Here is a 144,179-nt window from a genome sequence, read left to right as displayed (position 1 = left end):
AACCGCCAATCAACATTCCAACAGAGTTATATTTGCTCCCTGTCGTCCAGAGGCATTCTGGGAAATGTGGGAAAGAGCCATCGAGGGGAGAGATAAAGCAGATAAACCAGAAAGTGCAAACACTTGGTCCCAAGGACAAATTCCCCGGAATGCATCACAGATAAGCTCGTCAGAGGATGGATGCGCCGTGTAATCAGTTACACCTTATATTGAGCCGAGTCTGCGTTTCTGTTCTTGACAAAACTACTGCAGTTATTTGGGAAACTGAATATAAAAACGCACGACTCTAAACCAGCAGACCGGTGTTCGTGTCCCAAAGTGTTGCTGAGTTATTCTGAAGTTGGGTTAGTGACGTCTGTGACGTGTTTTCTGTATTTATATTAGGTTGTTTACACATGACTTAGTTTACATTCTTGTTTTAAACCCCCTCATGATGTGTTTTTGTCTGAATTCTCAACATTAAACTTGAGTTTACTGCGACCGTAGACGAGCCAAGGGGGTCCAACCAAGTGTCCGGATGTGACGAGTTGGAAATGAGAACGTTTCAAAATGATGGAAGAGTTTAAAACTTTTAATATTTGTTTTACTAATAGGATTTTAATACTATCATTTTGAAATATTACACACAAAGCCTAAGTTGCATCCTAATATATTCTTTCAGGTGGAAAGCTGTGATGTAGAATAGTCATTGTTCTGCTCCGTTCTAATCTTAAAGGGCCAGTGCGTAGCATTTCAGGGGATTTATAGAATATTCATAACTATGTTTCCATTAGAGTACAATCACCTGAAACTAAGAGTCGCTGTGTCTTCGTTAGCTTGTGATGAGCTCTTCACATCTACGTATGGAGCAGGTCCTCTTCACAGAGTCCGCCATGTTGCACCGCCATGATTCTACAGTGAAACTGGTCAGACGTTATGTGGCAAGAAAACACAAAACACACTCCCGGGCACGTTCAATTCAAAACTGAAATATGTACGAGACGCCCTCTTCACCCATTGTGTGTGTCATTGCACGCCATCCCGGCTGCCTTCAGGGCGGTTAGTTTGTCTGAGGCTCACTCACAGATCAGACTGTGTAACAGTGGTGGTTTTGAGGGACGAGAGGGTGGAGTGTCCCTCTCAAAAGACTAGCAGCTTGTGGAGTGGGAGGTCAGCAGACGAGAGAGGGAGAGCGTCTGACATCAGAGTTTGTGTTTGTTGAGTAGTGCAGGTATACTTCATCAGCGTGAGGGCATCTGCAGCTCCGTACCATTCTGTGAAGTGAGGTGATGCGATGTGAGGTGAGGTGAGGGGGATTTCCTGAACACAGGTCTCTTCCGGTACGCTTGTGGTTCTCTGTAACAGCGGCGTGGCTTTGAGGCTCCTGACAGGAAAAAGGTCCTTTTAGTTTGCACCCCGCCCCCCCCCCCCCCATAAAAAAAGGAGAAGTATTTCAAAATTTCACAAACAGATCAATCAAAAGAAGACGGAATAATGAGAACGTTGTGCGTATGTAGGTGGCAAAACACATTTCTGTCGAAGGCTGAAATCATTTCACTTTTTTGTCAGAATTTTTAATTTATGATAAATGGAATTCTTGCTACAGCAAAGAGAATCTTTTTTTTTTTCTTTCGGGGGGGGGGGGGGGCGGGGGATATATTTCTCTTCAAAGCTGAAAAACACCCAAGACGTCATTTTTGATGGCGCCATCTCACGCACCACACCGTTTATGAATCGGTCAAATAAAACCAACTTACAAAAAGTTTCACAGACCGTTGAAAAAGAAAGAAATACAGAGTATGAAAGATATGTCTAAGCGGCAAAAACTGCAGAATATTAAGTTATAAGATGTAGAAAAAGCCAAAGAAAACACGTAAGTATGAAGAATCTTTTTGTAGATATGTATTGATTTGGTTCATGATCTCGAGCAGCTCTTAATTGTGTAGATGTATTATGAATAAGAGCATCTTGAATTTCGTTTTTTGTTTGTTGGATGTCCTACTAACAGTCGAGGTCGCTGAGAAAGAAACGAAAGTGATTCAGAGTGAAGATCAGCAGCGCTTCAGACGCCGGATGGTTTCTGTCCCACGCAAAGTAGAGCGAGGCAGAGCTCTGTGCGGCGGAGGCCAAGCTTGTGATGACTGTTTACTCAGCCCCACTCCGACCGAAACACTGCCACCATTCATCCGCCGCCAACAGGCCGAGGAGCCCAGTGGAAAACTGGACACACACGCACACACACACACACACACACACACACACACACACACACACACACACACACACACACACACACATATATATACAATGTCCCCACGATGTCAGGAATCAGTGCAGTCCACAGTAATACAGATATATTTATGACGTTCTTATGGAAAGCTGCAGGTAGAATTTAAGAGAATTTAACAGACTTTTGAACCATTAAACGTGTTTTTTTTTTTTACCACAGAAATGCACATTTTTGTACCGCTGTACAGAGATTACAGAGTGACCGACTACATTCCTAAACCCGGCCACAGGTGCATGCTGGGATATGTGACCCTGAACAGGTGGAACGCACAAAGAGCAGTCTGTACCTGGGAGGATGTGGAGGAAGTCGAGATAGAAACACTGTAATTCAGAAACTACGACGTGGGAGGCCGGAGTCCGGGACCCCCCCCCCCCACACACACACACACACACACACACACACTGTGAAACCACTGAACCACAACTATTAACTATCTCAACTAAAAGGAGATTAAATTGAATATTTCTTGATGATAATTTCTCAGAATGAATCAGAATTACATTAAAAGCTAAATGGCAAAAATCAAGAAACAAAAGAAAAATACAATATGAAATATGAAAAAATACTGTCAAATATGTAATTTTTTTAATTATAGAATAGTAGAAAAAATACAATAATAAAACTATATATGTACAAGAAACATACATATTGAAGAGAATACATATATTCTGTTCAAACTGGAAGCTTCACAGGAATGTAATCAGAGAAGTGCAGCAGCTCCACCGTGTGGACACATGTCGTCGGTGGTCTTTCTAGAATAATTGAGTGCATTTGAACATATTCATTTTTTTTTACTTTGTGTCACTCAGATTGCAGAAATATTTGTGGGGGGGGGTCAAGATCAAAGATCTGTGCAAGAAAGAGTTTTTTAACTAAGCTTCTTTCTCTTGAACAACGAGTTACTTTCACAAACAAATCCTTCAAATGACACAATCGGACATGGAAAGAGGACTTCTTTGGTCACAAGTGGATGTTTCTTGAGTTTTAAAGGGTCATAAGCAAAAACAAAGCTGCCCTGTCAACATTTTCTCCGTGGCCGGTTCTGTCTCAGGCTCTTAGGGAGACAGACGGGAGGTGAAATAGAGGCAGACAGCAGACAGATGGGGAGAGGCGGAGCAGCACGAGGGGGAGACTTGAAGACTAGTAATGATGAGAAAATCAAAGTAAACCAATTAACACAGTTGGTTGTGGTTTGTGTCTTCCTCCTCCTCCTCCTCCTCCTCCTCCTCCTCCTCCAGCATCCATCAAATCAGCCCAAAAACTCTCAGCTTTCCGTTTAACCCACTGGTACAGTTCTTACAGGACAGAGGTGGACAGTATTATTATTACAAGTATTGGCTCTCTGTCCACCTCCGGTAAGAGAGACATGCTTAAGTTTAACTGAACGTCTCTTTAAAGGACGTTTTCCTCGAAATGTTCTCAGACTCTGATCCAGAAATCTCCTCTTCAGCAGCTCTGACATCCACCAAACTTCACACCTTCATTCCTCTCTGAGTCCTGAAGCTTTCTACAGCATCCAGAGACTCATTTATACTACATCTTATTACTAAAAATGACTGATTTATGGAGGGATGTATCCCAAAACTCCCTCTTTCAAAACCTTTGAGAATTTTGAAAACCTGGCTTTATCCAGTGTTGTGGAAATGTTGGTAAACCAGCACATATTTAATGAGATGTAGGGCAAACATCCACCGGTAAGTACTCAGATTATGTCATACTTTAACCCTTCTGTTGTCTTTTCCCTTCTTCACGTTCACTCCTGCAGACCTTTTTTTCTTTTTCTTTTCCATTTTTAAAGCGCAACAGGTGCAGGTTTGCCGCATATCAGCCCTCGTGCTGTATTTCAGGAAGTTAATCTGTAAATCAGATTGGGAGCATCTCCACAGACGGTCTATCTGTCTTCCAGTCAGGTCTTCAAGTTAAAAGCCACGGGACCATCTGGACCATATGGGCCATATGGACCGTCCCTGTAAAACCACGACTCCCGATGATAAGAGGATAAAGCTCTCAGTCTGTGAGCGTCCCCGAGGGTTTGGGGCTAATCTTCGACCGCGTCCTCTGACTTACATACATGTGGCAGGTCAGCGTGTTCAGACCGAGGAGGCAGAGGACTCACGGGTTCTGATATTTGGGTGGAGAATAAGGAGGAGGTTGGCAGCGATGCACCGATCGACCTCCCTGCAAAACAAGGACTTGATGGCTCTGTACGGAGGACAAGGAAACCACTACTTTGTCACAGAGGAGGACTGCGCCAGTGAGGTGAGGCTTTAAAAGATTGATAACGATCAAAACCGCCTGCAAACATACTCCTCCAAGGAAAGAGTTGAACATATTCCGACGTAATGCAACTAAATATAAATCCAAACAAGGGAGACTTCTTCAAAATTCTTCAATGAGTCTTGTGTGATATTTAGGGATTATAAGTTTCATATAAATTGGGAGGATTTAATGTATAAGTAAGCTACAATATTGTATATTTGCAGAAATACAAGACTTAAATGCACTTAAATAAGTTGCAGTATCTATTTTTTTCACATTTTAAATTGTTGAAAGAGATGGATTCTATTCATATTTATTGTTTGGACACCCCACACCCCTGTGATGAATATGCGTTTTACATAATATGTACATACGCATTGAAATAAAGATGGAAAGTATTTAAGTATTTAAGTATTTAATTACATGTTGAAATTAAAAAGGTAGACATTTGAGTGAGCCATTCACCATAATTAAACACATCTCCCATACTTAGTGAATCATTTTACAACTCTTCATTTGAGATAAAATACAGTACAAATGTGATTTCATTATCACATTGAAATGATTACAGAATCAAGTATGTTTTCACGCACAAGACATTTGCTTTGGTGCATTGGTGCATACCAAGAAAATATATATAAAAGTATTACAAAAATAAAGAACATAAATATGAAATAGAAGAAAAAAACATAATAAAAGTATGCATCTGATTAAAAGATGAAAGAGCTGTGCAGTTTTTAAAAGTGGTAGTTTTGTGCAGAAATGTCCAAAATGAAACATTGTGAGTCATTTCGGGACGATTAAACGGCTAATAATCAAACATCAAAGAGTCCCATTAATGTTCATGCACATTGATGACACTGGGATGCGTCCACCAAACAGCGTTTCCAACCTTTCAGGGGTTTGATCCGGACCCAGAGTGCGGCGAGGAAGAAGGAAAAGGAGGCCGAAGCATCCGCAGGTCTCTGTCGCTGGAGATCTACGGTCTGCAGAGGGAGCCGAACGTCCACTTCTCCAACCAGGAGTACTACAGGAGGCTGGAGGAGCTGAAGAGCGCTCACCTCAGGAACATGGCGGAGCTGGAGAGGATGTACATCGGTCGGGGCAGAGAGAGGCAGGAGGAAGAGGAGGGAGGTCTGGGAGGAAGACAGGACAGAGAGGACAGCCTGTCGGTCAGGTGGGATACTTTACGCTTCCATATCGAGGTGCTTTTACCTGTCTGTGTTGCTTTGAGTGTCTGTGAATAAAGAATGAAGGCAGAAATCAATCGTTACATTCATATAAAGCAACCGAGCTTTAAGCCTAATCTTTGAATCAATCACAATCAAGGTAAGCAAGTCTCAAGATGACACTTTATTATAGTAAATATTAACAGATACATTTATCAGAAGGTCTGCTTCACTCTTGGAAACAGCCATGGACACTTTTCACTTTTCACATAAATATAGCTCTTTTCAACTCAGGTGTCTTTTCACCTGCAAATTACCCAAAATAGTTCATGCTCATAGTTTTCTTTCATGGCGTAGAATATGATTTAATATTGTAGGTTGTTTCCTGAATCACAGTTTGGTCTGGTTCAGATCTTTGTAGCTTTGAACTAACTAACTGGTAATCCATTACTCTTAGTTACTATTTGAACTGTTAATCATTACTTTTAGTTACTATTTGAACTGGTAATCCATTACTTTTAGTTACTATTTGAAATGGTAATCCATTACTCTTAGTTACTATTTGAACTGTTAATCATTACTTTTGGTTACTATTTGAACTGCTGTTAATCCATTACTTTAGTTACAATTTGAACTGTTAATCCATTACTTTAGTTACAATTTGAACTGTTAATCCATTACTTTAGTTACTATTTGAACTGTTAATCCATTACTTTAGTTACTATTTGAACTGGTAATCCATTACTTTAGTTACTATTTGAACTGGTAATCCATTACTTTTAGTTACTATTTGAACTGTTAATCCATTACTTTAGTTACTATTTGAACTGTTAATCCATTACTTTAGTTACTATTTGAACTGTTAATCCATTACTGTTAGCTATTCTTTCAACTTTTTACCTTTTACTGTTAGCTAACTATTTTAACTGGTAATCAATTACTTTTAGTTAACTATATCACTTGTTTATCCAATACTTTTAGCTACTATTTCAACTGTTTACACATTACTTTTAGTTACTATTTGAACTGTTTACACATTACTTTAGTTACTATTTGAACTGTTAATCCATTACTTTAGTTACAATTTGAACTGTTAATCCATTACTTTAGTTACTATTTGAACTGGTAATCCATTACTTTTAGTTACTATTTGAACTGTTAATCCATTACTTCAGTTACTATTTGAACTGTTAATCCATTACTTTAGTTACTATTTGAACTGTTAATCCATTACTGTTAGCTATTCTTTCAACTTTTTACCTTTTACTGTTAGCTAACTATTTTAACTGGTAATCAATTACTTTTAGTTAACTATATCACTTGTTTATCCAATACTTTTAGCTACTATTTCAACTGTTTACACATTACTTTTAGTTACTATTTGAACTGTTTACACATTACTTTAGTTACTATTTGAACTGTTAATCCATTACTTTAGTTACTATCTGAACTGTTAATCCATTACTTTTAGTTACTATTTCAACTGTTTACACATTACTTTTAGTTACTATTTGAACTGGTAATCCATTACTTTTAGTTACTATTTGAACTGCTAATCAATTACTTTTAGTTACTATTTCAACTGTTAATCATTACTTTTAGTTACTATTTCAACACAATGCATCGTGTCACAGTAGACCCTCATAGGAACGCTTAATGCATCAGGTAAGTTTATGTTTCTATAACAAGTCTGACTTAAAGTTAGATTTATTAAGACGAGTCTATTTTTAGGTCAGATCTGTATATCTTCATCCGTAAGGTGGCGCTGTTGAGTTAAGAATCATCCATTCATCCATGGCAGCCGTTTGATTGTTTGGAGAGCTAGTCTTCCATTTAAGGCAGAGTGACGGAGTTTCAAAGTTCAAGATCGGTGATCACACTTAGCATCAACAAAGAATATACTTTGTGCAGATCAGATATTGTAGTAGCAGTACTTTCAAAGCTGGTGTTCAAATAAATGTCAGTCAGATGCTTGTGACTGTGTGGTGTTTCATTTATTTAGAGATAGATGTGGAAAGTGAATGTCAGCCACATTCCCTGATATGTGATCTCTGCACCCAGCAGCAGCGGCCCTGCCAGGAAGCTCCAGAGGATCAACTCTCAGGAGGAGCTGGACTTCCATGACACATCCAGCGGTTCGGACCAGTCAGAGCTGTGTGGAGCGGACAGCATGGGGGACCTGGACCTGGACAATCCAAGAGGGACTCCTGTCCAGGACCGAACCTTTGAGAGGTCGGTGAAGTACAGCTGCTCACATCTGGATGCCCTTGGAGAGGAATGACGAGGAGGCAGAGAGAACGCTGTTTCTTTTAGTCTTCCTCGTTGATGCTTTGTTTGTCAGTTCAGATGATTCGTCACATTTCGCTCTCCTCTATTTCCTCCCCAGGGACTTCCTGCTGAGCCCCGAAGAAATGCCGACCCGGGAGCAGTTTCTGTTCCAGACCAAGGCCTCCTGTCCGAAACCGCAGGGAAGACCGTCCCGTCAAACTGGGGTCAGGGTCCGGTCGAAATTCAAGGCCACCGTGCCCAAACCCTTCCAGATGATGCTGAGAGAGGAGGAGAGGAAGAGGCACAAGGTGAGGACTCGCTCCGAGATGGAGCTGGAGAACACGCTGCTGAGACGGGAGCTGGAGGAGCTCCAAGAATGCCAGAAAAAGTTCCGCGCGTCGCCAGCGCCGGCGCACATACACCTGCCCCTCTACGAGATGATCAGCCGTCGCCCCGCTCGCAGCTCCGACCGAAGCAGAAGCAGTGACGGCGACCGCGACCTCGACCCCAGAAGCAACCGCTCGTCCGCCGCCACCGCCGCCGCTTCGCCGAGGCCTTTCCACTTCCTGGAGAGAGAGAGGAGGAAGAGGGAGGCGAAGATCGTGGCCGAGCTGGGGAAGCTGGGGCCGAAAGAGGAGCGCAGGGCCTTCAGGGCCAGGCCCATGCCCAGCTCGGTGTACGGAACCAAACCTGGAACCCTCTGCTCCCTGGAGAGGGAGGCCACGGGCGGCCAAAGCGGTCCAAACTCCGACCCGGAGCCGGACACCTCTCCCGACGGCCGCAGGCCTCGGAGCTGTTCGTCCTCCAAGCCAGTGAAGAAGCAGATGGAGCTGTCCATTGAGATGGTGAAGGAGAGGGAGTGGTTCTGCACTGACCTCTGAAGGTCCTGCACTGACCCCCCCCCCCACCAAGCCTCTGCTCTCTAATAATAGTGACTGCCCCAGTGTGAGAGAGACAGTGTTCACGAATCGAAGGGGAGGAAACCAGGAGCTGCATCTGAACTGCTTTTGTTGATCACTTTAATATGCAACTGAATAGTAATTCCTTGCCATTCATAATACATAACATTCTTATACATAAGAGGAAAGTTTAACACAGATAGTTTATGTATTGTATGTCCTGTAGAAAGGTGTGTGTTGGTCACATAATACATTTGTTGTGCTTTATTTCTAAGCTCTTAAAAATAGGTGAATGGATGCCCTACACATGTAGCACCCTGACTGATTCCAACATTAACTCTCTCTCACACACACACACACACACACACACACACACACACACACACACACACACACACACACACACACACACACACACACACACACACACACACTGGATGACATTGCATTTTTAATGCCTGGCCAGCTGGTTCAGTGTCTTTCCAGGACATTTTGGAAATGTGGAAATGAGGATTAAACCACCACACCACAGGACATACTGGTGTGTGTGTGTGTGTGTGTGTGTGTGTGTGTGTGTGTGTGCGTGTGTGTGTCTATAAAGTGTTTAAATGCCTTTCATGTTAAGACATTTGCAACGTGTGGTTCTTGGTAGAGAGTGATGACCTACTTTAGTCGGGGTTACTGTTCATGGCACACAGCAACAAGTGCATTCTTGTCAGCTACCAGCTGTCCAGGGCTGTACGTAATGTTAAAAAGGAAACCACTGGGTAGTGTAACGGTCACTTGCCCTCATCACTAGCTGGTGAACAAAGTGGCACAAAGCATTCAGCAGCTTTTTGGTTTTTGTATGTACTCCTTTTTTTTTTTTTTTTTTTCTTTTCTTCTGTAAATAAACTGGTGACATTATTGTGCTTTTCTTTTGTGGAGATGACGCACACGTGCATCCACACTCCTTTTGGGCACTCATCCTGTCCTCACTCGCAAGAGCTCGCTCAACCAATCACAGCTCATTCAGCCAGTGCAGGGAAAACCTCGATACTGAGGCAGCGAAGACTGAGTCGAGGAGTCACACGAGACAAGGCAGCGAGCCCATGCCTCTTTTGTTGTCCTTTTTCTTTTTAAAGGGTACATGTTATACCGCTCGAGCGTGTAAATCGAGAGGCACGAGGCGACAGTTCACAGATATGTGCGGGGCACGCGCCGCTGCTGACAGAACGATGCTGCAACATGTGCTGGTTTACCTGACGGTTTCGTCATGTGAGTAAAGTTTTGAATTACTGAAGCAATGTCACGTGTAGCCCGCATCGCGTTAAGAGTAAAATAATGTCAGATTCATGAGTGAGGATTTAACTGCGTCACGTGTGTGAATCAAGGTAACCCGCTCGTCATAGAGAAACGTTATGTTTCATCACACCTGTGCGTGTGTGTGTGTGCGTGTGCGTATGAGTGGAGGCGGGGACAGTGTGGAATTCCTCTTATTACTATTATCGCATTATTGCGGCGGAATAAGCCGCAATAATAAGATGATGGAATGATAATATAGTATCCAGGCACACAGTAGGCTGTTGATAATATACTTGACATGTACATATCTCAGAACGCCTGTAGGTGGAGAAGGGAGCGTAAAAGTAAAAAAAAAAAAAAAAAAATGCATCAGATGCACCGTCCCCCCCACCCCCACCTCTGCTAAGTATGAGGTGATATGGACTCAGTCAATCAGACTTCTTTGTGACGCTCCATGAACTCTGCCCACTGCCACTTATGGCATGAGAGAGGGGGGGGGGGGGGGGACGACCTATACATATAGAAGGCAGCCGCGTGGTTATACAGAGAGCGACCGGCAACGTCGAAGCATTCACCTTCATGTCAGGACACGAGGCAGCGAATACACGACTCCTTCTTTTTCATTATTTTTAAATTTTTCTGAAGGTAAAGTTTTCAGCCGGGAGTCACGAGACAAGAGTCAGTTTGGGTAGCAGATAGGTGCGATGCAGGAGGGCGGGATGCTTCTGCACGTGCTTGTTCACCTGTGGATTTGTTCATGTGAGTAAAGTAACTCTTTTTGATTTTAATAACTGAAGCCATGTAACGTCTCCATAGCATTGAGAGTGTCAGAATCGCTGACTCGTGAGGGGAGATTAATTGCGTCACTGTGTGAATCAAAGCTGGTCTAACAGGAAGTTATCTTTTCTCATAATGCGTCTTTGAGGTTAACAGTCGGTGCATGCGATAAGGGGAACTCTGCTGGACTGAACCGGTAAAAAGCACAGAACGAGCCGCTCGTTTCAATCATTATTTAAATACATTAGGGAGGAACGACTGCGTGTGTTTGTATTGCTCTGTCTTTAAAGCGTTCTGCAGCGTTCTTCTGTAATGTGTCATCATCCGTTCACGCACGCGCGCGCGCGTGTGTGTGTGGAGGAACACACACACACACACACACACACACACACACACACACACACACACACACACACACAGTGAGGGCAGCCGTTAGAGCGCTGCATCTCACTTTCTCAACTGGTAGGAACTTTATCATGTTTTATCCTAGAGGTCATTATGCAACACAACAAACGCATGATAAACAAAACAAGAACAAGAACAGTAGTACATTCCTGTAGTGCATTTTTTAAATGTTGATCATCAAAAGGAATGTAAACATCCGCTAAAAAAAACAATTCTCTGGCCAACATTATCACCTTAAAAATTCAATATGAGGAGAATCATTGTCCATCAACTCTGACTGTGTTTGAGCGCCAAGCATCATGATGTAAACACAGAGTCCAGCTCCTCTGGTCCCACCAGAGTCCTCATGATGTAAACACAGAGTCCACCTCCTCTGGTCCCACCAGAGTCCTCATGATGTAAACACAGAGTCCACCTCCTCTGGTCCCACCAGAGTCCTCATGATGTAAACACAGAGTCCACCTCCTCTGGTCCCACCAGAGTCCTCATGATGTAAACACAGAGTCCACCTCCCACCGGAGTCCTGCTCTTTGTCCTGCTTGATCCTGGACGATGGATCCAGGTCTCTGTGAAGATGTGGGCTCAACATTCACCGTTCTCCCGCTGCTTTCATCCATTTTATTTTTCTGCGACTCAACATCACGCAGCCAGGAGCATGCTGGGTAGTGGAGTAGCCTCAGGTCCTAGCTGGGTTAGCTTGTAGCGTTTTTTTTCCTGCAGATCCGGCCGGTTATTCGGCCGTGAGCGGTGATCGTCTCAAAGTCCGCTGTTCCGCTGTTCTTAATCCCCATGTTCTTTTATGTCTCTCTTCCCCCAGTCGTCTTCCTGAAGCTCTGCGGTGCTGCTGACATTCCCTGCACCGTCATCCAGGATGGAAAAAGGACACTTTACAGTGTCCCGGAGTTCAACGAGCTCGACTGCGAATACCAATGGCTCAATGAGACCGTAAGTGAGACGAGCCTGGACTACTCATTTAAGTTCAGTGTTATCTTCTGACATGACGCATGTGTTAAGAAAACCCCAGGGCCACAGTGTCCTACATTAACCTCTCTCATGGCAGACATGTTGACTCGTCACAACTCGGGTGTAACTGATGTCGTCGATGATGGAACCGTTCCACGGTTACACCGGTTTAAATATATCTGACCATATGTCCACACATATGAAGCGCCACCATCCCAGTCTGTCAGCGACAGGTGGACACTCCGTTGCGGCAAACAAAAGGATTTCAAAATGTGGTTAAAGTGCTTGAGCCACGCTACGAAATCCCCTCACGCTCCCACGTCAGTACGAAGATCGCTCCTCTACGAACAGGAAAAGACTGAGACGGCTCAGATTCACAGACCGGTTCTGCAGACACGCCCCCTCTGTGAGAGTCACACACACAGACAGACACACCTGGATCTACCTGAGATAAGAGTACTGATACCTTTTTATCCACACAATGTAGATATTCTCATCTTTTTGAAAAGAAATATCATAAATATTGTGGTTTTCATGTAAGACTATATAGCCCAAAGTTCTTTGCTTTAAGTGTTCTTGAAGTTCTTTAATTAATAAATGGAAAGCAAAGTTATATTTGTCCACCCCCCCCCCCCCTTTTCTTTGCTGATCCAAAAAAAAGTAGTTTGTGGCCTGTGGACCCAGTCTGATCCCACTATTCCCCCATATACACTCATCTTAATTATTGCATATTTCAATGAGGCGAGACCCACTCGGTCTGTAAATATCTATTCACATTTAAAACCAATTCCTATTCCCGACTGAGCGTAACTTTTTGTAGTCAAGAATCATTTGACCGTATTATTATTATTATTTATTCACCGACACCTTCACCGTCAGGCTTTTGAAGACAATGATGGTTAATGTTGTCGAGGTTGGAGAGAAGGCAGCAGGAGATGAACCCAAACGAAGACAAAAAGGAGGCGGCGGCAGAAAAAAAAAAATGCAAATATTTAATAATAAAAAAAAAAAAAAAGCTTATGAGAAGGGAGTCCAACATAACAGGGAGGAAACGGCAGAATGGTGCACAACTCCCACCATAACTAAAGACATACAACAAAGGAACCTGGCTGGTTCAACTGAGGTGACTACAGGGCAGACGAAATGAGGGCGGGGCCGACCGTCCCATAGGCAGCAAAACCACAAATACAAGAAGTCACAAGAGGCAGAGAGCTTTTGTTCATTCATGAAGTCCATGAAAGTATGCGTGGGTTTTGTGGAGCGCATTCTGTTTTTTTTTTTGTTTTTTTTTACAAAGAATCCCGTCTAGTGAGGATGTCCTGTCTGTGCAATCAATGCAATTCTTAATGTGTTTCGTCAATTATTCATCTATGGTGTCCCATCCAGCCCTGTCTTTATTGTTAAGCCGATCAACCGTAAACGTATTCTATAATATCACACGCTTCTTCAGCTGTAGTTACAGTTGTGGTCAAAAGTTTACATACACTTGTAAAGAACATAATGTCATGGCTCTCTTGAGTTTCCCCGTTATTTCTACAACTCTGATTTTTCTCTGATAGAGTGATTGGAACAGATACTTCTTTGTCACAAAAAACATTCATGAAGTTTGGTTCTTTCATGACTTTATTATGGGTTAACAGAAAAAGTGATCAAATCTGCTGGGTCAAAAATATAGATACAGCAGTGCTAATATTTGGTTACATGTCCCCTGGCCATTTTCACTTCAATTAGGCGCTTTTGGTAGCCATCCACAAGCTTCTGGCAAGCTTCTCGTTGAATCTTTGACCACTCCTCTTGACAGAATTGGTGCAGTTCAGTTAAATTTGATGGCTTTCTGACATGGACTTGTTTCTTCAGCATTGTCCACATGTTCTCAATGGGATTTAAGTCAGGACTTTGGGAAGGCCATTCTAAAACCCTAATTCTAGCCTGATTTAGCCATTCCATTACCACTTTTGATGTGCGTTTGGGGTCATTGTCCTGTTGGAACACCCAACTGCGCCCAAGACCCAACCTTCGGGCTGATGATTTTAGGTTATCTTGAAGAATTTGAAGGTAATCCTCCTTCTTCATTATCCCATTTCCTCTCTGTAAAGCACCAGTTCCATTGGCAGCAAAACAGCCCCACAGCATAATACTACCACCACCGTGCTTGACGGTAGGCATGGTGTTCTTGGGGTTAAAGGCCTCACCTTTTCTCCTCCAAACATATTGCTGGGCATTGTGGCCAAACAGCTCGATTTTTGTTTCGTCTGACCACAGAACTTTCCTCCAGAAGGTCTTATCTTTGTCCACGTGATCAGCAGCAAACTTCAGTCGAGCCTTAAGGTGCCGCTTTTGGAGCGAGGGCTTCCTTCTTGCACGGCAGCCTCTCAGTCCATGGAGATGCAAAACACGCTTGACTGTGGACACTGACACCTGTGTTCCAGCAGCTTCTAATTCTTGGCAGATCTGCTTTTTGGTGGTTCTCGGTTGACTCTTCACCCTCCTGACCAATTTTCTCTCAGCAGCAGGTGATACCTTGCGTTTTCTTCCTGATCGTGGCAGTGACAAAACAGTGCCATGCACTTTATACTTACAAACAATTGTTTGCACTGTTGCTCTTGGGACCTGCAGCTGCTTTGAAATGGCTCCAAGTGACTTTCCTGACTTGTTCAAGTCAATGATTCGCTTTTTCAGATCCATGCTGAGCTCCTTTGACTTTCCCATTGTAGCGTTTGTCGGCGTTTGTATCCAATGAGCCCTATTTAAATGGCCTCAGAGAAGTCACCAGCTGTAGTCACTCATAATCACTCACAAGAAGTTAAGAGGCCATGCTATGAAGCTCATTTCATTGACACAACTTTCTAAGTCACCAAAATTGCTAATTCATGTTGCTGTATGTATATTTTTGACCCAGCAGATTTTGTCACTTTTTCTGTTAACCCATAATAAAGTCATGATAGAACCAAACTTCATGAATGTTTTTTGTGACAAAGAAGTATCTGTTCCAATCACTCTATCAGAGAAAAATCAGAGTTGTAGAAATAACTGGAAACTCAAGAGAGCCATGACATTATGTTCTTTACAAGTGTATGTAAACTTTTGACCACAACTGTATGTGTTTTTTAGAAGTATGGTTTGTGACACATGACACGATGGTAGAGATACTGTACGCGCCCACAAGTCACTACTCGCATGAACTCTCAATCTGAGCTACTTTGTAAAGCTGCTATGATTTTAATCGTCTTCCACACGTCCACTTTAGGGGCACGTAGTCGCGAACGTGATGGAGCACGCCGCTGTGGTGGAGTGGAACACAAACCGGACTCTTGCTACCTACGAGTGCTCAAAGCAGATCATTTATTCCCGCAACTGCTACCCTGAGGTATTATTACAGTTCAAAACAAAACTGCACACATACAGAGTAGAGCTCTATGCTCATAATTATGTGAGATAACCTGCTCCAGTCATATTCATATTGGTTATTTGTGATGAGACTTTCCCTTTGGGAACCACACATTAGTGCATTGTATTGATGACTGCTTCATTAGAGGCGCTGAAACTTATTGATACCAAAACATCTATTCTTTCTGCTTAGGTTGATAAACAGGTGGCGACCTGCACCTGTGAGTATTATTAACAGTCACACTTTGCTTTATTTTTTTGTTACATTTGTTACATTTTTATTCACACAATGTTCTGTTTTTACAGACAATTGCAGCAGAAACTCCGCGGCTCCAAATGAAGGTATAGGAGCTAAACTGAATGATATTGTACTGTGTTGTATATTGTTTATATTTGTATCAGATATTGGTTAGATCCTAGAAGAGGTTCGAGATAACAGTTATCTAAAAAAAAAACCCCTGATAAGATTCAGATCCTAACAAAAACATTTGAGCACAAGTGTGCCTGTTTTGGCAGTCGAAACCATTATGTGTCACTACTTCCTGTTGACTGAGTAATAATATATTCATATAATCTGTAATATCACAGATGTTTTGCTTCAAAGCACTTTACATTCTAGCAAAGGTGGAAGTAACAATTTACATTTACTGCCGTTACTGTAACAAAAATCTGTAATTTTACTTACTACCAAAGTATATTATTTAAAAATCTCAAATATTGCATCATTCAAGTCACATCCCATAGCAGTTTGTGAAAAATTGCACAACAATCCCATAAATGAAGGATGTCGTCACTGTGGGTTATGGTTCAGATTAGCGTTATTGTTTCTCGGGTCTGACCACTGATTTAATGCTTGATCACGCCAAGTGACGCAAATCCCTCGATGTAGGGCAAAACCGTTTTGAAAACGTATCTAATTGCGATTATTTTGACTACATTTCTGCATTTGCAGTTCCTCTTTGACATCCGTTGTTTGGTGGATTGGAAGTACCTAAATGTTTGTGCGAATGTCACAGGGCAAAGATTTGCTTTGGTAAAATTTTAAACCCTGATAAAAGAGGACAATAGATCGAAACATTAAAACCAATCAATACTATAAGAACAAACTAATAAATGAAATAAAAAAATAATAATAAATTAAAGCAGTAAAAAGACGAGTCCACATAAAAGCCAGTCTGAAAAAAATGAGTTTTAAGAAGTGATTTAAAGGAGATTACTGATTCTGATCAGAATGTGATGAATTGATGAATAAACTGTCTGTTTCTCTTGACAGCGATTGCCCACCGGATCATTCCAGTTGCCATCTCTGTAGGCCTGCTCCTGCTGCTGCTGCTGCTGGTGCTGCTGGTGCTCCTGTGCTACACGTTCAGAGATCGTATTACCAGGTACACTAAGGCGCTACGTTACTACAAAAAAAACCCCTAATCTGAGTACTCTTAACACAGGCGTTCTCAAAGACCGAGAGTCTTTATTAAGGTCGTCTTTTATTTAACATGTATATCTGAGTAACGCCTTTTTATGTTCGTTATTGTGTGTGTTTAACTGATGAGAGAAAATGAAAATAATGAGACAACCTATTAACTTTGCCTAAATGCATCCATAAAGCATTTAACATGTGTTTGTGATTCTCAGGTGCCTGAATTACACTCCCGTGAATAAGCAGGACCCCATGATTGTCTGATGTGGAGGAGCAGCGTTGGTAGAAGGCTTTACATCTGTTACCGTCATTCGACTTCTAGAGTAGTCGCAGCATTATTATTATTATTAGTAGTAGTAGTAGTAGTAGTAGTAGCAGCAAATATTCGGTCGCACACGTATTATTGAGCGTTCCTGCAGATATTTATAAGCTCGTTACAGTGTTCCTTTACATTTTCTCAGTAGCAATGTGGTTTTGCAACTACATTATTATCCTATCAGATTTCATGCACTGTATTCATGTTACTGTAAGAAAGGATTGGCAGAACAACTATTATAGCTAAATAGTTTTTGACTAGGTTTCTGCAACACACACCACGCCATGAACCATGAACCATGAACCATGAACTATGGCACTATAAGCTTCATTCTTCTCTTTCCTTATTCCACCAACTTTTAAGCTCAAATCAAAAATCTGCTTTCTGTCATATTTACCAAAGCAGCTTCTCAGTCAAGTAGAAGGTTTAAAAAAAACCAAACTCAAATAAGCACAAAAATACTAATTGCACAGCCACGAGTTGCCTTTCATTAATTGGTGCACAGATGAATCGTTAGCTGTGGAAGCTGACAGGCTCTCTGCGGCACCAGTGAGTGCACATTGAGAACCAACAGCTACTAATATACCCAGGGGCCTGTGTCACAAAGCCAGAACAACGTAGTCAGACACCTAACATGGGTGATTCCACATAACTGGTGACACGAAGCTGGTTATCAGCAGGTTCTGGTCACTATGGGCTCATCAGTTCAGCTTTGCGGGGATTTATTTAAGAGAAACATAAAGACAACCATGGAGTCCTTGAGACTGTATGAGATTTGTTAGGGGTGACCAAGGCTAAGTGGAGAGCAGGGCTGTCTTTCAATCAGAGGGTCAGAGGTTCGATCCCCTCCTGCTCCACTAGTCTCATGTCAATGTGTCCTTGAGCAAGACACTTAAACCCCCCCTGGAGAATTGCTCCCGTAGCTGTGCCTACGGTATATAGATAGATACTGAATTGGACCTATACTGAGTCGCTTTGGATAAAAGCGTCTGCTAAATGACTGTAATGTATGTAATGTTAATAATGGCAAAAAAAAGGTGATAATAAAATATATACATATATAATTACACAACATGCACACATTATGTAGCTGTAGAAGCATTACAATCTAGAAAGGTGCACTCAGTAGAGTGCCGATCTCCGCCAGGTGTGTCTGCAATACCACTGCTGTAAAGTCATTTTAAACGCAGGCAATTGGCCTGTCAATATAAAATATAATTTTTTTCCAAAAACTCAATTGAAACACACCAAGCTGTTTGCAGCGATGTACTCAGCCGTGTGTGTAGTGGTAGTTCCGTTAGCTGTTAGCCAAACACTGTAAACTCTGGTTGTCAGCTGGGGAATCGCATAAGCGAGTGAGTTGTCAGCGGGCAATGAATAGCACTCTAAAAGCGTGAGTCACTGCAACCCACGAGAGGTCCTTGAGCATGCAGCCACAGCTGGACATGTAAAAATATTAAGTCGTTTTTCTGCAGCAGAATGAGAGAATAGCTGTGGACAGACACAGAGATGCACACACACACACACACACACACTAATTCACGGACAGAAAGAAAAAGTTAGAGATCGACCTGACCGCATCTATAATTTACTGCGTTATTTAACCGTGTCTAGATTCAGTTACTCGCCACTGTGTTAAGCCTGAAGATGGGTGGCTAACCCACTAATCCCGCTTCGTAACGCAGACTCCTGGTCCCCCCAGGAGACCCGTATATTGACGTTAAAGTGAAACAAGCTGTGGAAGCTATTTGACTTGCAATGGAGCACCAGGGAGTGCGCTTTCAGTGTCCTCTAGCATCACAACAAACCACTTTAACCTCGACCTGAAGCTCCACTGTGTAGAGAAATATATATCTATTTAAATAAATAAAATCTATTATTGTATTATATTATTGTTATTATTATTAATATCTAACTTATATAATACATTTCATTTTATATAAATAAATAAATACATATTTATATTATCTATATCTATCTATAGGGGATTATGTTCAGCCACTGTATGTCTTTTATTCTTAACTTATATATCCATCTGTTAACCCATGTGTGCCTTATGAAATGATGTATTAATATAATTACAATCATGTAGCATTCACTTTAACCGCTTTGCTTTTGTTGTCATATAATAATTAAAGTGTTACTATTTTGAAAACGAGAGTTGTGTTCATTCATTGTTGTTGCTACAGCAGAGGTGTGTCCCCGTGATCTGATGATTGTTCACGGCCAGTGAAAAGGGGGAGGTGGTGGGGTGAGAGTCTTGTGATAGGAAGTGAATCACCCTGAAGTGTTTGTGCTGCCGGCTCTCTGTTTTAGACACACGACACTGGCGGCACGTACACACGTTTCATCTGTGAAGATGTAACCTGACACCAGTGTTTTCTCTCCGTTCAGTACTGATAAAGAGAGCTTCTCTGGGGAAATTCTAAATACCTTTAAAAGTTCATAGAGTTTTGCTTTAACTTTATTAGTCCACCAAAGGCCAAGTACAAACTGACAGGAAACAAACATGCACAGACAGACTTGTACAAGCAAAAGGAGCCTTTTCAGACTGACTGAATGAAAAAAAAGAAGAAAAAAATAAATTCCAGCACACAACAGACATGGTGTGACTTTCTGTAAATGCCTCCATTTCTGACATTTGGTAATTAGACGCAGGTCACATGACGGCATCTGTGCAACACAAACAGTGTAGTAGATTATCGACTGGCGATGACTGTGCATTTTGTTTTGACAAAGAAATGAGTTTTACGCCTGCCGTGACTTTTGATATAAATCAACTGATTAACAAGAATAAGCAAGTGTTCCCACTGAGCGCCGGGTTAGAAACACGCTAGGCGCTGCTTTGATGTTACTTCAGGTGCTGGTGAGACTTTGAACCACAAACAGGAAGCCCAGATTGACTGACAGATTGAAGGCCTGTCAGACGCCAGAACGACACACTGTGACTTTTTATTTTGTTAAATATACTTCAAGCCGGGATTCTACAAGTCGGGGAGATTATCACGGTGACGTTTGCAAGGTGAACAGTAAAATGGCGTACTTAGGCGAAGGAGAACGGTCGTTGGTTTGCGCAGGTTTGTGGTCACAAACCAGAGAACGGGACAAATTTAAGGATTTGACCAGATTATAAGAGGACAAGTCAGGGGATAGGAATGTCGGTATCAAATTTCATGGCAACACATTCGTTCACTGTTCACTCAAAACCCAAAACTTCATGGTGTGGATAGCGGACGACGTCAGGGGACCATGGATATCTGTACCACACTGCAGGTGTGGCCAAGAAAATGTCTCAAAATGTCTTTCGAGTCCAGACAGACAGACAGACAGACAGACAGAATACTTTATCAGTCCAGGCGGGAAATGGTAAAGTTACAGGAGCTGAGAGCTAAAAAAAAGACAAAGAGCAACAACAACAATCCAAATGAAACCTGCTGCATATAGGAGGCTGGTTACCAAGACAACACCGATAATTACAAACAAAACAAAACCTGCAGCAGTCACTGGGTTCAATGTTTAACTTGTGTACACGCCCACACACACACACACACACACACACACACACACACACACACACACACACACACACACACACACACACACACACACACACACACACACACACACGTGTGTGATAAAGACATGACTAAGTGTGATAGTTCTCCCGTGGAAGTCATTTTTCCAGTGAATGAATGCCCTGTGCAGCATGTAAACCATACTTTGGAGTTTCATTTCTACCTCTTTAGTTAAGATTTCATTAAACTTCTACACAATGTACCAAAACACTGGCAATGAGAAAGATCTTGGGTGGATAATGATCAGGATAAATACGACACACAGTTGAAATCACACCCTCTAAACTACAAATATATGGGCAGCGAGGTCAGTGGGAACTTCTCCCTTGTGAGAGCAGGTAAACTGAGGTTACTTCAGGTCATTGAGAGGCTTGCGAGTGACGTCGTCTTCTGCGGGGAAGTCCTCGCATAAACAGCTCCCGTCTCTACTGGAGTCCAGCTGATCGGAACGTGTCTCCTCCTTTTTGGATCACATCTTTTCAACACATTTCTAAACTTCCTTTTTTTTTTTTTTTTTTCGCTTTTCAAGCGTAGTTCCTCAACTGACATCTTCTCAGACTCATAACAACATTTTGCAAAAACAATTCCAGTAAGGCGTTAGAGCACTGCTCTGCAGGGAAGCAGCCAATGACACCAATGATTCGGACAAAATGCTCATCTTTCTCGACCCGACTTCAAACCTTTGCCTCCATAGAGCATTCTGTTTCAATCGAGCGCCTTGAACAGTGGGTCGGTATCTCAGGTTAATCACAGAGTTGGCTTTAATCTTATTTATTCTAAAGAGACTTTTTCTGTCACAACAGGTTCGTGCCGACATGGAGGCGTCCATAACCTCGATGTATGTAAACTCACCGGCGTCTTTGTTACACTCGCAGAAAAACGGATGCAGTATAAAAGGACGAAAGCAGGACTTTCACCCAGGAGGCCACTGTTCGTGTCCCGTACACACACACACACACACACACACACACACACACACACACACACACACACACACACACACACACACACACACACACACACGAGTCAAGTTAACGCAAACCACGCTCTCACTACGGGGCTTTGTCGCCTACATCCGATGTCCCGCGAAGACAGAAGTTTATTTTGAAAAGGACAAGTGGAAACTGATGTTCACAACTGAAACGTCCAAAGCCTAGAGCATCGTCGTTTGAAGTTTTTATTGACTAGCTGTGAGAGAGAATGTGCCGGTAAAGGGAGTCGTGCAGTCGTGCTTTCTTCAGTTTAGAAATGTATCAAAAATCAAGTATTTTTTTTGATCTCATGCTGATTTACAGAAGGTGGTCAATGCTTGCGTTCCATCTCATTTAGACTATTGTTCAAAAATGCTGCGGCTAGAATTTAAACTGGCACTAAACGTAGAGAACATATTACCTCAGTCTTAGAGTATTTTAATGCATCGAAGGGCCTCGCCACGAGCTTTATTGCTGACCTTTTAACTCCTAAGCCATAATGCAGAATAAGATCCTCAGGCCCTTTTTGGTTCCACGAGCCAGGAAGCCTGAAGAAACTTTTTCATTGCTTATGTCACAACTTCAGCCAGGCTTTAGTTTTTCATTTGTCTGTCTCCTGTTTTGCCACACTAACTCTCATGTCATTTCAGAATCGGCCACTCCCCCCCGCTCTGCATTACTTGCTGATTTCATTTCACCTGGCCTGCCCCACCTCCATACTCACCTGCTCCTCATCAGCTATCAGCCCCTCAGTGTATATGTACCGGTCCATTTCCCTCAGTTCTCTGCCAGATTGTCTAGTGTGTTTCCCTTGCTATCCAGCAACCTATCATTCTGATCCTGATCTTGATCCTTCATGTATTGACCTGCCTTTTTGGACTTTGGACCTTCTCTTTTGCCTGCTCCCACTGGATGTGTTTGCTACGCGGGTTACTACCTGGTTTGACCTCTGCTGATTATTAAACCCTGTTTCTACACCTGACCTGTTTTCTGTGTCGTGCTATTGGGTTCTTGCCTGCCGTTTTGTGATACCTGACAGTTTAAATCCTTCTTAAACCCCCCCCCCCCCCCCCCCCCCCATTCATTGTTGTTGCTACAGCAGAGGTGTGTCCCCGTGATCTGATGATCGTTCACGGCCAGAGAAAAGGGGGAGGTGGTGGGGTGAAAGTCGTGTGGTAGGAAGTGAATCACCCTGAAGTCCCTCCAGCGCAATGACAACAAAAAAGGCAGCAGAGGCTGCAGGTGGAACTGACTCATACTTATACCGAATCAGTTGCATGAATTTATTAACAGTCAGCGGCCTCTTCATGAAACCCACTGGGTGTTGGAGAGCTGTTTGCAGGAAGACACCGATTTACCATAAAAGGGTCCCAAGTTCACGATGAATCAGAGTTGTGGTTTGTTGGTCAATGCGTGTTTGTGGACACATCTGTGTGTGTGTTGTTGTTACAGAGATGAGGAAGAAGCATTTCTTCTTTTGTGGTCTTTGTTTGGTTGAAAAAGAGGCTTTGTCTTCCAAGCAGCAGAAACACACACACAATGTGTGTGTGTGTGTGTGTGTGTGTAAAATTGTCACAAACTCATGACTCCGCTGGAATAAAGATTTTCTTTCATGTTCCATGTCATATTCTGTATGTTATGGCTTCTATGATAACTAGAATTGTACATTTCCACATGTCCATGCTTACTGTGTCAGAAAGCTGTTTGTACATTAAGTCACTAGTCACTAGTATCTGAGCTGCTCTAACTGCACATCATTCATTTCATTTGATCTATTTGTCTACTGACGTACATGGGCGTTGTCTCACGCTAATAACCCTTATGGTCTGTTTGAATTCTCTCCTTTTATGGTCAATAACACGATAATCATTCTAGTGCTGTCTTTCACACTGTGATTTTGATCATTTATGAACTTCACAAGGTGCCATAATAAACATTAGTAGCGTGCTGTAAATGGTACTTTTAGAAATCACGATCTGTTCTTTGCAGGTCAGCGTTTCTCCTCTTTAAGGAGCTTCCTCTCATTGTCCAAACAGTCATTTCCGGTTAGAACTCTCCGTTAATGCAATACTGAGGAAAAACTATTTTTGGACCTTTTTTGAGCCACAACCTCTGACTGGTAACACCGCCTGTTACAACAAGGCAGAGCAACAGCAGGACAATGTAAGATGATGACAGGAAACATGACTTTGTCTGCATCACATGGTAGTGAAACATACTAGTTAACTACCGTGAGGCAGAGTTAAGAAAGACTGAAGGGGACTAATCTGGTGGGACATTTTTATATACAACATGCCACTAGATGTCAGCAAAACTTCATGTTTCTTTCCACTATGAGCGTTTTATCAACAAATGAGGCCTTCTGCTTCTATACGTTTGAACTTATGACTTATAGAATAAACAGAGGTTTATACATGTCTCTCTGTCTGTCTGTCCATCCTTCTATCATTGTTGTGAGTAAGTATGACAATCTCCTTTTCAGCTGGTGATCATGTGATCGTAGGGGATTTCCTCAGCAGATAAGGTTTGCATACCTTTGCTTTTGAAAACTAATTTTACATCGTGGCCAAACAGACAACTTCCGGGCCTGTCATGTGATATGCCATGGGGCCCAAAGAGAGAGAAAGAAAAGTCTGTAACTTCTTTTTCTTAGGTAAATCAACTTCCCCATTAGTTGCCAGTATTCAAATCAGTAGGTTCTTAAAAAGTAAGGCATCGATGTCTGAAACCAGAGTTGTCTTACTTCCTCTGTTCGAGTGAACGGGCTGCATCGAGGCCTGGGAGGAGGGGTTAAAAAGGAAATAGCTGCGGCGCTTTACCGTACACGTGAAGCCCAGTGAGGTGGAAGACGGCCGGAAGAGCCAGGTCGTTTGATATTCAGGAAGTCACGCGTGAGAATGTCTCTCATGCACGAGAAGGAACGAGCAGCAAAGCAAAAGAGGAGCTCCGATGACACAGAGAGTGAGAGTGACTTCATTCTCTGCTCAGTTAGACACGATTCCACTAAATCTTTATATTAATGCTTTGAATATTTTATAAAAGAACCTTTAAGATTCAATACTGAAGAGAGAAAAAGCCAAACACTGGCAGCGTGACACTTCTTCCTATAACTGGATGTGATGTAAATGAGAGAAGATCAGAGTTATTTTGTGTTTTATTTTTCCAATGAAGATGTTTTAAGCTGCCAACAGACAGAACAACCTGGAGACAGAGGCAGAGAGAGAGAGAGAACGATTTCAGAAGCAACAGCTGAATCCCCATGAATGAATGAAATATGACCTCCTGTTCTTCACTTTATCTCCAGCTAGCTGTAATCTCTGACGGCATGTTTTTACGGACTATGAGGCTCATAATTTAACGTCCTACATTAAAGACTGTTTTTTAAAAATCAGGTACATTTTTATGGAGGAGACGAGGGAAATATTCTTCCACCGCCACTTATCTTATTACTCCATTTGTAACGGGCCAAATGTCCTCACCTTCCCGTAAACGTCTTCACTCTTGAGGTCTTGAAACCCGAAAGCAGATCCTGACACACAAACAAAGACAAACCTTACTGAGGGCAAAGTGCTCAGGGCATTCCAGGTTTTGACATTAAGAGTTTCCCCAAGAGCAGAACTCCGCCACACAGGAGGAGATTAGTTTAATAAACTCCCGTTAAGTGGCTGCTTGCAGTGCTCAGCTTTCATCTGGACACGAACCCGTCCTGCTCTCTCTCTCTCTCTCCCTCCCCCTCCCTCCCTCCCCGCCTCTCTCTTTCTCTCTCTCTCTCTCTCTCTCTCTCTCTCTCTCTCTCTCTCTCTCTCTCTCTCTCTCTCTCTCTCTCTCTCTCTCTCTCTCTCTCTCTCTCTCTCTCTCTCCCCGCTACCTGTCAATCACCTCCAGCTGTCTGCTCCTCCACCGGCTCAGCTTACACCCACCGCCTCGCCTCAGGCTGCAAAACCAATTAGTGTCTGCGAGTAAAGCAGAAAGCTGCTCCCTAAACGACTGAGCTCTCTTTATTTCCTCCCCGCGTGCGACCGCAAAACAATCCCCGCTGTTGACCCCACGGCATCTCGGGTCAAGTGGAGAGATTTTCCTGAGATACAATAATGGTTTTTCTCCATTGGCCGTGTTCATCTTGTTAAAATACAGGTTGCATTCTGAGGTGTTTTGATCTTTACTAACTGAGCTTCCCAGTCGTGGACATATTAACATACATGCTTTATGCCAGCCCTCTAAATAGAGATGAAAGCAAATAGTTAACAGATCATTTCAATCCGTTTGTTGGCTTTATCTGCATTTATTTGCTTTTTAAAAAAATGTGTTTCCTGACGAGTCACTTATAATATCTGGTCACATGCTCAGAATGCTGAATCATTAAACTTCACGCTGCAGCTCTACTAGTCTGCTTCAACTAAAAAGCCTCCCGACGAGTCTTTTTCTCGTGTCTACCACTAAGGAAAGAGGAACCACAGGGAACGACTGGACTCGGGATAAGGTGTAGAGAAAAAAGAAGCAGTTTTTACTTTTCATATAAGGTTCAGTACACAGGAGATCCGTCAGAAGATCAGGCAAACAAATCGGGCAGAAAAAAATGAAGTCAGGTGGAAAAACAGGCCGAGATAGAAAAGAAAGCTGACCATGAACAACATGGCTGGACCGATGGACAAAGAGGACAAAGACGAACGAACACAGGGGTTAAATACAGGTGAGGGTGATTGGACACAGGTGGATCCAATCAGGGGCGGGGCAAACAATCACAAAAGGTGGGGAAACACGCAAAGCCAGGAAGTGAAGTGAAATGAGAGGAGCGATAAGTAACAAAAAATAAAACAAGAAGTACTGAAATGTCCAAAAAATTAAATAAAGGAACATAACTTGAGGAACAGGAGCAGCTTCAGACGGGCATTGCTCTGACATCAGGAGGCCTGGAGGTAATTCAGAGTGTCTAAATGACATATATCAGCTTGGACACGATGTCTATGATATCCGTAGCAACAGAGACAGGACAACAGAGACAGGACAACACAAAACACCGTCCGCTGGAGTCACTCGGACGCATGAGGATTCCTCCGAGACGTTCCGGCGGGTCAGCTAACTTGTTCCAGAGCTGTCAGCAACAAACGGTCCGACAAAACGGCAGAACAAATTATGCATGTGGCAGAAAGACGACACTCTTTCAGACTGTGAGAACTAGACCCAAACAGAACCTCACATCTGTGACAGTGTGACGGGTTCGTGTCCCCGCAGAGGACAGCACAGCGACCTGAAAGCCTCGTCACGGTCCGCGGGGTTTCCCCTCTGAATAGGAGACGACTGGCAGCCAGTAGAGCGTGACAAGAATATGTCGACAACAATTCATGAAAAAGGAAATTCATGCCTCTTTGTGAATCTGACTGTTTGTGTCGCTGACAAATCCTGAACGGCACAATAGGAAGTTTAGATCTCTAACGCGGTCTCATTGCTCTGTCAGTAACGAGGATTAGGATCACTATGATCACATTCTTAGTCCTGATGATCAGTTCTCAGTGCACTCTGTTGTTTCTCCAGAACAGGCCTGACACTTTAACATTCGGGGCATTTTTGAAATAAATGATGAAATGGTGCCCCCTTGTGTCTGGGCCTCCGGTATGCGGGGCAGGGGTCCAACTAACGGTGACCTTTTTAGCCAGGAGGCCGCTGTTCGATTCCCCCGTGTGAAGAAGTCATCGTTGATCTATTCGTCATGGGACTTTGCGTACTTCAGTAACAACACATCTGTGGTTATTTGAACCCAAAAAAAGATGTTTTTCTAGTAGTTTTGTTGATTCGATTTAATACGTCAAAGTTGTTTAATCTCATGTTGCATCTTACAAATACATTTTTAGTACTTGTGGTACAAAGAAAATTCACATAAGCTCTACTCGTGTCAAAGTCAGAACTGTCTATTTTATTGTTTGAGGTTTTATTTGTTTTTAACTTGCTCTAATATATGTGTGTAATATGTGTTGCTCCACTGGTCAGCTTTAGGCAACAGAACTACTTGGAACGGGTTAGAAAAAAAAGATCATGGTTTGTAACATAAATAAACAACCCTTAACGAACTCGACATTGACTTTTGGGTTCACGCGGGACACGAACGGCGGGCGCCTGGGTGAAAGTTCTGCGTCGGTTCGACCCATCAGTCCAACCCTCACTGGTCTCCATCGCTCTTTATTCTTCAGGCCGGGTTCATACAGGCAGAAAAAACCCTAGAAAGAGAGAGAAGGAATAAAGCTTGAAGCCGTTCTGAGATTACAGACTGAAGTGTGTTAGTAGGATGAGAAGGAAACAGCATGACGAACAACACACACACACACACACACACACACACACACACACACACACGGTGAAGGAGGTGTTTGCAGCGTGTCTTTTTGTGTCTTTTCGTGTCTTTTTTAAAGAGAATCAGGGGGCTGAATCACCGGCGGGGAATCTCTCTGTGATGAAATGAAAGCAAAGCGAACGTGACGATAAAGAGTCAGACAGACGGCGACAGAGAGAGAGAGAGAGAGAGAGAGAGAGAGAGAGAGAGAGAGAGAGAGAGAGAGAGAGAGAGAGAGAGAGAGAGAGAGAGAGAGAGAGAGAGAGAGAGAGAGAGAGAGAGAGAGAGAGAGTTGTCAAAGGTAGACAAAGGAAAGGAAGAACAAACAAACTTTTCTTCTTTCACCTTCCCTGTCTGTCTCTGCCCTTCTCATCACAGCTGCCTCTCTTCTGAAATCATGAAAAAGGAGAACGCCGTCTTTCAGAAAGGTGCCAGAAATATAGTCTGCAACGTTTCAACCCGAGCTCCTCATTAGGCATCGGATGTTGAAAGGACTTGGGGTCAAAATATGGAACATAGGATCCTATTTCTTTTCCTGGTTGTGATTCATTCACTTGTGTCAGTGGGATGGCGTTCATCTTCTCTACTTAAAGCTCCGTCTGTCCTCAGGTTCCTCAGCCTGCAGGACGTCAGCCGTCTTGACTTGTGATGGGACAAGTACACTTATCAATGCTGCTTAACGGTTCGGTTCCTTATCGACACTCTTATCGGCTCTTTTTGATTATTTGTGAGAAAAAAAAGACTCAACGTTTCTTTATTATTCTTGTGTGTAAACAAATATTCTTTCTTGAGCAGCAACACAAGAAGTTCTGAAATCTCTAAAATACATTCTCAGCTAAACAATGATCTCAGTGATTATGTTTCCATTGATGATCCTGTTCTGATCAAACTCCGTATGACATCACTACCGTATGGCATCACTACCGTATGACGTCACTACCGTATGACATCACTACCGTATGACGTCACTACCGTATGACATCACTACCGTATGGCGTCACTACCGTATGGCATCACTACCGTATGACGTCACTACCGTATGACATCACTACCGTATGACGTCACTACCGTATGACATCACTACCGTATGGCGTCACTACCGTATGACATCACTACCGTATGGCATCACTACCGTATGACATCACTACCGTATGACATCACTACCGTATGACATCACTACCGTATGACGTCACTACCGTATGACATCACTACCGTATGACATCACTACCGGTTTTATTGTGTTTGAGACGACCAGAGTTCTCAGATGTTCTCTTCTCTCTGATCATGACGTGAGTCTCACGCTGTACTGAGAGACAGAGAGACAAAGAGACAGAGAGAGGAAGTTTGAGACGAAGACGTCTCACTATGTAACTTCTAAAGTACCAATACTCCGGGTTTTTACTCATTTAGAACCGGTTCCCTTTAGAACCGAGTTTTTTTTGGGGGGGGGCTTCCATTGTCTTGACCCTTGAGCATCGATTTCAGATTCATCTAAATCAGAATTACTCCTTCAGCAACAACTTGTAGAACTGTATCATATACTCTAATAAACAGCTTTCAATCCCCTATTTCTACATGTATGAAGAGTGAATAGCGTTCCCTCTTTGTTTGACTTATACAGCAGGATCGACTCCGGCATCCAGGAAAATCCATCACCGCCTTCTCAGCTTCTACACGTTCCCAAACTAACCGGCGGTGAACCGAGTAGAATCATCACATCGTTAAACAGTGTTGTTGGTGGTGACATGTTTTCCCTCCGGGGTTATCCAACACAATCCTCTGCTTCGCTGCCCTCGACTCTTCCCGTTCCGGCTGAACTGCTGCCCACGTGCTGAAGGACGCAGAAGACGTTGTTCGTGTACCAGACAATAGTTTGTCCGCCTGTTGATGGCGTTCCTGGCCGTCTGAGGACTTTCTGCCGCAGTCTGATAACTTTATGTTCATGTTAATAGTTAACTAATAGTTGTTTAGCATATTGATTCGACGCTTTCACTGTCTCCAGGTCATTTCTCATCTCTGCTGCAGTCATTCAGTCAAGGTTTTTATTCACAGTTAGAATAATCAACATGTAGCATCAACACACTGATCGTAGTTAAGTTGAGAAAAAGCCTTTTCTTACTCACTGTTTCCATATGTTTTCCACAGCTTAAAGCTTGTAGTCCTTCACTGTACAAATACTCCAAAAGTTTGATGTATTTGAAAAGGTCAAAAGCTTTAAAACAGAGCGCTCTACGTCGCCCCCTCCTGGCCGTTCTGCAGGAAGACTTAGTTAGTGTATGGACTGAGCTGAGAGACAGTATTGCTCTGGACATTAGTATTTTGTTTAACCAAAAATGCAAGCTGTGCATTTCTGCTTGTTACATGCATCCAGTCTTTCCAAAATAAAGTTACGTCTTCCACAGGAAACAAGGTATTTAGTTTTAGTCAACACAATGACTTGGTTAGTTTAGGAAAAGATTGTGGTTTGGCTTTAAATTCTGGTTTCACACGGGACATGAACAGCGGTCTCCTGGGTGAAAGGCCGGATTTGGTCGGTTAATGTGTCTCTAGGCATTTATGGAACATTTTAAACAGAGAAAAAGAAATATAGTAGAGGGTTATTTTCCATGTCCAAATGCCCAAAGACCCCCTTAGAAATGGGATGAAATGAAATATAATGTGTTATTTGTTGTGTGTGTATAAGTTGGACATGAACTGCAGAAACTATGAACTCTGTACAGTAGACAAGAGCCTCCTCGACACCACATTACTCCAAACTAATCAGCCGTTCACACACACACTAATGCCTCCAACAGCTCTCGGCTGATTAATGGGATTAATGGGACGCCGCTGTTTCGGCTCGGTGATGTCTTTGCAGAAAGGACGAGACGGAGACGGATCGAAATCATTGGAAGAGAGAGACGACCAGCGATCCCTTCATCGCCACCAATTGCACTCATTTATTCCCAATTGGCCTCTCGTAGCTGTGTGTGTTTAGTTCATTACCGCTGCTGCAAATAATCGGAGCGAAATGCCAAAAAAGAAACCAAACATATGCGCAGCCAACTGTTTCTCCATATCTCATGGTTCAATGCCGGTGCATGCAGAGCGGGTTTGAGATGTTTTTTTGGGGGCTGAACAACCTCGTGACGCATCGTAGCTGCCCGACCAGAACGAGGAGCTGATCCATAATCTAAAAAGGCGGAATAGGAAAGAAGGGCCAACTGGAAACAAACGCTGAGACGGAAAAATGAAACCAGGCAACAATGAAGACACAATGACGTGTGACAGACAAAGTGAGGATGACGGAGGAGGAGGAGGAGGAGGAGGAGGAGGAAGGCTGCCGGCTTGTCTGTACCTGTGACACGGCCAGCTTTCTTTCTTTCTTTCTTTCTTTCTTCTTCTTCTGGCGGTGAAACAAGTCTCTCCTCCTCTACAAATAGAAGCAGCACATCGACACGACGGCGCTGTATTCAGAGCGTAGAATTCATAACAGACGGAAGCTTAAGACGGATTTAGAACGGAGAGCAGCTCTGCTTCAGCTGAGGAGGAATCTGAACTGTTACACATGTGAAAATATCACATCTCTAATATCACAAAGTTTGAGTGAAGTTCTGCGTGCACAAATCTACATTTACGTATCCATTAATGTCTCTTACCTGAAGCAGGTAAATGACAAAATGATACTTGTATTTCTAATCGCTATTTTTCCAGCAAACTGCCCCAAAAAAGTAGACAGATTCAGCCCAATAAATCAACCCGGGGTTAAACAAAACGCAAGAAACCTGTGGACCAAAACTAAACTTAGTTGATACTTGTTCGACTCAACAAGACAATGTTGGTGGTAACTGTATAAATGATGTGACACACAAAGCTGGCTGAAGAAACTAAAGAGTTAGAAATAGAAGTGTAAATGAGATAAATAGAGTTCCGTCACTCACTTTGTCACATTCTTTATGCTTCTTTATTTTCTCAATAACAACTTTTAATTGATAAACAGACAGAGGTGTTGATACATGACGGGTATTCGGTCTGAGTATATTTATTCAGCTTTGTGTATATATATATATATATATTATATATGCATATACTGCAAATAGAAGTCCTTCAAACAGGACTTCTATTTGCAGATGCGTCTGTTTTAATTCCTGAAGGTGTTTCTCAGATGTGCTCGTCTTTCTCATTGCTTTCTTCCTCACGTTGTCACAAACACTACTGACCTGTGTTCATCTGCTTTTTTTTTTTTAAACTGATTTCTGACAGAGCATTGTGTCATTGTGTGATGAAGTGTATGCTCCTTTTCCAGAGACGTGGAGGAGACCCACAAGCGGTCCATTGTTGACTCCATGGGCCTTTAGTGAGTCTGTGAGGCCGATCCGCCAGACCGAGATCAGCCTTCTGGGCTAGAACCTTATAGATTTGTGGATGTTCACTGACTTTATTAAAAGACCTCCTTTCATGAGTTAAAACAGCGTTCATCGTCTCAGCTCATTCGTTAACAGGTTAGACAGACGTCACCGTTTAGTGCAGTTTACCGTGCTAATTGTAAGTTAATTAAAAAGGGGATCAGAGCAATCAGCCGTGGAGCACATCTACGGGGAATCAGGCATTTATATTAGTTTCTCCTCGTTGCCGAGCATGAATGCAAATTAATATACCTTCCTATATTTATTTTACATTTTTTTTTAAGGGGAGACACTTCAGGCAAAACCAATGCTTTTCATGCAAAAGTCATTTTTGAGATTTTGGGCAGTTTAAAGAGCACACGGCTGGAAGGAGCTCAGGGAGCCGACATGGACTGGAGGACTGCATGAAATGAAAATAGAGACCCAGACCCTGTAGCCTGTGAAACAAAGGACATTCGAAGTGGAGCTTTTTCTATAATACTGTTCAGTTTAAAGAACCGTTATCTCCGCTTGGACGCTTTTTGTTTGCTGTGGACTTTTGATTTCGATAAAGAGAGTTACCTGAGTTGCCTGGTTTAAGAAGAATACAACTTGACCTTGTTTTTGGGAGCCACCCTAGCCTGCCCTCGTGACATCACACTCACCAGAAATGATTTTTGAATTCAAACACCATCTCCAGCTGTGCGGGTGCTCAATGGGCCGTACGTGTTCCCCATCATATGCAGATATCTACCTGGCGCCACATTCCCAAAAACACAACACAAACCACTCCTATACTTCCGGGACTTGGACGACATCTTCAGCCTTTAGAATGAACGGGTGGCCGTGGCTAAGTGGAGAGCAGGGTCGCCTTTCAATCAGAGGGTCAGTGGTTCGATCCCCAGCTCGTGCTCTGCTAGTCTCATGTCAATGTGTCCTTAAGCAAGACACTTAACCCCAGAATTGCTCCCGTAGCTGCGTCTACGGTGTGTAGATAGATACTGAATTGTAAGTCGCTTTGGATAAAAGCGTCTGCTAAATGACTGTAATGTAATGTAACAACACACAACAGCATTTTCACACATTTTTTTGAACATCTTCAATTCACCATCACCCCAGAATCAAACTCCAACGACATCCAAAAACAAGTAGTCTAGTTCCTCGATACACAGGTCTTCTTCTGGGACACGACTTCCACTATTTCATCTACTATTGAATGTTTTGACCCTATTCACCTGTAGAGTCTTCTAAATGTCTGTAATTTAACTAAACGTCTCTTTAAAGGACGTTTTCTCTAAATTACTTTTTTCTCAGACTCTGATAAATCAGGACATTGATTTCTTTATGGCTGTGGGCAGTATTTTCTGATTTATAGTGTGATTCAAAGACATCCTCAATTCCACCCTCAATTCAAAAACCTGGCTTTAACCCACATCCACATTTCTGTTCTGGAAATGCAAACTAACACATTTAATAAGATAATAAGCCTCATTTGCGTATTTAAACACATTTTCTGATAAACGTATATAATACAAAACATAATTATCTTAATGTAAATAATCAGCTGGGGAAGTGTCATGCTGACATCGATTAGTGAAAGTGATTTTAACTCTGTTCACCTGCAGCGTTTCCTCATGAGAGGAGAATAACAGAGGAAAGATGTTCAGCTGCTGTTGAGGACGGATGAAACAAGATATCCTTCTGTAATCTTTAAGGGGGAAAACGGTAGCATCTCACTATATCACACACACGCACACACACACACACACACACACACACACACACACACACACACACACACACACACGCACCCACACACACACACACACACACACCAGTGCAGAACTGTAAAAACCATCAAAACAAAGTAACAGCAGCTGTGGAGAATTAAGAGCTTGTCCAGAGTCTGCGTGTACACGTACGAGCCATCTGGTTGTGTGTCTGTTTGTGTGTGTCTGTTTGTGTTTGTGTGTGTGTGTGTGTGTGTGTGTGTGGCTGTGCCTGTGTTTCCGTCAGGCATTCACGATGTGTTTGATTCCCGCTCTCTCAGAGGGAAGCAGAGGCGTGTGAAAGTGATAACGGATGTGAGGAGGCACGGCGGGCCGGCCTCAAACACGACGCCCCGCTTTTTTTTTGACGGACGGCCTCGGCTGCCAAATCTACTGATCAAATCGATGCATCAGTTCAGAGAGTCGGATCTGAGCCACACAGGCTTTACAGCATCTCCAACTGAGAGAGGGTGCTTCTGAGAACGACTCCTCTCTATGGATCTTTGCAGAAATCAAACATCTTGTTTCCTCTGGGTTTTTTAAAAAAGTGCCAATTTAGTTTAGGAAAGCTAATTGCTCCTATTTGCTCTATCGGATTCTGTATGAACGGCGCTCTTGCTCCAAAGTACTTGGCTGGTTCACTTCAGGCTGCTCTGATTCATTTGCAGTCGAGGCAATGGAGTGTGAGGTGCTCGGGGAAAATGGAAAACGTTGATTTGATCCGCTCTCTAATTACGAACGCGGGTTTTGATATTTGAGAGACCAGAGATTTGTTACGCCAAAACAGAATGGTGGCCCTTTACAGCACCATACGCTTTGTGGTTATGCTGTCCCGGCCTCTGAGGTCTTCTGACAGACACCATTGTGCTTCCTCACTGTAGTGGGTCATGTCGCTGCTTCTGTTGGTTTCATTTGGGACAAAAAAAAAAAAAAAGAGCTTTATCATGGCACCTACCATCTGTACCGGCTGTTCTTGTCCAGCATTCGTAGCTATACCGACGACAAATAATGCGTGGTGATTCGTAGATATCCCACAAAATCATTTTGTATGTTATTTATGTAATCATGAACAAGGGAGTATAAAGATGGGGGGGCACACACACGGGGGATGGGTCCAACATACATTTGTGAAATCTAGAAGATTTAATGAAATCAAACCCCTGGTTTTGATGCTTTTCATGGTCGCCATTACTTCAGCAACACCCGTTAAATGTCCCTTCATATCTTATTTATTATTGTTTTTGTTATTAAGATTCCCTTCCTGTATGTATGCACGAGGGATTCACAGGAAACAGATTGTACTCCAGCGTATATTTTTTTTTTAAATTTTACATCAGCCTCACTGCTGTATTTGTCAGTCAAGATAGAGAATTCCTTTAAATTCGGACATAAATTAACGTTGCACATAATTAGTTGCTCTTTTTTACAGTTCGTGAGCATGAGGTAACTTATTTCGCCCCTACGATGCTTCATGCCTGGCATGTGGTTCCTGATATAATCACAATATTAGTAATAATCATACGCTTTGATCGGATGTATTTTGATTAATGTTGGGGAGAGCGTAGGTAATGCTCCCAAATCAAAAGTCAGTTCGTGACACTTTGTGTTTTACGTGGAGTCAATTGATAGGAGATTACCCATGTGACTTTGTGACTTTGTGACCGGACCGCTGCAGTCAGTGTCGGCGGGTTTGACAAAGGAAGCTCGGCGCCGGCCGCCCCTTAGGGAGCAGAACGCCACGACGCTCTGAATGCTGAGTGGGTTTCAGAGACTCAAACACACCTCAACACTTCAAACACTGACGACTGAACAGCTGCACGAGTGACAACTGCGCGTAGTGATTCAGTACACTGCTTCGCCTGCACACCGGGGACAACAAAACCACCGGACTGAGCGTTTACCCTTTTACATTGTGTGGTAGATTATCAGGTTCATTTCCTGTGTTTCTTTACATTTGTGCCAATCGTGTGATTTGCTTCTCTACTCATTATTCCTCCAGCTGGCGTCTGCACACTTTCGGCATGCATAAGAGATGTTACGGCGGCTTGTTTTCCTCCCGTCAGGAGGAGCCATTTGCTTCGTGCCGTTCATTTAATTTAGTGTGGAAAAAAACATTCACAGAGCAAGAAGATCCATCACAGCAAACATGAAGCCGTAAATTGTTTTCTTACAACTGTCACCTGCCAGAATATTAACGTCATATTATCTTAGACACATTCATGTTTTCTTTGTTTGTGAGCCGCAACAGTTTTAAGAACTGAATAAGCATGTTTGGGAAACTCAGACATACAGCAGGAATTACAAATGTAAACTGGATAGAGAGACTCAAACATATGCAGACGACACTGGTATTTGCATTTGATACTATAGCGGTGTTATGCGCCATCTCCCCTCTTGCCTTTCTTTCTTTCTTTCTTCCTCATTTCAGTTGATTGGGTTCCACCTGTGAAGGCCAGTGATGCTGCTTCATGGGTTCCACTGATTTCAAGCTGGCCAATCAGCAGAGGGCCCAGTTTAAAAGAAGGGAGCCTCAGGAGTTCAGCCTATTAATCTATGCTGATACTGAGACCGGTAGTATCTATGCTGTTTGTGGTGGGAGGTTGCGGACAGTAGGTGAGTCTGGGGTACCCTGGTTCAAACATAGTAGTTGTTTCTTTGTATAGATACATAGGTTTATTGGTCAAATATTGTAAATGGTTACTTCCACGTTGGACTATTACCATTCTTTGGGTTGTTGTGTATTTGTCTATACTCATCCCCTAGAGAAGAAGAAAAGGGGATGGAACAAGCAGTATCACAAAGAGCGTGAGCAGGCACTATGATTTGCTCTGACGGGCTCCTTCGAGTAAGAGTTTACCATATGCGTTGGAAGGCCATGAAGGACAAGCAGCAGTACGAAATGGTGGATTGCAACATGAAGGAGGCTCAGGAGAAGCAGGAGGTTGAGATGGAGGCGGCTAGACACAAGCGTCAAAGAGGAGCCGAGGAGGATGGAGGAGCTCCACAGTCAGGAGGTGCAGATGGGGAAACGGAATGAGCTCCGGTGTGAGAGAGTATATCTCTGCAACCACAAGGTCTATTTGAATAATTCTGGTGTTATAATAAAGGGAACACTTGTGTGATTTGTTCAGATGTGTAAATATCAGTATGTATGTTACTGGTTAAGAGTAAATGAAGATGGCACAAATTGAAAATTTTCAGGTTTGCCTAAAAAGAAAAAAAAGCACTTTCAAGATGATTATCTCTTTGGAATGATGTAGGTGAAGGTTTAAACCTCTCCCAAATCATAGCACAGTATGTGAACAGTCTCTCTGCAAAGTCTGACTTTCATAAAATGACGCGGAACAAAATTAGAGGTTTTAGTTCAGACGAGGTCTCCAAAAATGGTCGTTTTGGCACCATGTGTTCCATTTGAATATTCTCATGTACCAAACTATATATTTCACTTGTATATCACTAATGGTGTTCAATACATCAGTTTTGGCTTCATTTAAATGCCAGAATCCTCTGACCCTGTCTGTGTCTCTGTGCCTACCGGATTCTTTTTCGATTTCAGACCCCTGTCAATACGCGGGCCTGAATCTCAGCAACCCATTGGTCGATGTCAATGATTGACACCTCATTTGAACCGTTGGAGGCAATAGAATAGAGTTAGACCCGCGAGGACAAGATTGACAGCACTGTTGGTCAATCGGAATCAACAACGCGCCATCTACCGTGAAGCGTAAAATCCCATTCGCTGAAAGTCAAATCCTTCCCCCTGCTTAGAATAGCAGAATTATTTTATTTACTCATGTATTTTAAACATAGCTGTTGCGCAACCACTTTATTTTAAGCTTATTTTGATAGTTTCACCTGTTCTACCTTGCATGCTTTGGGATGATTCATCTGCAAATTTATTTTGTTAATTTTGCCTTTTTTCTTTTCGTATTGGTAATACACTGCTGTCTACTGAAAGCACGTTGTGCTCCCAGCTTGAAAAATGCAACCGAAATTAATTTGTTATCTAGATGAGACGTGACTGTTAACTCTAGTCTGGTGTTAAAGAGGCATTCATTAGAGAATACGTGCAGCAGGTGTAGACAACCGAAGTGATTAGGGCATGGTACATCTGGTGGTGTAACATGTCACACCTTTGTGTGTTTGTGAGGAGTTAATCGGGACAAGAGACGGCATATAGTTGCAGTGTAGGTGAGATTTGTGGAATGGATCTTACAATTATTAAACAAGTGCTGGATTTTTAAAGTCCACAACCGGTTTCCTGAGGGGTCAAGCAACAAGGAGAAATGTGCTTAAGAGGAGAACCAACACCTTCAGGTTAAAGGGTGAGGATCCATGCCACATGGACTTTAGAACACAACGATCATCCGGTATGGTCTAACTCCCAATGACTCGATTACTATGACATTTAAACACCAGATGGAAACAAATCGAAGCACCTTGCAAAAAATGGTATCGACTGTGCCATTATATCGCACTATTATTGGCCTGGCATGGAGGATGACATTCACAAGTGGGGGAGTTGGTCTCTTCAAAACAATTAAGTGGAAAACGCATTCAGTTTGAAAAGTAGAGCGCAGCAGAGTGGAATGTGTATTTGGAAAAAATTCTCCCAGGTAACTGAGCCTCTTGAGCTGGTTGGTATGGACCTAGTGGGGAAACCCCACAGTAACAGATGGTGGCAATCGGTACATCATGGTTGATTATTTCATCAAATGGGCAGAGGCCTATACCCACTAAAGAACACAACAGCAGGATCAGGTGACCGGTTGCATTCTTGATTTCTTTTGCAAATGTGGTGCACCTAAAAGACTAACAGACCAGGGCTCAGAGTTCTGCAACAAGGTATACCGATGACGCATTATGAATCCCCAATATGTAGGCTTACTGCTGTGCATGCTTATTTCATATTTAACCAAATGATCACTTTAAGGTCAACAAGGCATCGAGAGAAGCCTGTGCTCCCCCTACCATCCACAGATCAGTGGCCTTGTGGAGAAGCTGAATGGCACAATACAGAGGTACATTTTGATTTGAATGAATTTCAGCTCTTCATAGAATAACAAACTGATTGCCTGATTCTTTTCTGAACAGGTAATCAGTAGTGATATACTTTATGAAAATAGGTTGCTTTATCATACCAAATGCCTGTATTTGATTTCTGCATCTTTATGTCCCTGAACAAACTGGTGGCAGAGAACCCGACGCGATGGGACAGAGTCATCCAGTCAACTCTGTTCGTCCTCCGCACGAAAAAAACAGTTGACCGCTACAGCCCTTACTTTCTGATGTTTGGGGGGGGGGGGGGGGGAGGCGCGGTATCCTTCAGAGGTGTATGAAGTAAGATTCTGTAATGTTCTCATCCTTTTTTTAAAAGCTTGAATTTGGATCATCCATTTCCTCAACATTCTAACTGTGATTTGTGGCAGGTAACAGAAGATAAAGTCTGCAGCCTGGTGGCAAGAGAGGACCTCAGTGAAGGACTAAGAAATCAAGATGACGTTTTTAGTGAGGTCGAGGAAAATATTAAAAAAGGGCCAGGAGGACAATTTAAAAGTGGGGGATCTAGTTTTGTTGAAGAGAAAAGGGGGAGAAATGGAGGCTGACATGTTGGGACCCTATAAAGTAGTTCAGCTGGAAGGGAAGAATGCGGTCCTTGCAACAGAAAGGCGTAAAAGAGCCATAAAAACAAACATTGACCGCATGACTCATTATTTCCAGCCAGAGGAGAGGATCCCATCCTTCTCCTTCGGCCACATGTGTCCCATCCTCTCACTCTGTTTGAGAATCGTTTTGTTTTAAAATATGTGAGTCAAATAAATATTGTAAATGATTCCTTTCACATTGGACCATTTCTTTTCATTCTTTTGGGTTGTTGTGCGTTTGTCCCTACTTATCCCCGAGAGAAGCAGAAAAGGGGACGGAACACGATTGGGGATTCGTCCGGGACATTCCCTGGAGACAGTCGAAGGTGATGCGTCATTGTAGTTGTGGATTAGAGTAACCTTGAGTTTTGATTTGCAGGACTTTATTGTAAATCCGAGTTTTAAAAAGTTTGATTCGTTTGTTGCGTATTTGCAGCCCACTTTGACATTTCAGCACAAAAATACAATGTTAAACAAGAAGTCAAAAATGAAATGTTGGAAAAGCTAACTGAGTTTAAAAGCTCCTTGTAGTTCCGTCAAATTCAGCCCAAACTAAGGTTGAAGTTTCTTTTAACTATGTTCCTTTTTCTGGACCAAGTGATTTCTCTGTTCTAGATAAAAAGTTTCATCCGCTACACCTCTGCAACTTTGCCTCATTTTTTGAGCCTTTTTCCCCAGAGTTCCGTGGGTCCAGTGAGAATGCCAGGGTGAAGGTTCGCCTTCAGCGGAAACGCTTCCTTTCAGTTTCACACATGACACGAACAGCGGTCTATTGGGTGACAGTCCAGTGCTTTTGTGGCTTGTTATTCTACCACATAACTTTCAATAAAACCCATTCATATACTACGTGACAAAGTTTTCAGAAAACGTACAATGCCAAAAAAAATTCTTGGACAATAGGCTACTATAATCAGGCCGTTCTCTCTTCCAGGGCGTCGTATACAGACTAATAAATGCGGAAGTTCATCATAAAATGCTCAAATATTTCCCACAGAAATCCTGAATCTGCACCAAAAGGAAATCGCCTGTTTCTTGACCCGCAGCTGAACTTTCCAACAAATCTAATTAAAATCTGTTCACACTTTTGAGACATCCTGCTAACCAACAAACAAACAATTGGGGCTGAGCTTGGGCCTGAAAACATAACCTCCTCAGAGGAAGTAATAACTGTTCAGTGTGGAACTGAAAACAAACGTCTTAATGGGATTTTGTTTTTCATTTGTCTTCTCAGCCAAAAGCAGCAGCAATCTGAGCATGTGTTGATTTGCTGACTGAGCCAACAGTCGTAACGCACTCAAACGTGGCAAAACTCATCTCTGAATAAAAATCACACTGCTTGGTCTCTTTTCTTTCCAATGAAGGAAAAGTCTTGAAATAACTTTTCAGCATAATGAAAAGCCCCACTAGTCTCTGGATGAGGCGGATGATGACGATCACGTGATTGGATTCAGATCTCGTCGTAGCTGCAGGTGCCATCTTTCAGCCGAGAGTGAATTTAATTTCACTAATTAGGATTCGGCTGTGTGCTTAGTGAATGCATGATATATTTAATTAGGGCTCCTTGTTTGGTAAGAATTTGTGTTCTCTCTGAATATGAAATGTGACCATATGGTAGATATATAAAAAGACAGAGTGAAGGTAATTCATATGTTGGCTTGTTTGCGCGCACACACACACACACACACACACACACACACACACACACACACACACACACACACACACTCACTATAGTCCTCTCTAAAGAAGCCAATAATAATAAAGGAAGAATTCCTCTGATGCAGCAGACTTTGCTGAGTGCAACTTTTCTGCATCGTATCTCTGACTCTTGTTTTAAAACTAACCTGTTCACCGATAATAAAAACTAGCCCTCTGCCTCTGATCTGCAGCGCTTTTATGTTCGTATCAAGCTGTCTTGATGTTATGGAGACCCGGAGGAGTTCTGAGTTGTGCTCTGTAAAAACCCTGGAGATGGGAGGAGAGAAAAAAAAGTGAATCAAGCTGCAACACGGCTGGGAAATTGAGTGGGATGGCGGTTGTTGAAGTAAGACCTTCAGGGCGTTCAAGTTTTCAGGCTCAACTGTAAATGAACAAAAAGTAAAGCACCACCAACAAGCAAAACAAAGTGTGTTGCTGTCTTCTCAGTGTCCATCCAAAAGGGATTTCCTCTGCTTTACAGTTAAAAAATATGTAGGAGGAACGGTCTGTTATTCATGTGGGGAAAGTCAAAGACAAACAAGAATCACAGATGAGATTAAACTATACGATGACGTGCTTCTAAGATTAAAGTCTGACTTTAAAAAAGGTAAAAAAAAAAGTAATTAAGACCATATCTGTTGCCTATTGGTTCTAAACAAGGCGACGGCTGTGCCGGCGGCTCGCAATGCTAACAATGCTAACAGCGCAAACAACGGCAACAGTGCTGAGAGAGCTAGCAGCGCTAACCCGGGAGGAATCGCAGCGTGGGTGCTATACGCTTCCATGATGATGTCTCCATACTACAGAGTCAGCCAAGGTACCCTTTAGTCAGGTAGTGGTCAACGTAACGTCTCATACACTATCTGCGTGTCGCCTCTTCTGTTGACGCATGGACTTTAGTTTGTACTCTGTTGATTTTCACTGCATGTGAGAAATTGACACGCAGTGGACGTTTAACTTTGCTGCATTCTTGACCAGATAAGAGATTTTGTAAATGGATTTACTAAAATTAAATAATGTCAATGTCAATTGCGGTTCGGGGGAAACTTATTTTTGCACATTTTACATTTGTTTTTTACATCCGTATATAAAAATACGTTTTATACGTCTCCATAAATCCATGTTCGGAGGAGGAGGATCACCCAGGAGACCGCTGTTCGTGTATCAATTATACTTATTTCAAACCCAACCATGACATTTTTACCAAACATAACCAAGTACTTTTGCTGCATTTTTGTTTGCGTTTAAAAGTGCAGCAGTAATCCAGGAGAAAATTCGAGTTTTCCTCGAAGCATAATTGAGAGTGCGGTTTAGTTGCATGGGAAGACAACTTTGCAGGAGACCGGGTTGCACATACAGGCATATTATATGTAACCCTGTCAACAATTAAGGTAATGGCATGACAGCCGACGCTCTACAGCAGCTCCTCTGTGAGTATCCACGGTAAGGACGAGAGCCGGAATTTGCTGACAACGTCAAATACAAAAACACCTGACTGTATAAAAAAAAACAATGTAGTGATTATATATGTTAATATAGAGAAGCACTGGGGAATTACATTAGTGCTGAGCACAGGCAGATGTGTTCACCACAAAGCAACAGCCCATTAGAGGAAGTGGAGGAGGTTGACTGTGGCAGGGAGGGCGAAGTTTTCCCCCGTTAACGAGGAAAAGAGGGTTTCCTCCGAGGGAGACGCTCCATCTGTCCTCCAGGATGACGACGGTCCACATCAGAGCGTCACGCGCAGGAAAACTCTCATGGCAATTTCTCTGAGGCGTCAATAAAGACTCTTTTTTTTTTTCTTCTTCTTTTCTTGATTTGCCGAAACGTGTCACTGTCCTGCAGAGATCAAGGATCTGGAAAACGGTAATCCATCACTGCCTCGGCTCTCTGGACTCTCGGCTCTGACCTTGAGCCATAAACAGCTTTACTGATGTATTACAGCGACAGAGACTGAATAATCACGCAGAGCAGGAGGGGACCTTTTATCACGCAGCCTGGCTATAAATATGGATAGAGAGGGGTGATTTGAACCGCCGCAAAACTGATTAAATGCAGAGGGGGGAGAAGAAAAAAAAAGGCACCGTGTGGGTGGGGAATGTGATTGACTTGGAACACCGGGCTCGGGTGGCTTCCATGTAGAGCTGTCACTCTGAACACCCCCAATCGGTGTTTAATGAATATGTACATGGCTGCAAATGTGACATGTAAAGCACTCGGGGAGCGATGACAGCCTTGTTGCAATTCAACAATGTGCAAGATGACTTTGAGAAGTGGAAAAATTATGCTTCACCTGTGGTTCAGTCTTACGGACTGAACATGAAGTTTATCAGTTTTAAATTTAAAAAAAAAAAAAGGAGAGGAAGTAATGCCGGGAAGCAGCGTGACAGGTTTCGGGAAAGAAACCCCCGGGAGTGCATTAAACAGAAGCACTCTATTAGAAATGACTTGATTTGCCAAGAAAGTACTGTAAGAAAAACACTTCTTCAAGACTTCAAGACTTCTTAAAGCGGATCTTTGCAGCGATGTGAAAATGAGAACTTGACACATACGTAGGATTAACTTTGAATTAATGCAGCAAAGCCAGTGTCAGGTGTTTAAATACAAAAAGGAGTGAGTGGCAAACGAGATCCGAGGTGACAGAGAGGTGTTTTTACAGGATTGAGATAATTAGGTGATGGAAGTCAGGCGTGTCAGCTGAGGCAGGTGAGACGAGTGTTTCTCTGATGAAAACTAATTTGTAAAACTAACTTTCCTACCGAGGGTTAGGGTTCATAATCAAAGCTACCGCTTAACTTTTTTTTAATCTAACATTACGGCAGTAAAATCAGCGATACACTGAATATATCAGACGTTTCTGAACCAAAAAAAGTTTCATATCAGCCTCGTGTCTCACTTGGGTCACACGGTGAACAAACTACCCGTAGCTGACTTTCTTAACGTTGTCAAAACAAGCGTTAAGGCAACTTTTAGTGTTGGTTTCACACTGGACACGAACAGCGGTCACCTGGGTGAAAGTCTTTGTGTTTGTTTGACCAACTTTCCAACCCAAATTTAGTCGACTTTATCACTCTTTATAACTTTCAATAACTGTCGCGTCATAAACTACGTCACTTGCTCCGTTTCGCTCACTGTTAAGTTGCTTTGATAGAATGCAAAAGCATCATCCACGTTCATCTGAGGTTTGTCGTGCAACGGCGACAATTTTTTTTCTAGTGATTACTACAACGTGTCCAAATCAGCCTGGTGGGAAAACTTAAAATGGCAACCATCAAACTTCTTGGCTCAGCTGCAGCTCGCTGTCTGACAAAATTCATGTTGAAAAGTCATCTGGGCTGAAATAAATCCATTTGCAAATGAATTATTCATATTCCCCAGGTAACCACAAACATTTTTTTGATTTTTTTTAAACCTCTATCTTTAATTCATTATTCGAAAATATTTCTCTACTCTTGCTGGGTGCACACAGTGTTCTTTTGCATCTTTAAATATATTTTCAGAGTCGAACAATGTTGGAGAAAATACGTCTGGTTTGAACGTCAGTCTGAGGCCGTTTTGTAAATGAAGAAAAAAAAAGAAAAAAAACAGGCACATTATGCTATATATCTTCGTGGTTTGAGATTCTTCATGTCGGCGTTCCAAGATTTAAAATGGATATATTATATAACAGGGTCTTATTTTGGCCAAAACACCCACTGTTGTGGAAAATGACTCGGCTGTAATCATTCGGTCAGAACATTTGATCAGCAGCCTCATCGGATGAATAATGAACACGTCGTGTTCTGGAGTATAAAACGGATAAAGTATTGGGCGAACGTGTTGCGGTTATAGTTCGGTGCCGCTTTTGAAACAGCAGAGCGACAATATGTCATCCTTCCCTCATGTTCTGGGATAACGTATAGGAGGACCATTGGGAGAATATAAATGTAGCCAGTCAAACGGAATAGAAGGGACGGCGTTGATACGTGTCAAGAGTTTCATCAGTGGCATCTGATCCGAGCGGCAGCGAGACGAAGAGCTGACTCAATAGAGCTGCCGGTGACCTCTACTCCCGTTCGCTCAGCGCCGCCTTTTATTTTAATGCTTCTCGAAGGGCAGGCTAGTTAAACCGGGACATGTTGCTCAGATAGGTACAGGACCGTTTCAATTGGAAGAGAAAAAACACCGGAGACTCAGAGTCTCTGTTGCTTGGATCCACATGAAATATTCAAGGTGCACCGCCTCAGCTAAAAAAAAAAAAAAAAAAAAAAAAAGCTGCTTTTGTTTGTTGCTTAAAACAAAACCGCTCTTTTTCTATTACTTCTCATCACAGCGACGCCGTGACAGCAGTTAAATGCAAAGCAGTGGGTGTCAAAGGAGAGCGCCGCTGACAGACAGGTGTATTTATAGGACTGAGATAATTAAGTGATGGAAGTCAGGTGTGTCAGCAGAGGCAGGTGAGACGAGTAGCTCCCTGATTGAAGGACAATCTCATTTCGGCTAGTTTGTAAAGTTACCTCTGTCAGCTGAAGTTAGAGCTCATAATTAAAGCCACCTCTTGACTTTTAGTGTTTTTATTCTCACATGACAGAACTAAAATCTAATGAATCTTAACCCAAACACTGAGTTCATCTGTTTCCAGAGCAGCTACAATGAACAATATCTATCAGATAGGACACTTAAAAGTACGTTTTTTTTTTTTTTTTAGGAAATACTCTCTACAGCAGAGAGATAAGAGAAATGATGTGAAACCGGATGGATGTAAGAAACATTTGTATGTGTTCACCGATGAAAGACTCTTTGGATGAAAACAGACCGTTTGAACACAAAGAGATGAACTCCATCTCATCTTCAGATAGCCTGTGATGTGAAGCTGTCCTCTAGAATTATAATTACTGCATCGCAAGATTAGCCCCACATCCTCTGGGTGTGTTTATTCATCATCATTATTCCCAGTAGTATCTCTATATTTAGGAGTTATATGCAGCTAAGCACCTAATGTGAGTGAAACCGCATTAATCTCATAAATATTTCCCAACAGACCAGCAGCAGTTCGGGATTAATCCACAGAAAACCGTTGCTTATTCAGAGCTGAATTAACCCCGAATAAGAGCTCTCGTTTTAAAATAAAGTGAGTGAAGACACACAGAGTTATAGATGCAGGAGCTGCGGTTACATTTCAAACCATCAACAGATGACGAAAGTAAAAGCATCTGTACATTTGACACTTGTGCCACCTGCAGGCAATGAGTTGTACAGCTGCACTTTTTTTTTTATAGCCGCTTGTGGGTGTTTTTAGAAACATTTTCTAATTGAAATTCTAAACTTGCGAGATGTAAACGGGTACGAATTTTGTTAAAAGAAACGATATCAAACACTGACAGCTAACATTTATGAATACTACAGGCCAAATAAAAATAATTGGAGAGAGAGATGTATTCCCTCCTCCCTCCACCCGAGATTCAAAGCTCTCGCAGGTTGCCAGGTTGAGAACCGACGGTGAATTTGAACACATTGATTCAGTCCAAAAATGTAATAAACTCTGGTAGATAAAAAGCGTTATATTGTTTTTATTAGATAAGATAGATAGTGCACATGAAGAACGATGCTCCAGAACTCAACGTCGGCATCAGTATTCATTCAATTTAACATTACGGAGTAATCTCTTTTGTAAATTGAGTCAATTTAGAGTCCAACTTGCAGTTTCGGTTGCATGTGGCCCACCTGCTGACCCTCAGTGATAGCAGTTAGCGTGTGTTAGCATGACTGTGTTAGGCAACACTTCACCGGCTGGGTATCTCAAATACCACACACTCAAGAGCACGGGCCATTCCAATAGTATTCACATCAGAGGGAACAATATTAACCATATCACGAAAACGACACGATAGACAAATGAACACAGTAATCACGCTACTGCAGATGTAAAAAAAACAAAAGCAGTTCACTTACCAAAGCTGCTGTTCACTATTTAAGGACAAAGTCCATCCTGCTTTCTTTGTTAACAAAGAGTCTAATGACGCGGTTGTGTAGAACATCGGTGCGGTTCAGTTCTAGTAAGAGGTCCTTCTCGATTCATGGACGCCAGTGATGGCAGTCGAGCCTCCCCAGTTGTATTTCATGAATACGTTTTAATGCGTTTGAGGGCTGAACATGTCCGCTCGACAGAGGCACTGACCAATCACGTACTTGTAGGCCAGCTAGAAGGATCTGGCAGGTCAAAGAACACGCCCAACATGTCAAACTAAGAATCTGATTGGTTGAAGACAATGCCAATCAACACTATCGTCCCCATTTACTTGAACTTACTTGTAAGTCTGAAGGCCTCGATTCTTTTTACCGAGAGACAGCATAGAGGTGAAATCTGATTGGATAAAAGCTCTACTTAAAACAAGCTGCACTGAGGGAGACAGTAGCTATGCAATGAGATAATAAGCTAATGGGGAAAAAGTGTATTTATGAGAAATGATTCAATTATAAAATAGCTATAACTTTTGTGATTCTGCCCAGGCCAGCAGAGAAGGCTTTGCTGGCCCTGACGGCCCACCACTGGCCAAATGTGATTCCTCCCACTGCTGCTGTGCTGAGGGACACGGGGGATGAGAGAGCTGACAGCCACGCTGTGATCTCCGGCGTGGGGTAGAGTCACCGCTTTGAATAAAGTGGTATGAAAAACAAACTAGAACCGCCCGCCGTGGTTCTGCTGTCGTGTGGCGAGTCGCGTCTTTGCCCAATTGACATCTGCAGCCAAGAGAGAGAGAGAGGAAAAAAAGCTTTGTCATGAGCTAAACTTCACACAGCAGGGAGTTTCGCTTCAGCGGTCCAACCCGTGGCCCGCACGCCGCTGACCCCTGACGACTGCGCACCGAGGCGGTCCGCGTGCCGTCAGCAGGTCTTTTTAACAGCACCAAGCCCCCGCTGAGACGAGGGACAGCGGGAATCGGGACGGGGACGCCGCGGCCAGCAGCACCAGCACACGAGTCTTTCATCATCAATACATGTCACATTCATATTCTGGACGCATTTCTTTTTTTTTCTCCCCGCGTGATTATGATGGATGCAGAGGCGATACAGAGCCAGAGAGGCCGTTCATAATCAGCAGGTTTCTGTTGGAGCTGCTGCAGTCCTACGGGATCTCTAACCTGATAGCAGGCGGCTGTTAATTATCCGGACCACACGGTGTTTTGAAGGAGCACACAACATCACAGAGGCTCTCTTCCTCTGTTCATAGCGTCTTTATTTAAATTCACAGTGTTTTGTTTCATTTAGAAGTCTGGTTCCTGCATTGACAGAACAGACTCAAGTATGAGCATTTAGTTTCTCAAGTGTCCACTTTTAAATCTTCTTTTGAGCAGGATGTCTGGGCCCTAATGAGATACCTTCTACCTTTATTAACTGGTTTGCTCAGGTGCCTCTCTCTCAAAATGAACCGTAAACCTAATGTAACTAAGTTATGAGGAGGAACTTTCATTTTGTGTAGATTTTGTTGGTCCCTGTGGAAAAAAAGTGATACTTTTACCGAGCGCCAGACTCCCTTTTAGAAAACCACAAATTTTACTGCATCAGGGTCTGACAGTCTGCCCCTCTCAGTCCTGGTTCTGGTTCTCCCGTTGCCTCCCTTCCCTCCAGCGGGTCCAGCAACACGTCCTGGGTCTCCAGCAGCGTGGTGTCAGTGTTGGCTCCCAGAGAGGAGAAGCTCTGCTCCTGGAGGAGGAGGAGGAGGAGGAGACGCTGCTGCTGCTGCCGGGAGCTGAGCTCTCCTCCTCTCTCCGGATCTCCGACTGCAGGTCGAAGGCTGCAGAGAAGCCGGATCTGGGTCTGTCCATGGTGGACCGGGTCTCTGCTGGAGGATCTGGGTCTGTCCACGGTGGACCGGTCTCTGCTGGAGTCTGAGCTGAAGGAGTTTCTGGTGAACCTGCATGACTTAATCTGATTTTGCTGGAATTGGTCCACTGACAAGCACTAAGAATAACTGTATAGAAATAGACAATCTTCTCGCGGATGGTCTCTTTTATTTATGTAGGTCATATTGAGGCATCCGTGTTGAATTGAGACTTAGAATTGTTTCATAACCAGATAAAGTTCCTCTCAGTAAACTTTAACCAACCATCCCTCCCTCCCACACAAACAAAAGCCTCTGATAAAGTAAACCTTAAAGCAGCTCTGCTTCATGAAACAACACTGACTGACATCAGGACAAAGTGGCCAGACAAGGTTAAATCAAGAAGAAACACTTTATATTATCCTGTAGAAATAACCATTAAACACATCTGTTTGTATGTAGGGGATGCAGAATGGTGCACGTGGGATAAAGCGAGACACAATGGGTTGTATGCATGGGTTGTATAAAAGTAAAATAGTAGCAAACCACATTTCAGCCCCAAACCCAACTCAGTCTGGACGTATGCCAACGAAAATGGACACCCTAAGCCCTGTGTGTGTGTGTGTGTGTGTGTGTGTGTGTGTGTGTGTGTGTGTGTGTGTGTGTGTGTGTGTGTAGAGGGCGGACAGCAGGCCGTGGGAGGACCCATCACATGTCAAAGCTCCGCGTCCGAGTGTTATCGCTGCAGCCCGGAGAGAGAGGCTATAGGTGGGCCAGTGACAAGAATTAGCTTGACATCTCCAGCACCTGGACGCCTCACAAAAGCGGCCGCTCACAGCTGTCTCTTCTCTGCAGACAGATGCATATTAATATCCATCAGAAATGTCACATTGTGAAGGAAACACCCCATCTAAAAGCTGCCTTAAAAGGGGCCAAACATGCAGGCATGGAAATGCGTGGTAACAAGAGGAATAATTGATTCAGACGTTCGGGTGTCTGAACCTCAAACGATGCTGCTCTATTCAGGTGTTTAAAAAGGTTTTCCATTGATCGACCTCAGAATCTCATGTTCATTGATTGGGTTCTACAAAACCTCTGCTTTTAGAATAGATCTTTTCGGTAACGCTGGTGCAGGTCTGCGATTAAGCTGAAGGGAAAGAAGAGATCAAACATTAGTGTTTCTCACTAAAATATCCGCGACGAACCAAAAAAACCCACAAACCGATTCCTCAAACCGACACTTCAGCTGCTCCGATGTCTCACGTCTGTGTGTTTATAGTTTTACACAACACACTGTACCAACCAGCTCACCGTATCACCGGGTTTTATGTTCAGCGCCTGTTTCGGTAGAAAGCTGAGCCTCATTTTTCCCAGCATGCCCTGTCTCCTTTTCCGAGCATGCCGTGGTATTACGAGTAAAATATTTATCGTGTTTAGACGTCAAGGCTGGCTGTCGGAGGGATTACATTTTGTGAGAGAAGTAGCTTACTCTGATATTAAAGGGGTCAGTTCACCCCAAAATCTAAAATACACATTATTCCTCTTTAGTGCCGTTTATCGATCGAGATGTTTTTGGTCTGGACTGATAAGTAAGGATGAGAGACATCGACCGTATTGACGTCTGCCTTCTCTGAAATTGAACGGAACTAGACCGGCGCTCGAAGTAAAGATCCATGAAATGTTTGAGTTGGAATGAACAGAAAGTCCACAGGAACCCGGGTCCGTCTCAACACTTTTACTGTTCAGAACTACATTGAGAGCCGGAGGCAGGAGAGTGACCGAAAGAAGACCAAAAAATTAAAAATCAAGCAAAGGAAAATAAATATGAGTCCAGTTTTGCTTCGTGCTGCGACGTAAAGAACGAAAATCACAAAACTTTTGAGAAGATTGGAAATGTTCAATGAGAACACAGCAGGTGCAAAAAAACTAAATAATGAATACAAAACAAAACAACAACAACTGGAAATTCAAATAACTAGAGTCACTCACTCAAAACATTAAACATTCATTATCCATGTCGGAAAAATGTATTTAAATCCCCTCAGACCCGACAAAACTGTTTCTTACTTTCATACCAACAACTCCATGAAAAATACAGTTCCTCCTTTAATCGCTTCAACAAGACACAGAAAAGGACCGATTGATATAAAGTCACACGTCTTTAAATATCTACAATTGCTCGACTCTCCGGCAGTACTGACATATTACAAATTCAACACTTTGTTCTGGTGCATCTTTACGCAGTCTTTACAAACCACAGAAGCAACAAAAAAAAAAAAAAAAACAAGAGAAGAGAAGACAGAACACGAGGGTATAGTTCTGCTGGAGTCTCCGCTCGGCTTCAGTTTGTACAGAGTTTGTATCGTAAAGCACTGAGGCTTGAGAAGTCGTCTCTGTCTCTGTCCGGTCAGCAGCAGGTCCAAACCCTCCACCTAGATGAAGTATTCCCTCTGGTTCTCACTCGGGCCGCGGTGTGAGCCGGGCTGGCCGCTGAACGCCAGCTCCGGGTTGTCGTCGGGCTTCGCCGTTTTCGCTTCCCGGCTCTGACACGCCCCTTTCCTCCTGTAGAGGACTCGGGCCATCACGGCTAACGCTGACACGGTCACGAAGATCACCACCGCTATCACGCCTGCAGAGCAAACGGCACAAGTCAGTGACAGCGGCTCAGTGGGAGGGTGGCCTTCATTTACTCACACAGTGTTGTTTTCCATCATAGGATCAACTGGAAAAAAACCCCACATTTTTCTTCACATTGAAAATCTAATAAATCAGCCTGAATGAGATGCAAAACACAAAACTGTTAGCGTCATAATTTAATAGAGGCACCCTGGACCATCGACTGTATATAAGAAGTGGACGTAGTCATGGTGATGTCACCCATTGGTTTGTGGACTGATGTTTTGAAGCCTCGAGTTCAGCAATTTCCCTGTCGCCATCTTGGATTACAGCCGTTGCCATGTTGTTTTTTTTCTGCAACTGATGAACAGGAAGTGACCATATTTGGACTGAGGAGGAGTGACGTAGAGACGCCGTATACGTCTCTGGTAAGAGACCTGTCAATCACCGTGTGGCCCCGCCCCTAAAGCATCCCCTGCTTTATGGTGTGTTTGACTCTAAATGGAGCATAATGTACTAAATGAACATCATGCTGTATTGAAGAAGACTGTAAACTAGAGATTGAGACCATAAACTCATGTTTACAATGTTTACTGAGGGAATAAATCAAGAGAGAAGTAGAGTCATTTTAGACTAGACTTCTATACAACCAGAGGAGTCGCCCCCTGGTGGACACTAGAGAGAATGCTTTAATGTTTTTTGTGCCGATTCTTCGTTGCAAACCTGCTCAAGGTCTGGTAAGTTCCCTGGCTTTTCTCAAGTCCTGTTAACAATTCTGGATCCTCTCCGGGACATTAAACATTGTTGTGTTGCAGACATTCCCGCGTATTCTCCTGCAGCTTAGGCTTCAATTTGGGTTTGTTGTCTTGTCACACACATCGCAGCAGGTTAAGAAACAGAAAACATTTCAACTAGAAATTCACATGTTTTCAAAGAGCAGAACCATCTCGAGATAAAGCCCTGGACTCTGACTTCACTTCATTATCGTACAGAAATATAAGCAAAAATAACGAACGAGAGGGGAAGGAGATCTGCGTAACAGCTGCAGTTAATGATGATTGTGAGGTGAAATTTAAAGTGCAACGTCTAAAACTATTTCAAGCTAGAATAAAAAGTAGAGCTTTTAAATGGAGATGCACAGATCAACAGCAGCTGTAAAGAACCCGGCTAATTTCAGACACATTCTGTAGCTGTGTTTAACTCAGTAGCATTCACATAATGACCGTTATGTTTACACGGAAGCTTCATCAATATTATAGTTACATTTGGTATTTTAGTTTGTTTGTGTTTGTTGTTTTCAAATGGGACAGATTAGAACTGCACAACCAAATTGGAGATGAAACATTACATGAAGAAATAACTCCTACTTAAAAGCAACATGGTCAGTTGCCCAACGGGCAGTGAAAAAAAACCCATTAGATTGCTTTCTCTCCATTAGAGGTGCAGCCAGCTCATTCTCTGCAGGCTCGCGGGGCAATTCCAGCTAATAGAAGGTCTCTGCACCGTTGTTAAAAAAGACGTACAGTCGTTGCACTCGGGGAATGAAGTCATTTGTATTCTAATTAGTTGTGGTTTCCTTTGTGTGTCCAGACACAGTCGCCGTGTTTTGAGCGATAACTCGGGGCTTTCGTCCAAACTGCTACGCAGCATGCAAATTTTATGGAAACGTTCCTGCTGGACAACCAATGAATATTTAAAAGACAACGAACTCCACATCACTCAAACATACAACGCGCATTGAGCTTTAATAAAACTCTTGTATCCATTATTTCACTGTCAGGTCTTCAGTGATCAGGTGTGAGTTTTTGAACTGTAACCTAACCGAGCCCTTCTATATCACAAAGGTCCATGGTGGACCGGTCTCTGCTGGAGGATCTGGGTCTGTCCACGGTGAACCGGGTCTCTGCTGGATGATCTGGGTCTGTCCACGGTGAACCGGGTCTCTGCTGGATGATCTGGGTCTGTCCACGGTGGACCGGTCTCTTGCTGGAGGATCTGGGTCTGTCCATGGTGGAACGGGTCTCTGCTGGAGGATCTGGTCTGTCCACGGTGCACCGGTCTCTTGCTGGAGGATCTGGGTCTGTCCACGGTGGACCGGTCTCTGCTGGAGGATCTGGGTCTGTCCACCGTGGACCGGTCTCTGCTGGAGGATCTAGGTCTGTCCACGGTGGACCGGTCTCTTGCTGGAAGATTTGGGTCTGTCCATGGTGGAACGGGTCTCTGCTGGAGGATCTGGTCTGTCCACGGTGCACCGGTCTCTTGCTGGAGGATCTGGGTCTGTCCACAGTGGACCGGTCTCTTGCTGGAGGATCTGGGTCTGTCCACCGTGGACCGGTCTCTGCTGGAGGATCTAGGTCTGTCCACGGTGGACCGGTCTCTTGCTGGAAGATTTGGGTCTGTCCACGGTGGACCGGGTCTCTGCTGGAGGATCTGGGTCTGTCCACGGTGGACCGGTCTCTACTGGAGGATCTGGGTCTGTCCACGGTGGACCGGGTTTCTGCTGGAGGATCTGGGTCTGTCCACGGTGGACCAGGTCTCTGCTGGAGTCTGAGCTGAAGGAGTTTCTGGTGAACCTGCATGTTGTCACCTGATTTCACCAGAATCAGACCCGGTGGCTCCGATTAACCATTAATAATTAATTAATTAATAATAGAAAAAGACCATCTTCTCTCTGATGGTCTCGATTACTGATGTAGGTCATATAGAGGATCAGGATTAAACAGAGACACGGTCACCAGTTAAAAGTTCCTCATAATAACACCCTTGAAAAGGACACTTCCTCTCCTTTATGAGGCCAAACAGCAGGTGCTCAAGACACCTTTGAGATCTATCTGAGACCGTGGCAGCATCACATCATCTCTGCTTGTTTCGCAGACAGTCCCCGTCTCATGATTGAGGATGAGGCCGGCGTTACAGTGAGAAACGCCGCTGCTACAGTACCTCCAATTAGAGCCGAGTCACTCCTGATGGCATTCACCACGGGCTGACCTGTTCCCACTGATCCAGACTGGCCTGCAGCACAGAGACACGAAAGAAAAGAGGCCGGAGGGACGGCGGAGAGGAAAGAACAGAGAGGACAAATGCAGGGGGAATAGCAAGAGTGATGAGGAGGAAAAAGACGAAACGAAGGTGAGCGGATGAGAAGAAAGGAGCAAGGAGGTCATTAGCGACATGAAGAATAAAAAATGAAAAGTACAGCAGAGAGAACGGACACCACAGCACACCTCCACTAAGTTCTCTGTATTGTGACCACGGAGGACCGATATGGCAAAGGAAAGTGAATTAATTGCCTTGTGTTGTGATCATTAACTCGGTGTCATTACGTTATTAGACACCCGAAGGTCCCATTGTGAAGTTTGAGTGGTAGCACCCACACAGATAACCTACGATAACCTCAATAATATTGTTTTTAACGTGAGTCCCGTGAGAAAGTGGGCGCTCCATACTTGTAGGAGTACGCCGGCGATTAGAGAGCCGGGAATTGTTGAGAGAAGAAACATCAACTTGATCAACCTCACACGGCGGCCTCGTATGATATCTCATGAAATGATACTCCTCATTTTGTTGTGCGTTTTTTTTTTCCCTATAAAAGCCTCACATGCATTACAGTCTTTTCAAAAATGAACGTGCCCTCTGACCTGATAGGTGGTGCGTGGTTTCCGCGGCGTAGGGATTGGCTGAAGTGGAGCCACAATTGGACTGGACCAGTGGGCCGGACACGACGACGGGGCTGGTGTCCGGGCGGAGCAGAGCGGCTTTCAGAGGGCTGACGGAGTTAAAGAGGACGCCGGACAGACAGCCTGTGAAACCCAGGGAGGCGAGCGGAGACAGCACCGGGTCCAACTCGCCAGAGTCTGAAGAAGAAAGAAAGACAACGCGGGTACGTCACGAATCCCCCAACGCACACTGGGTATCAATGGCTGAATCAAAGCGTGCCGATAAAAGACAAGCATTACTTTTTGCAGTGGGTTTGCGGTGGCAGTGCTACACCTGGGTGAGGGTATAGTCCCACAGCCTCTCATCTTATTAACAACCTATTTCTTAGTCTCTGTTCAAAAAGAACATAACTAGGTCATGACAAAGTGCATCACAGTGAAGCTGTGTCTCTGTTGCATGTCGGATCTGTCTGAGGCGAACCAGGCAGAAAGAATAGTCTTACCGACTCCCTGGTTTAGGAGGATTTTATTTAATCCAGAGCATCGCTATTTGCTTTTTCCTCCTGCAGACATTTTATCAGAGCACCCTGTGGGCGTTTCTGTCTGTCTTTCTGAGTGAATCAGAGGCAAAGTCTTCATTGTTCAACACTGCGATGAACCTACTGAATATGAAAAAGAGCGAAAGCACTCTATATTGTAGCGCTAATACAGCAATGTTACTCATCCAAAGCGGATGCAATATGTATGAAGTGAAAGAGTCATTAGCAGCATTGAAAGACCCATAACCTCCCAAGAGAACCTCCTCAAAGGCTTTTAAACGCCTGTCCTGTCTGGGAAGTTGAAATCGCTTTGTGTATACTCTGTATGCAAGCACATGAGTTGGCATCAGTACATTTAATTTTTCGTAGGTAATGCTGCGAATGCTGGATGAGACCAAGCCTGCGTGAATAGATTTTCACTGCATCGTTGACCAACAGCTTGCATAAAAACCACAGCGCAAGCTGTGCAAAGTGAGCACTGGCCTTGAAACGGTTGTGTGTTCAGGACAAGTGGCATAATTGTGTCGTAAACAGAGCAATGTTGTGGCAATGCATTGTGGCAACAAAGAAAGCGCTCTCTACATTTATTATGCATGAAATCCTGCATAAGCTGCTACGTGGTAGATTTGTTTTTCTTTGTTTGTGACAAAGAGTCACACGGCCTCGACAGGATTTCTATCCTGTTTATGGCGGTCTCTCGGTTGGTCCCACCACTTAAATATCTCAACAACTAATAAATAGATTTCCATAAAATGTTCTACAGATATCTGTGGTGCCCTTATTTTTCCTCTAGCGCCACCGTGAGTTTGACGTTTGTGGTTTTGAGTGAAATGTCTCAACTGCTTTTGGATGGATTGCTATGACATTTGGCACCAACAATCATGATCCCCAGAGGGTGAATTTTAATAACTTTAAACCCCCATATATTTTTAATCTATCCATCTATCTTGTCATCATCATATCTAAGTTTCAGATTGTCCAATACTTTGTGTTATAACCAAATATCAAGTGGAAACCTCTGGGTCTGAAAAGTGAAGCCAAAATTAAAACCTGCATTCTCTCTAGTGTCCATCAGGGGGCGACTCCTCTGGTTGTATAAAAGTCTAGTCTAAAATGACTCTACTTCTCTCTTGATTTATTCCCTCAGTAAACAGTTTATGGTCTCAATCTCTAGCTTCAAATCTTCTTTAGATTCATTTCGATGTTTTTTCTTTACCTATTATATGGTCTAGACAGCCGTCTTACAGCTGTCCTGGGGATCAAACCATCATGATGAAAGTTTCCATTACCTTATTGCCTGATGAGGCAAAGCCTTTCTGAAATTAGTCTGTCTGAGTGCTCTTCAGTCTGAAAGATCTTGCCTGGGCTTTTGTAGCCGTCTCACTTACCGTGCACCCTGCCAAGCACCAGCGACCGGATGGCATTGAATTCTACATCAGATGTCAGGTTGAAGTCCTCTTTGGTGTTCTGGTCAATCTGAAAGAAAGTAAGATTTCAAACTCAACATTGCTGGATTGCACAACTTAGAGCCAGTTTATCCGAGCCTGTTAAACAAACAAAGCAAAATGATGTAATATATTAAGATGGATAGAAGTTTTGGCTATTGTACCACTAGGACCTAAGATGAGAATTAGAGAGACAGTAAAGGAGACGTCTATCTGTGGTTCATGTTCTCACTCCCAACGCGTCAAATACCGACGCTTAGTAAGTGTCCCTAAGCTTCAAACTGTCATGCTCTAGATTCCTCTCTGGCGTCCGTTTTGGACTTAACAGTACCGCTCAGTTTCCACTCGTTACGTGTCTTTTTAAAATAAACTTTGTCTGCTTACGTTTTCGTAAAAAAAACAGTTTTGGTTAGGTAAAGAGCGTAGTTTACTTTAGCTTGAGAAACGACTTGCCAGTGACAAACAAGTCACGTGATTATCAACTCACGCAACGACTGGAGTGACAAAATATCAATGTTTACATTTAGTTTTAAACAGGACACAGTGGTCTGGACGAAAATCTATGAAAGCCAACGTGTGTCAATTTCCGCTCGTTACATACAGTCTTTTCAAAATAAAGTTCCGTCTTCACAGGAAACAACTTAGTTAGGTTTAGGCAACAACCGGTTTGGAAAAGATCGTCATGTGGGTTAAAACAACTGCGGAAGTGACGTTACTGAAGTACGCGACAAATAAATCAACGTTGACTTCTCGTTTCACACGGGGAACGAGCAGCTGTCTTCTGGGTGAAGGATCGTACGTTGGTACTAGATGTCGAGGGGCACTGACCAACAGTTGGTGTCTAAAGAGTTAGGAGTGAGAGCGAGTGGGTGGTGTTTGTTCGTGGGAACACATTTGAAGGTACAGCGGTGTATCATCAGCATATGAAGTGTAACATTATCACTCAGCAAAGATTATGTCTTTGAATCAGGTGCCCCATTGTTAGTATAATGTGAAAAACAGGGGGATCTAGTGCCCAAAGCTAGAAGAGCAAGTCTTGTTTTAAAGGAAAGAGAAAATAGCACTTTGCAGTTGTTTCCAAGCTGCTAATGTTTGGGTCCACTGTTTTACTGCAGCTCAGGTTTTATTATCTGCTGTTGTTTCCCTGCTGTCTTCTTGTCGCTGAAGTCGACTGACAGAGAAGCTGCTGGGAACACCGGGGTGACTCAGGGTTCAGAGCAGACTGAGAGCGGTGTTATTGTGAGCGTTACCTGCACAGAGACGGCGTCTGCCACTCTGCCGATGACGACGGCGTGAAGCTGTCCGTTGGCGAGGTTTGTCGCCGTGCTCCTCAGGATCTCAGCGTCTTTGCTGCTGTCCAGTCTGTACCTCACCTCCAGCATGTCTGCGCACACAAGTCAACAAGTCAAACACAGGAGGCTGAAAGAGACACAACATGTCTCCCAATGAACAACATGTCTCAAAGAAAATGAGTCCCCAATACTGCCAAAAATGGGATACAGATTCAAGTTAATTTAGATAAATGGGTAATTTCATTGCAAACTATGAATACCATGTAATGTCTGCAGGCTGTGTGGAAGATAAGACATATATAGGAAAGCTTATTTTCCATTTTACAGAGCAAATGCATAGTGCATATTAAAGCATTGCAGAAGTTCATATGAGCATTTCTTGGGAATAATTGTGAATGCATGAAATCCTTCGGCCACGGCAACCAGGAAAGAAGAGTTTCTATGTAAGCTGCAGAGGCTTTTCAATCATGCATTATTTATATTTTTCAGAACCTGCGAATTACGTTTAAAAATAAAAAGACGACAGTGGGCACAGTAGAACTTCAATGCAATTCATGGATTACAAGTTTGTATTAATTTGCTTCATAATTGTTGCACACAAGATAAACCTGCCAATTAAAACGAATGGTACCGTAACACAACAGTTCATATTAAATGCAGATTGTTCACAATTTAATGCCATTACCAGATTCTGTTCCTCTCTCATACTGAGCCACATGTGCTCAGTGGTGCAGTAACAACAGAAACAAGATGAAATAGAGGCATTAATGGCCTAATTTCCTGTGAAAGAATTGGTTACAAGACCTTATAATCTATCTGTATTACATGGCTGACAGTCGAGTTTGTGTATCTGTAATTTAGGAACGGGTTTGTCTGTGATTATACCTGTCTGCCCCTTGGAGTTTGCTGGCATGCCTGGTACTCACATTTCCCAGCACAAGAAGAAATTGATCATTTGGATTCTATGCATAGAAATCAGCGTTAACGCACAAAAGTGAATGAGAACCCTGATATTTGAATAAGCTGCCAAAAAAACAACATCTAACCCTCCATTTTAATACAAGAAAACAATCCATTTACCATAATGTGTTTCATGATATACATTCATGTCGATGTTTGTTTGTCTTCTAGGTTCCATTTTCACTAACGTAGCTTGTGAATTGTTTTGCTTTCAGCTCTGTAATCACTGATGTCAGACGAAGACGCTAACAAGTGGAATCTCACAAAAAGCTCACATGCTCCTGTCACGACGCAACAATAATGTAACTCTAACAAAAGAATAAGAGGGACAGTAATCGTAACTTTTATGTCTCCCTCAGATCCAGATGGATGAAAACTACCAGCATGATCTTTAGAAGATAAGGCTGGCAATGCTTTTCATTGTAAACAAAGACCAAAGCCGATGATTTTCACTGTGGCACTGAAGATCTTTAAAAATGAAGATGCAGATCTTTAAAAATGCCACAAAGTGTTTCATCATCAAAAGGATCCTTTATCAACCCCCCCCCCCCCCCCCCCCCCCCCGCCTCTCGCCGCCTGATTTAACGCTGACGTGAACGGCAGCAGAGGAGACCTGGTTGAAAGAAGCGAGAGAACAGAAAGGAGAATGGAGAAGCCTGACAGGAAGTGTGCTAGAGGAGAAGAGGAGGGAGCTATGGATGATCCATATAGCCACAATGTCTCGACTCTGAGCTCATTATCCGGCGGTAAAGAGGCTTTACAGCATCCCTTTCATGCATCACAACTTAGCAACACAAACATCAAAAGTCAAACGGTTTTTATGTGTCGAAATAGGTTTCTTGCATTTTAATTCAAAGGATCTATAAGCCACCAACACGCTCAAATTAAGGGTGTGAGAAAATACAGCCACACTTCAGTATCGTGATACCGTAGCGATTCCCAAAAACACATTTTTAAGTCATAGATTACATGCAAATATTCATGTTTGCAGTAAAAGTGGAGATGTTCCGATGTCATTATTTCCCTTCCAAATATCGAATCTGATACCTGAACTTGTGTATCGACAAATACGGAGTACCGATCCAATAACAGTGCGTTAAAAACTATATTTGTATGTAACTTTGTTCCGTGTGGAAGTGATATGATTGCTATCATTGTTGTGTGACCTGGCTCAGGCTAAACAAATACAAGGAGAGAATGAATGATGTGAACTTTCTTTTGTTTTTCTAGTCTGAAAAAGAACATAAATAAATAATCATCATCGATTTCGGACGCAGCGATATACAACAAATGTAGTGTTGTTAAGTTGGATGTTACGGGTTAAGGGTGATGAAAGCAAATACAGTTTCACTGTCCTGATTGCATTGAAAAAAGTAAACTTTTTAATATGATACGCATATGATGGTGCATTCTTCATACTATGATAGATATCCTAAAATAAGATTTTTTTTTAAAAAATGGCAAAATTTTGCCTCGCTTGTATCATGATAACTATCCTACAGTCAGATACTTGCCAAAACACAGCCTTAAATAAATTGTGAAAATTAAAAACCATAATTGTGACAGCTCCATGAATACTGAAGTACATACGAGAGAAAGTAAAACAGAAGAAGAAACAAAAGCTCTCAGACTGGAGAGACAGAGATTAACCTCATGGCGACGATGATAAAATAAACAAACGGTCAGCATCGAGAGAGAATGAAAACACAAGGTAGGAGGGTCCCACCGTGCTTGTTGAGCAGCAGAGCCAGGTACTCTCTGCGGTAGGAGCCCACGTAGAGGAGCAGAGCGGGACCCTGGCTGGTCCTGAAGCTCAGGGAGACGTTCTCCGCTCTCAGGTTCACGTCGGGCCGGATGGAGGAGGAGGACAGGGAGCCGCCGGTGCTGCTCCCGTTCGGCTCGCTCGACGGCGGCTCACTGAAGGTGAAGCTGACGGATGTTCCCGACTTGAAGCTGGCTGAAACCTCTGCGGCGGGGGAGGAGTGAGGAGGATAATGTCAATTATAATTTTTTGTAATTACGGCTGTTAAAAGTTTGGTTTACGGCTTCTTTTTGCCTTGCAGAGACAGCATGGTTCACATTTAAACATAAGTACGTCTTCGTTAAGAACTAATCCTGCAGGGGGACAGTAGCGGTGATTCGTACACTGTCTGCGGCGCTGACAACCCCTAATTAATTGAGCTCGCGGTGCCACCAGGAAACCACCTGGCAGGTGAAAAGAACAATGCAAAACGTGGCTGCTAATTATACCGCCGCCGTGTATCAGGGCTGTGATTTCCGTCGCAGATAGCGCTCCGACAGAAAACACAGCTGGGTCGTTAATTATTGCATAAATATGAGGCTGTGTTGCCGCGCCGGCGCGATGACTCAATGCTCCCGTGATAACTTAAGTACAAGGAGTGCGGGTGTGTGTGGTCTCATGAGAACTCCACGGGAACAATGTGACAATGTTGAGACAAATTTGCACACGGCTCTTATACTTTAGCGTAATACAATTAAAAGAAAAAAGGCAAATTATTAGTGGCTTTCTGCACTAAATAGACAGTGATGTTAAACAAAGTGAGAGCATTTTATCGCAGTATATTAATCTTAGTGTTCGCCATCAGCATAGGAAAACATTTTAAGTACAGACTTATGTTGAGCTACAATATGAATGAGAAAGAAGAAGAAGAAAAAGGTCAAAACAAGAGGAATTATCAGCCAACCACAGACTTCACTAATGGCCTCAAGATAAGTTCAGCTGCTGGTGTGATGCTTCTGTGCCGCACCTCTGTCGCAGAAGGCTCCGGTGTAAGCGGACGAGCCGCAGTCGCAGGCGAAGCTGTTGGGCCTCTCCGAGCAGCGCCCCCGGTTCCGGCAGAGCGAGCCGTAGCTGCTGCAGTGGCCCGGACATCCCGCCTGAACCCCGGGGGTGATCCTCGCTCTCTCCTCCAGGTCCAGGGTGACGCCGTTCAGCTGCAGAGAGCGGATGCAACCCCGAAAGCCCTTCTGCCTGGAGGCCGTGCCGCCTGGAGAGACACACGCGCACACACACACACACACACACACACACACACACACACACACACACACACACACACACACACACACACACACACACACACACACACACACACAGCGTCTACTTCAGCGGTTTTCTATTTTACCCCTTCTTCATGAAGCTCGTTTTTTGTCCAACCAACAGCCCAAAATCTCAAAACACAACGATACAAAAGAAAGAATTTATATGACAAGTAGATGAAAAAGCATTTTTTGGATGACATCATTGTGAAATGTTCTGTGAGGTGTGGGTTAGCGGCTCATTATAGGACCAAACCTGTGCGTTTGCACGTTTAAGCTTCAAGTCATGACTACTATTATGTTACCGTCGATCATTTTTCAAAGCTTAGTGCATTTGTCTTGCTTTTTTTTTTTTACGTATTTCCATACTTCCCAGGCAGCCATTGACTTCCATTCATTTCTGAATGATGCAAGAAACAACCATGAAACTTTCTTCTGTCATTATTATTTTCTTTGCTTTTCAAAGTTCCTTTATATTGTTGCATGGAAACGCAGCTCGAGCGCAGATTGATTCGGGAGGTCGACGCAGACTTGATATCTTAACAGCTGAACACTTCTGCACCTCGGGAAACAAAGATTTGTCAACACCCTCCTACTGAATTTTTTAAAATGACGAGCTGATGAAACATAGTGAAACACAAGCTGGCAGGTGAAAAATTCAAGGTGTTGACTTTTAACTGGCGGTGAGCAACGTGCTGATTGTTCATATCTGGGAAGCTGGCGAGCTGTCAATCTGTTCTGCCAACGCTTCTTCTTTCGAGGGGCGGAATTTAAACTCCGAAAGTTATCGTTTTCCAACATTTCGCATTACAACCTCCAACCGTCCTCCGAGTTCAGCCTCCGCAAAGTTATAATTGTGTTCAGAAGTGCCAAACTGGCAACCTGAAGACCGTTATGATGAGATAAACAGCTTTCCAGGACCGCAGAGTTGATGAGGTTCACATCAGGAGCCGGAGGTTTCATCACGGAGCTGTCAGGGCAGGGACCACCTCAACTAATGGACTGGGTTCAAACACTGTACCAAGGTTACTGCAAGGAAACTGACCACAACAAACACAAGCTTCCACTGCAGCGTCCTTGGGATTACTTCTATCAAGTTGTATGGATTTCCTCTCAGTCTATTAAGCGTAAATGAAGGTATTACTGCCATAAACTCAACCTGTACGCCTTGCCAAAACATTCTCACCCCACCTTCCAAAGTCAGTGGACTTAAGCTTCAAACCAGGACGCTCTGGGTGGCACTCAGTCTTGGACGTGTCCGGGACGGCGTGTCAGTTTCCACACGTTACAATGAAGCGCCTTGCTAAAAATAAAAAAAATGTACAACTCTATGTTGTACTTTGTAGATATCCCAGGAAATCATTTCGTATGTGATCCACGTAATCATGAACCAGGAAGTATAAAGGCTGTAAAAAAAAAACCCCACATAGGGCGGGTGGAAGTAAAGGTGGATGGGTCCAAGAAAACAACGATCTTTTCCTAAACTTAACCAAGTACTTCTGTCGCTTAATCCTAACTAACTTGTTTCCTGTGAAGACGGGAGTTTATTTTGAAAAGACGTCACGCATGTAACGTCCCTGACCCCCGAATAATAACCAGAGACAGCGTCGCAATTCATTCCCTTGTACGGGTGTGAACCCGGGATGGAAAGTTTTTCCAGAAAGTTTTAGTTTCCGTCCCTAACCGGATTACTTCAGGAGGCCGCCAGCCTCTCTGGGGTCAATCAGATATTTTTGTGTGGGTGAAAGAGAAGGAACGGAGTAAACAGAGACAGAGAATAGTCTCTGCGATACTGACAGATATCACTTCTCATGGAAGTCTGAAATGGAGGAAAGGTTTGTGAAAAAAAAACGTCTGATGTACGGATAAAAAGATGCGGTGTGTCTCCTTTGCATTCAAAGTGTGCGTGTGTGCGTGTGTGTGTGCGTGTGTGTGTGTGCGTGTGTGTGTGTGTGTGTGTGTGTGTGTGTGTGTGTGTGTGTGCGTGTGTGTGCGTGTGTGTGTGTGCGTGTAGCTGCTGCACACACCGACCTATAAATAACTGGCTGTTGAGCTGCAGGTGGCTGTGCCCGTCAGCAGGAGCCTCCCGCGTGGCGGCGGGGAGCTCGTCGAGGCGGAGCGACGCCTCCTTAACGTTGCGCTCGGCTCGAACGCGGTGCCACCTGTCGTCGTTGAGCGGCGAGCCGGACGCCACGCGGACCTCCAACGGACCGTTGCCCACGTCGAAGGAGAACAGGACCTCGGTGGAAGCTGAGTCGGGAGAGGGAGACAATCGAGACGTCGTTCATCAAAGCCCCTGATGAGCAAACGCTCTTCCTGTTCCTCACTTGTTCCAACAGCTGTTTCTTTAGGGGTTCAAATCAATTGCTGTGGCTGTTGTTTTTATCATTAACTACATTTGGGAAGCAAAACCTTCAAACTGAGAAAGATTGAGAGAAATGAAATCTCATTGACTGCAGGACTTTTCATCTTCTCAAACCCTCTCTCGTGTTGCTTGTTCTCTCGCTGAAGCCTTTATTCCCTGCAACAGTTACACCATCTGCGCAGCTCAGAAGGCGAAATGTCATTGAAAAGAAACGCATGGCTGAAGTGATGCGAACAAACACAGACACACCGGCTCGCAGAGATGCCGACGCCAGAGAGCTATCGTCATAGCAACCGGTTACAATAATAACTCCTGGGCATCTGAACCGCTGCTGCAAAGACAAGTGTGGGTTTACAGCAACCGTCTGTTTGATGTCCAGATGCATTCAGTGTGCTTTCATGCTTGAAGTAGCCAAATAACTGCAGCAACTAAGTATATATATATATATATATATATATATATATATATATATATATATATATATATATATATATATACGTATATATATATACGTATATATATATGTGTATGTTTTGTGATACACAAACACGATTAACAAGTCGCAATTTGTGAGTAATTTATGTTTAAAAAAAACAAACTTTTACAATCCAGAAGCAACTACTAATTAATTTGTTAGACAAAAATAAAACAATTCTACAAATAAACACGATTCAACTTAAATACATATCAGTACTTCAGCACTTCAACGCATGTATTTGTGGATCGGAGGCTAATAACATACTCAGACTCCACACACAAATGTATTTAGTGTGTCAGATGAATATTTATCCCAAATGTTTTTTGTGTATTTCGACATGAAATTCGTTCAAATTGGTGTTTGTTTGTTTGTGGATTGGAAAATGCATTTGTGAACATCATAACGTGGATTATGATGAAACACACATTTGTCTCATGCGTCTTCACTAAAACGTCCTTACTTCCTCTTGAAAACATGAGAGAAAGTTTAGTATAGTAAAGGTATAGCAACTGACATAAAAACTATAATTCCGGGTGTGAAGAATCCCTTTAAACCTGATTTCTCGCACAGCTTCTTGAGTGGATTTATATGGATATTAAAGCGATCATAATTAGTTACCTGTCGACATCAGTGGATTAGTATTCTGGAGCTGTTGTCTTAAAGAACAGCTACACCGGCACACACTCTGTGAACTACCATAAAGTGTTACAGTACCATGAATCCGCTACAATGCAATGACACACAGAACTATAAACTCCGGTGGTTATAAAGGAAATGTATCGCAGCGGAGTAGAACGATGTCACCGCAGTAATTTCCCAGAGGAGGAAAAACAAATGGCGGCGTCGCTGGAAAGTCATTTTTTTTCTTTTCTTTTTAAGGGAAGAGAGACGTTCTGAGGGTGGAGGCAGGACTGTCACCTCCAGCTGAGGTCAATCCAGGTGAAACGTTAACTCCCGGGGATGATCCTTCCCGCTCACATCTAAGCGAAAGCGCGGATTAGACTTCTAACCGGGAAAGGGTTTGTTTTTTTAACTTACAGCCCAGTTCGATCCGAATGAAGTCTTTGATGCCCAAGTTTTCCAGGAAGACGCCGGAGGATGAAGTGGTTTTAAACAGGAAGGAGATGTCGGCGCTCAGCTCTCCGTGGAATGTGGGAAAGTGGAGGTACGACGTCTCCTTGTCGAAAAATGCAGCGTTCCAGACGTTTTCTGCAAATAAGCGAAAAACCTATCAATCGTGGTTTTGCAAATTCAATCCCTCACCAATCAAAGGCCACTACACACACACACACACACACACACACACACACACACACACACACACACACACATATGCTTCATTTAAAAAAAAGCATGTACAAGGTGAGCATTGAGGGCTCTGGACTTGACTTACTGTCTCCATGACAAAGGAGAGGCCCGACCCTGTAGGCGCTTTCTGAGCCGGGCCTCTGGACGTCACCCAGCACCAGAGATCTGACAGGAAGGGTCTCCTTATGGGTCAGCAGGCCCGAGTCATTAGCCCTGGACAGTAGGGAAAAGACACCAAGAGGAAGAAGAAGATAGAAGAAGAAGAAGCTGCATTTAAAACCAAAGACTAGAGGGGGAAAAAGATGAACTTTCAACGCGAGCAAGGGAGGAGAGATAAGAGGAAAGGAGATGATCGGGGAGCAAAAAGGAAAATTCATGATCACTCTTATCACTCTTACGTTATCCGTCTACCTATCCGTCCATTTGATATAGTAGTCTCATGAATAATATCAGCATGATCCTGTCTCTATTCGTGTTGATATAAGTAAATCACACGGTACCATTCGGTGCGGTCAGCGTCACAGTTGCAGTAGTGTTTGGGGTCCACACAGTTCTCCTGCAGGCCACAGGAACACTGCTGGCTGCCTGGTGGAGCTCCGCCCCAATACGTCTGCACCTGTCCTGCACCTGGACCTCCCACCCACCAGCTGAGCAGAGGGCCGTCTGCAACACAGCAATAAGAGGAGACGGTCCTTTATTATTGTTCCTCATGTGAAAGATCTTTTCCTAAACCTAACTAGGTAGTTTTGTTGCCTAAACCTGAGTAAGTATTTCAGGATCTCTTCCTAAATTGAACCAAGCTAACTTGTGTTAGGTTAGGTTGCGGCTGAAGTGAAGAGAAGAGACGCAGTTCTTGGATTAGCAACCAGCGGGACGTGTTTTAGGATAACAGAACATCTTGGCAGGACAATCGGCTCTTCAGGTGTTTATCGTACTCGGCCAAGTTTCCTGACGCCATCGTCCTTCCTTCTAGGAATGCTGGCTCCGATATTTCTCGGAAATATCTGTTATGAAACCTGGTTTAAGTATAGTTATATGATGTTTTTCTTCAACACTTGCGTAAAGTCATGGCACTTCTGAAGTTATTTTAACCCAAACAACGATCTTTTCCCGAAACCTAACCAAGTAGTTGTGTTGCCTAAACCTAACAACTAAGTTGTTTCCTGTGAAGACAGAAGTTTATTTTGAAAAGGCTGTAACCATGAAACGAGCGGAAATTGACACGTGTCAATTTCTTTACCCGGTGTGTTGAGGAGGCGGGACTTCCTGCAGAGGTAGGTCAGTTCCTGCTCGCAGTGCTCCGATTGGCTAACGACGGCCGCCAGCTGCTCCTCCTCGGACGCGTATTCAAAGTGAGCCGAGTGCTGGTCCTTCCCCGGCGCCGGCCGGACTCTGGTCAGACCCGTGTTGTTGTGCTGGATCACCATCCAGGTTTTGTCCTCTGGCGGAGAGAGAGAGAGAGAGACAGCAGGAAGGAAATATAAAAGCATGTTTTTTATTTTTATTTTTCTCTTCTAGTTCTAGAGGCAGGATGAAAGAGGACAGCAGGCTGTGTTCTTGATGTGCGTGTCGGCTACCTGTCATGTTGCAGTACATCAGCTGTGGTCTGATGGGTCCGCTGCCATCCACGTCAATGTAATAATAGCCCGACGTGTTGCCTTTGTGTTTGTACGCCTCACAGGACTGCTCGTATATCGCTGAGGAGAGAGAGAGAGAGACACGGCATCATCATAAACATCACAGGCATTCCTTGTTTTTGTCTGCTATTGGTTGAGAAACAGCCCAGTGGCCAGGGGGAAAAAAAAAAGTTGGCTTTTTACATTTTTTTTGCAAACCAAAGATACGTTAAGTATGGAATTATTTTAATTCGGGTTGGCAAAATGATTAAGCGAGACACGCAGTAGTACATGGAGCGCTCGTTAATTAAAGTTACGTGGGATAATAACGAATAATAAAGAGCAAAAGAGTCCACTAATTGGTCGATGCGTCAAACAAACGTAGGACTTTCACCCAGCAGGCCACTGTTTGTGTCCCCTGTGAGATCAAGAGTAAACATTGACTTTACGCAATACGTTACATAATGTTACTTAAGAGGGTCCCCTGGCAGTTATTTATGGGAGCTTGTTATGTTGTCAAGGTTGTTACGTTTTGTTGTTATTATTTTAACACAAATCATTTGATGCCTAAACCAATAAACGTCAGCCATGTGCGTTTCTGCGAGCGTGATATGGGGCTGATATGAAAGTTATTCGTGAAACCTACATTTCTGAACAAACATGCTTCATCAAAGGGATAACATGGCAAACCTTTCTCTATAGAATCAGATTAATGAAGAGTCTCTTTTCCTGTTTAACCTTTCTCGCTGTCTTTATCTTCCTCCCTCGCTCCCACGCCTCTAAATCTGGCCTTGCGTCGACTGAGGCGTCTCGATGCTCACACAGCGGTGATTGCGGGGGGGGGGTGGAAAAAAAGCCTGACCTTCTGCCACAACTGCAGGGACTTCAACTTTAAAAGCAGCAGATTGTCTCATTAAAAGAAACGTGTGAACAAGTGCAAACGTACACATGTACACACACACACACACACGGAGTGCGTGCTGTTAGTGTGTGTGTGTGTGTGTGTGTGTGTGTGTGTGTGTGTGTGTGACCTTTAACAAAGCTTCGCGGCCTTACAGCTGTGACAGGTGGCTCCGTTGTAGCCGGTGCCGGAGCAGTTGCAGTGGAAGGTGCTCCATGATTGAGTGCAGCTGCCTCCATGTTCACAGTGACTCTGAGAACACCTGAGAGACACACACACAGAGAGAGAGAGAGAGAGAGAGAGAGAGAGAGAGAGAGAGAGAGAGAGAGAGAGAGAGAGAGAGACACACTTTAAGACATTCAGACCAAAGTTTAACGCCAGCGTTCAGATGAGCCTCGTGTTATTGTAAGGAGCTCGGTGTAAGGTTTTCCCTGGTGATAAAAAAAACATCCACTTAAAGTTTTCCTCTTTATGTCGAAACTGAACCGAGATCACGGAAGATAAAAGTAAATGCATTTGTTCATTCACCGGCCTAATCTTAATACCTTTGCTCTGCACCGAATTCAATATCTACACACTTCTTTGAGGCTGCGCCGCCTCATTTATCACCGGAATAAAAGGCAACGTTACAACTTTGATCTAATGTGTTTTTAATAGTTTTTGGACAACAACAGAGTCACGCATAGCACAAAGGCAAAAGCAACACCGAGCTATACGTAGACAGACTTCTCCAGGAATTTGTTAATAATAATAATACAACCTGCTTCTAAACGTTTGGTACATTCAGCCTGCATGAATATATGGATTGACAAGGAAACTGTAGACAGGAGGACTTCATCAGAAATGCTCTTCTTTTCATCCTTCCTTCCTTCCTTCCTTTACTCTTCCGGTGCAGGATGAGCTATGGGTGAGTAGATGTTCTTCTTTGTTGTTCTGGAGTAGGATCAGGGATTTACATCTGTGGCAATGTAATTGTTTTCTCTCATATGTTGGAAAATTGCGCACCGACTGTAACGCGCCCGTGAGATCGATCGCTGTCCGTGGTTCCGATCCCAGGCTGGTTTGCAAGATGGTCCACGAATCCTCGTTTTTATACGATATGATATGATATATCTCGCAAAAAGTTATTCCTCATTTTTTGTGTTTTTTTTTGTTTTTTTTTGCTAAAGTCCAGCGACAGGTGTCAATTTCCGCTCGTCAGAATGCAAGTAATGTGAATTTAAGTGTGTGTGTGTGTGTGTGTGTGTGTGTGTGTGTGTGAGAGCTCAAGATGTGCTCCAGGGCCAAACACAATTATGTCACGCTGCTCTTCTCACAGCAGCAGTCAGTCCCCTGGAGTGCATGTGTGTAAGTCAGTGTGTGTGTGTGTGAAGCAGTGTGAAGTGTATGTGCTCAGAAACGTAGCGCTACAATAATAACAAGGCGCTCCGACGACGTTCCTGTCATCGCTCTAACAAAACTTAATGGAGCGGAGCTTTGTAAACAGCGCACGCACGTTCAGGTGAAGATGTCATATTTTGCTTCTCTTCTGTGGACGCGTCTTGATAGCAGCTTTTGTGTTTGTGAGAATGACTTCATCTGATTGGAAAAAATAGTCCTGGCGTTATTATTTTGTCCTCCAACTTCTCACAACTTTCGAGCGTGAACTGTGGCATCCAAACACACAAGTTTGAGCGAGCTCTGCTGTTTTTAATTTGGACTTTCGGTGTCAGGACCGAGCCGCGAGCAAAACAAGGAAGTGAAAACAAAAGAAAGAACGGAGGAATTAGGACAGGAAGATGCTGCAGAGAGAGAGAGAGAGAGAGAGAGAGAGAGAGTGAGAGAGAGAAATCCAGGAAGAGGAATTAAGGTTGAGAGATGGATCGACGGAGAGGAAGGAGCGAGGGAGCGACAAAGGGGATGAAAGTTGGGATGAATGGAGCTCAGCGGCGACTGGGTAAACATGTTTGGAAGGAGAAATGAGGTCAGCGAATTGTGACTGCAGAGAGACAGAAAGAGAAAGAGAGCGGGCGAGCAGCATGTATTTTTAATCTGTTAGTCTGGGAAACTCACTGTTGGGGAAAAAAAAAAAAAAAAGCCTGACTCAGCAGGGTTGTCAGATGGTTAAGTTTGGTTTTTAGCACCGATTTCTTTGCTTTTCCTTTTTACCTTTGTGCTTTTAAATGCATGCATTTTAAATTCAGGCAGTTCCATTGTTCATTGTCCATTGCTTGGCTTATCTGCACATATGCATACGCACATCTTGCAGAAAGTCTTTTTCTCCCGCCCCGAGTTCTCCGATAAGTTCGGCGAGCGTGTGATCAGTCGAGCTGCGCTTATTTTCAGGGAAGCACACCGTGGGCTGGAGGTGAGGGGTTGGAAGAAGTGTAAATCAATTCTTCAAGTTGGCATTTAATTGAAACTTGCTCTAAACGGCTCTAAAATTCTTCAACAGTTAAATATTTAAAGCAACGCACCAGGCTGCAAATGCCTTTTATCGCTATTTACGTCTAAAACGTTCACGTTAAGGCCTTTTTTCCCCCCCGTTCTAACCTTTCACAATAAAAGCCCTAGACGTTTAATATTCACAGGTGAGTATTTAGCATTTTCGTGTCGTTCATTCGTCACGCTCCAGGTGTGTAAAGGCCTCTAATCGCAAATAGAAGCATAAACAGTCAAAAATAGAAATAAGGTGGCAGCGGCTTCATTTGTTGAAGTGTTTTTAATCTAAATTAATCTAAAATACCTGAGGGCGTTTGGTGTTTCTAATCTCAGTTCCTGGAGATCCCCCTCACAACATAGTGCTAGCTGTTATATCATAGCACTTTAAAACTGGTTTTCCCCCCAAGGGTATAGTCGGCCTCCAAGAGCACTGGAGTCCAGAACATAAAAACAACAATCAACATAAGCAGGATGGCGATAATGATGATGATCATCTGGCAACAACAATCAGAACAGCAGAAACGCAGAAAGGGAACGGGGCAAAGAAGAAGAACTTAAATCTGACAATGCTCTTCCTCCACCGACAGAACAATACATCCCAGAATTCTTCCCAAACTTAATCCCACACTGAGCCAACCGACTCTGGAGCCGCTTCTCACAAATAAATCACATTTCGAAGAAAGCAAAAACCACATTTCAGCGGAGAGAGAGAGGAAGCTACTGTATACCGCACGCCTCATACCGGTGCTGGATGGACGAAACAATAACGGGATCGGAGACTGTTGTCACAATTCCCTCTGTTTCCAATCTACTGCTGTCTAATAATCCGTGTGTAACCCTATTTCACAGGAAACCAGTCGCAGAGCTTTAAGAAGGATTAACTGGGGTTCGTGAGAGCGATGCTCTTTTTTCCGAGGACGCTTTCTGACACACACAATTCGTTGGTACATACAAAAACCAAACTTTCCCTGGATAAATAAAGTTAAGAGCCAATTTAGCACGTAGCATATCCTTTGCCAAACAAATGGTGCTTTTTTTTTTGGGGGGGTCTGACCTGTCGATGATGCCGCACATGTCGATCTGGAGGTGACTGTAGTTTCCCATCAGCCTCTGCTGCACCGGGATCAAGTCCACCGGCTGGTTGTGCACAGTCAGCAGGCGCATGCAGCCCTGGAAAGCCTTGAAGGGGTTCATGCAGTCCTGGCTGCTCCCTTCAGCGGGGCAACCTGCACACGAGGGGAGGAGGCGAACAGAGGGGGAACCGTGAATTTTAAAAGTCTGCAATAACGGAAATCAGAGGATTGATCGCTTGGATTCATTTATTTATCCCCCCTTTGCTTACCGCCGAAGAAAAGTTGACCTCCCGTGGTAATGAGGAACGGAGGACTGGCGTGAGCCGTGGCTCCTTCGCCTCCGTCCACGGAGACCGTCAGATGTCCTCGTCTGGAGATCAGCTCCACGGAGTGCCACTGACCGTCATTCAGAGCTGAGCCTGAGGACGCACACACACACACACACACACACACACACCGTACAGTATAGAGAGACGCACGTGTTGACCGTCTTGATTTTAATTTCATGAAGGTTAAGAACAGAATTGAAGTCATTCGCTTATTGATCAGGGTGAGAGGTCAAGCTCAGCTACCGATCGATGCTGTTCAAAGACTCAAAGACTTTACAGCGAGACGGTGGGATGGATCTTTCAGCTTTCAGGTTTTAAGATTGACGTTTTATTTCATACTTTCTGTGTGCAAACGTGTGTTTATTTTTCCTGTCAGCGTCGTCGTGTCTTATGATGACTATATAAAGTAACCAGTATCGTGCCAAGAGTTCAGCTTCCTGCAGAAAAAAAAGCCACTGACAGAAACAAAAACAAATTGCATCCTTTCAAAATAAAGTCAGTTTCTGCTCCGGTGCATCTGTGCTGTGAATATTGGAATGTTATCTGGACCGTGAGGAGATAAGCCTCTCACAATCAATTATCTTTTCAAAAATTACTTCTTAAAACAAATTTTTACAGACTGGTTTTATGTGATGTCGTCATTTTATTTAAGTTTTTTATTTTCTATTATTTATTCCATTGATTTATATTGTCATCTACTTAAGTTTGCTTTGCTCTTGTTGGGCTTTCTGCTGTTATACTGCCTTGTTTTATTTATTTATTTCTATTTTTATTTATTTATTCATGTATTTTTTAAATGGAGACCCTCGAGGCGAGGACACAAAGGTTCAAAGTTGGAGCTTTGGGGTCACACTGACCCGCGTTGAGCTCCAGCGGCGCCCTGCCGGACTTGTGGATCTGCAGGTGGACCCTGGCTTTGCTCAGGTACAGCCACACCGCACCCTCTCGCTTCGGGAGGTCGAAGGTCAGCAGCAGCCCCGCCTTGTTCCACGTCCGAAACTGAAGCCCCACCGACGTGCCCGTCGGCGACGACGCCTCTGTCGCCCGTGGCAACCGGAGGAAGCTCTGGGGGCTGGTGAACGTCATGGCAACGAAAACGGGTTCGGCGCACGAAAAGGTCACAGTGCCCTGAGGTGGATGAGAGAGAGAGAGAGAGAGAGAGAGAGAGAGAGAGAGAGAGAGAGAGAGAAGTTAATACAGCAAAAGAGGGAAAACACGATAACGCATGAATTTGAATTAATTTCCAGGGCGGCGTGGCGGCGCCCCGATGCACATAGATCTCATCAGCGAGTCTCCTTAAAGAGCATCGCCGTATTACCATAATGATAATAGCCAGGCTTAGAATAAGCACCAGGAGATCAGACTGAAGGCACCAGCAGCTTTCTAAGGTCACAGAGGAGGTGTGAGGGAGCAGTAGAGGTGAGAGACAGAGGAGCAGAGAGGAAGGGACCGGGAGCAGTTGGCCATCTCCGTATGCAGACTCGTGGTTTTGAGAAGTGGTAGTTGCAGTTTAAGTCCAGGGTCGGGGCAGCAGCAGTGATGTGTTACATCCCAGGTTCCCCACTGGGTTTCTATTTTCAGCACAGACACTTGATCAAATCCGAAAGCTCTTTGCGGGGAAGTTAAAGCGAAGAAGTGCTGCATGAGGTTCGGCGGTGTTGTGCCTTTCGCTTGACAGACACACACACACACACACACACACACACACACACACACACACACACACACACACACACACACACACACACACACACACATTTAATCTCATTCAAAGTGAGGAGATATTTGACCAACTTCTTCAAACTCTAATAAGCGCGCTTGAAATAACATTTTTACTTTTTCACCGATTACATTTCAGACATATATATTGTCCACTTAACTTTCCACTTTCATCTTATATTAATTTATTATGATCATGATACTGCTCATTTCCAGACGCTTGGTCTGGAAAGTCTGAAAGTCAGTGTGCAAAGTGCTTCAAACTATGACGCTCTACGTTCCCCCTCTAACGTCATTTTTGGACGTGTTAGGAACGGCGTGACAGTTTCCACCCAATGCAGAAGTGTCTTTAAACTTTCTTGAAGCATTTTCTCTAGTGTCCATCAGGGGGCGACTCCTCTGGTTGTATAGAAGTCTAGTCTAAAATGACTCTACTTCTCTCTTGATTTATTCCCTCAGTAAACATTGTAAACATGAGTTTATGGTCTCAATCTCTAGTTTACAGTCTTCTTCAATACAGCATGATGTTCATTTAGTACATTATGCTCCATTTAGAGTCAAACAGACCATAAAGCAGGGGATGCTTTAGGGCGGGGCTACTTTGATTGACAGGTCGCTACCGCTACTGGGAGACGTATACGGCGTCTCTCCGTCACTCCTCCACATTCCAAATATGGTAACTTCCGTTCATCGGTTGCAAAAAAGTTAATATGGCGTCGGCCATAATCCAAGATGGCGATGGCGAAATTGCCGAACTCGAGGCTTCAAAACGTCACGACGACTACATCCACTTCTTATATAGTTTATGGTTTCCACATGCATGGTGCCTTTTCAAAAATAAACTTCCAGCACATGTTTACTTAGTTCTTTAGGTTTACTTACGCAACAGAACTACTTGGTTAGGCTTCGAACAAGATTGTGGTTTGGGTTCAAATTTGTAATTTGTGTATATTTTACCCAAACGACCATCTTTTCCGAAACGAAAAGTGCGTAGTTACCTTTCGTGAGATATCTTACAAATTGTTGCACAAGGGTACGTTGATCAGATACACCGGTGCATCCAAAGGAAGGGCTCCAGTGGCATCCACCAACCAGCAGACTGCACATCATAGCGTGTCGACGGCGCACGTGTCGAAAACATACAAACACACTCACAAAAAACGTTTTTCATTCGCAGCCAGTTTACCTTCACAGTGACCCGCTGGTCTTTCTTCTTAGCGAGGTCTACCAGGTTCACGCCGTTGTAAACCAGGTTTTCCAAACAGCCGTGGAAATTTCTGTTTAACCCGACTGACCTCCGAGAGCCGAGGCCGTGGTCTGCTCCCACACTCATCTGTACGGGGGGAAACACGACCAATATGAAACGATACAACGTGAGCAGGTGTTACTGTAAGTGTTTTTTTATTCCAACACCTATGCAGACACCTACCTGGTCGTGATCCCAGTGGGTGAGTCTTGGTGGGATCTGCACCCACAGTGTGCTCTTGTCCACGGTGAGGTTGAGGTGAGTGCTGTGATGCTCCACGGCGACGTGGTGCCAGTGTTGGTCGTCTAACAGGTTGCCCAGAGACACGAGATGCTGGCTGTCGGGAGACGAACTCCGGCCTGCAGCGCAGGAGGAAGAGTGAGACAACGAAGAGGATGAGGAGAAAGTGGATATTGTGAATTTGGTTTTTTTAAGGGGAGATGGTCAAAAACTTTGTTTTTCATGGTTGTTTTTGAGATTTTGCTTTGAAAACATGTCTTCTATCAGACTAGTGGAAAGAAATTTAGGTTTTTATTTTACTATTTGTGTCTTTAGATTTCGCCTAAATTCATCAAAAGGTACCATTACATAATCTCTCATTTGCATATACAAACATAATTTCTCTTTGAAGAAGAAAATAAGTTAGCACCATAAGCAGTTCTAGCTTACTTTACTACAGCATTAAAAGGAACTCTGAGGTCTTTGAGATATGTGCGATGCACTTCGAGTGCCCAGTGCCCAGGTTAAATGGTGCCACTTCATCCAGCAATGTGGTGTGATGTTCATTAAATGACTGTATCACAAATTCAACATCATAAGAAGTCAAGGAAAGAATTCTACACTCATGTTCTGTCTCCTCTCTCTCTCTCTCTCTCTCTCTCTCTCTCTCTCTCTCTCTCTCTCTAGGAACACATTTGTGCACCGTATCCCAGCTCCCTCCTCATGAACTGGCAGTGACTGCAGCTCTCTGGGTCTCTAAATTGGAACAGATTCCAGTTGGAGATCACATCTCAGCACAAGATAGGTGATAACACACGATCAACGCTAAAAGGAGCAGACAAAGAGGCAGAACGGCGTAAACAAATACAAAGGAAATGCTGCTGGTTCTGTGATCCTCCCTAAAGCGTTGGCAGAGTCTCTGCCCAGAGAAAGAGGTGAAGACGGAGCTAAATGCACTCGGTCATTAAATATGAATTAGATATTGTTTGAAACGTTGTCTGTGTGGGGGGAAAAAAGGAGTCAAGTGAAAGGGAGACAGTGAGAGACCGAGACAGAGTCAAATGTGTTCAGTCATCAATCATCATTGATCTGTCAGACGGATACTTGGCATGGCATGGGAGAGACTAGAGAGAGGGAAGGAAAGAGTGAGGTGTAGTTAATCATCATTGATCAGCAGACTGATGTTGGCACGTGTCAGAGAGAGAGAGAGAGAGAGAGAGAGAGAGAGAGAGAGAGAGAAACTGGGAAATGAAGGCAAAGTCAAATGTATTTAGTCATTAATGATTCACATACTGGTCTTTTATTGCAACCCTGTCTCCCAGAAATGATGCTTATATACTGGTAATTTTGAATGCTGGTATGAGCTGAGGAAATGTTTCAGCATTTGCATATGAAGCTATTCATATGCAAATGCTGCGGTTCTGAAAAGTGAAGGCAATGCATTCTCTCTAATGTCCATCAGGGGGCGACTCCTCTGGTTGTATAGAAGTCTAGTCTAAAATGACTCGACTTCTCTCTTGATTTATTCCCTCAGTAAACATTGTAAACATGAGTTTATGGTCTCAATCTCTAGTTTACAGTCTTCTTCAATACAGCATGATGTTCATTTAGTACATTATGCTCCATTTAGAGTCAAACAGACCATAAAGCAGGGGATGATTTAGGGGCGGAGCCACTTAATTTAAATTGGCTATTGATGCTTTTGTATAACATTACAATATGAGCATCTTAAATTACATTTTTCATATGGAAACATTTCTTCTTTATTTCAGTGACAGTTCGACCCACAGGTGACACTCTTTATTAATCCCGTTCCTTGTCTTTAGCTGGTTCCTCAATTCTGCTGCTGATGTTGTGAAATTATTGATTTTTTTCTCGATGAATATTTCTGAAATCAGATGGACACGTAGCCTTATATGGTGTTATTGTGATGTTAATTATTAATTTAGGTCCAGTGTGTTTTGGTGAATAAAGCCCGCTCTGCTACTTTACCAGAAAACTCCACAGGGCATCGTTAAATGTTTTCGGAAGGACGAAGTTTTGAGAATAAGGTCTGAATTTTTTTTCATACCCCACAGATGATCGAAACAGTTGAAACCCTTTAGGTGCATTTTTTTGTTTCAATTCCAAGTAGCTTCACCAGCTCAGAAGATCCTTCACATCGATAATGTTTGCCCTTCATGTCTGCAGCGCTTCAAGAAACTTTTGGGAGTTCCCCTGTGTGATCTCCAGAATCACTAATGGTTCACTGAGGTCGTCTTGATTTTCAGTGCGTATCCTCAGGACTCAGGCCGCCTTCTTCAAGGGATTTTTTTTAAAAAGGGAACTGTTTTTATGACCCAAGAAGCTGCTAAAAGTTCCTAAAATACTTTTTCTTTTTACTTTTTACAGTGCAGGTTCCTGTGTTAGATCATTCCAGACTGCTCCCCAAGGCAATATCACCTAATCGTCTGCTGTGTGCTCCTGCATTACGGCTCTAAATCTAATTTTGTTGGAAGACATTGACGACTCTTATCAGATGACAGACTGCTGTAATTGTTTCGGCAATTTCATTTAATTCCGCTCAGCTTAAATGATCGAGGCGATACACACAATCAGTCAACACGAACATAATGCGCAGCCTCTGAACCTGCTCACAAACAAGTGAAACGTTTTGTGTTTGAAGACTTTTAAAGAAGCCTGGCCAAAAAGAAAAACCGTGCTACATTGATATTCCACCGCTGTTCTATCTTTTGAAAGTCTTTTGATGATGCATAAATATAAAAGTAAAGTTTAAACATTCTGTCCCTGTATGAGCTGTGAAATGCATCCTTGCTGCTGGAATCAGGCTGACTTTGTAATTGTTTCTTTCCTTTCATTTTTTCCTTCACATTTTCAGTCAACACAATCAGAACATTTTAAATGTCGCGACATAGAAAACCCCCCAGAAATAACTTTTGGGTCTTTCTATGACACCCATGTCAATAAATATACTGGTTGTAATCTGTCTATAGCACTGTATAATTAGTATTTTAATCAGCTCAGTCAGCAGTGAAGAAATGTTCGGTCAGAGGCCAGGCTTCTGTTTTACGCCCAGCTGTTTGACGCCCGGCTGTTTGACGCCACGGTGTTTTACGCCTGGCTGCTATTTTACGCCTGGCGGCCATTTTACGCCACGCTGTTTTACGCCACGCTGTTTTACGCCACGCTGTTTTACGCCACGTTGTTTTACGCCACGTTGTTTTACGCCACGTTGTTTTACGTCACGCTATCCCCCCCCTGTTTTACGCCACGCTGTTTTTTGCATGGCTGTTTTTTGCCTGGCTGTTTACTCCCGGCTGTTTTACGCCACGCTGTTTTACGCCACGCTGTTTTACGCCACGCTGTTTTACGCCACGCTGTTTTACGCCTGGCTTCTGTTTCTCACCTGGCTTCTGTTTCTCGCCTGGCTTCTGTTTTACGCCACGCTGTTTTTTGCCTGGCTGTTTTTTGCCTGGCTGTTCTACGTTTTACGTTTTTTGCTGTCAACTGGGTTTATAAAATATCCTATTATGATTCCCATAGTTTCAATGCATTATAACATTTAATATTGCATTGCCATTAACTTTCCTGAGGCAAACGCAGATATTTTACATTACAACTTAGTTATGAGTGGTGAATATTTAAGTAAAGTAAAAGAAAATCATTAAATCTAGCAATTTAAGGTACTTGACCTTATTAGTCATTCAAAAGTGCTTTATAATGTATTATGATGATTGTTATAAAAAGCTTTATGAATATTTATTAGTGCTTCAAACCATAATTATACAGTTCTATAAGCAAATTACAATGCATCATTAGTATGTTTATAATGCATTAAACACACGGGCATCATAGAAAGTTTTTCCGTGTTTCAAAACACTTGGACTTGTTTGAGAGAAGTGACTAAAAGCTGGATTTAGCCTCAACGGCTACGTAGCTAATCAGATTGTCACCATGAGCCCAAAATCCTCTCTGTGTTCCTGGAATGATTTAGCTGTGGGCTGCAAAGTTAAGCACAGCTGGCTCTTTCTCTGACGTGAGCGAGCTGCTTCCTATGAAGGCTAAGCTGTTTATTTACAGCCATGTATGACCAAACAAAGCTGAGACGCCTTCTAATAAATCACTACGGATGGAGTCGAATAACACGGCAAGTCAATACTGCAGTATTGAACATTAAACACAGCCCAGCAGACACAGTTGACAGAATCCAGAATGAGTCATCGTCTGTGTCCACTCAGCATCTGTTTTTTGTTTACAGGGACAAACAACAGATGTCCAAAACAGGGATCATTTTGTCATTTGTTTCACAGGTAACAAGTGATTATGTACAGCATATGAGTGCTACAAAAGCTCTTTATGCAAAAAAATAATGTGCAACATTCTTGATTTTGCACTGGCAATAATCAGAACAGACCAGTGCTTTTGACACATTTCTGCCTTGCAGTGCCTTCGGTCCTTTAATACATGATGGAGGCTACTGAACGAACGCAAATCAATCTTCTGCAGTTTAACAGCTTTTACCTCAAACTCTCTCAGCCTCACAAGCAGCTCCCATCCTCCCCTCAGGGAGGGATTTGAGCCTTTTTTTTCTTCGTTTAACAAGTCAACACCACACGGATAAACTCAACAGATCACTTGAGCAGTTTTCTCTGCTCTTTCTGTCATTTTGATGTGTCTTAATAATAAAAATAACAATGATATTTTCGTATTGCACGTTTCGTTTCATACAAACTATTTAGCTCAAAATTTTAATTTTACGGATAAAATAAATAAAAAGTGAGAGGAAGAAAGCATGCATTTTGCACTTATATTTTAAGTGTCATAAAAAGATTTCAACAGATGAATACACACTGGAAAAAAATGTACATTTAAAATGAGTGTTTCAACATAAAAGTGTTTGAATGCATAAAAAGGTAATTTGAAAGGCAGATGTGGGATTCTGGGTAACGGACGTGACGTGCTGTTGAAAAAGAAAGGCTTGGCGAGATAGATATGTATTTAAAGTGATGCTTCAACATGTCAAAAGAGGCTGCCTCTCTTTTGGATTTCGAGTCTAAACAGAGATGTGCAACGTCAGCAAACTTTCCAGCAAACTGCAGTGCAAGGACTTCACAGGTGTACATTAGTTATATCCTGTCTTTACTCAAACTAAAGCTCAGCCAGACGCCAGGAGCTCAGAGAGCATTGATCCCTCGGTATATTTACTCTCACAAAATATTCCAGAGGCAAAAAAAAAGAAAAAAGGGCGAGAGCTTAATTGTGAGCTGCAGAACTATGAACCGACGTTTTGATGAATGTATAGCGGCGAGGAAATGGGACGCTTTGGGAGAGAGCGCATGCATTTCAATAAGCCCGGTGTATTAATTCAAACAGTTCGGACAGCTCCAGGCAAACAGAGTGGAACTATGAGTCTTCTGTTAAGTGCTGCTGAAAGCTGCTTGGGCTTACACGGGGGAGCGGCGCTCTCATTACGTGGTGTCGTGCGGTCGGGACCGGACCCGCTCACACTGATGAGGATTCAACGCAGGTAAAAAGGTGCAAGGCGGTTAATTACCTCTGTTTTACAAAAGTTAAACTTTGTGAAGTTTTAAAAGGGCAGAACAATGGATTCAGAGAGGCTGGTATATTACTAAGGACTGAAGCAAGAAAACCGGCACTGTGGTGGAGTCTTCTGCAGCAATACACACATTTAAAAATACATGATCAAATATGTGTGCATGTTGAAAATGAAGTGTTGCTCTCCCTTGATGTCACATTTCACATTTACTCAAGTTTGACTTCGATCGTTGAACGGCAGAAGAAACAACAATTGTTTAATTATTAAAACGATGAAATCTGCTTCAGGCCACAGTTTTTCAGAAACAAAAACAGAAGGAGCTACCTCTGACCGCATTTCTGTGTCGAAGCAAAGAAGAAGATGATGCCGCACGATTAACTAAGCGGTCACTCCTCCAAGATTGCGGCACGTCTTTCACAACCATAAGATGTTTATTAAGTCAATTTTGGCATGTGGCAGTGTGGATTACAAAAAGAGAGACATTTTTAGTTTTTTTACGGAAATTATCGTTATGTCTATTTTCTGCCAATTTTTTGTATATATTATTTTTCACAAAATAAGTAATTCATGATTAAATCTTTGAAATTGCATAGGGAGGAGGTGGGGGTCTGGACTTTCAGACCGCAACGTTAATTAATTCGTCACGTAACTTCCGTCAACGCTACTGACTTATTTTAACACAAACCACGATCTTTTCCCAAACCTAACTAAGTGGTTTCCTGTGACGATGGAAATGCATGTTGAAAAGACATTTATAAATGTAACCAGTGAGACGTTGAGCAATCACAAGGATTTTACAGTTGTACCTTTTCGGAGGAGCAGCAGGAGCTTTCCTTTCTCTAACTCGAGGACGAGGCTGTGCTCGCTCTGTCCCTCGGCGTGGAGAAGTATCCCAGAGTTCCTCAGGCTTTTGAATGTCAGAGAGATGCTCTCCCTGGTCATCTGCATCGGCCTGGGTCTCAACCCGAAGAGGAGGCTGCCATGGCCGTCGAGGCTCACCACGTCGGAGTCTGAACACAAAAAGCACGCATTGCTCAGAGGACTTTTAACAACAGACGCTAGTCAAAGAAATCCTTAAATGTCCTATTTGTAGGACTTTCAATACATTCAGAGTGCAGGGAAATGTCATCATCAGTCACATTTAAGATGTGAATAACACGCATTTACAATTTCCTCCAACAAGAAGGGTTTAAAAGTGAAATATTACTTTTTTTAACCACAGAAATCCATTCAATAAAACGTAAACTAAATGTAAACAATGGAAATGCTTGAACCATGTCACCAAAGTTTACGTTCTCCCGTTTCCTTGAAGATCTCTTCTCAAAACACATAAATCTCTCCGCTAATCCGTCTCTTTCCAGGGGAGGTGGCGGCGTTTTGTTCGTAGAGGGACTGATAAATCATTTCTCTGTACCTCCAGCTTATGATGAATCAAAACAAACAATCAAACAATCCCACTGAATGTAGAATAAATGACGGGTTTCCTCTCACTGATCATCATTAACAATAAAGAACCCGTCTCTCTACTGTGTGTAAAACGATAAATAATGTGGACTAAAGTTTAACAGGGAGGGAAGCATTGGTCCTGTGGGATTCCCCCGTCTCTGCTCTCTGAGGTATGATTATTAAGGTATAGCAAACGGTTGAAACTTCTGTTTTTGCATGGGGTGAACCTGAAAGTTTTATCATTTATGGTTTGAGTTTCCTTACGTTTGTATTTAACGTACGGACGTTTGTCTGTTTGCACAGGACTTTCACCCAGGAGACCTGTGTTCATGTCAAGTGTGAACCCAAACGTAATGTACTTTTTAACCTCAAACATGATGTTTAGCTAAAGTTAACCGAGGAGTTTTGTTGCCAAAACGTAGATCAGAATGCAGTTTCGTCACCGAAAGCTCTGTAAGTGGTTAAAAAAACACGTATGTAGATAAATTAATGTAAAACTTATTTTTGGTTCAGATACATGTAGATTCAAACGTATCTGTAGTATTCGTACTACAGGTTAATATAATATAATACCTTTTTTATGGTATTATTGCTTGGTCTGCATCATCTATGATATAATTCAGGCTATTAAAATGACAAAGCATCCGTGAATTTAAGTTGACAATATGTTTCCACTTTGTCTTTTTCTAATGTTTCAGTCATAAAAGAAAGTGATGAAGCATTAACAACCTGTGGACACTTTTGTAGAGAAGCTAATAGTTTAAATCTCTGAATGTGAGGAGCAGATTACAGACCGCGGAGCACTTTTCCTGCCACTCTAGTAGAAATAATACACTTAACAATGCTCATCATGTCGCTGTGCTGCAAACCTGCGGCCTGCAGCGTCGCCATCGAAGCATCAAATTAGAAACATCAGTTTCTGCATCCGATTAAACGAGGAAGTGTTGCCAGCGTCCTCGAAATTAACGGATTTAAAAGATATTTTTCTAGCTGACAGCTGAAACCACCGGCACACGTTTGCTTTCTTTACCAAACACACTGATGCAAAGATAATTCACTCTCACACCAGAGTTACAAAACACACATCATGACAGTACTTGATGCATTGAGTTAGTCCCTCATGTTCTGATATCACAACGTCTTTGTGTATTTGTAGTCTGGTTCCTCTGCCACATGGCAGACTTTGGAAGAGGCCTTTAATTACTGTCACGACCACAGCTGTTGTGTCCTCTCCTGCGTCCTCTCCTGCCTCCTCTGCCCTCACTGCCTCTCCTCTCATGCTGTTTTTGGTTTTCCTGCCCATTCTTCACCGTTTGTCACTCCTGTGGCTCATTTCTAATCAAGGCTGATCTGTCGCCTGCTTCCCATCTGCTGCTCAACTCCAATTAGTGAGTATAAGTTGTGTTTTCCATCCATCTTCATGGACACTTTTTAATATGCACAATAAAACCTGAAAACGCAACGAAAAAAGATGGAAATTCCTGTGTTGATGAATATAATTTATTTTTAAATAAATAAATAACATTATTTGTAAAAAAAAAAAAAGCAGTTGGTTGCAACATAATCCTGTTGGAGTTTAAGTTATTGAACGTGAACATAACACAGTGGTAACTGACATAGTTGTAGGATACATAAAACAAAAGATCAACAAAATAAAGATTTGTTTTTAAACCGTATTAAATCATGGTTTAATTAAAAATGATCTTCCACCAAAATTCAAAACTCAAAATGAAGGATTCAATTTGAACATCTCTTTAGATGTCAGTTTTGTTTTTAGTCAAATAGTTCAAACTAGATTTCATTCAATTCTACTGCACAAAAACTTTAAACTCCAATTTGAAATGTAATCCAGTATTAACTTTAAACTTGCACTAATCTTTGTATGTGGCTGCTTTTGTTTTTTAGAGAAAACCTATACAACTCCATAGGCACAGAATCAACCCAGTTGAGTTTTATGATTCTGCTAAATTTCCCTTGAGACGTTCGGTTCAACAAGAAAACTGCTCTGGAGCTGAACAGGAAGTTTGGACCAACAGCCTTTTTCTTCTTTACTGTGAAAAGTTTCTTTACTCACTGTTCTGTTGTTTCATCTTCTGTCATTGGCTCCAATAATTCAGCCAGCAAAGGAGGAATTACACCTTTAATGCCGAGTCATCATGAGTAACGTTAAGCTAACTAACTGACCTTTTAGCTCGTGAACAACTTAACGCTTTGTTGAAGAATACAGAGCAGCTGAAAGTTATAGTTTTCTCTCCTCTCTGAGGTCCAGACAGCCCAAAACATACGTGTACTTATTTATCCATACATCTTTATTTGTGTAAGCAAGCATTATATTGATTAATCTATATTAAATGCTGGTATTAACTTTGATTTACTAGACGGAGATCAGTTTTTAATTGTGCAACAGAGCTTGATTTTGGATTTTGTCCCTTTAAACCTAGTTTTGCTAAACTGTGAGTAGAACTAATCCCAGATTAAATGAATTGTTGTTGGTGTAAACCAGCCTTTAGGATGTAGATTTCTCAAACCTGATTTAGAAAGCATAAGGCTGATTCTGAAAACTGGTACGTAGATAATATTTGGGGATTCTCTACTCTCCTCTATTTAGTTTATATCTATAAATGGAGGATGAAATGAAAACTGACCGTAAGAACATCCATAGGTCTCCAGTCTGAGTCCGATCCGACCGTTGGGATTCCAGTCCAGGGGGAGGAGGCGGACGTAGCGGGCGATCACCGGATGCTGGAGCTTGTGCTGGACCACACTGTCTGCGTTGCTGTTACCTGGAAACGCCTGGAAACAACCATCAACAGCAGCGCTTCGTTATCTGGCTTTCCATCCATGCATCCGTCCATCTTCTGACAGCGCAGAGAGAACTGTGAACGTCCTCCCTCCGGATGTTTATTGCAGTCAAGCTTAGGACTAGGTGAACACGCTCCCTCGTGTTTTTATGAGAGAGCCCCCAAAGGCTTCTGAGAGAGGTGATTCGTTTAATTTTCCTCTTAATGAAGGGAACTTTGTGGAGATAGGGCCACGTTTCTGGTGAATGGAGTCTCAATCAGGTAGAAAATTGGATTTGTGAAGCTCTAGTTGAAGTTTTTATGTTTTAGACGCTTTGGTAAACACTTGGTCCTTAGAGAACAACATTTATTAACCTCTGTGATCCCCGCACACTCATTCTGGATGTGTCTTAACCTTTTTAAACTTGATCTTAAGCCCTTTCATTAACTTTCATTTTAAACCATGAACATTTTCTGTACCATAACTCCACTTTCCTTTTGCTTTTTTAGGTAGTTCTGCTTCTCTTCACACAGACAAAGAAGTAAAATAGTGTTATGTAAGTGAAAAAATACTTTGTTTGATGTTCTGAATCTTGATCTCGTTCCCCTAAATTACCTTTGCTTCTTTTTTTCTTTTTTTGTCTCGATTTTCGTCTTTTTTGGCTCCTCGCCGTTTCATTGTTTCGCTAAGAAACCACAGTCCGCATACGGGCTCTGATCCCTTTATTTGATTTCTAATCTATATGCAAATACTGTAAACTTAACCTACAATCACACTGAAGAAATTCAGCACTGTTTGGAAGTGAAGGAGCAGCAGGACGGCTTGGTGAACGACTGAAATGTCCTTGAAGAAACCATTGAAATCCTGCTAACTCAACATTAGATTTAGGAAAGACAACCATCTCATTGGGCTTCAATAACTACGTACAGCTATTGGTTCATTCATTAAAACCACAACAACACTATGGGACAAGAACGCGTCAAACACCGGTCTCATGTTTGACAGTGTTTGCTGCGTCCATCTGCATGTTTGGGGTCAGTGTGCTGCTCTTATCATCTGAACCATATTCTGTAAGTCACTGATTTTACCGCTTTTAAACAGCCGAGTCTGACAGGAAACAGAGTCCTTATTAACCTCCACAAATGACAGCCCGTCGTTTAGTCGAGCCATTGGCGTAGGGAATAAGACACGAGTTGTGTTAGAACATCCTCCGGACAGAAGTAAAGGGAAGGAAAGTACAAAAGGAGGGCGAGGAGAATTTGGAAGAAGAGGAACGTGGTGATCGCCGCAGAAGTTGACATGACTGAAGCCTTTCGTAAACTTGTTTCCTCTCACCCGGCTGTATTTATCAGACCGGCTCAGATTGTTATTGGATGTTTCAAGCTAAAGCAGCTAACTGTCAGCATGGATTAAAAGCCAATTATTCATCTAACCCTCTGAAACCTCAAGGGGCGTTTTTCTTCGCTCCCGTCTCTGTCGTCTTGATTTTCACTGTCATACATAAAAGTCCTGCGCCTCTATGGAAACCACACACCCACGTCCAGAAGTAGAGGGAACTCAAACATGTCTTTTGTGCAGAATAACACAGCTACAATGCCATAAATCATAAAAAAAAAGATAAAAAAAACGCACGTTTGATTTTCTTTGATAATTGGCAAACTATGGAATCAATACAACCAGCATTGTTCCAATGCGTTACCAATGTTGGACATGTTTGTCACATGACTGCTGGTCTCAGCCGATTCAATCAGAATTCAATGCTTTTTTTTCCAGGATCCGGGCGCCTCAAACGGTTTATTCATGGAGAGATTTTAAATGAGACAATATCACAATTTGTCGAAAAATGTGTCCAAGGACCGTCGGAAAGATGAAAAATATGACAACTATGACAGTTTTTTTTACAGCGTCTGGCTCTGATAAACGGTGTCGTTTTGGCTATTGTTAAAAAAAACAACTGGGTTTTGGGTTAAAACTGTCAGAAAAGTTTCATGAAACTAAATCACTGGAATGTAACGAATCACACATCGACTTCCATTGCGTTCTTGTTAATGCTCCTCTACTGCCACTTAAAGCTTTTCTCTCTTTCGGCATATAGCTCATTAACAGAGTCTTCATCCTTCCTATGGGGAATATCTGTGATGTACTTCAACTCCCTTCGCCTCCATTATCACTTAAGCATGCTGTATTCCCTGATGAGGACGGGTATTTATTTCCCAACACCATATGTTCGCTTCTTCTTTCACACCTTTTCTATGTGAAGAGAGAATTTGAGAGAGGAAGGAGGAAATTTAGAGAAGGAGGGAGAGCGTTACACCGCCTCACCAACTCTGGCCCCGCGAGCTCAAAGGAAAAGAGAAATCCTGGAAGAATTGTGACTGATGAAGCGGCTCAGCGGTCGACTCCGCTCCCTCGAAAGCCCCAAATAAACTAGGCTGACGAACATGCGGAGCTTTAAGAAGGGACTTTGGAGACTCGCCGTGGATTTATCCCTGATTTATGTTGAGTGTGAAATCAACAAGCTTTTAAGCCAGCGAGAAGCCCTGTTCTCTCTGTGAAGGAGTCTTAGCTTGACATTAGTTTTTACCCATCGCTGCAAGAGTCCTCCCTCATCACCGGCTTTAAAATCCAAAGCTGTTCGTCACGCCGTCGCTGCAGTGGGGGAGAGTTCTCTGTCTATACTTAGAGCTTTGAGGTGATGCTCGACTGTCTAAAGAGTAATGAGGTTAACACAGTGACACATTTTAAGAGAGTGGATGAGATGCTAATTCCTTCACATTTGGGCTCTTTAAGTTACAGTTTGTATATTGGCCTGGCATCGTAATGCAACAGCTTGTATGATATCTTATGATAAAAATACTCCGGTATTTTTGAATGAACTTCTGTCTTCACAGGAAACAACTTAGTTAAGTTTAGGCAACAGAACCACTTAGTTAGGTTCATGAAAAGATTGCGTTTTGGGTTGAAATAACTGCAACAGCAACATGAAATAATGAACATTTACAGCTTTTTTTTTACTGAATGCTTAAATTTCATAATCAAATTAATGAGCTCATCAATTATCAGCACATTACGTGCAAAATGATTTTGTCTCGTCTCTTCAAAAGGAACATTGTTATTGTGCTAGCAGCGTTTATTATTTAATTTCTTTTGACACGTCACAGTACATTTATCACAGTTTAAATGAATAAAGAGAGCAATGACTGGATTTGGTTTCAGGGTGTTGGCTCACTGGGACAACTGAATAAAACAGTTATGAATGTTATTACTGAGCTCGTCAGCAGACTCTTTAGTCACAGACCCACTTAGTTATTACTTTACCTTTGATATAACTTTACATTTTTAGTATTACTTCTTTTAGTTTTACTCTTGTTGCTTCTCTATTTTGCATCGATGTCACTTTTACTTCTTGTAGTCTATATACTTGTTACTCTAATGTTCATATATGTTTATATTTTGACTTATTCTGATGTATTAATCTTTGATCAATCTCTTAATAAAGTTCCATCTTATCTTATGGTAATGAACTCACCCCTATGCTGTCTTCCTGTCGATACTGTTTCCAGTTGTGTCCCGTGTCGCTGAACATCAGCAGGTAGGCCGTCAGCCAATCAGAGCTGCCGTAGCGACCCTGCGTAGAGACAGCGGTGATGTGCGTCCGCCCGCCCAGGTCGACCTCCAACCACTGATACCTGTCTGAGCTCAGAGGAGACCAACCTCCGGCTCCTGGAAGAAGAGAGAGAGAGAGAGAGACACACCTTTGTATCATCCAGAGGAAGAAGTGATTTCTCAACATGGTGCTTAAAAAAAGCAGACATTTTCTCTATAGAGCGCGTTATGAGTTCTGGAATATCAAAGGGGAATAAAATGAATTAAAACATATCAACAAAGACTCTGCTGTATGTGAAAAGATTGACGCTGCTGGAGAAGAACAAAAGAAGTCTTCAGATAAATGCAAATCCATACATGCAAAGTTTTCAGTTGTTAAAAGTCTCAAACTGCACTAAACTTATTTAATCACACACACACACACTTCCCCATAGTTTAAAGCCATATAGTTCAAAAGCCCCGAGCGCAAATAGTTTATCAATTTATGTCTTTGATGTTTAATTTGGAACAGTGAAAAGAGTTTAATCTGTAGCTTAAGGACTGTTCTCCATATAATATAAACCACAGCTGAGGCATTAAGCCTTATACAATATTAAAGTGGCCAGTTCATCGCAGACCTTCATATAATCCGAGAACCAGGGCAGAGGACCATGAGATGAAGACACATTAAATAATTAAAATACCAAAAAAGGTGTGTGTGTGTGTGTGTGTTCATGCTGAGTCATCTCAAAAGGGACATCTCGCTGTCAGAACATCATGCGGATGGATTTTGTTGCACGCAAAATCAAGCTTGTGCTTTTATATTTCTGAGGACGTTCCTGACGTTCCTTCACTCCCTGGAGGCTGAACTCCTTCGCTGAGGGGCGATCAGCAGCTCGCTCACCGGGAAGAAATACGTTGACGTCGTACATTTCTGCAAAACCACGGAGGAGGAGCGCCTCTGGATTTTTACCCCCAACGACCACCATTTTCCCTCACATCCATCATCTCGTCCTGGGTGCATAATATCAGGCGATGCCATTATTCTCCCCTTTCCATGCAGGTGAGAGCCTTGAGCAAAGCAGTAATAAACTAACCCTAAAACGTCTCGTGAAGACATAAGAAAAGAACAAAAAAAAATCCAGCATAAAACACTTCTGTATTATAAGTCATAACACTATTATATATCATCAAAACGTGTCTCCGTATTTGAAAGAGACGACTTCTCACTTTGAAGACAGATCTCTAATTAATAGTGACAACCGCAGACAACATCAGTATCATCCTTTCTGTCACTACACAAGTCCCTTTGACAGCCATAGATTGTAGAAATATATTTATGTCTTGTTCCAAAGTTCTGTAAGAAAAGAACTTTTGAGCCTGGGCCCTCTGCCAATTGAGCCTCTTGGTATCAGTAGAGGTTGTCCAAGAGCCTTGAGGGAAAAAAATGTAAGTCTGATGTGAAAGAACTTGATTTGTAACTCCACATATATGTCAGCGGTGTTTTGTATGTGCTCTCACAAACCCGTTCTCACTCCCAGCTTGTCAAATACCGACTCACACCGCTCATCGCTGCCTTGGCACCGGAGGTCGACGCGCTCGGTACCTTGTAGCGTTGAGAGTTCAACGAGTTAGGACGGCTCGTCAGTGTAGGTATTTTCATTCTTAGTGTCCTTTCCAAATAAAAAGTTAGGTTTAGGCAACAAAACCGCGTTTAGTTAGGTTTAACTAGCCGTGTCGGAGGTTTTTGGAGCCAACGTCTCAGTCGTTAGAGGAGCCACTCCCCCTCCTCGGGCAGGTGTTGTAACTTTGGTTTCCCAACTGACTTACAGCCGCACTGCCAGAGATTAGTGCATCAAAGATGAAACCCAAGTATCTGTCTGCCCGGAAGGAAATGTGATTAAATTCCCTCTGCAAATGTTGAACGAATAGAAGCCGGTGGTTGAGATGTCTGATGTGTTTCATGTCTGGATGTTAACTGTTGCGGGAGAGGCAGAACGAAACACATACTGCGACACACAGTGCTGGTAGAGCCGACGGCTTCACCACAAGCAACGTTTCAAAACGTCCCTTTGGCCATCAGTAATGCACAGACAGACAGGAAGAGAGACAGGCTCAACACAATCACTAAGTGCAGAGACAATCTCATTTTATGTAGGTGTTGATCAGGTATATGTGATTAACCAGTGGACTAAAGCGGTAGTGTTCCCGAGCACCAGAGTTCCTTTAGAAAACCTCTCATTTAACTGCAACAGGGTCTGACAGACTGCCCCTCTCAGTCCTGGTTCTGGTTCTACCGTGCCTTCCTCTCCTCAAGCGGGTCCAGCAATACGTCCTGGGTCTCCAGCAGCGTGGTGTCGGTGTTGGCTCCCAGAGAGGAGAAGCTCTGCTCCTGGAGGAGGAGGAGGAGGAGGAGGAGGAGGAGGAGGAGGAGGAGGAGAGGAAGGCACGGCTGCTGCCGGGAGCTGAGCGCTCCTCTTCCCTCCGGAGCTCTGGATCTGGGTCTGTCCGCGGTGGGCTGGTTGCTGCCAGAGGCCACACTGATTGACTAGCTACATAAAGACTGTCAATGGTTTTCTTTATTTACATAGACCATATAGAGGCATCGGTATTTCTCAGCCAGTTAAAAGTTCCTCACAGTAACTTTCATTGGTAGACAATGGTAGTTCATGGCTTGTGGTACAAGAGGTACATATACAGCATTTCTCAAATCGTTCTGATGGGATGAAGCTCTAGCGTGAGTTCGGTCAGGATGACTATACTCTTACATGCTTAGGCACCGTAGTTCATTTCTCACACATCGGCCGTTCCTCGCTCCTCAGGCGCGCTCGTCTTATAAAATTCCTCGCTTGTCATTGTTCGGGGGGGCTGTCAGTCATGATATCAGCCGTTCAGATCAGCCGCTCTCCATCCAATAGCACGACGAAATCGTTGGCCTATCGTCTCGCCGATCGGCTTCATCAACTCATCATTCTATCAGACATGCAGGCAATAGAGATCCAACCGCCAACCTTCTGATTGATCACTACCCACTAAGCTACAGTACTCTGAAAAACACTACGAGACGGCTAGTAATACACGGGACTTTCATTTATGATTCAAGTGATTTACTATAATAAAATAGCCCACTTGTTTAAAAATAGATTTTATAATAGGAAAAGCAAGCGCGTTGTATTTTACAAGCTTTTAATTACCGTCATCATTCCACAGGTTAATAGTGCAACGAGATTACTGCAGAGTGTTCGGAGGATGCAGAGGTATCTCAGTGTTTCTTTGAAACAGCGCTGTGTGTGTGTGTGTGTGTGTGTGTGTGTGTGTGTGTGTGTGTGTGTGTGTGTGTGCTCAGTCTCTGCTCATTTTGCTGGTAAATTAACTTTGAATGAGGCGGCTCCTCAGAGAGAGAGGCTGCAGCGGATGCGGAGCGTTAGCAGCAGCTGGAGGAGACGAGAACGACCGGGGGGTTTTCATTTATCTGGTGATTTCTACGAAGAACAGGCTGGGACTAAAGCAGTTCTCATTTTTACATCAATGCACTTTGTTAATCCGTGTTGTTGCTTTCAAAACTCAATTGAGTTCATCGATCGGTCCAATTCAGTTCGAAACTGTAATTCAATAAAAATCTCGTGCAGAGAGTCAATAAGCCGTTGTAACCTGCGAGGTGTTCTGGTTATGACATATGCACGCTTAAATATGCAAACAATAAGAGTACGTCTATATATATTTATATGATGTATATTTAATATCAATAGGGGACCTTGTTTGCAAATCAGATGCATCTGTGTGCACAATGACAGCCATATGCATGAACAATACTTTTGAATATCCTGGTCAGCGTATCCTCATACAACGGTCGGTATATCTTATATATGTTATGTTATATGTCCTTATTTTCTGTGCGTTTTCCAACAAAAGTCAGCAACACGTGTTCATTTCCACTTGTTACATAAACACAGTGTTTTTAAAATGAAAGGACACTGTTCAATGAGGTTCAGGCAACAAAACTACTGAGCCGATTCAGGAAAAGATCGTCCTTTGATATTAAAATAATAATGGAAGTGTCACATTATGCAGATGACACGTTTACGTTTCCTTCTCGTTTTCTGGCGGGGAACAGAGTGTGGTCTCCTGGCTGAAAGCTTCCTGTTTGTTGGACCCGCCCGCCCTGTGCCTTTATACTTCATTTTCATGGGATATCTACTAAATTGAGGCGCATTCTATTTTTGTAGCTTTTGCTACGAATGCTGGATGAGACCAGCCTGACCTGGTTAATGCTCAAATGATGCTGGAAGAATATTAAATGCTTCTTATTTTCCAGCATCTTTAGGTTCCTTTCTTGTGTGCGATATACAAAAAAAAAAAGTGTCTTCAGTGTCCTTCCTTTCTGTTTCCGTCTTGTTTCATTAATTCTTCATCTCTTTGCTTCTCCCTTTCTTCTTCCGTGCAGATCCACTAACTTGATCTTCCTTTAGACGCATCAGATCCTTGATAACGCAGCTTGAACTCACATCTGCAGGTTGACTGAAGTGAAGGAACACAGCATGTGTGTGTGTGTTTGCTCAAACCTTTTGCCATCACAAACACACACACACACCGAGGAGACAGCATCCTGCAGTCTCCCAGGGGGTGAAAACCATTCAGATCCTCTATTGTGTTGAAGACAAAGAGCGCTTCCGTCTCCGCTACGAGTGTTTATCGGCCGAACTCTTCTTGCCACAACGCACCAAAAAGCAGAGGTGTGTTTTCTCAAAGCCGCCGTATCGGCCCATCTGTCCGACGACCGCGCCATTGTTGTGGGTTTAATCCGTCTGTCCATCATTCACCCCCCGTCAGGTGTCTGTCAAGACTGTGTGAATCCAAGTGAGCCCTGTCTCTGATGTTGTGTGCTATGTGTCCTGCAGGGCAGTGAATCACGGCCGCTGCAACACATCAGAACAGAAGCAGAGGGGAGCTCTTCTTTTCACTGCGTATTTCATCTGCACAACCAGTGGAACAAATAAATAAATAAACAATAAAAGATTGAGCAGAAAAGAGGACAAGATTGCAGCATTCATTTATTGATGTTGAAATGCTAAATTTTATATGAATGCTGAGGCGTGTAGCTGATGGAGAGGGGTGGAGCAGATCACGCCGTGGCCGGGATGACATGCCACAGGTCTGACAGTCGCATCTAGTCCCTCGATGAGCCGTCAAACATCGTGACAATCCTTCGTTAACTTCGCTATATTCTCTTTTTAACACATACGCCACCACTGAGGTGTGTTTTATGCATGTGCACAAATCCACACAGGACTAGCGACGTGTGCATCTACACAGAAGATAAAGCTCATCTCTAAATCGGGGCAACTGAAAGAAACATCAACACCCAGAATTTGGATTATTGCCTGCTAATGGCTAACCTGCTAGCAATCAACTGCTTACTAACAAATGAACACAGGACTTGCAACCAGGAGGCCGGTGTTTGTTGCTTCTTTTTATGTTTGTGACGTTTGTGTTGTTTTGTTCATGTGGTTTCCTTACATGCTTTACTCATTTTAAGCCCAACCGTGGATGTTTTTCCTGGTTTCGTTGCCTAAATGTGTGCCGATAGACCGGTGGACCACTGCTACTCACGGACGATGGGATTCTGGATTAAGACAGATGCCAGCAAGCCAAAAAAAAAAAAAAAAAACGATCAACATTTCTTAGTCGAAACGATTAACCTTCTAATTTATCACCAGGCCTTGACATGTAGTTAACGGATAAGGGATTGGACAGAGTGAAAGGGTCCACCACACAGATTTATTAAACATGGAGGAGGGGGGGGTATTACCAACGATGATGATGGTTTCCACTGTTACTCACCTTCTCTGCGGTTCAGCTTAGCGAAGCCCGGCCCGTGGCTGCCCGACAACTGCGAGGAGCTCCTGAAGGACGAGGGCAGCAGATTGGAAACCAGCGGACTGTGACACACCTCTGTGAATCACAACAACAAAACAAAAGAGACGCTTTAAAATCACCGCAGAGTGACAGAGGACCGTGGCGATCCTTCATTGAGGTGTCTCACAATAAGAACGTCCAAGATTTATGGAGACTAATCCAGAAATACTTGCTCTTCTATCAGCCCTGTGTAAACTGCATATAATGAGACCCTGCTGGATAAATAATGCATCGTTTCATAACTGCTCGATATAGAGCGGACTCAATATTTAGACAAACTGGCCAGTGGAGTGGATCAGTAATGTCAGAGGAGGCTTTCCATACATTATCGACAGTTAAACACTGATGCTGTGAGTAACTCCACACACATTTGCAATCACTGCGTATTCAAACATTTTCTAGATGTCACACTTTTAATAAGCCTTGTGAGAATATGTAACTTTGGTTTTGTTTACAAGAGACGGTACTTCTGTCCCTTTCTGGGTTCATCGAGTCCTCACTGAATGTATTCAGTACCACGTCTCATTGGATGCAAAATTAACATACAATTCTAGAGCCAAAGAATAGGAGATAAGTGTTAAAGCAGATCAATATTAATGTCAGATGGCACCTCATGAGGGAAAAACGGGGATTTATTGCGAAACAAACGTCATAGACTTACGTTAATTAATCAATCTAATTCAAGCACGCGTACAAAATTACTACTTAAAAAGACATTTCTCTGCATTCACTCTGTTTAGTTTTCCGTTGACGGCAAGAAGAAACCTTTCAAGTGTCGACTTGGCATTCTGGAATGTTCTCATAAACTATTCTCTTTAGTTGTTCTCCTCGACCGCCAACAATGTGTTTTCTGCACAGATGTTGACTTGGAGCTTTCAGATTTGGATATTAATCTATTCAAAATAACTCCAGAAACTGCTTCTCTGTACTCAAGCTTTTAATAATTTTGCACATTTCAGACATGCTTAAAGACTACATCACCTGATTAAAACACAAACAAGACTCTACATAATGATGTTTCAACAAGTGTAGTTGCGTTTTGGTTACTGGCTAATTTACTTTTCACAATGAAGTCATTCATGAAGTCTGTCCATGGCGTGTTAAGTTTTAAATATGAGCACATATTTCTTACTCAAACAACAAATAAGAAGTCAAATCTTTTACTGTTAAAATCCTTCACACATGGCTACTCAATGAACAATGTCATAGCTCTAATCGTCTTAGTGTTAGTGTGCAGGGCTGAGTTATTGATTATTCAGCATCGGGCAAACAACACACAACAATGAACAACAGCCAGACACAATGAAAGTCCCACGAAAGAGAGACCAAAGTCAAACCTTCCGAGGAAGTTCCCTGAACTGGCAGGAATCCAATATGGAGTGCGATTAAATCTCGACTAAACAAAGTAAAGACAGCACTAGATCCTTCATTAATATAATCTCTCCAGGAGATATCGCCGCTCTCGGGAGATATTTCCCTCTCAGCGATAGAGGAGATATCCATTATCAGAGGGGGGGGGGTGTTAAGCTTAAGGCTCCACAGGGTCATTTATGTTTGAAATCTCATAAATGCTCCTAAATGTAAATGTTTCCGTGGAGCTCACCTAGTTGACTCAAGTTCCTTGAGTCAACACGAACTTGTGTTGTTCACCAGAACAAATCTTAAAATGCACTTAAATTAACATCAATTAACATTAAATTATGTTGCAAAAAGAGATAAGATGTGGCTGAAGACAGTGGTGTAAGTAAATGGATGTGAGGGGGAAATGATAAAGGACCCAAACAAAGCAGGTGAAGATATGAGACTATGGGTGCAGCTTTTATTCTGTTGGGCCCAGGTGTTCCCAACTAGAGAAGAGCAAACAGCCCCAAAGTCATCCAAAGCAATGTCATCACAGAAAAAAAGGGAATAACAAAATGTTTTGTCAGTTGCCCTTATTTGTTCTTCACAGAAAATGTATGTAAATGAATAAAAACAACTGTATCAATTAAATATTTGGTGCAACTGCCATAATCCATGTCTTTGTGATTCTCAGTTCAAGTGGCAGAGACAGAAATGGCTTTTCACGCTCCAGAAATCAATTTTCTATTAAAGTAAGTAATGTGTTCACTGTTGCTTTTCATAAGAAAGTAATTTGCAGTGCAGGGAAATTATATGGCTACACACACACACACACACACACACACACACACACACACACACACACACACACACACTCATGGAAATATTGAAACCCAACTTAGTCTCACAGAAATACGTGAAATGGCCACGACCTCTTAACAGCGCACTATGTGTCGACACCATGAAAACAATGATAATGAAAAGTCAATTAGGATCCTTTTTTTTCTCGCTAATTAAACGCTAGCAAGTGAGGAAGTACTAAACAAGGAGAAAAAGACACAGAGGTCAAATAAACACAGGATTTTCAACCACCAGACCGGGATTTGAGATTGTTTTTTGTGTCCCAAAGTGTTGAGTTATTGCGAAGTTACGTTCAAGACACTACGAAAACCTAACTAAGTGGTTCTGTTGCCTAAAACGTCACATTGTTTCCGTGATGATGACGCGTAATTCTGAAAACGTTTCACAAAAATCGACAGATCTTTCACAAAAAAAAAAAATGCAGAGGACTTCTTCAAACGCAAAACGAATTCCCTTCAGTTGTGTTTGGGTCGCTGGCACATACATCAACAGGAAGTGGCGATAAGTGTTGAGCACAGGTTGGACTCCTAACTGCTAAACACTGAGCCTGTTTGTAGTGAAGGAAAGCCTGTGAAATATCAAACGATACTAGATCTTTCTGCCAACCCTCAGGGGCGTTGCTGCAGTCCTTTTGACAATTGCCATTTCATTTTTTAAGAAATCACACACAAAATTCAGTCCTAATGGTTTAAAGAGAGCTGGCCTTGTCAAACTTAATTCAATTTAGTGGTCCAGTTATTGCAGTTATTTTCCCTTTAGACAGCTTTAAAATACAGCTTTTTGTTCCCCATGTCTCCTTTTATTCTGGAATGTTCCCACAAAGAAGAAACATTATTGATCTCACAGTATCTCGAAAAGATTATTTTTCTGTCTGCACCTCCATCAGCAGTCGAGTCACACTCTGAGACTCTAAACAAATGTCAAACTTATGACCAAAGTATTGATCACAGAGTCAAACAAACTAATGCACTCTTCATCTGACAGCCTTTAAACGCACGGTGAGTCTGTCTTACCTTGAAGCAGGCTTTTTTTTTTAACCTGCCACTATCGTGCAGAATAACCCACTCTCTTATTTAAACCTGGTGCTCTGACCAGATCGCTGGAGCTAATAGCTAATTATGCACCACAACCTGGAGGTTTCCTCCTTAGAAAATTAAAAAAAAATTACTTTTTGGGGGATTCATGCTGTTTAAGGCACAACAACAATGCTTATTTCCTCAAAAGCTCTCATTCATTCTGGTTTGCTTTCTACCCGACTGCATGTGCGTTTCATTGATGGCATCGCTCCAAAACCCCTTTAAAACAGATGGTATAATTAGATATGAATACCTGTATAGCTAATAGATAGAATATATTTTAATGGTTTCATAAAACATTACAAACAAGTAAAAAAAATACACCTGCTATCAACTGAACAATCATTGCGAAAAGTCCTTTCCACATTAGCAATAGCTCAGAACTGTCTAAAGCTCTGCATTGGAAATACTTACCTATATTATAGCCTGACTCTAAAATGTACGTTATATAGCCACTAAGATAAGGTAGCGTAGTTGGCAACCATGTGACTACCTCCGGTTCTGAAACGTGAAGCCAACGCTGAAGTGTCTTAAAGCTGCATTCTCTCTAATGTCCATCAGGGGGCGACTCCTCTGGTTGTATAGAAGTCTAGTCTAAAATGACTCTACTTCTCTCTTGATTTATTCCCTCAGTAAACATTGTAAACATGAGTTTATGGTCTCAATCTCTAGTTTACAGTCTTCTTCAATACAGCATGATGTTAATTTAGTACATTATGGTCCATTTGGAGTCAAACAGACCATAAAGCAGGGGATGCTTTAGGGGCGGGGCTACACAGTGATTGACAGGACTCTACATGTCGTTGTCTGGTCTGGGAGTTTTCCGTGTTTTGGTGTTACAACTTAGACCCTTTCACAATGTGTTTTCAGTTCATGAAAGTTCATTGTAACATTTTGGTCAACTAAAAGTTTATTTTTCAGTGTTCGGTTTTCCTTAGCTCCTCCCTCTCTGGTCACTTCTGGTTTGCAAAAAACACGTCCACTTCTTACTGTATGTACAGTCGATGCTAGTGAGCACGGAAAAATACATGCTAGCTTTATGTTATCATGTTTTGTTACACAAAGTTGCTCGTTGCATATAGTTTTTCTTTAAAGATAACTTTGGGTCTTCCTGTTGCTTCCATACAGAACATGATCCAACACTGAGTCCATTGTGAAACTCACTGTGCTGTTAGATGAATAACTAGTTCCGACTTTCTGCTCACCTAAGTTATTTTTAGTAGAAACTTTACACATGCAGAGACAGTTTTAACACACTGTAGAAGCGTTTCAGAGGCACACAGAGGACTGAGTGTTATGGCTGCTAAAGGAGTGTTAGCTCCACAGCCTTTGGCCAAAAACAGAGAAATTGTGAGTCATTAATCTTCTTCACCTTGTCAGCTCTCTCGTCCAAAGCTCTGTGAGTTTGAGAGCAAGAAAAACCTCACAGGTTGCACACTTACGACACGTGTTAATCACAATTCATCCAGCAGAGTGAGCTTCGCCAGCATCCTCTCATCCAGCCATCTATCCATCCATGGCATCAACTGCTGAAATAGCACAGCGTCCGCAACATTTATGATTAAATCAAGTTGATGAGCATCTTCCTCCACTTCAATAACAACAGCGACCAGGAGATTTACAGGGTCAGAGCTCTTTAAGGGTCTTGGACACACGTAGTTCAATGCTGCTCAGTGTGCATCTCTCACAGCGATGTTACCTTCAAGCCATGCATCTCTGAGCACAGTAATCACACCAAGGTCTCAAACATGAACCACAGCCTTCGAAAATAAATGATCTCTTTGAGAAACCGGCACAAACTCAATCCCCGGTTTGACCAAGAAGAGTCGAGGCTGCTCTTCCCTCCAATTAAACATCTACATTTGTGTTAATAATGTGAATAACGAACCTTTTTCTGTTTTTAGATCTGATTATACAGAAATGAAACGCATGCCTTTACCCTGCCTCGGATGCACTCATTAAATTTTAAATGTAATATAAGGATAAAGTGAGAGCGAGCGAGAGAGCAGCATGAATAGTGTATGCAATGTACATTTACATTACCTTTGACATTTTTGGTATATAAATGTCATTTGTATCCAAAGTGACTTTCTGAGTGCCTGCAGAGCACTCTGAGCGAAGCCCTCCTCCTCTGCTCAGAGAAAGTTAGTGGAGACTTTCCAGATACTGCAGTCATCTATTAAAGAAATAATAGTAATAATGATGATAAATCTTAAAGATTTTAGGATATTTAATTAACGTCATAAAGGCTGTGCAAGCACAGTAACGGGTTGAAAGACAAGAACTGATATAATAAAGTAGTGAATGATTCCTCCCACTCGTTAAGACTAATCCCAGGAGAATACGTTCATCTTGTGCTGTCACATGTTGTGTTCAGTCAAATTTCATTTAAATGTTTAAGCCGTGGCCTGAGGCATTATGGTTTCCTGTACGTCCGTCTGGTCCATTCTCTTCAAGACGAGAACTGGAAGGAATTTCTTCAGATTTGGCTCGTCCACTTTAAGGATTTAAGGATGAACTGATTCGATTTTGGTGGTCAAAGGTTACTGTGACCTCACAAAACACGTCTGCCGTAACTTAAGAATTAATATGCTAAATATAACAATTTAACACAAATGTATAATAGGATACAATTATGAATGATGACATTTTGGACAGACATGGATGTGAATTGCAACCTCCGGTACTGAGAAGTGAAGCCAATGCGGAAGTGACTTAAACTTGCATTCTCTCTAGTGTCCATCAGGGAGCGACTCCTCTGGTTGTATAGAAGTCTATGAGAAAATTACTCTACTCTTCTTTTGATTTATTCCCTCAGTAAACATTGTAAACATGAGTTTATGGTCTCAATCTCTAGTTTCAAGTCTTCTTCAATACAGCATGATGTTCATTTAGTACATTATGGTCCATTTGGAGTCAAACAGACCATAAAGCAGGGGATGCTTTAGGGCTACCTTGTGATTGACAAGTTGCTACCAGAGATGTATACGACGTCAAATATGATCACTTCCGTTTACTGGTTGCAAGAAAGCCAAGATGGCGACAACCGTAACCCAAGATGCAACGACCAAAACGCCAAACTAGAGGCTTTAAAACGTCCAGAAACCAATGAGGGACTACACGATGACTACGTCCACTTCTTCTATACAGTCTATGATTACAACTTGACTGATTGGCGGAGACAAACAACCCTGAGAAGTTAACTCTAGTTTAGAAGTAAAACAGTAGCAGAGTAGTGACTTGTTTAGTCTGAGACGTGAATACTAATTATTTAAAAATTGATATCAAGAATTTTTCTGCACCACTTTAAATGAGGTTTTTTGAGACATCACCTGGCTGACAAGGATGGGGCACTAATGCCTTGGTGTGAATTTGTCGAGCTGTACTTCATCAGTTGCAATTTTTTTTGTTCTACTCTGACCCGTCTGACTTCCTCCCAGCACGTCTCTCTGGCTGGAGCAAAGGAGCCTGTCTGTCAAACAGCTACTGAGCTGTGAGGATCGGTACACCCTCGGCCCGGAGGCTGAAAAACAATGTCTCTAGCCCTTCATCTGACAGTCTGTGACTCGAGCCCTCAGAAGCTTATCCAGTCCAAAAATGTCAGTCAGTAGCTCAATCTACTGTTTGTGTAAAATATACAGTATATATATATATATATATATATATATATATATATATATATATATATATATACTGCACAAGGTGTGGACAAATTCACACAAACACTCACAGTACAAATGCAGAAGCACCACATTAATGAGGCATATAATGTTGTGTTGTTGATGTAAAAGTTGAATTGTGTCCATATTTTTTACTTTTTAGTCTGAATATTGTGTTGGACTGCATTATGTAGTCATTGCTGTTGCTATGCCTGACACCCTTCTGACACAATAACAGTATTGCAGAGGTTTTGCATTATATTGTACAGATGCCTGTGTTCTAATAGGAACAACATGTTTGGGTTATTTAAGAGGCTGCATGCAATTTGTCAGGTTGTTTCTGATCTTGTTGAATTGAAAAAGGGAGTTCCACAAGGGTCTATTTTGGGGCCTCTACTCTTTCTATTATATATTAATGATATTTGTGACCACATGTAACAATATGCTGATGATGCAGTCCTGTATTCCTCTGCTCCTTATTTTGAGACTGCGGCTGACAACTTACAGTCTGAATTTAACTCATTGCAGCGTGCCCTTATTGACTGCTTTTAAATGCAAACGAAACTAAGGCTATGCTATTACACCCTGAAATACTGAGGTTCCCTCCCTCTCTAACAACACCCTTCAAGGGGATGGTACAAAAATTGCTCAAACAAGGAAGTTTTGGGCATTTTGTTGGTCAAAAATCTAAATTTTAAGCAATACATAGACCTAAATGTCTGGTAACAGGCCTAGTTCTGTCTCAGCAAGATAGACCATGGGGATTTCCAGATTTGCTTGTCCCACTTCTTTGAACTTACTTGAGATATATTTCAAACTAATGGCTACAGGACTCATTACCGCACATTGTACAATCTGACCGGTCTTCACTTGCACACACAGGAGCAGCATTGGTTTAGTTTAAGGCCATTCCAGGCAGGTTATCCATGGACATATGCTCTAAGTTTGTATACTTGTTCAAATACCTACAACCTTAAATCCAATAACTGGCTGGTCTTTCGGGTGCAGCTAGTTCAGTCGAGTCTGAAAAAGTATTCTATTTTCAGGGTAGACTCGACCTTGGGTCTCTCCGCTCTCTAACCAGTTTCAAACAAAGGTTTTGACCACAAAGTGTGACAATGTTGCAACAAGGCCAAACAATTTTAGCAAGCCTTGATGCCTTTTTATATGTATATATTTTACTGTATATATCTGCACCTCTTCTATTGACGTGTGGACTTTTACTCTGCAAAGATTTTTTATTTTTATTTTTTATTATAATAATGAAATCGACTGGTTGAATAAATTACATTACATTCATTTTAGACCCTTTTATCCAAAGCGACATACAATTCAGTATCCATAGACGCAGCTACGGGAGCAATTTTGGGGTTAAGTGTCTTGCTTAAGGACACATTGACATGAGACTATTAGAGCAGGGAATCGAACCACCGACCCTCTGATTGAAAGACAGCCCTGCTCTCCACTTAGTCACGGTCACCCCTAAATGTCAAATAAAACATTGAAATATTAAAAACAGTTCCTGATTATGTCCCTCTGGACATTTGCTACTGTACACATTAAAAATGCACCTGGCTGCTAGTTCTGAGCAGAAAGTGTTTGTAGTCTCCTCCCCTGGTGGGAGGTCCTGACCTTCAGTATGGTGAAGAATTTTAAGGCTGTAAAAGTGTCCTCCACTCAATGCAGGAAATCATAAGCAACAGCGAAGTTAGTCTTTCCTGTTGGTTCTGCTCTTGTGTTCACTGATGCATGTTCCAAGTGGACTCACTGCCTCGCCCACATCTAATTTAGGACAAGGGCACTAAAAACATAAGTAGCACCTTAGGAAAGTATTCTTGTTCAACCACCTCAATAGTTCATAGATTCACTAAAGTTTGTGGCTCTCTTCGTCACAACGTATCTTTTGAAGCAGCACTATCATTTTAACTTTATGCAAGCACGATTACAACCATTTCATTTAAATTGTACAGTGGAAACTGCTTATAGTGACCAAGGTTACAGTGATAAACCGCTTATATGGATCATTGAGTCATTCCTATACAAATGCTGTTTAAATTGTTGTCTTATAGTAATCAAGAAGTTCACTTACAGTGTTCATTTTTGTTGTTTTCATACAATTTTCAAAACTACGACGGTTCCATTTTTCTTATTTACTCCCATGATACTCTGTCTCATGGTAACTTGGCTGCTTCCAGCTGGCTACTTGAGGCTGGCGCATTAAAATCATGACGGCAAAAAAAAAAAGTAATTTTCTGTCAATGAAAATCGTAGTTTTCCCAACAAGCTTAAAAGAGAAACTTGCAAAAACAAGCCAACAAGATGTAACATGGAGAAACAGTCATGGCTGCTAGGGATGGAGGCTGAAAACGAATGTTCGAAGCCGCCCTCGAAACAGCTGACGTTGCATTTTAAACAGCTGCAACAGTCAATAAAATTCAGGAAACAGTGGAGCTGTCTGTTTAATTACTTTAAGATCGTTCACTGATTGCTGTGACCACTTTAACAGATTTGCACTGTACTTACAGCTACTCCAGAAGCACTATTCCCTGCTGTTTTTTTTTTTTTTTTACTTTACAGACCATTCTTCTCCTTTGATCATCAGAGGAGCAGATCCTTTATACTCTGAATTTGCCAGCTTTAACTTTCATCTCATCTACACAAACTCCCACATCTGCGCTGTTGAAGAGGTTACAGAATCTGGTTCGTGAAGAAAAAGTTATCGCTAAGCGTGGCGGGAAAAAAAAAAAAGTACTGACATTGTGCCCTTGCACAAGGCATTTCAAGGGGAGTGACGTGTGAGTAAAAGGAACAAAACAGCAGCAAAGTCAGTCGTGCATCGGCTGAAGAGCTTATTTTTTTGTCACTATATTCAATATTCATTATTTTAAAAAACATTAGATTCATTAAAACACTAAATCCAACAGCATATGTCTTCTAATAGCTTGTAGCTATTAGATTATGATACAAAAAAAAAACTTGAACATGATTATTTTTTTTTGTCACAGCAGGGGACTTCTTCTCATTCCAAACACATTTTACTTTTCACCATTTGGGCAAAGAGAGACGAATAGCTTCAGGCTCTTCCATTCAGCTGAATCACAGGAAAAAGAACTATGTTTCACTCCATCAGTAGAAGAACACGCTTCCAAAAACAACCAGTCGAAAAACCTTTCAAAAACACTTCTACACAATAATCAAGTACAGTGGCAGCTCTTTACCCATGCTGTTGAGACCATTCGTTTGTACAATGCACACCATGTGCTCTCATTTAGCCTTCACCGGCACTGCAGTAGCCTGAATAATATATAAACATCAAAGACAGAGGGCCTGTGTGTGTGTGTGTGTGTGTGTGTGTGTGTGTGTGTGTGTGTGTGTGTGTGTGTGGTGCAGGTCAGTGATCATTTCAGTGGCACTGCAGTCATACTTCATTACGGCTTTGTTTTACGTCCCCCTGCCCCGAGGAAACTTGCTCGTTGAAAAGTTCTGCGCTGATAATCGACGTCTCCTTCGTCACTCTTTGGAGCATTGTTTCACAGGTGGATCAGCAAAGCAGACCGAGCTACCGATCAGCACTCTTGGAGTTGGCCGGCGTTCAGTGTCACACATTTCAGAAGAGGCCTGCTGACACGGGGAACTGGAGCCAGACGTTCTCTTTGAAGGACAAAGCCTTCTAATTTATACCCCGAGACGGTCGTTTTTGATGTCCAGGGTCGCCTGTGCCAACATGTGACCCTGCATCACCGATATATGCAACCTTTAAACAAACCGGTACAATCCATGAAAGTATATGTTAGCAATATTTTTTTTTTTGGGGGGGGGGGGGGGGGGGGGGTGTACAGTATCAGCATGGACAAAAAAACAAACCAATGACCATATGGTTTCATGTTGAATGTTAGAAATGATGACTTCAAGAAACAGCCTGATATCATAATTACTATATAGGATATGCAATATTCATGCAGTAGTTTGTGCTGTGGTTTGTATGTAGCTCAGCTCATTGCTTTATGCATATTTCACAAACATTTCCCCGTCTGAAGCAGTGAGGCATTTATGGTGACACACACACTTTTCTTGAAGTTCAGTTGTTGCAGTGTTATAGTTAAAAGTTTAGGTTCCACCTTTAACACTCAACCCAGAATATGAGCGTGTGTACCTGAGTATATGGTTCATCATTATTAGATTTATAATGAATTCATCTATATTATTAATGTTATGGAGATGGCTTCCCAGTCAATGTGGAGTCCTTCACACCTCAAGCCAGCATCAGCTCTCTCATTGAAAAAGCACAACAGAGGATGAAGTTCCTGCGGCATGTTGAAGAAGTTCAGCCTTCGCCGCCATAATCGAGTCCCTCCTCACCTCCTCCATCACCATCTGGCACGCTGCTGCCGCTGCCTAAAACAAGGGCATCCCTCCAGGACCCGTACGCTCCCCGAGGCAGTCAGGAAAGATTGTGGCCGACCTCTCTCACCAACACACAAACTTTTTGAACCCTTCCCCTCTGGCAGGAGCCTGCAGTCTATCAGGACCAAAACTTTACGCCACGAAAACATCTTCGTCCGGCCTTATCTCACAGAAATACCTCTTAAGAGACAATCCCAGGACAACCAGGAGACCAGCGGTCGTGTCCCAAACAACAAAGTGTTGTTCAGTTGTTGTGAAGTTACATTAGTGACGTGTGCAAACTGCAGCACAGTCCTGCTTGGCTTAATAATGGAGCTACCAGCTAACGTTAACGGATGAGTTACATTATGATACATTCAAGATAAAATCAGAACATTTTTTTTTGTATTGGGCGAAGGTAAATTCTAATGTAAAGGAAATTATGTTTTTAAATTTCAAAATTTTGGCGAGAAACTTGAACAAATATGTTTTAGGAGATGTTTTCACAGCAATACGAAAATAGATATTAAACATATTATGACCTGTCCTTTTGATTTTAATGCACAGTTTGTACGTTTTAGTTAATTTAAGTACTCATTTTAAGACTAACCATGTTTTTTTGTGTGCCAATGTGTTACATTGGCATCTTCGGGACTCTACCTCTGTGCGTTGCATATTCTTTTTTTCTAGTTCGAACGGTGAACGTTTGCACATACCATGGACAATTTTGCACATTTCTGCACACAACAGATGAACGAGAATCACGACAAAAAAAAAACGATTGAAATGATACGAGTCGTGATACGCGACACACAAAACACACCCGCGTTTTCTTGGAACCTGTAGATCTGTCATTGAATCCCTGCCAGCTGCAGGGCTGCTGTTGCGCAGCTGACCTGAAACACCATAAAAACGAGATGACGATGGGAGAAAGTTTTCAGAAATGCCGGAGCAACTGCAGGTGTGCCCTCCACGTTCCGTGCCGTCTCTTCCATCTCATTAACCGAGTCATTAAATCGCTCGCCAGATACCTCATCTCTGTTGCGTCCTAAAGCCGTGGCTTCTACTCAGCTTTTGTCCCGCTGCGTTCAATGTCAGCCACAGCCTCTAATACCAATAACATTTCGCCTGCACTCACATTTACCAATACAGTGCAGCTGATCTAATTATCCCTGGTGGTAGCCCGCAGTGTGCGGGCGAACAGATGGCGGTTTACAGTCTAAAGGAATATGGAGGCAGCTCCAGTAAGTACATGTTTTGTTAAATCATGACCAGGACTCCTCAGAAATACAATCTACCAAATAATTGATTAGTTTACTGAATTCTGCAAGTAACATATTGGGTCTGAGTGACAAGTCAACCAGATAAACAATAGTATCGTCTTGACACTGACCATAGGGGGGGCATCTTTATGAATCAAAAGTTTTAAACAGAACAGAAGTAGGAACGGCAGTGATTAACTGACCTTTCTACCTGGTTGTTGGATCAATTCCTGACAACATTTCAAGCAGCTGATCAACATCTTTGCTATATTTTCTTGAGCGATGAAACCTAAAAGTTGCAGTGAATTGTGTACCCTGCTTTATGGTCAGTTTGACTCTAAATGGAGCATAATGTACTAAATGAACATCATGCTGTATTGAAGAAGACTGTAAACTAGAGATTGAGACCATAAACTCATGTTTACAATGTTTACTGAGGGAATAAATCAAGAGAGAAGTAGAGTCATTTTTAGACTAGACTTCTATACAACCAGAGGAGTCGGCCCCTGGTGGACACTAGAGAGAATGCAGGTTGGTACTTGGTATTGACTGACACAAAGGTTTCGGTATCGATAAGGAAACAAATGGTATTAAATGGTATATCTCTAATCACAACATTATCTTCTTTCTTATCACCGTCATCATATTATTTTTGTTGATACCACTCTCCATACTTCATCCTTGGTCTTCTTCCTCTCTTCTCTTCATCACTGTCATCTTCATAATAACATTATTCATATATTCTCTCATATCTCATCATCATCATCATCATCTTATGATTATTATTCTTTTTCAGCTTTACCTTTTTTATGATCACCATAATAATCAAATTCCTCTTCATGATCTACCCCATCTGCAACTTCATCATCATCATCATAATAATAATCATCATCATCGTATCCTTCATGTGTGTCTACCCTGTCTTCTTCCTTTCCATCATTGTCGTCATTTCATCCACATCGTCGTTATCTTTCTCCAAAAGAGGTGGATTCACGGTCAGAGATGATTGATCCATAACTAATAATGTTAGTTACTTTGATAATAATCATTTCACTGTTTTTTTTTTTGCATCGTTCATTGTGAGGTCAGGTCTTACCTCAGCCTTCCTGTAACTTGTAGGGATTCTAAATGCCTTGCTCTTCTTCATTAAGGAAGATGCTTTCCACCACGAAAGGGTTTGAATCCTTAAAGCAGCTCCTCTACTAAACTACACTCACCTACAGCCAGAGTTACTTTTATTCAGTCCAAACCAGAACCCACTGCGAGGGACGAGGGACAGAGCAGAGTTTGACAGCCTCTCGGACCAACTAAAAGTCATCTGAGGCGATGGCACGGCCGTGTGATGAATGAGTGTGTGTTCAGGGAGCCAGAGCTTCAGTGGGAATGGCCTTCAGCAAATATCAATGGGTCACAAACTCAGATGGATGGACTGCAGGCCTCAGCTTTATCACTCAACTTCGTGTCCCTGGGTTAATAAATCTAGATTGCTGACTGACGGCCGCTACTGCCATAACGCGGCCTTGACTTCATCGGATCGCCTTGATGGCTCCCCTTCTCTGAACACACATTTTCATAAATGACACTAAAGAGGAAATATGAGAGGATGATTCTCCTCAGTTTCCTCCTCTCGCCGTGAGAAACTCCAGCGTCTCATGAATCATATGGAACAGTTTTTGCAGGAAAAAGCGCACAACGTATTTACACTATTTAGATTATATTCACATGTTTATGTTCCTCTCAAGAAATCCAGCTCAGAAAAGCTCCATTCACAGAATTTATTTCAACTGTTTTGAAGGCTTTGTTCAGACAGACTGGCTCAGGGGAGTTTGTTCAAAATACTCCAGGTCACGCTGCCACGCCTTGAGGTATTTTTCAAATCGAGCCTTGGCCACGATTGCCCAGTTCTTCTAGTTTTAAGTGCGCCGCTCCATCTTTGACCCAATGGGCGTGTGATGGCGGAGTCCCGTCCTTCGACTTGAGACGGATTAGACAGAGGAGAGGAGAGCGACTGCTAGAGAGAGAGAGTGATTTGCTATTTGAAAGAGACATTCCCTCTGGGGCAACTCCAAAGACCATCATTATGTTTGGGGTTTCAAAAATAGAAGACCAAAATATGGCAATCACCTGTCAGGAAAAAAAACAAACATATGATATAGGGTAGCGGGGGGGGGCACCATGACACCTCTGGCGGGTGAAATCCGCCTCCGGATAAAACCTGGCGAGCCTGGTCCTGCAGAGATGCAGACTCTGGGACACTTTAAATTGAAGTCCATGTCTCACACAGATTTAGGATTTGTGTACCCTCTCAGTTGCAGACCACCAGGTCTCATCAGTTAATTCCATCCCCAATTCCTCTTCCCAGGCACGTTTCAGATTATTAAGAGAGGGGCTAGAGATATTTTTTAATCATGTTATATAACCTTGAGACATCCTCATAGTGGTTAAAGCCATTATCCTCCATCAAACCACCAGGTGGGTGTTTTCTGGATGTCTTGAATTGAAAAAAAAAAATTGGTGGAAAAAGGTCGGCAATGCATTTTAGTACCTTCTGAAGCCAGAGGTGGAATACAGAGTCGTGAAGGCAGGATTGCTGACTATCGGGATGGACGAGTTAGTTAGTTTAAAACTAAAATGTATCATAATCTGCGATCTGATCCTTAGGGATGGTTTGAGTGATATTTTCTACTCAGAGAAGGCAGTGAAGCACATAACAGGGAGGCAAGGGACATCCAAAATGCCATTTTATGGATATTAGCAGCACAGTGATAATGAAGAAAGTTTGGTAATGCAAGACCCTCCTATGACTTGCACTTTTCTAAAAATGCCAGACAAAGCTGGGTAATTTTACCCAAACTCATTTCTGTGTTTGTTCAACTCTTTAAAGAAAGATTAGTATTGTGAAATTATGTCATTAGTGTGAACCGCTGCTTGTTGAGCAGAGAAAAGGGCTTTTATCTAAGAGATAAAGCTGCGGGCTGAAGCCAAATTTCCCAAGAGCTGTGAATAAGTATTCAAATTCAATGTGGTCAAATGCTTTGTGTGCATCTGGAGAGATGAGGACCACTGGGGAAGGCCCTGGACTACACTAAACTATGTTAAATCAGCTTCTTTCCAAAGTACCGTCTACCTTATTAACTCCTGTTTGGTACGGATGGATGATTTGGTGTAAAAAAAGTTTCCAGGTTCAGAGCAAATCTTTAACGAGTATTTTGTTAACACAGCAGACGAGACTCACTGGTCAATACGAGTCACACTGCGCTCTTTAAGGAACACCGATATCACCGGCTGAGATGAGGTGGGAGACATTGATTCCTGCTGGAATGTATAAACCGTATATAAGTACTGTATATACTTCACACAACAGCGGTGTTCATTTTATTTTAAATGATAAAATGCCAGGTCCTAGGGCTTTACGACACTTCATAGCTTTGATTGCCCAGTTAATTACGTCATTAGAACCGTCCCTCTCTATGGACAAGACACCATCAGGTTGTATACATTGATATTTTTTTATTTGGTCAGCACAAGTGATTGCGTATATATAGAGCAACACTAGCGGTGGATGCTACGCTACGTTGTTACGCTACATTGTTACGCTACATTGTTACGCTACATTGTTACGCTACATTGTTACGCTACGTTGTTACGCTACATTGTTACGTTACATAGTTACGTTACATAGTTACATTACATAGTTGCTTCAAGTTGTTAAGTTACAGAATTACATTAAGTTGTTACATTACATTTTGTGTTGCTACGTTACCTTGTTACATAGTTACGTTACATAGTTACGTTACATAGTTACGTTACATAGTTACGTTACATAGTTGCATCAAGTTGTTATGTTACAGAATTGCATTGAATTGTTACATTACATTTTTACGTTGTTATGTTGAGTTATGTTACGTTGTGTTGCTACGTTGTTGCATTTAGTTATTAAGCTACATTGTTACGTTGCGTTGTTACGTTTAACACAAACCATGATCCTTTTCTCTAACCTTAACCAAGCAGTGTTGTTTGCCTAAACTTGACCAATCGTTTCACAATGTTAACCACGTGAAATTGTGCGTTTCTGCAAAGTTGATATGAGGCTGATATAAAACATATTTATGAAACATATTTTTTGTTAAGAAACGTCCATATTAAATGTATCCCGTGGTTTGCAGAGACGTACAATGACATTTTCTTTTCTGCTGACTGGGTTTTTCATCATCATTGATTATTACCTGGATGATCAAACCAGAAGGGAAATCACATACACAGCAGGAGGCAACATCCTGCCACTTCTTTCTGTGTTTAGTTCATGTTTCATTATTGCAGAATGCAGGCAACATTTTTAAAACACAAATTCAGCGATGTCAAGCCGAACTTTGAAATTAACCTGAAGACCTAAAGAAGAAAACATAATAAAGTTTGCGAGACGAAATATTGGATTTTTAAAAATGTTGGCATTTATCCAGCTGAGACCTGCATTTCTTTCTGTGTGGGCTGATTGTCAGGAAGCAGAGCAGGACATGAAAACCCTCAACTCAAATCACGCACAGCAAGCATGAACCAAAACAAATTAAACCTTACGGTGACGGGGATAGATTTCTTTTTGGGGTGGAATAACCGGTATGGATTGCAGCAAATACTACCTTCTGAAGGGAGTCAAACTAAAAGCCCTGATAGTTCTGTGTGCAGACAGACACCATCAGGGAGGGAAAGAGTCAAGATGATTGGCCCTAAAAGCACTTTTATTATCCAATATCCCCTCATAGTCTCCGTCTGAAATGAGCTGGAGCAGAGTTTCACTCAAGAACACTTCAGCAGGTACAAGTTTGAGTCTGGGTTTCTCTACTGTACTCTCCCAAAGAAGTTTTGAGCTCCCTCTGTGTTTTCTGTCTAGGTGCTCTTGACCAGGCCCCAAAATGTCATGAAAGTTCATCAATGGTGAATGGTGAATTTCTGGTGAAGTAAAAATAGTCATATTATTACTGTTCACAGAATCAAATGTAAAATATTGCTGGTTCAGCAAACCCCTGAGCCAGAGATTTGTTTAATAAACGTATTTAATTTCATCCTCGTACCACGCGTGCAGAAAAAATCAGGTTTAGGCAACAAAACTACTTGGTTAACGTTTGAAAAAAGATCATGGTTTATGTTCAAACAGCAATGAAACGTCACAATGGAGATAGCGTAATTAAAAAAAACTCAGGGTCCTGACAAAATACGAGACATAACATATAAAAAAAAAACATCACGTGCAAAAAAATTCCACATTCAACACATCTGTGGTTTGAAGAAATACCAAAATAAAATGAAGGAAACAATTTAAACTTTTAACTGTCATTTAGTCTCGCGCTGAATTACCAAACACACCGATATCTACAGCTCAGCATCCGTCATCAGCTTTGGGACAGCACTTCCTCTGCACCAACTGACATATTAGTTTAAACTTGAGAACCTCTCTCCTTGGAGACTGGTGACTGTGAGTGGTAAGTCATTCCTTATCTGAACACAACACGTACACGTATACACACACACACACACACACACACACGGCAGCGCTGCTTAGCATTCCCTCTCACTCCTTTCACCATATTCACACGTGGCCATTTGCTTCTTATCTCCGGATGCACACACAAACGCGCACAAACCTGGAGCGCACGGATACATGTGCGCTGACACACGGGTTCGGAGTGCAGCGGCGTTATCTGACATTAGGGCCGCGATTAGAACAGACACTCCACTGACTCCAAATCAGCTGAGACACGAGATTAAAAAAAAAAATGAAATGCCACGGAGGACTCGTGCAGCCACACCGGAGAGACGGAACGAAAAAGTACCTCCTCCCTTTTTGAGTGTCATGTGTGAATTTCCTCTATCAGACGCAGCAGCCTGTCCTCATCAGAAAACACTCTGTGTATGTCAGCAGTGAGTGAGTGCTTCTCCTTATTGCTCATGCATTTGAAGGGAGCATTGTGCAGATAATTGGAGGAGATAAGTGGTCGTGCATTCACCTGGAATTACTCGGTTCGCACAATTTGTTTGTGGGCCAATTTTGCATGAATTTTACACCTTTGAAGAGCAGGTGCAAAATAGCACACAGAACTCAGGCTCACTCTTAACTCATTAAAAAAACACGTGTTTGGTAAGTGCCCGTCGGCGTCTGATAGCAACGCACCGCGCTTTCAACTCACTCCCATGTAAACCTAGTCAAGTCATTATTACAAGTTCAGAGCCACTGGAGTCACTGGATCAAGAGCGAGAACCAGGCGGCGACCGCCATTTTTATCAAGTGAAGCCAATGCGCAAGTGTCTAAAACTTGCATTCTCTCTAGTGTCCACCAGGGGGCGACTCCTCTGGTTGTATAGAAGTCTAGTCTAAAAATGACTCTACTTCGCTCTTGATTTATTCCCTCAGTAAACATTGTAAACATGAGTTTATGGTCTCAATCTCTAGTTTACAGTCTTCTTCAATACAGCATGATGTTCATTTAGTACATTATGCTCCATTTAGAGTCAAACAGACCATAAAGCAGGGGATGCTTTAGGGGCGGGGCTACACAGTGATTGACAGGTCTCTACCAGAGACATATCAGGGGTCTCTATGTCACTCCTCCTCAGTCCAAATATGTTCACTTCCTGTTCACTGGTTGCAAAAAGCAACCAAGGCTTCAGAACCGCTGACTCACGTCTCACTAGAATTGAAATATCAGCACTGTCTATGTCATGCATTTAATCATCAGTTAGTTAGTTTTTCTTTTACAATAGCTCTGCTGTTGCTGATGAATACATAAATCTAACTGCATTCTTTTAGTTCTGTGTCATATTGCTAGGCAACGTTATGTCTGCAGGAAAAAGGTTTCAATAAATGAGTTGCAGCAACTGTTTTTACTTCAGACCTGCAGTGAGAGGTTACGGACATTCCCATCCACATCCAATTAGCCTCTTAGCTTTCTGACTGCCGCTCTCTCAGTCTGTGGCTGTTGCAGAGAAACATTTTCTGAAGGTAGAGTATATGTAAGGCTTTTCTGTTTTCGCAGTAAGTGTTGTGGATCAACATTCATCTCTTTTCAATTGCTTTTGCCAAGCGCTGAAAGTTCTGGCTTGAAACACAAATTCAAATTGCCGGATGCACCCAATCCCCAGCCCCTCCCCACACCTGCATTATAAATCTTGCATGACTTTGCTTTATGACAAACGGCCTCCTCTGCCAAACGTCTGTTGAATGCCGGCTCTAATTATCTGGTGTAGATGTCTCTAATGCGATTCCTTGATTCATAACGAAGTTATCAGCAAAGGCTCATTTTCTATTCAGAGATAATTACAAAAAAATATTTTTGTTTAGTTTTTTGCAAAAATATGACCTCTTTCTAAAAACTCCATCTAATCTTCACTATATATATATATATATATATATATATATATATATATATATATATATATATATATATATATATAATCCTGTACATCTTCTGCATCCTATGAAATGAGATGACGTTCCACCTGTAGGTGGCAGCGCAATATCACGATGATTTCAGAGAGAATCAGACAGAAGGCGATATGATATGCATTTTGAAGGAAATATTCAGGATGTCAAACTGATCCCGCTGTGAAAACTAAAAGCTAAAGTCCACAGATCACAATGTCAAAGTGAACCACATCACCTGGAGATCGAGACAGAAGACGATCAAGGAAACACAGCGTTCCTGTAGAGCTCTGTAGCTCTTTATTCTCTGTTACAATCATTAGAAAGCAAAAGCAGCTTCAGCAGCTAGTATAGCATAGCAGCGCTAACGCTGTGTGCTAACATACTCTGCTGATGTTAGCTCCACAGGTTTTCAGGTAGAAACATAGCGTTTTAGAAACGCATATCTCCTTCTTCCTTCTGGTAACAACGTAATACAACGGTTTGTACAATATCTGGTCAAAGCCGGTACGAGTCTGTGTACGAGGGGCGGGACTTAGCGAAGGCTCATTTTGTGCAAATTTTGCAAATTTTAGGTTTCTAAACTGAATACACGCGAGGATTTACATATTCTCCAAGGCTATGCTGCAGCATGTTTGTCTGTTTTGAGTGTTATAATTTGGAAACATTTTCTTTTGTTAAACCACATGTATTTAAATGGTTTAGCAGCATTGGTGGTTTTTGGTGCTCTCTGTTTGACCTTTTTGTTTCTTACTGAAGAAAACAGAGACTGACACCAGGAGACAAAGCGCTCTCTCCAGCCACTCCACCCACGGCCTTCTCTAAATAAGTCCACTGCTGCTCCGGTGCCGAGGGGTCACCGCGCCGTGCCCCCCCCCCCCCCCCCCCACATTCGCGCTGCAAAAAGAAAAACCACAAACATCTGCCCTCTCATGACGGTTTTTACCTCCTTTGTTCACTCTGACAAATAGCTGGAGTCAGACCTTGCCCGTGGCGGTGCTTCAGCACTAACACAAAGTCAAATAAAACGGGGAGAGAGGTCTGGGCATCAGAGATTATAAAGTGGATGATGATGTACTGTATGTTTGCTCTCTGAGAGGACAAGAAAGGGTTTCAAGCAGTATTGATTTCGAGAGAGACGGACGCGTTTTCTTCTTTTGGTTTTTCTGATCGGCACTCTGCCGAGTCCAAACCGATTCCCCCCGTTGGAAAAGAAAGCCCTTAATCTCCTTTATGTTACTCTTTCACAGCTCATAACGTCAGCGTGTCCCTCTCCAGCAGCCGTTTGTCCGTCCGAGGGGGATGTAAACCTGACGTGGTAATATCTAACATTCGTCTGTCTGTCCCCACTCCGCCCACACTCAATCCCTTAGTGGCATTACTTCCTCAGATGTTTCATCAATCTTATTCGCCCAGGCTAGTCGACACAGAACACATTCTAGTGCAGCATCAGACAAACACTGACCCTTTGACACTCGCTTGATAAGGCCGCGTGAGCAGGGATCACAGTCACTCGTGTGCCATGTTTGGCACCTGCTAACAGCTCCTGTGTACAATGATCCCTCTGTTGACATTTCCATCAACACGGTGGATGATGGACCATAAACTATGTTGTGCGCTTTTTTGGGATTGTTTGTCTTTTTTTTTATAGAATTTACCAATGAAACCAACGGTACCTCCGATTTTACGCATGCAGCTTAGAACTTGTTTGTTTTACATTTAAATTCTTTGCATAAATCATGTTAATGTAAAACAAACAAGCTTATGAAACATCCTACCACATACATAAAGACGATTAGAAGAAATATCCAGTTGACAGAGACAAAGATGAAAAATCATCCAACAGTAAACCGGATACTTCTCCTCTTGCTGCTAATTTCCATCTCTATGAACAACCCTGATTACATTTAGATTTTTAACATCAGCACCGAACCCCCGAAATCATAAATATGTATTTACTCCAATAAGGAGTAATAAGAAATATGTCCATATTCAGGCAGTCATACTTCAAAGTTCAACCGTGGACTTTCTGCAGCCTGTGCAGCTCCACTGGAGCAGGTGAGGCATGAGTGCCTTGCTCGAGGGCAACTGTTTAATATGTGTCAGTGAGAGGAACATGCACAGCTAAAGTTTCTACGAAGAGATGGTAAATGCCTGCGTGCTCTCTGTTCCTCCTTCACTTGGAGAAACACTTTCAAACATTTGAGATGAACCTAAAACTGATCAGCAGCAGATCCACAAGCCCATCACCGAAATCAATGACATCTCACTGTACTCACCTCCTCTTGTTGCCCCGTGGGAGCTGAGAAGCATCAGGGTGACCTGCGTGATAATTCCCCAGACTTTTTTACTCCAGAGATCCATGGTGAAGCGGGAGGATTGCTGCAGAAAAAAAAAAAAAAGCCCAGCCGGGTGAAGGAGGGAGACAACCTGCCTCTCCTCTCCTCTTCACTCCACTCCTCCTCCACGCTCTCGCACTTTCCGGATTCCCTGCTCGAATGTTGCACTTTGTGTGCGTCCGCGGCGCTCACCAGCATCACCAGCCTGGCTCCACGGCGAGGACGGCGGAGGCTACTTTCTGTTCGGCTGCACTCTGCAGAGTGAGAGGGAAGGAAGGGAGTGAGGAGAGAGACTCTAGGAGAGAGAGAGAGAGATAGAGAGAGAGAGAGAGAGAGAGAGAGAGAGAGAGAGAGAGAGAGAGAGAGAGAGAGAGAGTCTCAGCTGTCACAGCTCCAGTGAAAGGTACTTCAGTCATTAAAGAGGACTTGAAGACCCTGTGCTCTGCCAGAATCCTTCAGCAGAACCCCCCCCCCCCCCCACCCCTCCTGCAGGCGACAGCATTCTGCTCCAACAATGTTTGAGAAAGAGTCGTCTCAGGTCCCATTAGGCTCCAGTCGGCTGCTCACAGTTTGTTTGTCATCATGTAATGCAGCAGTTCAGGTCCGGTGGTCACGGAAGGGAGCCTCAGCACGGTGACTCACTGCAAATCAATTGAAAGTGTCCCACTGGGAGAGCGCACAGGAATTAAAATGACTATTCAGAAACTAATTGTAGGTTTTATCGGTGCATATTTCAGCCCTTTTTAGGGAAAGAAATCTAGCTTTTCCTTCCTTTCAAAACTGAAATTACAATCATAGACCTGATCAAAAAAGCCGAACACAACATTGTTGTGACACTGAATTCAATACAAGAAACAAATAGGCTCATTCACAGTCACAGATTATACATAATATGCAGCTAAAGTGAGCAAACAAATATTTGAATTTTCAAAAAGGCATCCGAATAAATTGGAAACAAAAAACATTCGCCAAGAGTGTTATTTTCCCAAATCCTTGAATAATAAACCCTGAAAATAGTTTTTGTTTTGTACCTGGTTCAAAGTGCAGCGTGTTGAAAGAGAGACTGTGCAGACATCCGGTGGTTGAACTTCTCGTCCCCCAATTCCAACCAACAGTTATTTATTTCTATACATTTTCTTAAAGCATGACCACGATTGTTCCACAACCTTAACCACATGTTTATTATTGTATCCATGATGACGAAGGTCAACTATTCTACCAATCATCTAGCGATAGGGGTGTCTAATGAATTTAAATGTGTCTTTCAAGGCCAGTGAAATACAAGCAGTAAGTAAGTTAAAGCTACTACAAGGAACTTTCATTCTTTTGTTTCTGGCGGTCCCTGTGGGCAAAATAGGTAGTGTTGCTGAGCACCAGAGTCCTTTTTAGAAAACCTCTCATTTTACTGCAGCAGGGTTCTGACGGTCTGCCCCTCTCAGTCCTGGTTCTGGTTATCCTCTGCTTCCCTTCCTTCCAGCGGGTCCAGCAATACGTCCTGGGTCTCCAGCAGCGTGGTGTCGGTGTCGGCTCTGCTCCTGGCGGGACGAGTAGATGCAGCTGTCTGCAGCTGAGCTCTGCAACATAGCGGATGCCATCAAATGAAATTCGACTAGATTTAAAGTGATTCATCACCAAATTCTCAATGATTTGTTATTTATATGAGTGTGGTCTTATGTGGTAGCTAATATATTTGAAACACAATTTACGAGGCTAGAAGCAAAATTTAAAAATGAAACACATTTCAGTCTGTATTTTTAAAGAGAGAAACTTTCAGAAAGTTCTTTTCTCACCGCTTCCAGCCTTTGTGATTAAACAAAAAGACATGGAAGAGAGAGGACGCATGCTGTGTCTCCTGGACAGATGTTTTTTTTTTAAATACGTCTGGCACAATCACTTCACAGTCGGCTATCATTTCAAAACCACGACACAATGTAACAACGGCAAGGTGAGAGAAGTAATTTCTCTGTCCAAATTGGGTTTCCACATACAATGCTGTGTAAATATCTCACTTCTGCAGGGTGAAGAAAGAGAGAATGCCGCATTGGGGATTATCACGGTTAATATTACTATTCCTGGATCATGTCACTGTGCTTGTTTTTATCTGCCATGATGACTTACCATGCAAGCCTCGCGGAGACGTCGGAGAGGCTTTTTCGGGAGCGGAGAGTCGTCGGGCGGCATGTGAATGAGGCGAGGAAACAAAACGCTTCCTATGGAAACGTGTTTGTCTGGTGCGTCCGCGAGACAAATCTGGGAAAAGGCGACGCAGAGCGTACAGGGACGCAATCGAGTCTTTCATCTCTGGGTTTTGCTGATCGTTAACGTTTCAAAAAGGTTTCTACTCACTTTACTTTGTCTAAGTGATGAAAAGATTGTCAGTGCGACAGTTGATCAAGCGGACAGCAGAGATTCGGATTAAAACCATTTACTCAGTATTTGTCCAAAGTGTCTCAACAACTGTTGGATTGGATTTCCATGGAATTTGGTAGCAACGTTCATGTTCCCCAGAGGATACATTGTAATCACTGTAATCAGCTCAGTGCCTATAGTGCAGCCTCATAGAGCCGCTAGCATGTCTACAATGTAGTTGTCTTGTTTGAAAATGCATTTGATGGTAACGTATCTTCTCCGTATGATATCTGTCCAAAAGTTATTTTTCTTTATTTGTTTGTGAGATCTGTGCAAACCTATGCAGTGCTCAGGCAACACAACTACTGGGTTTGGGTGAAATATGAATAACATTTGAAACACTTGGTTAAGTAAAAACAACAACGTCTTGGTAAATAATAGGGTGGAGAAATAAGTCAATGTTAACTTAAGGTTTAAGGACATGTACAGCACTCTAGTGAGTGAAAGTCAAGTGTCCCAACCTGCTCCCTTTGCTACTTTATCCCTCCTTACATTACATCACCTGTCCAGGCTCATGATTACATGGATTATATTTCAATTATTGAGTGTTATTTTCGCAGGAATAGCCACAAAATATGCATGAGAAGCTTCTTGATGGAGTTATGCTTGATGTGCTTGTGCAGTGACAGATTCCCTAATAACTATGGTACATATTCCCACAATCCCCAAACATGCCATCACACGAATAAAACACAGAGATATTGCAACTTTTTAAAAAACATTTTCCTGAAACAATGCTTGCAGAGGTGCATTCAGCATCCTGGCTATAGTCCTTTTGTTTATCCCCTTACTTATTAAATAGGATAATTTGCATAGAAGTTCTTTAAATAGTCACAGTTGTGACAGCTGTCTGACAATTCTGAAATATTTCTGCAATTTAGAACAACTTTTAGCTCAAAGTTTTGCACAGTCACAGTCACACAATAAATCTGACTTTATTAAGAAGCATGAGAGTCAGTCCTCATGAATATAGGTTAATTCTGCAGGAGTTTGAAATGTCATTATATGTAACTTCATTTGTAAATAAACAACTTTTATTGTAAAGAAAACAACTTTAGTTTAATGCGCTCATTTTTAGTTTACTCACATCGTTGACAGCTGAGGCAGCGGATGAACTCCTTTGGCTTGTTTTAAGTGACACAGCTGACTTTGTTTTGACATTGTATTTTTTGGTATTTTTTGGAGTAAATTGTCTGTTCTGCTTTCGACTTTGTCACTTGGCTTTTGCAGCTGTAGTCGAGCCCCTCCGCAGCCCCCTGCCAGGCCTCGTTTTGTATAACTCATTTTTATTTTGCATACCAAATGATGCCGGCCAGTGACTGATGCACTCCCACTCTACTTTATATTCACAACACCTGCTGCAAGCTGTGTAGGGATTTTGGCTTTGGCCAGCAAGCTGGTCGGCCAAAACAGAAAAGAGTCTTAGTTTAAGAGGTGAGCGGGGATGTTTTAAACCTGACGGGGGGATAAAATAGACACAATTGGTTCTCTATCCACTGGAAAGGTGAATCTACTATTGGCTGTAAACGGTCAGTTGGGTCAACAGACGCGTCTCTCTTCTCTCTTTTCATGTAAACAGTGAGAAAGATTACTTATGGTGGGTGGATGGGTCAAACAAACACAACTTTTCAACACTTTTTGCGTTGTGTTGTTGAGTATTTGTGAAGTTCATGACGTATTCTACTGTTTTAAAATGATTTGTATGTACTTAATCTAAACCCAACCGTGATCCATCCATCCATCCATCCATCCATCCATCCATCCATCCATCCATCCATCCATAGATTTTCTTATCCGGGGGTCGGGTCGCGGTGGCAGCAGGCCAAGCAGCCTGACCCAGACTTCCCTCTCCCCCCCAAACATTTTCCAGCTCATTCTGGGAGGATCCCGAAACCTTCCCAGGTCCGCTGGGGAGATGTAATCCCTCCAGCGTGTTCTGGGTCTCCTAACAATTGGGCGTGCCCGGAAAAACCTCCAGTGGGAGGTGCCCAGGAGGCATCCTGATTAGATGCCACCTCAGCGGACTCCTTTCGACGCGAAGGAGTACCGGCTCAACGCCAAGCTCCCCCCTGATGTCTGAGCTCCTTACCCCGTCTGAGGCTCAGCCCGGCCACCCTACGGAGGAAACTCATCTCGGCCGCTTGTACCATGCTGTGTACTGATCGGGTAACGTTAGCCGTGTGCTAGAGCTAGCAAAGTGACAGCAGTGTGGAAACAATATTTTACACTGGAAAATCCCAGCAATAAATCAGATTGGATCTGTGGCAAGTTCAGGTATCGGAATCGATATCGGGAAGGAAAGAAATGCTGTCGGAACATAATTTAAAGCGCTAGAAAAAGACTAAAGTCAACCGCTACTGTTATCAATGGTTAAACAGACTTTTGAACATTTCCTTGTCACTCTGCAACATATCCTCATGCAACGGTTTGTATATCTTACGAAAACATCTTTTGAGCATTTTACAACGAAAGTTAAAAAAAAAACATGTCAATTTCTACACATTACATGCATATGGTCTTTTCAAAATAAAGTTCCGTCTTCACAGGAAACTCAGTTTAGGCAACAAAACCACTTTGCTAGGTTTAAGTGCCATTTTGGAAATACGCAATTAACGTGACAAAAACATGTCGTTGACTTCTTGTTTCACACGGGGAACGAACAGAGGTCTCATGGCTGAAAGATCTCTGGTTGATGGATCCATCCACCTCCTCTGGGCTTTTATGGTCTTTATAGTTCCTTGTTTACGTGAATAACTACTCTTGCTATTAATGCTGGATGAGGCCAAAAAAAAAAAAAGAAGAGATGCTAATGGTCGGTCTCTGGTCACCTTGAATATGAATGATTAACCTGCAACAGGCTGACTTGTTTACGAGGGGTCTCTGCACAGTCGTGCCGCGTTCATTGGGACGCCTGAAGCATTTCCCTCCTAGAAAACTGCATCCTCTTGCAGTTTGGAAGCAGGGCTACTTTTTTATCTTATTAATATTTAGGATTCATCGCATATGCCTCTCTCCGAGAACGGTGACGATGCGAGCTCCTCTACATAGGGAGGCGTACGTGTCGCTTTCTTTCCTTTATCCGCTCCGGTTCGTTTTTCCCATTATTGACCAGAAGACACGGGTTGTTTTCTTTGTGCCACAGCTGCCCTCCGAACAGTTACCTTGGATACTGTCTCCTCATGAATAATGTTAAGAAACATCAATGAAAAGTGTCTTTGAAAAAAAAAAAAAACACGTCTGGCAACTCTGTGCGTTCACTGTAAGAACCATCGATTCGGGAGTTTCAGCGCCTTGTAGGAGTTACTGTTGTAGTTTTGGTTTCTCCCTCATCTGGTCTTGGCGTGTTCGCATTTTAGGTTACAGGAACAGGCGGCTGCAGCGTTGTGGGGCTGGGTAAAAGTGATGGAGACACAATGAAGCCATAGAGATATTAGCCGCGGCTGCATTGAATTCACTTCTTTTTTCGTCTGCTGCCGGCGGAGAAGCTGTCGTCTCCGTATCTCTGCGGCTCTTCGAGCACCAGATTTATCGACTCCTGCTTCGACTCGGATCAGTGGACGAGGCTCCGCTGACCAGACCTTTACACTCAAAGCTACCAAACTATCCCCAAACCTCTGCCTGTTGACATCAGACAAAACAGCTTTAACTGATTTTTATATCTCTTAAAGCATTATTTTACAAAAGTTCCACATCTAATAAATCTGGAGGGCAAGGCTGGTGAGCAGGTGACGAGTGAGTAACGAGAAACAGATCAGGTCCAGGATAGGGGTTTTGGATTTGAGATGGCTCTGAAGCGAAGAAATGGGCAACATAGCAACTTGATCTGGCAATTGATGAGGCGAAAAGTGGGGCTGGTGTGTGTATTTACTGCAGAGCTGACGAGTGAAAGTGGAAACAGGTGAAGCATGTGGAGGAGTCAGGTGAGCTGGAAAAGGGCAGGACAGGAAGTGGATGGCACAGACTGACACTGCAACTAAATCTCATCTGAGTAAACGTCTTTTCAGACCGAGTCTAGAAATTAATTTTTAACAAGAGGCGAGCTGAAAATAATAGCAGCCACGTACGTCTAGTCTTTTGTTCCTTTAGCAGCTACGGCGTTAGATAAGAGGAAACAAAGCACCGACACTCACATTTGAAGGGTCTTTTTTAATTATGGGCAAAATCAAACAAACATGTTTCAGCTTGAAGCCATCGTCAGCGTAATCACTTTAGCAGTAATGGCAATTGTGTACGTGAAGCACAAACGGCAATCAGGAAAGAGAATACATAATTACGTAAAAAGATGCAACGTAACCTCCCGCTGATAGATAATATAAAAGACACCAAACATATATTATATAGATTGATAAATAAGAATATACACAAATATAAAAACTTGCTTTTTTAATATTATCTTCCTGGCGTCTACCATCAAAACGCTTGTCTGTTATTCTGTATGTCCTCTCCATGTTCTCATTCTGGTTGCATCATGAATTTTCTGCAAGTATGTTCATGCAGTGGCCAAAAATCGAAATTGGAAGTAAATCACTGAAAACGTGTCTTTAAATGCGGTAAAAACTAGAAGAGGAGACACCTAATCACTAAACTACCATGACCAGTTTGTGACATCAACTCGACCGAAAACTCGACAAGCGACGACTTTGACTAAGTGACTAAGTGACTGCATGACTAGCTAATGGGCTGTCTTACTGACTCCCACGTCTCCCTCCAGACAAGTCACGGTCGATTTCTTCTCGTGGCTTTGACCTCGGTGGGCAGCGGGGGAGGGGGAGGGGGAGGGGGGAGGGGGGTTCTGGGAGTGTTTAGGCCGAGCCGGGCTGTTTTGCTGTGCTGCGGGGGTATTGACGGGGTTGCGAAGCGTGATATTAGGTGCAGGTCTTTCGCGCCGGGACGCCTCAGAGCCTTAACGATCCCAGAAGCATCGCCGACCTCTGCGGCGGTGACTGACAGGAGCCGCTCGGCTGGAAGAAGAAAAAAAAAAAAAAAACGCAGCTTTGGGGCCACGGAAGAGGGGGAGTCGGAGGGCAAAAAAAAAACTGCTGTTAGGACACAGATCTCTGAACAACATGGGACATAGTGTACAGCACACACACACACACACAACCAGTGTCCCTCATTAGCAATGGAATACGACGGGTCACCCTGATTGTCTTCGTGAAGATTCAGTGTTTGAAAGCCGTTTCGAGCTTTATTCAGAATGTGATTTTTCGGTTTTCTCCTGCAGATTTAGTTTCTTGTGAGAATAGAAAAGTTTTATATATGATTGAATATATATATATATATATATATATATATATATATATATATATATATATATATATTGATATAGTAGATTCCCCTTTGATTGGACCTGTTGATATGAACACAGATGAGGATCTGGAATAATGAGGAAGTTAGGAAATACTTTCTTCTTGTTTGAGTGCTTTCTGCCTTATAGGCTGCCCAACATAGAAAGCTGTTTGCATGCTTGTCCACGTGCAGCTTGGGCCCTTTTTTTTTATGTTTTTTGCCCTTGAGTCCACCCCTCTATTAACTTTAACTTTACCTAAATCATTTCTGAAGCAGCCACTCAGTCGTCTCATATAGTAATATTCCCGTGGCAGCATTCAGGGCAGCGTTCATGTTCGTGCGTCATCATTTTTGTCGAGAATTATACTTCAATGCATTTGTTTTTCAGAGCAGAATGTTAAAACATGTCAGACTGGTGCTATTTTTACTTTTCAAATCTTTTTGTTTTGTTTTGTTTTTGCACAAATTGAAACCTAGAATCACCAGCTTGTGGTTCGTCTCCGCCAACCAGTCAAGTTGCACTTTACGTCCAAAATGTCGTCATTTTATTCGATTGTGTGACATTGTTAGGGTGACCTTTGACCGCCAAAAATCCAAATCAGTTCGTCCTTGAGTCCAGGTGGACGTTTGTGTAAAAATATGAAGAACTTCTCTCCAGATGTTCCCGAGATATCATGTTCATGATAAACCGAAAAAACATAATTCACAGAGCCGCAGCTGTCGTCAATACGGAGGCGTAAAAAATAGGCAGACTAAATGTAATCAAAATCTGCTTGAGATATATATATATATATATATATATATAAAAAAAAAAACACAGACTGCCTTCTCTTACAGTCCAGCTCATTTTAAGGACAATAACAACCTTCCTTCCTCTTCACTCTGCTGCAGTGTGTCGGTGCCACTTTCTTGTTAACATCTTACAATATACACGTCAAACAGATGTGATCAGCTTCCGCAAACGCCGGTGAAATTGGTTTAAAGATTGATCTGGCTCCGTCCGACCTGTATCTCCGTTAACGCCGTTACATTCAGTCGGTAAATCAAGTCTCGGCGGCGGCCTCTGACCTCCGCAGCGAGTCTGTTCTCCGCGCGATCGTTCGGTGAATCTCACCCCACAGATTTCTTTTCCTCTCTTTTCTCGTTGTCTGATTCAGCGGCTCCATAAATATCCCACATCTCTGTGGCTTTTATTTCATTTCTCTGTGAGTTGCCGCAGTAAATTTACGATGGCGGTAAAAAAAAAAAAAAAAAAATGGCGGTAAAGAAAAAAAAATATCTCTCTGCAGTTTCTCTGCGGATTTCTCCAAACAGCACGTATCACTGCTGCCCCGGCTCAGAAACAGGAGCGCGGGGGGGGGGGATTTATGAGCGACACAAAGATAACCTCTGCTCTCCAACCACATCCAGGCTAACCGTTCTCTCTCCGTCTGCCTTCATTCTTTGTCACCATCTCTCTGTTTCGCTCTTCTTTCTTTTGTCGCTTCCTCAACGTCCTTCAATATCCTCCTTCTTCTGCTGACAAGAGCAGCGTTAATCTGGCCTAACTGCTTTCTTCTGAACTGCGAGGTAAAATAGAGCGAGGCCTTTTGCACATCTGGACATATCTGCAAACATCACGCCAAAAGAAACAGCGGTGGACATCTTCATGAGATTTATTGGACCCCAAATCTCCACAACTCGAGGAGGACCGCATGCTTAGCAGAGCATTCCAGACGTCCCTCTCCTGCAACAGCTTCATCCGAACAAAGACAACAAAAACCTTCCCAACAATTTCAATGCCAAAAATGGTCGGCTACATGCGCTTGCCGATCCTTTTTGCAGCCGTCCACAAATGCCACCATAGACGCCTCAAACACCTCTGACAAGGAAGCCATACTTTCAAATTATGGATCCAGAAAATAGTGTGTTCACTTCAGATATGCACCTCTAGCAAATGATTCCCCCCTCAGAGATTTTCCCCTAACTGCCAAACCAAAAGCTTTGTGTGGTTCTGCAGCGGGTAAATGAAGAAGAGCAAACCCAGCAAAGTTTTGTAAAGCAAAAGGCGACTCACAAAATATCGTGGAGGTAGCTGTCCGAAAGGAACTGTCGGCTTACCGCTCCCCACCACTCTACAAGAAAAAAAAAAAAAACTGACACAATCGATAGAGAAAAGTGACCACCGAACAGAGAAATCTCTGTAAAACGATAGAGTGTCAAACACAGTGACGCTTATCTTCTGAATGGCACACAACAATCAGAAACACTCTCTGAAGAAAAGCACATTGTGAATCTCCCAAAAACCAGAGACTGAGGCAGATCTGGTGACGATAAAGCACAAAACCAGCCAAATCATCCGAATCAGCTGCTCCTAACAACCCTTTTTCACTAACCTTTGTTGTGTCACATGGCTCAAGTGGCTCAACCTGATGAACTTAAATGTTAACCGTATGGTGTGGAAATCAGTGGTGTCATGTGTGGAGAATGTGTTGTGAAGCAGACCAGAGAGAGACACAAAGCTGCAGGATGTGTCTTGAATGATCCGGAAACACCACGACCAGGTGTTCCAGATCACGTCAATCAGACCAGGTGGTTCCAGATCACGTCAATCAGACCAGGTGTTTCCAGATCACGTCAATCAGACCAGGTGGTTCCAGATCACGTCAATCAGACCAGGTGGTTCCAGATCACGTCAATCATACCAGGTGGTTCCAGATCACGTCAATCAGACCAGGTGGTTCCAGATCACGTCAATCAGACCAGGTGGTTCCAGATCACGTCAATCATACCAGGTGGTTCCAGATCATGTCAATCAGACCAGGTGGTTCCAGATCACGTCAATCAGACCAGGTGGTTCCAGATCACGTCAATCATACCAGGTGGTTCCAGATCACGTCAATCAGACCAGGTGGTTCCAGATCACGTCAATCAGCCAATCAGTCCGCTGCAGGGCAAAGAGGACAAAAAAAACACACGGCAAGGGCTGCACATCCTCACATTTGAGAAGCTCAAATGACAGAATCTGAATCATTTGTTTCCTTCATAAATGACTTAAACATTGTCACATAATGTAAGTTGATTATTTGAGTGATTGTCTGAGCCCTGAAATGACAAGATGTGTCGTAAAAAAGAAGACTTTATGAATTCTGTGAGAAGTAAAATCGCTAATTCAGGAAAACAACTAATTCAGGAAGCTCTTTAAAGAAGCTAGTTATGATAATCTGGTGTATTCAAACCTCCTGGCAGAAGGACAAAAGGCACTTAACATTTTTCTTCTTCTCTTTTCATCACTTATCCATGTAAAATATGAATCCCGTGTGAGATGCTCAGCTGTTCTCTTCAAATTAAGCAGCAGATTAAAGGCCTCAAATTGCTTCCTCTCATTTAACGCGCTTCAAGCTTTCAGCAGGTTAATTCCGCGTTTGAAGCCGCCCCTCCGAGCCCGGCGTCACGGAGCTACCGAAACGAGATCCGTCTCAATCGAGACGCCGCACACTTTAATCGCTCCCGCTGTTTTGAAATGCCTGCCGCCGGCAGCGTGCGGCGGTAAACCGGCGGAGTGCGGAGACGACGAGTTAATGGAGAGCCTAACGACGAGAGCGAGGGACGGTAATGGAGCTCTTTGTGCTTCGGTGGCGTCGGGTTCACGGGGGTTAATGAGGTATTACTCCGTTTTAAAAAAACGGAGGGCTGAGAACGACGTGGAGAGGAAAGAGTGTGGAAGTCTGAAACCACATTATACCATCGTTGCTCTCTACTCGTCTTCTCCAACAGTAACCGCAATTTACCATCAACGCGGTCGTTCCCAAAGGTCGCTTCTCGTTCCGGTTTGCCGCTTCAAAAGAAGTCCAGGTCGTCATTTAACCAGATACGTCAATTGAGAACTGGTTCTCAATTGACGTATCTGGTTAAATAAAGGTCCAAATTAAATTAACTTTTCTCATGATGATGTATTTAGAGTTATGCAAAGTTAGTGATGTAAACCACAAACCAGACAGGAAGTGAGCAATAATGTCTGACATCAATAGCTCTCTTTGACCACTTTGCTTTTATTTGCAAATGTTCAATACTATATATTTGGCGAGTTTACTTAATCAGTGTGACGGATCAGTTGAAACACGCAGACCCACCGGTTAGAAACGGCTTTGAGTGAGCGGACAGCCTACGGTGGGTTTACTCTAACGTTTGAACCTGAAGGGCTTTCCATCAGTCTGGATTGTTCTGGTCTGAGTTGCCGAGTGTCGGAGGTATCGTCCGTAGAGATGTCTGCCAATTCCCTCCAACACACTGAAGCTAGATGGCGCTCGGCTTGAGGCGTTCAAAGCGGCAAAAAGTACCGAAGGAAAAAACTCAACAGCCATGTCTCTTTTCAGAAATCATGACCTGGTTACTTTTTTTGTTTTTTGGTGCTTTTCCACAAGCCGACTGCCATCGAGTCACATTATATTGGAGAGAAGGAAAACGTTCTCTACGGACGATATGTCCAACACGAGGCAGTTCACACTAAAACAGTCTAGACTTATAAAATAGAAGATTATCAGTTATTAGCCCCGCAGCAGGAGGGATTTGCAGAGTAGAACAAGAGACATCAGTAAAAGAGAAAACAATTATAATAAATAAGAAATCAAAGGTATAAAGAAGAAGTAAACTGCATGGTTGAGTTCACATTATTGCACATATGAAACAGGAAATATGAAGTGCTGATATTGCAGTTGTATACATTGATATTGCATTAATAAATAAATTAGTAATTTAAGTCAATTTAAGACGATAAAAAGCACTAAAGGTAAGAGAACCTGAACCATAGCATGTAAGATGTCAGAGAACCTTGTTTTATATATATATATATATATATATATATATATATATATATATATATATATATATATATATATATATATTAAACGTGACGTCATCCTGTCCATAGTGGTGTCAGATCAGAAAATGCTGACATCTGTCTTTCCGGTCGGCGTTGACCAACAACGTATTTTGTCGTTTTATTTTGGAGGAGAGTTTTTGGACCAGAAGCAGTCGAGTCAGATCTTATTTTTCCTCGCTGTTTGTGTTCTGCAGCTCGAGTTCATACACATACGTGTCAGCGTTGCACTTCACCTCGTGTTGCTGCTCACTGTTGCACTGAAGGTTGTCATGTCGGCAATTTTTCATCTGTGCTGAAACTATTTCTCTCTCTCTCTCTCTCTCTCTCTCTCTCTCTCTCTCTCTCTCTCTCTCTGTCTGTCTGAGGGGAGAGGGCGATAAATCAGATAACTTCACTATTTCTTTTTGTCTGCGGGGGCAAAGAGGTCTGCGGAAAAAAAGAAAAAGTCAGAAGTCAGCACACAAACTTTATTTTTGTGAGACGGTGACACATTTCTACTACGGTGTCGTCGTCTGTGACCTCCACACTGGAAGAGTTTTGAGTCGTCAGATTGTTTTGTTGACAGCTTTTTGGTTTGCTTATGTTTTTAAAAAAAAAAAAAAATAGTAGGAGTAAGAGGCCACACTCTTCCAGGGAGGCTCTGAATCCTAAATCATGCAATTTGTCATCCGTGTTTATTTACTTTGATTCTGATGTTAAAGTCCTTTTCACATGATGGAAGTGGGCGAAGTTTTCCTCTTTGCTTTTGCACCTGGAGGCATGTAATGAATGCTTTTATGTGTGTGTGTGTGTGTGTGTGTGTGTGTGTGTGTGTGTGTTGTATAGTATCGTATAATAATCATGTCCTTCAATTTGTTTTCCTGTAGTAGGGCTTTTTTTTTTTTTTTGTCCATCTCTCAATGGTTCTGCCAAAAAAAAACCAACATGCACTTGAAACACTTAGAAAGAGACAAACACAAACAACGGAAAATTGGTCCCAAACATAGTCGACATTAAAATATGAAATCATCAACGAGCGGCTCGAATCGAGTCCTTGGTGACCATTTAATGATAATAGAGAAGCGGTGACGAAGCCCAGGCTGATGAAGTGACGCAGTCTGTCTGTACTCCTGCACCCCTTTTCTTTTTGTAAATTTGTCATTTGTCGCTTTTCAGTTCGTCACTTCCAAGTACTGATAAGGGAAATGGGAAAAGAAAGGCTTGGCTCTCCTCCAAAGCTGTAATAATTATTTCCCTCCCTCTTGTCGTCCTTCAGTTTGGAAGGCCTCACGCTCTCTGAACGACTGTGGAGGCTCATCAGAGGCTCATACTGGAGTTATGGATGTTCAAGAGCAAAAACATCACACTGTGTATTAATGCAGCCTTTTCTAAAACATACTGAACGTTTTGGAATAGTCACCCAGTCGGTGTTTAAAATGTGTTATTAGTGTGAAATATAGTTTTTCATAAGCTTGACACTAGAGCGAATGGGGACTTTGAAAATTCAAATAAGCTCTGGATCCGGGATGAAAGTCATGAAAAGAATCATTTGGGTTTGGTAGAATGTAACATTGTGATCGTTGTGCATTTGAACACACCGCACAATGACGTGTTCCTGACAAGATGCCTTCCGGCAAATGTGATGACAAACCCCTGCATGAAAAGGAATGTAGAATATAAGAAAACTGTGTTTCTTCTGTTCGTTTGCGCAGCGGGTTGATTTTGAAAACCTGATCCTGATGCCTGGGCCACACTGCCGTCGTGGAACGTCTTGCTTTTTATTTAGTTCCTGTTGGAGATGAACTAGAGACTCGAGTCGTTGGAGATTTGTTGTAGGATATCTCACGAAATAGTTACTCTGCATTTTTTTGGTGCGTTTTTTCATAGATAGCCGGCAACACGTGTCAATTTCTGCTACGACTTCTTTTTCAAAATAAAACGTCTGTTTTCACAGGAAACAAAACTACTTAGTTAGGTTGAGGAAAAGGTGTGGTTTGGGTTAAAATAACTGAAGTTACTGTAGTACAGCAGTTACTGTAGTAACTACTTCCCGGTTCATGATTACGTTGATTACATACAAATTGATTTTGGGATATCTAGGAATTATAGCTTATTCATTTTTTTTCGCTGTATGAGGACAGCATAGTGCTCTTTCCACTGTGTATTGACATGAAACCAGCAACGTTACCACAGTGTTGATGTCTTCATCTGTTGATCATGTCACAGACATTAAAAACAAAAAACAAAAAAAACATATTTATTTTCAAGACACCCTGCTTCCCTCTAGCATCGTCTGTCAACACAAGGCTTTTATTCTGAAATATTCAAAGGATAAATTAAAGTACCGGCTTTTAATTTCGGATTAACGTCATTATTTTATGCAGTAGTCTGGTAGTAGTATGCTCACACAGGCATTCATCTTTGAATGGAGTAAAGCTCAAAGAACTTTATTGTCGTACCGTCACTACAGAGCGAAGCTTCTGAGAAAAGAAAAACGTAAATGTTCTTCTGAGCCTTTTATTCTTTCAGAGTACAGTTGCTCCGCGTCGCCATTTAGTATTCTGTTTGCGACTGTGGAAACAGACTCTGTGTCACTTTGGCCGCTCAGCACCGATCAAAGCCGATCCGAGAGCTTTGATTACATTCTAGAAACCAAAAATTACAGTTTTTCTGTCGAGCCGGCCTGCCTCATCGTGATTTAGCTGGTTTCTGTTTGTTCAAAGGACTCTATGATTGTGAAGTTTACCTGTCATCAGCTCCTCACACACACACACACACACACACACACACACACACACACACACCTGCTTCAAACCAATCAGTAGTCGGAGCAGCCGCCCGCACGGCTCCATTAGTAGACTATGAAATGAACAGATTTGTACTCTGAAATATGGCCAGCAAAGGCCAACTATGATAAGAAGTGCTGAATCACTATGCTGCTGAAAACTACTCAGTCAAACGTTGCGTTACCCGCTCCCATACATGTGTGTGTGTGTGTGTGTGTGTGTGTGTGTGTGTGTGTGTGTGTGTGTATATATAGAAAAAGATGGATGCATCGCATAATCAAAAGCACTCGCATCATATTTTCTGTGTTCGCCGCCTGCTTCCTCCAGCTCCTCTGGTGCTTCTGACGTGACGCTTCAGCTTCAGGACCGATGCCGTTTCAGGGCAGACAGCTCATCGTGACGAGTGACAGGAACGACGTGCGCTCCGGAGGTCAAGCACAACTGGAGGCGCGCATTCCGTGGTTCACGGCAAAGACTTTTTGATCGTGATAACGTACTTTATTCCTCCCTGTGGACGTCTCTTTCGACACTCGTCCTCCACCAGATTCAGCGGCAAGATCAGCGGCAAGATCAGCGTCGCTGGCGCTGCGGGAGGTTCGGAGTCTTGCTCAAAGGCACTACAGCAGCACGAGACTCCGCGAAACCTTCGACGGACCTCTGGTCTGCAGCTGAATCTGGTGGACCGTGAGGTTTGATTCTGCATGAATTAAATAATAGTGCATGTTGCAGAACTTTCATCATCCTTTTAGATGTGCACTCTCTCATAGTGCGCACATGAAGTAAGAATATTTTATGTATAATCAATATTTATTTGCACATTTTAAAAAAAAAAAAGGTCAGACACGGACAAAGTAAATCGAAATGAAATACATGTGCAGAAGATGTAGAAACCCACTGCAGCCATATCTAAGAAAAAATCACCTTAAAGCGAGATATATATATATATATATATATATATATATATATATATATGCAAAATAGAAAAACAATTAACATGCATAGCTTTTACCTGCCTAGTCACATTGTCTATTAGGATATGGACATGGATATTATCATGTAACTTAATCATAGTTTTAAAAATTAGGTTGAAAACAAAATCAAGATCATAATTGAGGTGATTTGTCAAACTTGAAAGTGTGATAATTAGAGGAACCCACCTCTTCGTTCATCACAGCTGTTTGCAATCTCAAATCTAAGTTTGGTCTTGTGTTATTAATATGATTATTGTTAATTTCCTTAACAATAATCAGAACAGTTTGTGGACTGCTGTTCTGCGATTCGGCCGGTGCCATCTTGGATTATGGCGTCTTGACTTTTTTTGCAACCGGTGAACAGAAGTGACCATATTCAGAATGTGGAGGAGATGACGTAGAGACGCCAGCGACCTGTCAATCACAGTAAGCCCCGCCCCTAAAGCATCCCCTGCTTTATGGTCTGTTTGACTCTAAATGGAGCATAATGTACTAAATGAACATCATGCTGTGTTGAAGTGTAACAGAGTTAAAAATTTATTTTATTTCTTATTTTCAATTTGTAATATTTTAATTTATCATCTAACGATTCTGTTGAATATGTGAATTTTATCTTTTGAGCTATTTTTGTTTGGCGTTGTTTTATTTTGATTCACGCTTCCTACGGAAGCGCGTCCCACCTTTTCTGTACCACCTAGGCTCCCGTAGTCCCGTCTTCCCCTCACAACGGTGTTTCATGTTGTTGAGGGTAAGTTGTGTGGAAGAGTTGTTGCACTGTTTTGTTGTTTTCTTCAAGGAATGGAACTGTTAAATGCTACGCGCTTAATGAACTGCTAAGGCGATGACATTATGCCTTTTTGACAGTTAAAATTATAGGTTTTGTGGCTGTTTCATTTAGCCTTTTTGGCGCCATTTACTTTTATCTCAGGCTGCCCTGTCAACGTAGCGCGGCATTCCTTTTGTGTAAATTCTGTCGTTTTGCATGTTTAGGAGCGGATTTATAGAAAACGTGAGACCAGAAAGCAACGGTGTGTTTTGTTGTCTTCTGCAGCGGCAAATAAATGCTAAAAAGCCACCTTCCGAGTCGTCTTTGATGCCCTTGCCAAGTCTGTTACAGAAGAAGACTTGAAACTAGAGATTGAGACCATAAACTCATGTTTACAATGTTTACTGAGGGAATAAATCAAGAGAGAAGTAGAGTCATTTTAGACTAGACTTCTATACAACCAGAGGAGTCGCCCCCTGATGGACACTAGAGAGAATGCAGCTTTTAAGACATGAAGCATCGGCTTAACTCGACAGAACCGGAGGTTGCCGCCTGGGTTTAGGCAACAAAACTACTGAGATATGTTTCGGGAAAAAAAAAATCGTAATTTGAGTTTAAAAAACGACAGAAGAATGGCAGTTATGTAACAAATACATCAACGTTGACTTCTGGTTTTACATATTCTCCTCGGTGGAAGAGCAGCTTTTTCTTTGACCCATTCACCTCCCCCTTTTTGTCGTCTTTATACTTCCTTGTTCATGAGGATTACATACAAATTCATTTTTGTGAGACGTAATTAACACCAGAGACCTGCATTGATCGCTGGTTTGGTCACTGTTACAAAATGATGATTTAAGGACACTTGCGCTATAAACGGGATTAAGAAATTGCTTTAGAAAAGGGATAAAACCAATAAAACATAAGAATTAAAAGCAAACCAAATACTCTTTTTAAGAGGAGCATCGCCATGAATATCCACATTATCATTTTCCTGATTCTACCCGGAGCACGCTGGGAGCAGCTGGCAGATTGTGTTTGATGGCTGCTGCTTCTCGCCGAGCCCCGGAGATCTGATGCCGTTTAATTAATGATTTGATAACTGTTGAGGTGTTAAGAAGAGCGCGGGGCAATGAAATACGACCACGGGAGGAGGCGGAGCCCTACGCAGGATCTCTCTCCACCTGGTCCCTCCGTATGCTCTGTGTCTTTCCCCTCTTCTCCGTCTCCATCCCGCTTTCTCTGTCTTCCATCTGTCTGGCTGTTTGACACACACACACACACACACACACACACACACACTCACACACACACAAAGATCTCAAGCAGCAGGAGGCAGGAAAATGAGTCGCAAATGTGTTAAGAGCTCTGGAGATACTTTACTGCAGGAGCTGAAAGGATGAGGGGGGAAGAGCGCGTTGTTTTCGCTCATTAAAAAGCTGCCGCGGTGTCAACGGAGTGTCAGCGACGCTCTCTGCGAGTCAACTTTGGACGGAGGATGTCGTACGCTGAACAGATTGCAAAGCTCCTCTGTGGCAAACGTGTGACTTGCGGGGGGGGGGGGGGAGGTGTTGCTTGTACAAATAACATTGACTTGTGTGGCGGTGTGGAGTGTGAGAGAGGAGGGATGTGTGGGAGCGGGAGTCTGACCGAGGCCGGAGTCATGCAGATGTTTCCTCAACATCACAGACAGTTGAGAAGAACATTGCCGTGAGTTTGGTTTCATTTCGCTTGTTGCTCTCGCTACCAATATGAATGGTGGCACGCTTATTATGGTGGATTGAGGCAACTATCCTCATACAATTTATATATATATATATATATAACATATATCTTCTCATTTTTGTATGTGTTTTCCTGCTAAAGCTCAGCAACACGCGTCCATTTCCACTCGTTACATGCATACGGTCCTTTCAAAAGAAACGTAGTTAAGCTTAGGAAGAGATCGTGGTTTTTAGGTTGAATAAGTGACAAAAAAATCAACTTATTTCACATTCGGCACGAACAGCGGTCTCCTGAGGGAAAGGACCAGCGCTTGTTTAATCCACCTCACCTTCCAGCAGGCCTGTGAGGGTTTCTCTGTGGTGTTTATTACTTCCTGGTTCATGGATTTCATAGGGATTAGAATAGTAATAGCTGTTTGAGAACAGCCCGGATTTTTTGGAGATATCAATAAATCAAACAGCTAAACGTGTATTTTGTATGTTTTCTTCAGCCCAAAATCTCAACATGAACTTCACACGAAGATGAACACAAAGACAGTGAGATCTTAAAGTCGGCTGTTGTGTTTCTGTTTGGTGAAATGGTAGGTTGTATGATTGCAGACCATGCACAGTATATATATATATATATATATATATATATATATATATATATATATATATATATATATATTGACATGCTTTCTTTTTGTTTTGAACGTGGACATCGCTCTCATTCCTTCATGTGTCACCTCCCACATCATTTGCAACACGTCCAGTTTGGCTCCGTGTAAAGTACGGCGCTACGTTCCCACGTATTTGTTTGTGGACGGTACGAAGCCAATTTAAAAAGCGTTGAAATAAACTGCACAATTATTCATAGAAGCAAATGCAAACAGCCAGGTGTGCTGCTGAGTGGAAGAGAGGGAAGAACCGGCGACTGTGGAACAACGAGAAGAGGGAAAGAAACACATGGATGATAGGTTCTTTAAATTCTTGAATTTGCAGCATGTAAATGTGCACCGGACTGCTGCTGCAGTTTCCTCATTATCTTCAATATTTCATAGTCTATTCAATTATATATATATATATATATATATATATATATATATATATATGCGCTGCAAAGGGCTCAATGTTGCATGTTTTCGAGTGTGTGTGGTTTTTTTAGCGGCTGGTGGTGACGGTGCAGATTAAGAGGATCACACATATTGGTTCGTGAACTTCTCCGCACACATTTACTGTAGTTTACGCTCACACAGACCTGAAACCATCCCAACAAGTGTCAGCCTGGTTGCTGGACTCCCCCCTCCCCCCCCCCCCCCCCCCCCTCTGTGTGCGTTTGGCTGCTGTGTGTGAAGAGCATCCGTCTGTTTGAGAGGAGAGCTCGTCCTTTGGCTGGCTCTTTGTTGTCAGAAATAAATGAATCACAGCTTTTTTTTGTTTTTTGTCCCATTTGGTGTCAGGAAACTCAGCATTGAAATGACTGCACCATGCAGCCGCAACCGACGTTTAAATCGGGTGAAGTCCAAATAAAAATAAAAAAAACGGATCCGACAAATAGGTTTCTCTGCGTAATTCCAAGCTGTTGCTTCCACACAGCTCTCAACATGGCGACAGTTGCGCTTGCAGCTATAGCGATGCTAACAGTGCGAACGACGGTAGCAGTGCTGACGAAGCTAACAGTGCTGACGAAGCTGACAGTGCTGACGAAGCTGACAGTGCTGACGAAGCTGACAGTGCTGACGAAGCTGACAGTGCTGACGAAGCTGACAGTGCTGACGAAGCTGACAGTGCTGACGAAGCTAACAGTGCTGACGAAGCTAACAGTGCTGACGAAGCTAACAGCGACGCTGTCGTTCGGGACGACTTCATTCTCTGCTCAGGTAGACATTTCCACGTTATATATATCCATAGAGAATAGCTGTTTGCTGCTGTATTAATGATCGGAATATCAAATTTAGCACCTTGAAGGATATCCTGAGAAATGCTAATTGACTAAGAGACTTAAAAATAAACGCACAACAAAGCCGAACAGGAGTATATCTTAAACTTTGGACAATTCTGGAAAACCAGAGATTCATTCTATTAAGGATTGTGGTTAAGATGAATCAAAATACTAATATTGATTGCAGGTAGATGTTGTAGCTGATCTGCTGCTGTCTCCAGCTACACGCCGTATTTAGCTTACTAATTTTTCGGGCAAAAAACGCTAATGAGTGTATTTCCCAAAACGTTAATCCATTGCTTAAAACCATTGTAATAAAGATGAACAAATGTGCACGACAGGAAGCGTCTGTTGACCTTTACACTGTGTGCTGCTTCATTCACATCACATGAGATGCAGTGTTCTACAGAATAACAAGAGAGAGCTGCAGAAGCAAAGCAGAGTTGGCAGCTGAGAATGTATAATATTTATGCTTTTTTTTTTTTTTTACACATTAAAAAGCAAGCACTCATAGAATAGTGAATGACACACTACAATATGAAATGAGTTATCAAATGTCAATAAAAATGAGACATATCAGGGGATTTATAAGAGAGTATATGTAGCAGTATATAAACCAACAGTAGTTTATTAAACACAAAGAGGAGAAAAGGTATCAAAACATCAATAATGGAGATATATCTTTGCAAAACATTCTTGCTATTTTACTCCAGAAAACATTTTAATTTGTAAAAACAAACAAAGGAGGGCAGTGAATATAATACGCACCCATAAGAATGATCAGAAACAGAATCTAAATCACCCATTACAAAAAAAAAAGAAATGATATTTATGCAAATGTAACCAAAGCAGGTTTTCATTTGTTTACAGTAATTGCACCAGTTTATCACAACTCATTTGACAATGACTGTATATTAGTGTCAAAAAAGTGGCTCATTTAGCAACTTCTGCCTCGACAAAAGAGAAAGGAATTCTCTCTGATCCACTTGATCCGCGGCGGAGATGCTCATCCACCTTCCTCCGGAGCGCCTCCATCCCTGACGCTCAGGAGGGGGATGGAGGACGCCGGATATGCAAGATGATTTTCCACCTCATTACGACGACGGTGAGGTCACGATTCGTGTATAAAAAAAAAAGACCCAGCACACCTCGATTCTTTTTTGCTAAATCGTCTCACTGCCTTTAAAAGAAAAAGGTGTGCATGAAGTTAGGAGAGGGAGAGTTTGACCTGAATGGAACCTCCAGTGAAGAAGTGAGTTTGTTTACAGGCGCGGCGGCGTGACAGCGCTCCGCCCGCTCCGTGCTGCATGGGCACACTTCGGCATCGTCTGCTGTCAGCTCGTCACTGCAAACAAACGCTCGCGTGAAGGCGTTGTGACAGGACATCGAGTTGAAAACACATTACATGATTAATGTGTTTTTACATTTCAGCGTATATGCGGATCGGTGACAGTCTGATCACGTCTTTCCGATCAAAATAAAGTGACCGCAAAGTTTTTTGAAGGATTTCTGTGTTTTTGGGGGGATTTCTTAATGATTGTCCCAGAAACACGATGGTGGCAGAACGTCCGACACAAGAGGAGAACAGAACACTTTGAACTGAAGTAATCCATACAAACACCCACAGTAGCTTCATGTATGTTTTTCATAATTTTCATGACTTTTCATACGTCTTCTATTGATTCTTTGGTTCAACCAAAAAATGCTGAATAAGACATCTTTAGGCAACCAGAATGTTCCATTTAACAACTGAACACATGATGTGAAAGGGTTAAAGTTGTAAGACGAAAACATGGATGGTAGAGACCTGTCAATCACTGTGTAGCCCCGCCCCTAAAGCATCCCCTGCTTTATGGTCTGTTTGACTCTAAATGGAGCATAATGTACTAAATGAACATCATGCTGTATTGAAGAAGACTGTAAACTAGAGATTGAGACCATAAACTCATGTTTACAATGTTTACTGAGAGAATAAATCAAGAGAGAAGTAGAGTCATTTTAGACTAGACTTCTATACAACCAGAGGAGTCGCCCCCTGGTGGACACTAGAGAGAATGCAGCTTTAAGGCGTTGGTTGACGCCTGGATAATTTATCGTTGCTGATAAAAGCAAAACAATCTGCTGAAAATGGTCCTTTTGTTTTTTTTCAAGTGCTTTGGTTTCTTTTCATACTTTTAATATTTTGACTAATTGGAACCAGGAGTCAAAGAGCAGAATGAAAACCTTAACCTCGTGGTGAAACATTGCATTTGGAATCAATGTTATTTAGTCCGTGCAGAAAGTAATTCATGTCCTCCTGCATTCCAGCGGCATGTCACTGAATCTTTAATAAAAACTGTGTTGGATTTTTAGTGAGAGCCGCCGCTGTCTAAAGTGCTGAAGTTTAATTGAGGACCTTGCTGGTTGCACCCTGGGAACTCCACATGTTCCTGTTTGCTGAACCTTTAAAAACGCCGCGTGTATTATTCATTCAGCGAGTGCCACTTCGGCTTCATTAGCCGCCATTAATTTCGCAAATTATAGTTTTAACAGGCCCTCCATTATTGCACCCTGTATTTTGCAGAAGTGCCAGGTTGTATCCAATCATCTCGCCCTCAGCCTGAGCAGTTACTCCATAAAAAGGTTATTGTGCTTCAGGTCGCTGAAAGCCTTTCACTGGGCCCTTAGAAGTAATTATGAATCCTTTATTCTGAGCAGCTTAAGGACACAAAGGCATGAAGCCGCTCTGTGCTCCGCACTAAACCTGAGCAACCTGAATGGAGGCTATTCGGTGTCGAGGATGTTTCTGCTTTAATCCCGCAGATGAAGGTGCGTTTTATCAAGAAGGATTTAATGGAGCAGAGGAGGCGGCCGTGAGGTGAGGCAGTGGTTCTTCTCCTGGATTATTTTTCAGTGTTTGTGAAGTCAGGTATTCATCATTTTAATTAACATAACGTTTATAGGCATCCCAATCCCTAACCCTAACCCTTGGGCACGGGGACTTGTGTTGCATGTCGGACCTCTCTTCAATGTTTCGAGACTTTCACTTCTCAACAAACACCCCCAAAATAACAAAGGTACTGTTACTGACAGTTACATAGCTGTGTGTTTCCTGTGAACATGGAAGTTTATTTTAAAAGGACGAAACTTGCATGCCGTCCCTCCCACAAAACTGATCCTAACAAAGAGCCTCACAGTTTAAAGCAGTGGTTCTCAACTGGTCTGGCTGTGGGACCCACCATCACCCCTTAATGACAAGGCGCGACCCACATTTTCAACTTCTCAAATGTATTTAGTGAAAAGATGGTGCAAATCCATATCTCATTAGTCGGTGTCGTACTTGCATTTCGCTCAATTAACAAACTGTGGGGGTGTTCTTCTGCACTGTGAAATGGCGGGGTGTCTATTAGCATTACAAGGCATTAACGCCAAATACTGTTCAAGGAGTGTGAATAACTCCGCTGCATTAAAAATCCCCTTCAAAATAAAAGCACAGGATATTTTTTTTTTATTTTATTTTAATTTATTTTTTTATTCAGGCAAAGGCCCACGACCCACTGAAAACGGATCTCCGACCAACTTTTGGGTCGCAAACCCACCAGTTGAGAATCACTGGTTTAAAGCTTGAGGCCACTGACCAAGCATCAGAGTGAGAATTATTATTTTATGACGTGACAACAGGGGCTTTGTTTTAAACATCTGTTGTTTTGGGACACCAAAATATCCATACTTTAAATATATAGTATTAAATACTGATTAACATCGATGTCGAGTGTAACTAATTCATATTTCACCATCAGTTTGGAATGCTTCCATTCTTTTCCCTTCTGCTGCGGTACAAAATACAGAACATAGCACTAAATACAACAGCATTCCACTGTTTCACCTGTGAAACAGTGGAATGCTGTAAATCACTGGGTCCTGGAGTACACCTGTACATCACTGCAGCGATGTCTGCAAAAACAAGATTGACTCTTTAAGTCTCTGACTTCTACCTCTCAAGCAGCTTTGCAGTTACAAATTAAAGCTATCTGAGTATTTAGATGATGATGGAGGATGTCTTGTGCATCATGCATTTAGTCAAATTCACTTTTGGACTCCATCAGAATTTGAAATGGCTTGCTCCGTGTTTGAACAGTGCGGGCTGCACAGCGCGAGCTTCTATAACGCTCTGAACGGCAGGTTGAGTCGGGTTAAACAGGTTAATGACGGCGCTGCGAACAAACAGGGCTTTTTTTTTTTTTTTTTAGCAGAAACGCTGAAAGCATGTGTTCTCAGGCGAGAAAAAGGCTAATGAAAAATCTCTGGGTTTTTTTCCACCGAGGTGATGCACGAGCTCTTTCGCTCTCATTAACAAGCTCAATTATTGTAATTGTATCGATTGTTGTTTTTTTTTTTGTTGTTGCAAAAAGCGGAGATAAAAGCCGAAACGCACTCAGGTTACACCGTTTACGGCTGATATTAATCTCAGGAGGAACCTCAAGCTTCTTCTCTATCAGACTCTCTAACGACCTGTTGATGCCTCCTCCGGGAAACGAGGAGGATGAAACTGTATCGGAGATGAAAGCGTCAAAGTGCCTCTGAAATGTGTCGTGAAGAAGTAAAGAGTTCAGGTTCAGACTTTCCCTATCTCTGCCTGCTTCACAGTGCTCATCTCATGTTTGTATTTATCATCAGTGTCTGATGCAAATAGAGAGAAATCTCACTTTCTGAACTCCATTCCTGTTTGTTTGTTCTTCATCACGCTCGACCCAGGCAGCCAATCAAATCGTAGCAAGAGGCGAACTTTACTTCTCCACCACTTCCTTCCTGTTTAGATGCCGGTAGGTGTGGTGGGAACGGACAAATTAAAATGCGGACAAAAGGTGTAAACAAACACAACGGTCTTGTAATCCTTCATTTGTCCCGCTTTGTTGTCCGTTTCCTCGCTGTTATTCTGCTTCCGTGGAAGTACTTCAAGAAAAACTAAGACAAATTTAACTGAGCTTTACCTAAAACACACCCACACACACACACACACACACACACACACACACACACACACATTCAAAGCATCACCGGCTGCCAGGA

General features: G+C 42.6%; 2 protein-coding genes across 3 annotated transcripts; one reads left to right on the top strand and one right to left on the bottom strand.

Moving 5' to 3' along the window:
• The first annotated feature begins 9,740 nt into the window (after window positions 1–9,740).
• On the top strand, window positions 9,741–19,571 carry LOC137873370 (uncharacterized). Of its 2 annotated transcripts, none has more exons than XM_068711569.1 (7): window positions 9,741–10,121; window positions 12,148–12,275; window positions 15,541–15,660; window positions 15,874–15,901; window positions 15,987–16,022; window positions 16,954–17,065; window positions 17,313–19,571. In XM_068711569.1, the coding sequence occupies exons 1-7, from the start codon at window positions 9,956–9,958 to the stop codon at window positions 17,359–17,361; spliced, it is 639 nt and encodes a 212-aa protein (XP_068567670.1). In that variant the 5' UTR covers window positions 9,741–9,955; the 3' UTR covers window positions 17,362–19,571. The 2 variants fall into 2 exon arrangements, with proteins under 2 accessions (XP_068567670.1, XP_068567671.1); XM_068711570.1 differs by lacking the exon at window positions 9,741–10,121 and adding an exon at window positions 10,658–10,907.
• Window positions 19,572–51,281: 31,710 nt separating this feature from the next.
• On the bottom strand, window positions 51,282–90,255 carry LOC137873369 (contactin-associated protein-like 4). Its single transcript, XM_068711568.1, has 22 exons — window positions 90,118–90,255; window positions 86,453–86,600; window positions 83,168–83,371; window positions 76,769–76,944; window positions 76,526–76,672; window positions 74,478–74,748; window positions 73,561–73,710; window positions 73,273–73,444; window positions 69,953–70,059; window positions 68,858–68,977; window positions 68,521–68,721; window positions 67,781–67,943; window positions 67,366–67,493; window positions 67,011–67,181; window positions 65,161–65,379; window positions 62,838–63,077; window positions 61,796–62,035; window positions 59,068–59,201; window positions 57,761–57,848; window positions 55,816–56,031; window positions 55,118–55,189; window positions 51,282–52,190 (listed from the first exon to the last, which is right to left on the bottom strand). Exons 1-22 carry the CDS (start codon window positions 90,172–90,174, stop codon window positions 51,994–51,996), a joined length of 3,621 nt encoding a protein of 1,206 aa, XP_068567669.1. The 5' UTR covers window positions 90,175–90,255; the 3' UTR covers window positions 51,282–51,993.
• Between the last annotated feature and the right edge of the window lie 53,924 nt (window positions 90,256–144,179).

Source organism: Cebidichthys violaceus, unplaced genomic scaffold, assembly GCF_023349555.1.
Source record: "Cebidichthys violaceus isolate CVI_PGR_0920_01 unplaced genomic scaffold, fCebVio1.0.p SCAF_162, whole genome shotgun sequence".
Lineage (NCBI taxonomy): Eukaryota > Metazoa > Chordata > Actinopteri > Perciformes > Stichaeidae > Cebidichthys > Cebidichthys violaceus.
Note: the sequence above shows the minus strand (reverse complement) of the source record. Positions and strands in the feature narration are given on the sequence as shown.

Coding starts and splice junctions, on each gene's coding strand:
- LOC137873370 (XM_068711569.1), top strand. CDS start 9,956: ATGCCTCTTTTGTTGTCCTTTTTCTTTTTAAAGGGTACATGTTATACC. Junction 15,661..15,873: donor CCCGCAACTGCTACCCTGAG/GTATTATTACAG, acceptor CTTTCTGCTTAG/GTTGATAAACAGGTGGCGAC. Junction 17,066..17,312: donor TTCAGAGATCGTATTACCAG/GTACACTAAGGC, acceptor TGTGATTCTCAG/GTGCCTGAATTACACTCCCG.
- LOC137873369 (XM_068711568.1), bottom strand. CDS start 90,174: ATGTTCAGCGACACGGGACACAACTGGAAACAGTATCGACAGGAAGAC. Junction 68,978..69,952: donor CGGAGCCACCTGTCACAGCT/GTAAGGCCGCGA, acceptor CTCTCTCCTCAG/CGATATACGAGCAGTCCTGT. Junction 67,944..68,520: donor CCGCCTCCTCAACACACCGG/GTAAAGAAATTG, acceptor GCTGTGTTGCAG/ACGGCCCTCTGCTCAGCTGG.